Below are 121,896 nucleotides of genomic sequence, written 5' to 3'. Positions count from 1 at the left end.
TCCGTAGTCCAGAGGGCCTCCAGGTGGAGAAACATGTAAATTATTACTAGGCGAATGTACTCATAGTTTACGGTGAAGCCAACTCAACTTGGGCTTTACCTAGCAGAAATATATTTAGAAGAATTTGGGAAGTTTGTATTTTGTGCACTTCCTCACTTCCTTCATAGTTTTCCTCAAGGGTCATTTTCCCCTCCTCAACCTAGTGTTTTTCCTTTGAGAGAGAGCCATGTAAGACTGGGGCTACAGCACCAGTGGTTCTTGGAGGGGTAGGGAATGACAGATCTCCAGCAGGGTTCACCTTAAGAGGATTGTAAAACCAAACTTTCTGCTAGAAGGAGCAGTAGATGGGGTGAGACAGGATATGTGAGTTTCATCCTAATGTCAGCCTTGGGTGAAAGGGAAGAATAGTAAAACAAATAATACACGGAGTAAAATCTCTGACTGTTCAAGGAATCAGTGCACAGAAAGACACTCTGGAAGAAATATAAGAGTGTTTGAGCCACTGCAGTTCCATCTGTGTGCTAAAATCTACACACCAAAACCCCTCAAACCCTTCTGAGTCCACCAATTAAGACTTTACAATGAGAGCAAACTTGGGTCTGGGATGCAGCCAATTAAAAGCTTACAAATTAAATGAAGGATGGACTGATGGGACACACATCACTCATCACACACAGGCTCAGGAAATCCATTTTGAAAATTTCGTTGGCTTTTCAAAATTTACTGTTGTCCTGTTTGGGTGTATCATGAGGAGACAAAGACCAAAAGGGCCCATGCCTGCCTTCAGCGATCTCAGTTTCTAGTAGGCAGGGTGATACAAGTAAGGATGAAGCAATTAGAGAAACAGAGAAAATCATTTGTTTTTTCTTCTTTCATCAATATTTTGCTGTTTTCCAAAAAAGTACATGCAATTTGGCAAAATATTTTGATAAAATAGCACTTTAAAAAAATTGGAGCAAAATGAAAAAGGGGTTGAGCCCAGGCAGTACATCTTCCAAGAAAAATAAATAGCCTCATTGCTAATTTTCCTTAGCTATCTTACCATTAAGCAAAAAACAATTTGAAAAAATTTAAATATTGATCATTTCTGTTAGTTAGGGACAGGTAGGGGGTCATACTAGTGGTTTCTTACAAAGCAAGCCAATTCCACAAAATATATAAATATTTATGAGCAGACAGGCACAAAAAGTCAGTTAAGCAGATTTTGTAACTCAGGGCACTTCTAGTCTCTGCCCTAGTCCCTTCTGACCAGTGGTCGATGAAAGGTATGTTCTGAGTTAGATGGAATTGTGTTCAGATGACACCAGCATTGTTGGTTGATCAGATAGCAGCATTCTCCAGGAGGTGGAAGGACTCAGGATGAGACTCTAGACCACAAGTACTTCACAGAAGCTAGTAGCCACATTCTCGTGCCTCATTCATGGAAGTGCAAGGGGAGCTGTACCCAATGCCTCAACAATAGCCAGTTGCAAAACCACTAATTTCACCAAGGAAAAATCACTTCTATCCCTTCTGTTAATTAGCGAACCCTCTGATGGTTGATTTTTTAAGATTTTATTTATTTATTCATGAGAGACAGAGAGAGAGAGAGAGGCAGAGAAACAGGCAGAGGGAGAAGCAGGCTCCATGCAGGGAGCCCAACATGGGACTTGATCCTGGGTCTCCAAGGATCACGCCCTGGGCTAAAGGCAGCGCTAAACCGCTAAGCCACCGGGCTGCCCTGATGGTTGATTTTAGCAATATTTGAAGGACTAAGTAACCACCCCTGGAATTTCAATTTCCGATCAGGATTCTTCAAATCCCACTAGTGTTAAGTGAGAATAAATTAGAATTAATTGGTATAAATGTTTATCACATACCTGATCCTGAAGTATTTTGAAATGAATTACTTCATGGACATGGTAACAGAAGTCATAATGAAGAAGCAGATCAATATATTTTATTTTAAGGTCTTTGTATCAAAATTTTTTAAAAAATTTTTTTAACGATTTATTTTTGTTTATTTATGATAGACATATATTTATAGAGAGAGGCAGAGACAAGGCAGAGGGAGAAGCAGGCTCCATGCAAGGAGCCCGACACGGGACTCGATCCGGGGACCTCAGGATCACGCCCTGGGCCAAAGGCAGGCGCAAAACCGCTGAGCCACCCAGGGATCCCCAACATTTTTTTTTTTTTTAACTAGGAGGAAAGACAGAGAAAGAATAATTTGTACTGACTTAAATTTAGAATATAAAAGAAAACCAGGGAAGGCCACTGTGCTATGTATAGAAGCCTCAGAAGCAAGTAAGAAAAAAAATCCTTAGAATGAGTTCCAAGGGAGAGGATCACTATGCTTCCTCTAGCTTACTGAAGAGTCATTGGTGGTACTTATACTACAAATATCTGAGGAAACTGAAAAGCAATGCAAAACACGTGGCCATTGCCACCAAGCTGGGAATGTTAGCTGCTGTCAACAATATTTAGGTCCATGGCTTAAAACAACCGGATTTGCTTTTGCTTTGATTACCTTTGAAGTATCTCTGAAGGCTCAGTAGAGACTCTGCAATCTCCTCATTCAGCCTGCTTTCAACCCAGGTGTAAAACTTTATTACTGTGACAAGCAACTTTTATTAATAATTAACCAAATCGTGGGATGAAGAAATTTGTGCCTTTCATGGGAAAAAATAGTACAGCTTTTCAAGTTAAGCCTGTTTACCAGATCTTACCATCTGAGTTGCATTCCCTCAAAATACATATGTAACACAATACATCCTAAGCACCAATACCTCAGGATGTGACTATTTTTGTAGATAAGGTCTTTACTGAGGTAATTAAGTTAAAAAGAAGTCATCAGGATGGGCCCTAGATCAAGAAGAAGTTAGGACATAGATGTGCTCAGAGGGAAGACCATGTGAAAACACAGGAAGAAGACTGCCATCTACAGGCCAAGGAGTGAGGCCTTGGAAGAAACAGACCCTGCTGACATTTTGATCCGGGACTCCTGGCCTCTAGCATTGTGAGAAAATAAATGTGGTTTAAATCCCTCGGTCTTTGGGGACTTCGTTATGGTAGCCCAAGCAGACTGATACAACAGGATTTTTACTATGTCATTGTGTGTCCCAGGGGGAAGCAGATGGAAGTGAGGAGAGTTTAATGGATTCTATGCAGGTGAGGAAAGCCTCAAGGGATAGTCCAGGGTCCTGAGTCTGACATAGTTGAGGAGGGAGCCATCACCACTAACAGGCCTTGAGGAACAAGGAGAAGGAGTGGGTCCTAGAATCCAGGAAAGGAGTTTCTGTACAGAGAGAGATGCCTGGCAGGTGTTGGCAGAGGAAAAGAAGGGAAGACATGCTCTGACCTTGTATTTTTCTTACTGGCATTTCCAGACATTGCTTCCCACTGACCACGATCAACTTGTAGCCAGAGGGCAAGGATACCCCTTGAAGCATCTAGAAAGGAGAGCTCCTGGGTCTCAGAACAAGGTGAAAATGAAGGATAGAGAGTGGGCATAAAGATGCAAATGGAAAATGTTCAGCCAGGGGCTAAATTTTGGATTTTATCTGAGGCACAACTTCCTCATCTCATTTTCTCTACTTGGTGCATGGGTTGGTGGAAGTTCTGTAATCTGTGTAATCTGTAATAAGAAGTCTATTTCCCATCACTCATGGACTTGATTTCAGAATATTCGTGCCAATAATGCACTATAGCCAATGGGGCAGGTGTATGGGGGAAAGTGTGGGAGACAGGAGACAATGAATGAAGGCCTCTTCATTAGCGTTGAATGTGAAGGTCAGAGATCTAGTGACAAAAAGATCCACAAAGTGAAATTTCAAGGTTTATGTACATTGTGAAGTAGTAGAAGAGTTGAAGGTAGCCTATGATAAATTAAAGATACACACTAAGGGTGCCTGGGTGACTCAGCAGTTGAGCATCTGCCTTCAGCTCAGGGCGTGATCCCAGTGTACTAGGATCGAGTCCCACATCGGGCTCCCCTCTAGGAGCCTGTTTCTCCCTCTTGCCTATGTCTCTTCCTCTCTCTCTGTGTCTCTCATTAGCAAATAAATAAAATCTTTTAAAAAAAGATACATACTCTAAGTTCTAGAGCTGTGCTGCCCCCCCAAAAAAACCTTTCCACAGCTATAGAAATGGTCTAAATTTGTGCTATCCAATTGGTAACCAACCACTTGCCACAAGGAACAGAGCCCTAAGGTGTGGGTAAGGACAAATCTAAGTGAGAAAAATTAAATTTTTCTGGGTACAAAAGGGGACAGACTGTCCCTCCTCTCTCCTCTTTCTCAGAGCATTTACTTTAGAAAACTTATAATTACAAATTCTTTCTCTGCCCTTTTCACGCACTATAGAAATTTTTAAACTAAATGAGCTTTTTGTCAGCTTCACAAGCAGCAATGTCTTTCTCTCGGACTTTAGAGTCATCTCTTTGAACATCAAAGATGAGAACATCAAGGAAGATAACACCTCTACCTCCCCTTCTCCTTGGGTGTCTGCCTCCAGATTGTAACTAGCTCCCTATCATAGATACTACAAGTCTTATTATTTCTTTGGATAAAGGCAATCATCAACACAATGGCTACCTAATTGCCAGGTGAATTTAAGATGATTTGTGTATGACCAATGGTACTGGCAAGTCTTGCTTCAGGATGTTCTCATTATGTTGTGAGCATGCATGTAATGGGTTGTGTTTGCCTGGCTTTATAATAGTGAGATTTCTGTCTTTACAATTCTTTATGAGTTGCTTATAATGCACATGGCATCCTGGTATAGTGCTTATTCAGTAATAAAACTGCTTTCTTTCTCTTCTGCTCTCTTGGAAAGTTTTTTTGGGTTAGCAGATTTTTAAAATTGGATTTCCAAAAGAGCAACCAGTTAAAAGGTCAGTAAAGGAGCTACAGTGGAATCCTAGAACATTTAACACACAAAGGAAGGCAGGAAAGGAACAAAGATGAAAAAACAGATGGGACCAAGAGAAAACAAATACCAAGATGGCAGGTTTACACTCATCAATATAAATTGTGGCATGTAGACTAAAACCATTCATTCAAAGTCAGAAAGTGTTGAAATGGATAAGAGAGCAAGACCTATCTCAATATGTATAAGAAACACATTAGAACTATAAAGTTGAGAGTAAAAAGCACTAAGCATAATAAGCCAGTGTGGAAATATTTATGTCAGGCAGAGCAGATTTCAAGACAAAGAATATAATCACAGACAGAGATTCCATAATGATAAAAGGGTCAATTCTTTGAGGAGGCACAATAATGCTATATGTATTTGTACTCATTAACACAAGTATAACAAGTGTAAAGATAAGGTAGCAAAACTAGAAAACACTAAACAAGTAGGCAGAGCCATAATCAGATGGAGATTTGATTTGAAGATTTTATTTATTCATGAGAGACATAGAGAGGCAGAGACCTAGGCAGAGGGAGAAGCAGGGTCCTTGTGGGGAGCCAGATGTGGGACTTGATTCCAGGACCCCGGGATCATGCCCTGAGCTGAAGGCAGACTCTCAACCACTGAGCCACCCAGGTGGCTCAGCCGGAGATTTTCATATCCCTCTCTCAGCAATTCATAGAAACAGTAGACCAAAAAAAAAAAAAAAAAAATCCATAATGATATAGAGGACTTGAACTCCACTATGATTGGGAAGCCAAGAAATTTGGGGAGGTTAAGGAAGTAATTATCTTAACACTGTCTTTTGAAATGCCTCATTTCTAGGTGTTAATTGATAAGCAACATCTTTACTGTATACATTTTGATGTGGTGGTGATTGGAACATGGTCTGTAGAGACCAACCAAAAATTGCTCCCATCTGCCACTTGGGGTGGGAACCCTGAAGTCACACAATACTACATGGTCTTTATGCTTTGGGACGTCTTGATGTGCCAGTGTTGTGAAATATTTACTAACGTGACATTATACTGTAGGCAGAAACTCTGATCTTTTCTCTCGTAAATTTAACAAGTAACTAAAACAGCTTTTTGACACTGATTGAGTGATTTCATCTCTCTGGGCTAGATGTGCAAGCTTTCTTTAGCTGAACCCAACAGCTTCCTCTAATGTGGGCAGAGAGCAAATTCCAGTCCTTTAGGAACAGGGTTGCTAGCTTGGCAAAGTATGGAGTGCCCAGCTAAATTTGAATTTCAGATAAACAACAGATAATTTTTTACTATGGAACATATTTACCCTAAAATATATCTGAAATTAAAATTTAACCAGGACTTTGGGAAAATGAGGCTCTTCCAAGGAGTCTGGCTGAGCCCGATATAAGCAGTTCTAATTTAAATGCCAAAGTCAAGCAAAAACGCCTGCTTTCAGAGAGCTCTCTCCTCTGATGCAAAACGATAGTCCTTGTAAAATATGACAGAGCAATAAAAAGATTATGGAAAGGGGTTGCTCTAAAGGTCATCTTTTTATTTAAATATTTTATGATGATGCATATACAAATATCATTTCCCAAGGAACAAATGTAAAACCTAATACAAATCATCATTTCAGGTACAAAAAAACATTTAAAAAACATGACTCTGCTACATACAAGAGACAGGTTAGGTTTTCTCCAACTGTCCAAGGAGGACAGTTAAAACCAAGTTTGGATTTTTGGAGTATACAGGTCCTATTCACATTTCACACAGTAGTGAAATTCCTGTTTCATACATAGCAAAATATAACTACTACGTATAAAAGAGAAAAGAAAAAGCAACAATTACTAAGTAGAGAGTAAAAAATTTAGATCACGGAAAGGAAGATTGACCTTCATCTTGGCTACACACTTACAATATTTAAAGATACTTGCCTTTTACTCATAGATAGTAAACGCAAAACATACCAATCTCTTGTATAACGTAACTCAAGTCAAAAACGTCTAAAAAAAGAACTTTTCAAGATTCATTTCCCTAGCAAAATACCTTGAAAAAAAATCACAAAATTACAGTCTTTAAAATTTATGAAAATTATTTTGTTGTGGGAAATATTCACATAAGCTATATCCACATACTGATATGCACATATATTTCAAAACCTTATATGCACTATTTTTTTCAAGGAGTCATAAAAGTACAATATACTTAGAAGCCGAAATATCCAAGTAAGTTTTCAAAATGAAAGGCAAGGATGTTGTACAAATTCAGGTCAATTGTTCAACTGAATATTTAATATTCACAAAGTAAGTCATGACTGGACAGTCAGGGACTTTGGGACATAGAATAAAAATCATAATTTCAAAATCACAATTACTGATATTATACGATTTTCTAGTATTCTCTGCAATTGTAAATAAAAGAGGATGATTTCTAAAATTTGGTTTAATTCCACAAATATTTATTTGGCACTCATGTTATGTGCTGAGGATATATAGTGTTGAAACAGGCAAGTTCTTCTCACAGTGGAGAATCCAGTCTAGTGGTTAATTAGCTGTACAAAATTAGAGGATGATGTATCCTGAGTTTTAAAAAATACTATATTATTATAAAAAGTAAAGTGATTTTATATTTGTGAATTTTTCCCTGGATTATTCAACTGAATTTGAAGTGTTCCATATCTTCACAACTTTGCAGAGACACAGGGAAGCAATAATGCTATTTTTAAAGTTATACAACACACAAGCTCAGAGAAATACAATGTGTATTCTTTACCATGTCAATGTTCCAAAACTCAATCAACCTAAGACAGATTCAAAAGGCCAGGCTTCTCATCTTAAAGAAAATGAACAAAACAGTTGTCTAGACTGCACGCTTATTTTTGGATAAATGAGGTGTCAGTAATCTGCCAGGCCCAGTATGGTCTAGAATATAGAACGGCAATGGGAAACACCACTGCAGGATGCAAAGGGCCCACTCAGCTTTATGGGTGACTCTACTGGAGAGCTAAGGCGCTGGATACTCTGTGTCCATTTGGTATAAACTCTTACAAGTTGGACTGATTCTCTACTTAACTTGCTTTGTGAATATTGTTTGGTCATAACTCACTAAAAGGCACTTAAGGCACAGCATCGTGACGCAGCCATCAGGGAGCACTGAGCATCTCTGCAGTGCAATCTAGGGCTGGCACAGGGCAACCTGTTGGGCATTAGTGATTGAGAGGAGTTTCAAGCCCAGGGTGTACATCTCTCATGTCTACAGGCTCATCAAAAGACAGGCTCGTTGAAAACACGAAAACCAGGCACTGCCAGCTAAACTCTGGGTCGGGCTGTGGTATGCTGTGGTTTAGGAGTAAGAATGCTGCACGATGCTGTGCTTGGAGACCCTGGTGGAGGATGCGGTTAGCGTAGAATTAGAATGACCGGTTAGCATAGAATTAGAATGACCAGACTCCTCTAAACTGCAATTTGGCAGGGGGCCACGGACTCCAGCTCCAGAAACCTCTGTCTTTCTGGCCATCACAGAGGTTTGGGCAGGAATCCAGTAACTGGAGGCAGGGGTTTGCACCCTTTCTGTCACTGTCATGTTCTGTCCTACAGCTACACCGGGCATGGCCAGGGTGGGCTGTGCACCTGATCTGGGGGCAAGAAAGCTCTCTCTCTCCCTCACCACAACATAACGTCCATCTGGCAGATGCTGCGTACCTTCCAGAGGACCAGGGAAGCCTCCGTTAGGCTGTATTATTGTCTCGGTAACCATGACATTGGTGTCGTTAGCATAGCGCTGCTCTACCAAGGGAGGGGCTGGAGCATACACACGCTCTGTCACAATTAGGGCCTGGGACTGGCCAGGGCCTAGGACCACAGTGCTCGGTGGCATAGTGGAGCCTGTACCATAGGAAGTTTCTGTCACTACAACGTTACCAGAAGCCAGTGGATCAGGGAGCAGCGTAGCTACCTTGTGACCCTGTCTAGAAGATACAGAGCTTTCAGTGACTATTTCCTGAGTTACTTTCTCTGCATTTGCTTCATCCAGAGGTTTTGGAACTTGAAAGCTACTACCAGAGAAGTAAGCATTCTCCGAATTAATATTAGTTTGCTCGCTGAATGAATGTGAAGCCGCTTTCATACTTGACTCTCCCGCATGTTTTTGTCTCTGCTCCATTTCCACATCCATATCTATTTTTTGACCCAAGCAAATTTCAGCTAGTGTCCTGAATTTAAACCCTAAATCATCTAGAAAGCCATCGTCAAGTTCTCCTTCAATAAAACTGCAGCAGCCAATGGAACCATGGAGAGATGCAGTGTCTTCCTGAGAATAAACCAGAAGGCAATCTTTGCCTGTGTGAATGTCATCTTCATCAGTGTAAGAGGCAGCTTTCTAAGATAGAAAACAGAGGCACAGAATTAGTGACACAACTTCACTTAAGAGTAAGACTATATTTCTGGCCCAAATGTATAACCCGAGTCTCCTTATAAGAAAACATCAGAGATCTACAAATGGAAGGACATCCTACAACACGGCTGGCCTGGATTCTTAAAAAAATATTAGTATTGTAAGAGATAAGAAAGACAGGACTCAGGATTGGTTCTGGGATGGGAAAAACAATGGCTACAGAAGATATTACTGCAATAATTGGCAAAATTGAAATATGGAATATGGCACTGTTAAATCTGTTCACTGTATTATGTAAGAAAATATGCGTATGTATACGCATGTGCACACGCATGTATGTGTGTGTGTGAAAGAAAGAGGGCCAGGGGGAGGGAGAGATTAGGAAACCAAATAGCAAATGTGGCAAAGGGTTAATAATTGGGTAATCTGGGTAAAGAATATACAGGCGTTCAAAATTTCTATTGTTCTTGGAAATTCTCTGGTAAGTTTGAAATGATTTCCGAATACAAAATTTCTCACATACACACAACCAAGTCTGACTCAAGCAGGATTAGAGTGGAGAGGGAGAACTATCAAGATGAAACTAATAGGGCACCCCAGGGTAGAGCCTGGCTGTAAGGCAGAAAGGGGATGAGGAGAAATGCTTTTCCTGATACTGATGGCATCATCATCTTCCCCTCACGCAAACTTGGTTGGGCAGATGGTCTCAAAGAAGCGAGGGGGTAGGAGACAGGAAGTGGAAAAGCACTCCAGTAATTTGCTACCATGTAGACAGGAGACAGAAATAAACTGACTTCCTTCTAGGAGCTCATCCCTTCACTGGTCTCAAGGGTCCTTCAGATGCCCAACACTCTGCCCATCCCAGGTGGGCCATGTGGGCCTTGTTCTCAAGAAAGTTAACCAGCCCTGTTTCTTTTTCTTTTCTTTTTTTTTTTTTAAAGGTTTTATTTATTTATTCATGAGAGACACAGAGAGAGAGGCAGAGACATAGGCAGAGAGAGAAGCAGACTCCTTATGGAGCCTGACGTGGGACTTGATCCCAGGACCCCAGGATCATGACCTGAGCCAAAGGCAGACGCTCAACCATTGAGCCACCCAGGCGTCCCTCCAGTCGTCTTCTAATTCCTCATTCCAGGCATGAGCTTTCTGAATGCATCCCATCATCCTTCCTACAACCTTCCTCCTGATTTTTTATGAATCGCCTCAATAGTGAAGCCAAGGAGACAAAATTTAAACAGACATCACAGATTGTGATTTTTAGGTCACATATTCTCTCCACTCCTAGCAGGCTCATCCCTAGCAAGTCTGCTCCCACAGATGGACTGGACTTTCTGACCCACTGACATATGGCTTTGACATGTTACTTGTTCTGACCAATGAAATATGAGCACAGAAAAGGCAGCTGCTTTAGGAGTGTGTCATTGGCTGGTTCTGTGTGGCTCTGTTCCCCATTCTCCAGGGATGGCACCTGCCCAGTACCGTCTGCTTTCTCGGCATGTATCTTCGCATGAAGACAACATGGGGAAAAGCAGAGTTGTGTCAACTGACAGAAACAAGAATGTGAGAAGTCAGCTTCTGCAAGAAGTAGGATGGTGGGGTCATTCATTATCACCATGTAATTGGGCTGACCCATCAAATGGGCCACATCTGTCTTTCCTCACTGCCTATATACATTCTCTTAAAAAATGACAAAGTTCTATTTAGGTCCAAGGCAACGATTACCTTAATAATACTACATTCACATATAAATGTCCACCATCACCCCAGCATATATAAATGAATATAAATGAATCCTCACCTCAGTGAAATAACTTTTTAAGAATTCTTCGTTCACTGCCGCAGCAGCCGCTTGAGCTCCAGCCAAGTCTCTGGAAGACCCTGTGGCTTTTGTGATCCTTAGAGCTTCAGCACCTATGTTGGCTCCTGTTGTTCCTGTCACTTGGGTAACTCCACCAGAAATAAGGCTTCTGTGTTCTTCCCATCTTCCATCAATCTCAGACATCTCATGATGGTCTTTGATGAGGGCAGAGCTACTTTCTTTTGTGGTTTCCTTGGTAGTTACCACTCCCAGTCTGATGTCTGCTGCTACACTCTCTCCATGATCTGCTGTTAGGTGCAATGGTACCACCTGAGGGAAAATACAGTTAGGACTGAGAAGGATGGAGGGTCAGTACAGTTGGCAAAGCGATCTGAGCTAAGTGGACATGCGAAAGCAATGAGCTATTTCTGCAGAGGCAAATTAGGAGAAATATTTTGGGTTGAATAACTTGTATTTGAGTCTTCTGAAATCTCCATTCCACTTCTTGTTTTGTGAGCTGATCAGAACCGAAGGAGAAAACAAAAATTATTTAAATATGGTCTCAGCTCATTGTCATTACTGTATTGTCATCAACTTTCCTCTAGGGTTTAATGCCTCCTTCTATATTAAACCATTTTTCTTTTTTTCCTAGCTGGACACATGCTGCTCTAAATAAAGACTATCTATCCAAGCTTCCACTGTTCCTTGGAATAGCTACCTAAGTTCTGGTTAATGTGATTTCAAGCAGAAATGAGGTATGCAGCTTTTGGGAAGTGTTCTTTAAGAGCAGTTCTCCTATCTGCTTGTTGGAATGTGGGCACAGCAACTAGTGTCTGGAGCATTTAGACAGTATGGGAATGGAACTCATCCATGGAGGAACAACGAGAAAGGAGGGGAATCATCATGCTGGTCTTCAATGGCCCACATTCATATTTAGGCCTCTGTTATTCTGAGTTCTCTGACACTTGATGCTAAATAGTATCCTGTTGAACATAGTGCTTATTGTAGATAGTGATGAGAGACCAGGGGTGAAGTTGCAATAGAGAGATAATGGGATCTCCCCCTGTCTATTAAATAGGGAGGAGAGGAGGTTTTGCAGCATTTTACAACTCTCATGGAGGTGGTGGGTTTACCTCTCCTAACCCTATGTATTGAGGTTCGAAACAGAAATGGCGAAACACATCTTTCATTCCCTGTATCATTCTTAACATTTTTAACATTCTCTGTAACATAGAAATTATCATAGGACCTATCACAGCAGAACAAGACCACTTCAACTTGCCCTGGCAGCAAACACAAAATATATTGTCATTTGAACCCTCTGTTTAACAAAGATACGTAAGTGAAATCTATAATGATGACTTTACTCTCTCATGACTTAAAATGCTAAAAACTCTTTCTAAAGGCCCTTTAATGTCAGGAAAGAATTATAAATACCACTGACATCTGATTATCTGACCTTGTCTTCAGGTGGCGCCCCTTCGTTATTCCAAGGATGCAGCATCTCTATAGTGCCAGGAATGGGGGTGAAGCCCTTGGCGCCTTCTCCACAGTGGCACATCAGCAGTAAGAGTGGTACAACTGGACAGAAACAAAATTGAGTCCAGAGAAGGTAAGCCTCAACATATTTCTAAACTTATACTGCATAATTTTAGAATTTGCATTTTGCTTTTTAGAGTTTAATCTTCACTTATTTACAGCCCTATTTTTGCATTTTCTTTTCTTTCACTCTGGTTCAACCTCACCAAACTTGTTTTGGTGAATTACACCAAAGCCTAAAGGCAGCATGAGGCAGTCTGCATTCATCACAAAAAGGCTGTATGTGGCTGCCAGATGGAACACGAAGGCTGGATTCGATAGCATACAAATCATCAAAACCAGTTTAAAGACTTAAATCTTTTGTGGTTCTTTTAAGTCACTTTTTTAATATGACAAAATTCACTATCCAAGAAAATACATATATATTTATATATATGCTAAAAAGATCAAAAGCTCCTAGGGGTAGATAAATTTTAATATGTTAAAATATTCTAGACCATTGGAACTTCTAAAATACTTCACCACTTCATCCTGGAGTAGAATTTGGCAAAGGCATGGCAAACTGAAGTTCAAATTAACATCTGAATTACCTGAGTATTATTTTCTAAAATGACTCTACATTAAAAGCCTTTATAATGGGGGATCCCTGGGTGGCTCAGCGGTTAAGCCTCTGCCTTTGGCTCAGGGCGTGATCCTGGAGTCCCAGGATGGAGTCCCACATTGGGCTCCCTGCAGGGAGCCTGCCGCCTCTCTCTCTGCCTGTGTCTCTGCCTCTCTCTCTCTCTCTCTCTGTCTTTCATGAATAAATAAATTAAATCTTAAAAAAAAAGCCTTTAAAATATATGTAATATTTCATCACAAATTTAATAAAATTTCAGAGCTCCCTCCTTAAATTTTATTCTACCTCAGGGAGGAGGCGAAAGCCAATGTTCATCTTCTTGATCAATGCAGTAAAGAATTCACCTGCAAGCTGCCCTTCTCAAATTAGTTTTTATTGCCATTTCTGTTTCACAGCTTCCAATGATCAGTTGACTACTTCCTACAGTCTCTTTTGTGTTAAATAGTTGACAGTTCAGTAATTATAGCCACTGTGGGTAGCTACACTGTGGGTAAAAAGCTGAAATTAGCCAGTGGCAACTCAACAATTTCAACAAATTTAACAAATGCTTATCTAGTGTCTACCATGCGCCAAGCACCATGCTGGGCCCCAGATAGTCTGAGATGAGAAGGTAAGGCGAGTAGTCTCTGGGTAAAAGATAGAGTCCCCGTTCCAGTCCATACCTACAGACTTGGTGAGCTGAAACTAGTCATTTCTCCATGTATGTCTGTATTTTTACCCATAAAACAGAGACAGTGGTATAAAAGTACACCATAAACTGTTGAGTGCTGTGCATTCAATTGTACATTTACTAGCACCTCCTTCATCACTGAAATCACTGAAGGTGCCTCAGAGGTGGTCCTCCACCCTTGTTCAGTGGCCAAGTGGAGTGGTATTCCATAGCTGCAGTACTTTGTTCTTTCATGAAAGGAAACCTGAGGTGTTTGGAGGTCATGCAGGGAAGGCAAGACTGGTTGTCACTCAGAGGGTCGAGCTGTTGTTGCCCAGGTAAAGGGCCAAGCAAAGCAGAGGGCAGGAGGAGGTTAAGCCCTGACAAGCTGAATGTGCAAAAGCAAGAATTGATGGGAACAAGATGAGTCTGTAAAAACAACTTTGTATCCAGAATCCAAATTCATGCAACAAATCTTTTCTGAGAGCCTACTCTGTGCAAGACATATTCTAAGCACTGGCATGAAATAGGCAACATCCCTTCCTCACAGAGCTTATCACCAACAAGGTTGTCTAGTAACCTTGGTTACTTAATTCGGGAAATTATGTATTTCACCAAGACAAAAATTCATTTTTCTAAAACAAAATTCTCAAGAGGGCTAGAATCATCTTTGGTGAATTTATCAATGATCACTTATTGTTTCCCTAATCACCCTCAAAGTGTTCTAGTGCGGTTAAAGAATCACTGTACAGAAATCAGTGACTACTAACTACCATAACCAAACACTGGTAGTGCATGGAAATTACTAGATGAGCTAAAGAGTGGCTTTTAAAATACTTACGTAGCAACAGCAGAAGGGCAAAAATTATTAGTGCAATTGCGGCGGGTCCCAGGCCAACATATGTGCCACGCAGAGGTTCTACACAACCACTGCCATCCAGACACTTACAAACTGTGAGCTGAAGCACCTGCTTTTCAGAGCAACTGAAGCCCTGACTATCTGAAATCAGAAACTGAATTTCACTTCGCCCAAGCTTTTGCTCTTTTTGTTGCAGTAGCACACTGGTACCTGCAAGGGTAGGGGGCAAAAGGAAATAAAAATAGGTGATTACCAAGGAAGAGGTGAAGAGAAACATTCTTTAATTGCTGATAGTAGTTAGCTCCAGTTAGAAGCTTTATTATTGCTTAACTTCTCTATTGAATTCACACCGTGTGCTTGCTAAACTTAGTCCAGACTACCCCCAAAAGGCAGGTTAACAGCAAAGGATCAGATTTGGACACATTTTCCTTTTATGATGATTAATTTTAACAAGTATGTGTGATGTCCACCAAATGCTAGGAAATGTTCTATGTATGGGGAATATAGTAACAAATACGTGGTAACTTAAGTGACATTTCCATTAAAAGACCTTTATTTTACCATTTCTTAAAAAACTCTGTTAAAGCCATCTTCAAACAGACAATAATAGAAGGCTGTAGTTAACCCTCATGGTACCTGTCCCCAGTTTTGACAACTTTCAGTATTAGGCCAATCTCATTTCATTTTGTCCCTCCCATTTTGTTCCTGACATTATATCACAATACATTCAAAATTTTGAAAAATTTCAAATCTACAGAAAAACTGTAAGAATATTACAATAAGGGACGCCTGGGTGGCTCAGTGGTTGAGTGTCTGCCTTCAGCTCAGGGTGTGATTCTGGAGTTCTGGGATCAAGTCCTACACTGGGCTCCCTGAGAGAAGCCTGCTTCGCCCTCTGCCTGTCTCTGTCTCTCTCTCTCTGTGTCTCTCATGAATAAATAAATAAAATATTTTTTAAAAAAGAATATTACAATAAATATCAATATACCCTTTATGACTTGTTTACATTTTATTACAATACTTTCTATCCACACACTTTTTTCTGAGATATTTGAAAGTTGTGGATATTATGATACCCATCAGCATATATCTAAGACCAAGGGACATTAGCCCTCTCAAAAAAAATTTAGTATTGATATAACCCATAGTCAAACTTTTCAATTGTTGCAAAAATGCCCTTGATAGTTCTTTGTTTTTTTCTCTTGATCCTGAAGTCTATCAAGAATTATGCATTGCCTTTAGTTGTCACCCTAATCTCTATGGATGATCTAGATCAGTCCCACCTTTTTTTTTTTTTTTCAGCCTTCATGCCCTTGCCATTTTTGAAGGCCGCTTATTTTAAAGGATGCTCCGCAGTTTGAATTTGTCTGATGACTTCCTCATGATTGGATTCAGGTTATACATTTTGGCAAGAACATGACACAAAGCGTTGTATGAATGACCTTTTATCTTATTTTTTTTTAAACGTGACTGACGATTATTTTCAAATTTTTCCTTTACTTTAATAAAAATAATGACCAGTTATACATGAGTAAAAATAACGATCAGTTATTTATCTAAGAGCTTAAAAATTATTCTTACATATTCATAGCATTTATATAAAAATAATAAACTTGCAAGATATGTAAACCTGGATGGATACAAAAATTAAAAGTGAGTGTTTGGGTTTTGTTTTGTTGTTTTATTTATTTTTGGAAGTAGGAAACAGCTTCTTTTCATCTTAAGGTCCAAATTTTATGAGTTTGATCTGCATGGGTAGAATCTACTTATTAAATCATCCTTAAAGCTTTGGAGAAGTGAGAAAAAAGCATCTAATCATTTAAAGGAGTATGAATTCACGAAAAAAAAAATCCATGAAAACATAACCGGGAAGAAGAACATAATTAAATTCATGATTGGCTCGGAGAGGGCAAGTGGAGGAGAGAAAAGGCAAAAAGAGGACTTTTATATTATTATAAAAAAAAAAAAAAAGAGGTCTCATTCAAATATGAGAACCAGTTAATATTCCTTTAATTCTAAGTGGCAGGTACAAAGATGTCTGCCATATTAGACACTGGGATTTTCTGTGCTTTAAAATTTTCCCAAATAAAAATAGATAGGAGCTATTTATTATCATGACAGTTGACTGATCACCTAATTATGTAACCAAGGAGAAGAGAGCACAGTTTATGGAATCCTCTCTCTTTAAAATGTCTAGATTAAAAAAAAAAAAAGTGTCTAGATATATAGAGTATAAATCTCAGTGACTTTCTCTAATAACACTCAACATGCATGTCCTTAAGAGTTTCACGTTCCTAAGACTACAAAAAATTCAGAGACCCATCAAATCCAAACATCTTGATCTTAAGCTAGAAAACTTATCTACATATCTGGAAAGATGCCTGAGCCAGACTAATTGGGGTCAAATCCTAGTCCCAACTTTTAGCTAGATGTGACCTTGAGAATGTTAAGAGACTCTCTGTACCTTTCTTTCTTCATCTGTAAAATGCTGGTGACAGTAGGGCTAAACTTCTAAGGGGGTAACCATGAGCAAAGTGCTTAGGACAGTGCCTGGCATCTCCCAAACATCATATATTTCTTAGATAGAAAGAAGAGTTGGAAATTCAGTAAGTTCAATGCAAAACACGTTTACACATCTTAGTCAAAGAAAGGCCAGCTCCAATCAAGTATTCAGCCTAGATGGGAATTCCTAGAGTTCTGTGAATACGGAATTAGACACTGAACAAGGAGACCAACCACTTTTCAAGTTTTGAGGCCTGTGACTTAATTATCCTAAGAGGAATTACCTGGATGTCTACCAGCCAGGGCTCATGCTAGCTAAAACTTGATTGAAAGTAGCCTCCATGAATCAGGTTGGTGACTGTCGTCCTCAGAGCGAGGCAACTTTAGTTAATTGAGAGAATAACTGTCTTCTGCCAGTGAGTACATAAACCCTTAAGAAGATTTAAAATTAGTTTCTTTAAAGCAAATTAAAGACATGGTTTTAATATTTTTGTATCATACAGAAATTGTGTTGTTACTGTGTTTTTATACATGCATCACTTTTAGGAAAATTAGCCCTATTAACATGACAGCTTTGTAACTCCGATTTAAAATGTGTGATTATGTTACTGATTTGGCCTTATAGCTGTAGACTGGAATATCAATGATTTGTTCGGTAGTGGACCACTGAGGAGGATTTCAGGTTCAGTATATTTATGAGTCACATTTATTGGAATTTTAGAGTATAGGGATCATAAGAAGTGAGGTAATGCATTTGACCTGTTAATTCAGATCACTGAAATACATTGGCAAAAACCAAAATATACTAAATTTATAAATGTATTTTGAGATGTTGACAGTATTTGTTTGCTCTGTAGACTGGACCAAATGTGTTATTTAATGCTTCTTAAAATGGCTATAAAAATTTCTTAGATTTAAAAATAACAATAAACTTGTTAACCAAAAAAAGCTGGGTATTATATTTGAAACTTTTCTAAAATGAACACTAATTGTTTAAAACAAAAGAGTCTCCTGGATAGTCTGTGGTATTCAGAACCACCCTGAAGAACACCCAAAACCTACATTGACAAAGAGAGTACATCTAAAACATGGATATATGCACATGGCCACCTGGGATGGGTGGGGGCTAGAGAGACCTTTCTTCATACTGTGTCCATCACTTACCCACTTTATGACTTTGAACAGCTACTTAATTCTGGTTAAGCTAAGATTCCGCAGCTATAATCAGGACATAATGTTATAGATGAAAGGATTAAATGAGATAATGCCTACAAAGGGCCAGCAGTATGCCTCGTACAGACTAAGTGATCCACAGACATTATTTCAATGGAATTGTTATCATAGCTTAAAATTTTAGAAGCCATCTATTCTGATTGCTGTGCTTAGACAGGAAAGGTACACCTCAGCTAACAAGACAAAACAACTATTTCAAGAGCGATTTAGGGAATACTCAGCTATCTTTACAACATTGGGTTATTTTTCTTCTCTCTTTGGTTACTCCAAATGGGGTATTTACTATAGGCTGATGAAAGACACCATACCTGAGCTTCAGAACCCTATTTTAGAAACTTCCATACAAAATTGTATCAGAAATATAACTTATGGAAAAAAAAAAGCACAGCCATTGATTTTAGATTTCTCTCATGTTTAGTATTGAAAAATGTAGTCCAATGATTTTGCTTACTTTCTTGGTGCACTATTTGCCATTTTTCTGCCATTCCAGCTGGTTTGTCAATGATGGAGAAACTGAAAGGCCCACTGTTTTGGGGTCCATCCAGATCCTCTGCGGTCACATTCACATACTGCTCGTCATCGCAGATATTTTGCACAGGGTCGACCAGTGTGGGACAATTGTCATTGATGTCTTCCACTGTGATAACAACAGTGCCAGTGATGGTTTTTCTTGGATAACCTTAAAAATAAGAAAGAAAAAATATGTATGTATTGCCTCTATTGCTGACAACAGACATCATTTGAATTCTTTTTCCAGTTTGGAAAGGAGAAGGTCCTAACAAACTGTGGCACTTCCTATCCTAGATACGTTTTAATATTCAGATCAAGTCATGTTTTTTAATCTGCTAAATGAGTAGAAATGTGAAGGTTTGCCCATTGGAGAGACTTGGTTTTCCTACAAGAACAAAATGAAGGTCTTGGATGTTACAAAGTAATATTTAGATACATATATCAGCCAAGAAAAAAGTATATTTAATAACTTACTTTCGGATATTGCCAAAATCTTTGCAGTGTATGTACCATTTTGGACATATCTGGATTCAAAATCAGGAATTTTTACAAGTCTAATTTCAGATGTAACAGAATCCACAGAGATCCAGTTGTCTATATCTTCCAATTTGGCATATCTGTTATAAAATAAACATAAAATTAATTTTCATTTATGGATAAGGTGATAATCTCTCATCATCTACAACTCTTTCAAGCTTAATTAATGGTTCATTATCTGTGTTCTTGTTTTAGGCATTAGTTTGAAATGTCTTTAATTTCTTGAAGCTGTCCTAAAAGTTCCCTCTCTTTACTCTTTCTTGCATATCACACTTTTTGGGAACCTTCTGTGTTTCTATAACATACCCAAGATATATGCCAGGGTGACCGTTTCTTGCCTACAAACCCAGAAAGTTTGCAAGTTGCTCTGTTGTCTAGTCTCCCATTTTAAATCTGGGGTAAACCATTGAAGAGGAATTTAATTACCTAACAACTGGTATATGGAAAATTTATTTGCCACTTTCTTACTTCTAATACTCTTTCAGGAAGTAAGACAGGTGTAGACAGAATAAGACAGTAAGTTTCTTTCTGAACTTTATCTTTCTTGTTTTTTTGCTTTCCCTAGCCAGAATTACTTTGAGGTGAAGCACCCCGCCTCTGCCTCACACTCAACTGGTGGAGAGAAGATGGTCTGGGAGGAAATTTCTCCCTGCCTCTCAGTTGCAGGTACAACTCTAGAAAATTTAATCTCCAGACCTTTGGGGGATTACAATGCTGGGAGGAAAGGAATGAAGTATGGAAATTTCATTATGATTTTTTGAAGACAGGCATTTCAAGTAATTTAAAGTAAGGAAATATTTTCACAACTATCTCTTACTTTACACGGGCTTGTTGTCCAGTGTCTTCGTCAAAAACTTGAAATTTTCCAATTATTTGGCTTTGGCTTGATTTATCCATGCTCTCACTAACATGAACGGAGACAGTGCTACTTTTAAAATGAATACCTTCTTTCACATTTTTCACCTTTATTTTGAAGGGGATGGATGTAGGCTTATATTTATTCTTGACTGATTTGTGAAAAGCTGCTTTGTTAGTGACAACAATGCTGAAATCAAGATTTTTCACTTCTTCATAATCTACTTCCTAGGAAGACAAAAATCAACGGGAATTCTTTCAAAAGAGAAAACAACTAGAACATACATAGAACATACATACACACTCACATTTAGTTTTAATGTTAGATATAACAGTTTAACATATGGGGAAGAGAGTAGCACTCAGTATTCTAACTCCTATCGATACCAAGAAATTAAAAAGTCTGTCAATTTGGATATTCATAAATGTTAAGGATGATTTAGGGAGTATCCCCAATTTTATTTTTTTAAGTCCAAATTATTTAAAATATATTTTATATATACACACACACAAACATATATATTTAATAATCTGAAGTGATTTTTTTTAACTTTACTGGAAAAAGTTAATGGACATACAATATAATATTCCTTAAAATGTGTTCTATGGGTTTGTTCCAGTGAAAAGGGTCACATGCCTAGTGGTAGCACTGCCAGCTGTTTCCCTAGTATTGACTTATACTGCACATTAGCATACCAAAAAGCTGGCTTCCTGGCTTAACTTTCCTAAACCCAGGGTTTGCAAATGTATTTAAACAAAGAACCTACTTCCCACCCTTTTTTAGCATAATGTCTATTAATATCTGGTTTGCTATTAATTCCATAAAATAATAACCTTCCTCCAAATAATCTGTTCTTTGTGAAACTTATAAAGTACATTTGATATAGTCAGTTTATCACTGAATACATACTTTATCTTCCAAGTTGTCCTTTCTTTTTTAAATATTTTATTTATTTATTCATGAGAGACAGACAGAGAGAGAGAGAGAGAGAGATAGGCAGAGGGAGAAGCAAGCTCCCTTTGGGGAGCCTGATGCAGGACTCAATCCCAACCCTGGGATCATAACCTGAGATGAAGGCAGATGCTTAACCACTAAGCCACCCAGGCATCCCAGAAAAAATTCTTTATACAAATCAGTCAATTTATAACATTCTCAATCTGCTGTTGTCACTTTAATGCTAATTTTACTATTTTTTGCTATGCTCCCTTTGGTAGAAATAACTATATCCCTTTTTGTGCTACCATGGTACAGTGAGAATACTTTCAGTACTTCTATGCTATGGTTCATCACTAAGTAACTTTCTCCTGGTGTGTTACTGGCTTTTTGTTGTAAGCATCTATCAAGGTTGTAACTTCTATGAGTAAGAGGATCCCTTACTTCTATATAAGCAGGCAAATCTATTTGTCTCTGATGCCATTATCCACTTCTTGCATAATAATAAATTGTGTCTTCCCTTTAAACTTGAGGTGATCTTATTCTATATTCCTCTGCTTTACAAAGTGGTAGTCTAAGCGCATATAATAGTCTATTAATGCATGGTGCACATAATTATTATCATGAAAGTTCAGGTTAATATTTCTCTATTCTGTTATATATTTATATTATCATTATTCCTCTTCCTATGTTTAGACTTTACCTACTTTGTCATATTTAAGTTTTTGTAAAAGTTTAGAAACTTCTGGAATCCATTTTTGACTGTATATGACTTAATGGGATAGTATTTTGAAAGCTGTAGCTTTAAAAAAAAAGAAAGCTGTAGCTTTGCATTTTATTTCAAAATCTGATAAGGCAATTCTATCATAAGCCATTTATCTATCTATCTATCTATCTATCTATTTATTTATTTATTTATTTATTTATGATTTTATTTATTTATTCATGAGAGACACAGAGAGAGACAGAAAGAGAGAGGCAGAGACACAGGCAGAGGGAGAAGCAGGCTCCATGCAGGGAGCCCGACATAGGACTAGATCCTGGGTCTCCAGGATCAGGCCCTAGGCTGAAGGCAGCGCTAAATCGCTGAGCCACCAGGCTGCCCTATCATACACCATTTAAAAACACATTGATATTTTTCCTTCTTATAATGTTAGATAAAAATTCATCCTATATTTTTGTTTAAAAAATTCTGTGAGGGTAATACATTTCAAATGTATAAGACCCAGATACTTAATAAGATTATTTTCCTTCCATTGGTTCAATTAAGCACAAGAAGTTAGAACACTATGTTTTATTTATTTTTATTTTTTTTTAATTTTTATTATTATTTTTTTATTTATGATAGTCACACAGAGAGAGAGAGAGAGAGAGGCAGAGACACAGGCAGAGGGAGAAGCAGGCTCCATGCACCGGGAGCCCGACGTGGGACTCAATCCCGGGTCTCCAGGATTGTGTCCTGGGCCAAAGGCAGGCGCTAAACCACTGCGCCACCCAGGGATCCCAGAACACTATGTTTTAAATGTGATCCTCATACTACTTATATTACAGTCACAAGTGGATTTCTGTTATAAAGGCAAGTTCCTGAGCTCTACCCCATTGGATTTGAGGACAGGGCCCAGGAATCTGCATTTGGGACATGTAACTTTACAAAGCGACTCTTATTTAAGTATGAGGACAACTGGATTCAAGCTTTGTCGAGTTATTACAGCTTTTGTTTTTAGATGCTATTAGTGAGGTCTGGCTTTATGTTAAGTTGATCAAATAAGAGATAGTAAATTGGGGATACTTAGTAGATGCAAGAGGTCATGATGTAAGGATGTTTGTCAGGCACAGGATGCAAGAAAGACAGAAAGTATGCTGAACAATAATGTTGCTGGTATCATGTTATCAGATCAGGATTCGAGTCCCCTGATCTGAAGTTGGACTGTAGTGTGACCATTTACTAACTACAGAACTTGGGCAAATAGGGAAGTCTGCAATCTCAAATAGTTGTGTAGGTTGAGTATGTAAAGCACTTTTAAGCATTTGACGCTCCAAATACAATCACTTCTTCTTCACCAACTTTTCCCATGCCAATTTTGAACATTAAGTACTTACTTTAATAAGGGTGACGATTCCTTCATTAGTTTGAGTATCAGTTTCTATGTGGAAATAACCCATTTCATTTCCTGATACGAATGTAAAATTTGCTAACCAATTATCAGAGCCAATTTCATCTGCATCAAACACCTTTATGCGCATAACTTCTACATTGGCTTGGTTTTCTTCAACCACCCCTTCATTCTGTAAAACATGAAAACCAGATTTTTATTTTAATGTAGCACAAACAAGTGATATTATTTTTAGTTAGTACTAAAATGTGAGTAAATAGATATGTTTGTTATAAAAATAATAGTTACCATTTCATTTTTGACTACAGGTATATTGTCATTGACATCCAAAATACGAATCTGAACTTGAGCTTGTTTTACTGGTTTATCTGTTATTTGTCCATTGCCGTCCCTTGCTTCCACTGTCAAAGTATAGCTGCTGTGTTCCTGCAAGGCAATGAAAAATATCCGTCTGGGGTGAAAATGAGCCACTCCCAAATCTTCTTTTTAGTTCTCTCGATCATCAAGAGAATGAACCACAGGGTATCTTATTCATAAGTAAGTTTTATGATCTGTTATTCATGTGAAGATGCTGTTTATTTGCTGTCTGAGCATTTCTAGAAGGCCAGGAAGGCCTAGAGAAGTTGTTGGTAGTCAAATTCTTAAATATGTCATTGGTAACATTATCAGGAAATGAGTCTCTCATTAAAATAGTCTGTGCACAAAGAAGTGCCCTTCAAAATGTAGTTTGCTCTATATGGAAGTGATGGGGAAGGAGGAGACTATAGGAATTGGTTCTTTCTTCATTTTCAGCCAGAAATTAAGCAAGAAAAACCTAGTCCCCAAGAAAACTTGGCCAGTGAAGACAAAATGTGGTTGATTTTGTCTAGACATTCTGAGAGAGACAATTCTTAAAGAACCTGTCCTAGAGAATGAGGTCTTACATGCTACTCCAAAGTGAGTCCTTATCTTCCACGTGGTCCCCTTATTATGGCTCCATTCGATATAGTTGGAGTTTAAGAAAAAATGGGGGTCAGCCAGTGCCAATGCATGGGGGTCCTATGTGGGACAGAACTGCTCAGTAATAGGTAACTGAGGCTCTGGAGCCAGTTGCTTGGCTTCCAATTCTGTCTTTGTAACTTATTAGCTGTGTTAGATATACACTTAATCCTTTTGACCCTTGTTTTACTTCTGTGTAAAATGGGGATAATAACTAGATCTGCCTCATATAGTTTTTAGTTGGATTAAATGGATTAATCTATGTAAAAGGCTTCCAGTAGCACTTGGCACATGGTAAATGCCAATAAGTGCCAGACATTGTTTATTATTGGCTAAACTTGCCATACTTCATTAGATAGCAGCTTATAAAAAATCAGGATAATTAAAAATAATACTTTTCCATTCTAATTTTATGTGAAAAGGTGGAGTAGAATATTAGGAATAATAATATTCTTTAATTTTACAGAGATCTTGTTAGCAATGTTGGGCACAATCTTCTCCCTTTCTGGGGAAAATGAAATCATTTTCCTAAGTAATACAAAATATAGTCACTGTACCTAGACCATGACTTATGTTTGATGACAATACAGTGTTAAGATCATCAACATTCTACTGGCATTCTACTGTTAAGACCTTCACATATGTAGCATTTAAAAAGTCTTCTATTTCCTGTTTTCATCCAAAATTTTCCCTTTGAGTTAGAAATTAAAAAGTGAATAGCCTTTTGAGAATAGCCTGCCCAGGAAACCTACTGAGATTTTCCTCCAGTTTGGGATTTACAACAATCTTTTATGAACATTTCTATTATCCTAAGTAGGACTCCTACCTCAGTCTTTGTTCTTCCCTATATATCTGTATTAGCAGTCGAGGAGACTCCTGAAGTTTCATTACAGGAGCACAAATCACAGGACATTGCTTTAGGACACTCTAGGAAACAGAATCCTGATTGGAGAGGCCCTAGAACAGTGCTGTCCTTATGTAATTTTAATTTTTCTAACAGTCAACTTTTGAAGTTAAAAAAAAAAGAGAGGTGATGCTACTAATTTTAAATGAATTTTATTTAACCCATGGTATCTAAAATATTACTGTGTCAACATGCAATCAACAGAATATTACTAAGGTGGTATGTTACATTTTTTATTCATGCTAAATCTCTTCAATCTGGGTGACTTTTTTAGATTTATAGCATGTCTCAATTTGGATGAATCACATTTCAAGTGTTCAATGGCTACATATGGCTAATGGCTGCCATATTGGACTGCACATCATTAGAAGAGGGCATTTTTAGGAGTTATCCTATACATGAGGAATATAAAAGAAAGCAAGAAAATTAGAAAAGAAATAAAGAGAAAGGAAAAGCTAAAAAGATAGAGTTTAAAAAATAAACAACATAAAACACTAATTTACCTCTCTGTCCAATGTGAAACTGGTTGTATAAATCTCGCCTGTGTCTTTATTTAGGTAGAACACTGGTGGATAAGTAGGCTCCTGAGACACAATTCTGTAGGAAATTTTAGAATTCAGGGTATTGGGCTCATCTGCATCTGTGGCACTGATTTTCATCACAAGGGTATCTGGCATTAGAAACAAATATGTCCAAGATGAAACTCAACTTTAAGCACGGTTATGTAAGTTATTATTCTCTCTATAATTTCAGCCTGTTCCCAAAAGGATTTATTTCAAAGGCTTATCAAAATCAGAGTTTATCAAGACCAAAAACTTTAATTGGATTAGAATGTAAGTGTGAATGGAGTGCAGAAATGGGAAAGATAAGAAGAGGGCAAGGCTGACATTAGTACAGATAAGTCTTAGGGTGAAGTCCTGAACGCTTCCTACAGGAAGGCTACAAATTTCATTTAGAATAGGTCTAATAATCAACACAAAGAAAGAAGAAGGAACAAATACATGCTTATTAAAATACAAACAATTCAGGAGAAGCAATAGCTGTATAATATAAAGCAATAGCTCTATAATATAAAGGTATATTATTATCAAAGAAAAATCTTTCCTGTAAGTCTTCACATAGACCACTGCATTGGACCATGTCATCAATAAGCCTGACTACAGAAATAACGTAAATCAAAGGTCAGCAAAGTACTGCCAGTAGGCCAAAGCCAGCCAGCCACCTATTTCTGATAATATTTTATGGGCACACAGCTACACAATCATTTGTTTATATGTTGTCTATGGTTGCTTTCTAGCAACAAGGCAGGATAGTTGCTATGGAGACCTAACCCATCACATTGATCTGCCATATTTGTTCTGTAGATAAAAAAAGATATCAGGTAAAGTCTTTTGAACTTATCACAGAAAAAGCAGTTCCAAACCTAGAGTGATAAGTTTATTACCATTTGTCCTGCAGGTAGTACTTAACGTCCATCAAGATACAGGATTTAGCGTTCAGTTACACAATGGGGTTTACATGACTAGGGGTACTCATTCATAAAATTAAACAACTCTGACCTGCTGCACTCAGTTCTTCAATAGACCCAGCAAAGACATCCTGTGTGAACACTGGCTCATTGTCATTGATATCAAGAACCTTAATGCGGAGTTCTAATGGTTTCTCGAGGTTGTTTCCTTTTTCATCCAAAGCATAACCAATTAGCTGAAATCATGACATAAATAATAGATTAAATGTAAGCTAAGGTAATTAAATTATCACAATATAAAAGCAAAACAATCATAACTATTACCAAAGAAGAACTGCAAACTAATTAACGTAAAACTGTTCTTACCAGAAAACTTGGTGTTTCTTCTCGATCAAGAATCTTGGTAACATTCAATTCTCCTGTGTCTTTATTAAAGACAAACACACCAAAAGGTGGCTCTGTGATCCCTTTTCCAGTGTATTTGTATGTAATCTTTAGTCCTCTTTCTTCTGCCACATCAGAATGTATCTAACATAAAAATAACAGAAGAATGCCCCACATTAAACTCTCTGTAACACATATTTTTAATGGGAGGGTAGGGAGGACACTCAAGAGAAGATGTGCTGATGTTAGCCAACCTGGATTCAAATCTTATCTCAGCCACTTACTGGCTTTACTAAGAGGTACTTAACCACTCTGTGCCTCAGTGTTCCTATCTGTAAAGTAGAGAACTACTACTGCCTACCTCTTAGGGTTGCTATGAAACAAAGATATCATTAGGGGTATATTTTAGGAGGACAGATTTTAAATTTAGCAACCTGAGGAGGGGCACCTGGCTGGCTTAGTCAGTTAAGCATCAGACTCTTGATTCCGGCTCAAGACATGATCTCAGAGTCATGAGATAAAGCCCAATGTCAGGCTCTGTGATGGGCGTGGAGTCTGCTTGAGATTCTTTTCTTCATCTTCCTTGATCTCTGTCCCTCCCCACCAAACCTCTCTCTAAAAAAATTTTTTTAAAGTTTATAGTTAGCATATGAGGTAAAAATTGGAGAGTCAAAACCACCTTTATAAATCCATTTGATCATTTGGAAAGTAAGACTAAGGCATACTTCTACAGAAGGATTAAAAAAGTCAAGCACCTTCCTTGGTTGGAATGCCTCAGGAAATTCATGCATCTAACCCATTTCTACTGTCTTTTGTAGTTGTCATCTTTTTCTATAAACAATTTCATTTTGTGTCTGTAATTCTTCATTAGTAAATGTGTTTTTGTGGCCCCCTATTGGTTCCTTAATTTTCTTCAACAGACCTCATAGAAGCCCTCAGGGAGCTGACACTCTACTAAGGGAGCCATACAAGTAAGCAATGTATGGCATGTCACACAGTGGAATGCACTATAACCATGCTGAAACAGGAGTAAAGGGATGGGGTGAGGCAGAAAAGGGAATTCTTTTGGGGGATGACACTTGGACAGAGGCTTGATGCCATGAGATATTGCAAGTATCTATGGAGAGGGGATTCTAGGCACAGGGAGCAGCAAGGGCAAAGGGTGAGGAGCTGGAAAGAGTTTGTGTTGACTTAGGGATGTACGAAATGGGAGATGGGGGGTGATAGGAGCTGATGTTAGGGAGGAGGTCTTGTATAAGAGCTCTTATAGGTCAGAGTAAAGAATATTCCTTCCACTGTAGCAGGACACCATTGAAATAATTTCACTAAAGGGATGAATATGCTTTGATTTGTCTTTTTAAAAGATCACTCTGGCTGCTCTCTGGAGAATGGACTGTGGCAGGGTGAGGGATGGCAAGAGCGAAGCAGGCAGACAAGGCAGGCCAGAGATCACGTTGACCTGGATGATACGGGAGAGAAGTGAGCAGATCTGGAATATATTCCGGAGGTAGAACTGATAGTGTCTGCTACATTTTTGAAAAACTGGATAGAATTATAGTGCCATTGACTGAAATGGGTAGAACTGATGGAGGACAGCTTTAGGGGAACAATCAAGGGCTCAGGTTGGCACATGCTAAGTCTGAGGTATATACTAGTAGGATTACCATTGAATTTATCAAAAAATATGACACTTTGAGGGTGAAAGGGAGTTATTAATTATTAGGCCAGGACAATGGGTATAAACCAAGGATATATGGTCATCTTCCCTATTAGATACCAGTTCTTTTCACTTTGAAAATTACTTTTTATATATAGGGTGGTAGGATATGCCATCCTCAAATATGTGACGTTGGGGTAGGATTATTTTGAGCTGAAGGCAATTGAAAAGCAGATTTAAGAAAAGTTCTCTGTGCTTCCCCTATGTGTCTAAAAGCAGGACATAAATTTGACTTCCTTCTCTATCAGGCAGGATAGAATTTAATTTAATTTAATAAAGACTTCCTTCTCTATAAGGCAGGATAGAATTTAATCATCAGAGATAACTTTAGACCCTTAGAGATTGCACCAGGCATCCACAAAACAAACTGTATTAACTAGCCTTTTTCTACCACTGGTTTCCCATATATTTGCCTTCCCACAACCTACCATCTCTCGAGATTCAAGGACCTTTTCCTCCATCTTGGCACTTCTCTAAAAGTTTATTATTGCTTTGCTAAGATGCTTTATAAGCCCCAATTCTACTCAAATCTTTGAGTTATTCATCTCTGTGTATTCCCATATGTTATAGGGGCAATACACACATTAATAAACTTGTTTGGTGTTCTCCTGTGGATCTTTTGTCAGTCCAATTTATAGGGCACCAGTCAGTGAACCTAGGGGAGGTATCAAGAAAAATAGTCTTTGGTCCCCTACGTATGATACCTCTTTTGAGTGTTAAAACCCTCTCTTAAACAAAGACTCAACTGATGCTAGATCCCTAACTCTTAGTTGAATTAAAGCCCCAAATTATATAATACACACAGAATACTGGGAAAGACTCACTAAGTACGTTATATTATTTTCCTTAAATTTAAAAATGAACATAAAAGTCTTCTCCTACTATATCTCAATAATATACATGTATTTCCTATTTCTCTGTAGAAGGTACCTTGGCAATTGGATTCCTTTTGGACAGATCCTCTCCTTCCCGAAGAGCCACAGGGGCGGTGATCCAGGCACGCTTTTGCCGCACTAAGTGTCTGTGTTTAGGAAGCAGAGTATTTCCATTTCTTGCGTTTAAGACCTACAACAATAAAATATTGTCAAAAAATTATTAAGTATCCTAAAACATTAGTATGGTAATCTGTAATTTATTAAAACTTTAAAAATAGTTATGCAAATCTTAAGGTATAAAGTTCATTTTTTTTAAAAGATTTTATTTATGTATTCATTCATGAGAGACACACAGAGAGAGGCAGAGAGATAGACAGAGGGAGGCAGGCTCTCATGGGGAGCCTGGTATGGGACTTGACCCCTGGACTGGGATCACACCCTGAGCCAAGGCAGACACTCAACCGGGGAGCCACTCAGGCATCCCAGATTTCATATTTTTAAACAGATGTCATTTTCAAAGAGGAAATACATACACTCTAACAAACTCCATAGGCATTCAAGAAATTGTCTCTAAACCAGCAGAACAGTATAGTTTTGTTTATCAGTAAGAAAAGACTTCCAAGAGTGAAGAGTTACAAAGGCTTATTAAAGTTTCCAGATGAAGACTCAGGATGGAGTCTACTATGCTAAGCCCTGCATCAATAAATTGGAACATAACTAAATTTCTGTTCTTGGCTCTCCCAGAAAAGGAAGGCCTAGGTCAAGCAGTCAGGCATTGCCTGCTCAGGACCTTATCTTATCTGCCCCGGTTCCAAAGTGACTCTGCTTTAACCAATCAGCAAATACTCAGGGTAATTTCCTATTCTTGCTTTGGTCTATTAAACCCTCTTGCTTTGATCAATTGTTAAAGATTCTATTTGAAAAAAAAAAAAGATTTTATTTGCTAGACTGGATGCTTCCCTATTCATTAATCATTGAATAAAGCCAACCAGATCTTTTCAAGACTTGTGATCAGTGGATTTGATTGTTCCTTTAGCAGGCTAGGGTAATAGAGTGACCATACAAATTGGCAAATTAAAAAATAATACAGCATGTAAAAAATTATTTTCTTACTGAAAATGAAGTTTCATTTTTCTGTAGTGATATGTAGGTTAAAAATGAATTATTAAATGTTTTAAAACTAAATCTTAGTAACTAACTTGTGGTATCAATTTAACTAAAACCTAGTGAAACTGTCAGTTAATGGATTTATTGTTTTTTTTTTAAGATTTTTATCTATTTATTTATCCATGATAGACACACAGAGAGAGAAGCAGAGACACAGGAGGAGGGAGAAGCAGGCTCCACGCCAGGAGCCCGACGTGGGACTCGATCCCAGGACCCCAGGATTGCGCCCCGGGCCAAAGGCAGGCGCCAAACCGCTGAGCCACCCAGGGATCCTGGATTTATTGTTTAAAGGATGAGGTAAAGGATTAAATTGTCCATCTTTTGTTTTTAGAACCTCAAGTAGAAAGATTTATTCTATATATTTTCAGTTGGGCTTTAATAAACATTTTATGCAAGGAAAACTTCAATACAGTTGACCTAGTATACCAAGATCAGAAATGATTATTGTGCTAGGTTTATCATCTTACTTATTTTGTTGCTCTATATAGCATGTATTTTTTTCATAATACTGGTTATCACTAGGTCACTGATTTTTTTTTTCTAATTGAAAAATATTTCTAGAACTTAAAAAATTAAATTACACAACAAAACAGCAAAATAACATTATAGTTTATAACGTAAAATATAAAACTTTATTCTACTTTTTGTCTTGTACTTCAGAGTCTTCACTGTTAACTGCTTAATAATCTTGTCTTATGTTCATACACATGTTTAAAGCTCTTTTTCCTATAAAAATAGAATTATCCTATACATCTTATTCTGCCCCTTGATTTTTCACTCACTACCTCATCAGGGACATTTTCATGTACCATAAATTGTTTTATCACTCTATCAATGAACATTTAGATTGTCACAAAATGCTGCATTGAACATCTCTGGATTTATGTTCTATGCACTTGGCTGAGTGGGAATGGCTAGGTCTAAGGGAATGTGCATTTTTAATCTGGGAAGGCATAGTCAAAATGCTGTCCATGAAATTAAGCCTCTGAGTCCAAAAGACAGAAATAATCCCCTTGATTCCTTACCTCCAAATGGAGTCCATTTCCAAAGTAAAAGCAGATCTGGAAAATAAAATTATTTATTTGTTGTTTAATATAATTTATCACTCAATTCAGTTTAAATACTTGTTAATAACTTGCCACCTAAAATAGTATAGACATTAAGAAAAAGTTAACCACCACCATTACTTGAATAAATAAATAAAATCTTTAAAAAAAAAAAAAAAGGGCAGCCCGGTGGCTCAGTGGTTTAGCGCTGCCTTCAGCCCAGGGCGTGATCCTGGAGACCTGGGATCGAGTCCCATGTCAGGCTCCCTGCGTGGAGCCTGCTTCTCCCTCTGCCTGAGTCTCTCTCTCTCTCTCTCTCTCTGTGTCTCTCATGAATAAATTTAAAAAATCTTAAAAAAAACAAAAACAAAAACACCACCATTACTATTATCCTCTTTTCTCAAAAATAAGCAAATTTAAATTTTCCCCTTTATCCCCCTGTCATGACCAGGGCCAGAGACAGGAATCTACATTCTCCTGGATTCACACTGTCTCCTCCAGGTAACTCAGAACACAACTAATATCTGAAAAACAAAAACTCTCCATCTCATGTTCTCAGGGACCCACATAACTTTCCTCAAGGCTTTGATGTGAAATGCACCCTTCATCCCTGACTCTGCTAACTCCCATCATTCCCAGGGCCACCCACACAACTACTGATATTTAGACATTACACATAAGTCCCACCAACTCTTTTCTTTGGTTCTTATCAAGGACTGTCACACTTTGGGCTTCATCATCACACAGAACTAAATACAGTTATGTTTACTCTAAAATCTGCATAATAGGGGTGCCTGGGTGGCTCAGTGGGTTAAGTGGCTGACTCTTGATTTTGGCTCAGGTCATGATTCCACAATTGTAAGATCCAGCCCCACCCCGGCTGAGCGTGGAGCCTGCTTAAGATTCTCTTTCTCCCTCTCTCTCTGCCCCTCCTCCACCTTGTGTGCTCTCTAAAATAAATAAATAAATAATCAAACAAACAAACAAACTGCACAATATAATCTTATCCTGGTCTTTGACTTTTGCTGCCCTTTCTTTACAGTGCATTAATTGCTTCGTTTCACTTTCCCTTGGCTTAATCTAGACCAGTTTTCTTCTTCTTTCTTTCTTTTCTTTCTTTCTTTCTTTCTTTCTTTCTTTCTTTCTTTCTTTCTCTTTCTTTCTTCTTTCTTTCTTTCTTTCTTTCTTTCTTTCTTTCTTTCCTTCTTCTTTTCTTTTTTTTTTTTTTAAAGATTTTATTTATTTATTTGAGAGAAAGACAGAGAGCAAGAGCAGAGGGAGGGGCAGAGGGAGAGGCAGAAACAGATGCTCTGCCTGCTGAGTGGGGACCCTATTGTGGGGCCTGACCCAGGACTCCGAGATCATGACTTCAGCCCAAGTCAGATGCTTAGCCAACTCAGCCACCCAAGCGCCCCTAAACCTCTTCTTTCTAACATGGTAGCCACATGTGGCTATTTACACTTAAATTTTTTTAAATTAATAATTCATTTGCTCACTATCCACATGAGGCATGTGGCTTGAGAACACTTCCAACATTGTAGACGACTCCCTATTAGACAAAGCTAGTAGATTATTGCCAGCCATTCTAAAGACAGTGGCTCCAGGACCCCTCATTCTCTTGACTTTCTAATATTCCTGCCTCACTTTTTCCCTGTCTGTAAGCCTATTACTCTCTTTGATTCTGACCCTGTACTGGCAACACTGCTACCCAGGGCCATAGAGGCTGAATGAACCTACCATATCTATTCATTCCCTAATAGCTGCTCCCTCCACAAGGGAGTGGCTCCTTTCCTAGGGTGACCACGTTGTTTATTTTTGCCCAGGAGAATCTGGATGACGCCTGCTGTACAGACACAGCATCCTGTTATAATCTGTTCATTTGCAAAAAAGTGTGCTCATTCAGACCATAAATTATAGAGTTGTCTTATCTTTGTATAGTAGCCCTATCACACCATTCCACACTTAGGAGACTATCCCAATCACACGGACCACACCTCTGAACCCACTACTCTTAGATTACCCCACTTTTTATCTGAGATTGTATCTTCGATCCTCCTCTCCTTCCCTGCCTTCTCCAAGACAGAGGTGTCCTGATTCCCTTCCAAAGTTAACCATCATCTGTACGCTTTATCTTCATCTTTCTATTTATTGTCCTACGTTTACTTTCTCAAGAACTTTGTTCCTTCCACTAGCCTTTTATCTTCACTCACCACTGGCTAATTAAACATGTTTATTTCCTTCCCATTGGCTAACTAAATACATTTAAGATCATCCTTACCTTAAAAACAAGCAAACCTTTCTCCTGTTTCTGCTAACATTTAATCTGTTACATATTTTTTATTTTACTATGATTCTAAACTGAAATTGTCTATATTTATTGCCTTCATTTTCCCACCTTCCATTTGTATATTAATTCATTATAATTCACCTTAAATTTAGATTTTCTCAGTTTGCCTTTTATCAACATCCCAAGTTCTAAGAAGCCCTTGTTGATAAATCATGGAAAATAAGGCTTTCTCTGAAATTTCTAAGTCTCTTTCACTTATTCATATCTCTTTGAAGACTTCTTGCAGGGTGTGTTCTACATGTGGATTCTTCACCTTACTCTTTCCTCTATCTTGTACATGTTCTTCTCTCTACACCTGCAAGGAGAAACTCAAGGATAGTGGGTGTGATGTTCAGTCTTTAGTCTGAGCCTCTCTGGGGCAGACAAACGACCATGGCTAATTATCTATTGTATGGACAGATACATTATTTCTTTCGCACTTCATCCTATTATTGGCTAAAAAAGCCAGAGATATCTTCAATCAAAGTTGTGCTCCCCAGATTCATGTATTTTCAAAGATGGCATGGTATAAAAAAAAAAAGTGAAAGCAACGATGAATGGATTATTTCTCTCTGAATGTCTCTCTAGTGGGAATTTTTGAAAGGAAAGAGTATTAACTAGATCCAACATTCCTCAGTGTCACACCATCAGGATAAATACTCATAATATATTAAGTATAATTAAGTAATATATTTCTTGCCTATTTCTTTACCTTGTACTGGCCATATTGAGGAATTGGCTAGATTGAATATTTACCACTTTTATTCTTCCCTAAAATTTTACTTGGCCTAGGAAAAAAGGTATAATAATTATACAATCTTAAAAATTTTATTTTATTTATTCATGAGAGACACAGAGACACAGGCAGAGGGAGAAGCAGGGTGCATGCAGGGAGCCCGATGTGGGACTCGATCCCAGGACCGTGGGATCATGCCCTGAGCCAAAGGCAGATGCTCAACCTCTGAGCCACCCAGGCATCCCTACATGATATTTTATTAAATGTTATCATCCTGACTAAACACCATGTTTCATTAGTACATAAATAAAAGGAGGCAATTTATAGCTCCCTGTTCAAATGCAAATTCCTCATAGGAGTATCTCCATTGATTTTTTTTCCTGGAATGTCCTTTCTAGATGTTATTTGTTAGAAACGCAGACAATCATATGGTTACAAACAGTGCTTCTTAAACTTAAATGTGCATTTTGCTCATTTGGATTTTGTTAAAATGAAGATTTCAATTCAGTAGCTGTGCAGTTTAGCCTTATACTCTGCTTTCCTAAACAGCTCTTGGGTGATGCTGACATGGCCGGTTCTTAAATAGCAAGGTTGTAGAATGTGATAGGAATATCAGTTGTTCATTTAGGGTTAAAGACAATGAAGTTCACCTTATTCATTACTGTTTCAGTACTTAACGTGGAAACTTTGTCATTCTTGATTACTAATATCTTGAAAGCAGAGAATCTTGTATTTCATGAATTTAACATTAAAAAATTTTAACTACAAATTTATTCAAAAGTAGAGTAGTACAATGAACACCTACAAAAGAAGACCTAGTTTCAATGATCTAGCACACATTTTCTTTAAAAATAGATTTTTTTAGGAGTACCTGGCTGGCTCAGTAGGTTAAGTGCCCAACTCCTGATCTTAGCTCAGGTCTTATCTCAGGGTTGTGAGCTCGAGCCCCACATTGGGCTCCACACTGGGTATGGTGCTTACTTAAAAAATAAACAAACAAACCCAAATCCCCTGACAACTGTAAAAAAATTTAAAAAAAGATTTTTTGAAATTTAGGAATAACTTTAGATTTATATAAATGTTGCAAAGATAGTGCAGAGTTCCATTACCTATTTCCCCCAGTGACATCTTAAATAACTATTGTACACTTGGCAAAATTAAGATAATGATATATTTATATAATACAGAGTTAGCTAAATTCAGACTTTATTCAGATTTTATCATTTTTTCCATTAATGTCCTTTTTCTGTTCCAGCATCTATCTAGGATATTCTCTGGTCTGATTGTTTTTCAGTCTGTCCTTGTTTATGATCCTGACAGTTTTAATATTGGTCAAGTATCCTGTAAAATGTTCTTCAGTTTGGTTTTATCTGTTGGTTTATTTCATGATTACACCAGGGTTATATGTTTTTGGAAAGAACGCCATGGAGCTCTGAAGTGCCCTTTTCATGATATGGAAAGGGCACTTTTCATATTATATCAGAGGTAAATGCCTTTTCATATATTAGAGGAAAATGATATTCATATGACATTATTGATTAAGGTATCCTTTGCAGGTTTCTCCACTGTAAAGTTACTACTTTTCCCTTTCCCTACTCTATTCTCCACAAGAGAGTCACTAAGTCTAGCTCTCCCTTGAGTTAGGGACTGGGGGAGGAGACAGATTAAACTTCATTTCCTATGACAGAAGCATGTATGCATATTACTTGGAATTCTTTGGCAAGAAAGCTTCATCTCTTCATCCCTCATGTCTTTATTTATTTAATCATTTACATCAGTATGGACTCATGCATATTTATTTTATTCTGTGGGTTATAAACCAATACTATTTTATTAATTTTGTTCCAATAGTTTCAGCTTTGAGCACTGGAAGATCTTTCAGGTTAGATTCTGTTCCTATGTTCCCATTTTTGTTTTTTGAGCTCCTCCTTACTGTCTAGCATAACGAGATGCTCCAGGGTCATCTTATACTTCTCCCATCCCAGCTTTATAATGAGCCATTTCTCCAAGAAGTCCTGATTTCTAATATTGGAGGATGGTATTAAGAAGCCAAGATCTGGATATAGATGTAGCACATACACTACAACATTGTTCCCAGTCTCCTCTGCCACTTTTTCAGGGTAAGCACAAAGATACAGCTTTTCTTAAATTTGTTATTACAAAAGAGACTCTGTTTTGATTATCTTTGAGAAGCAGTATCACCTGGTGGAAAGTGCATGACTTTGGAAATAGTCTTACCTAGATTAAAATCCTGATTCTGCTCAATAAACTGCTTTAATTTTTTCCTTATCTGTAACATAATATATCTGTGGCACACATATTCAATTGTATAGCTAATTGCCATTTCTCTCATTTTAGAGAACAGAACCCCATTTTGTTCAGATAGCGAGTAGACCCTGCCTAGCTGATGGAGCTGAGTAATGATTGGTATATGCCAGCATCACAGTCTCATTCACTTTGATGGTTACTAGTTTAGGCATAAATGTGTGTATTAGTCAGCTAAGGTTGCCATATATAGATTGGGTGGCTTAAACAACAGAAATTTGTATCTTATAGTAATGCAGGCTGGGAACTCCAAGAGGGTTCCCTTTTGGCTTGCAGACAGCAGCCTCCCTTCTATGTCCTCACACAAGGAGAACAGCTTGTACTTGAGCCCTCTGGTGTCTTCTTATAAGGGCACTAGTCCCATCACCTTGGGAGTTAGGGCATCAACATGAGAATCTGGGTGGGGTGGAGAGGGGAGGCAAGCATTCAACCTATAACAATGTATAATAAAATTTTGGCCAATGAGATATCTATAAAGAGTCTGGAAGAAGACTTTATTCATCAATAGGAAGAAGTATATGAACATTCTCTCTTTTTGCCTGCTTCTGGAGATTGTTGAGCAATCTCATGACATTTGGAGTGGAGCCATCTGTGACCACATGGAGAGAGCTAATAAAATGACAGAGAAACCAAACTAAAACCATAACATCTTTGAGGTACAAAATTGTTCAAAACTGAAACTGCCCCATCTCTGGACCATTTTCTTTGAGATATTAAATATTCTTTTTGTTTAATCTACTTTCAGTTGGGTTTTGTTACTTGAATCGGAAAGCAACATGATATACCCAGGTTGCAGGGTTACAGTGCATATTAAAAGAAATAATACATAACTGTAATTATTGCAGTGACTGGCACATAGCAGGCACTCAACAGAACTATAATGGTATTTCCTTAATTCTTTTTTTTAAGATTTTATTTATTTATTCATGAGAGAGGCAGAGTATTTCTGTAATTTTATAACTTGCATTTTCCTCATCTAAAGATTTCTGAAATTTGGATTCATTTATGCCTTCAACTTCCTGAGCTCCTGCAATAGGCTAATAGAATTCTTATCCTCTTGGATTCTTTGTTGGAGAGAGAGACAAAAATAGGTTGTGATAGCTGAAAAGAAAATTAAAGCAGGGACAGGGTGGTGGAGAGTGGTTTAGGACTGTGAGGAAGCTCTCAGAAGAGGTTTTATCTTCATAGAGACTGGAATGGAATGGGAGAGCAAATCAGGCAGACTTTCCTGCAAAGGAAAGAAACAGCCAGGCATGAGGTGGAAATGGTATCAGAGATCAAGGTTGGTGCTGTAAGAGGAGAGTGAGTCAGTGGATATGATGTCAAGGCTTTTGGGGGTGCTGGTAATCTTGTTTCTTGATCTGGTTGCTAGTCACATGCTGTGTTCAGTTTATGAAAATTCAGCAATTAGTACACTTGTGATATGCACACTTTTCCACGTGTTACACTAAAAAGTTATAAAAATTGATGTACTTCTTAAAGCCAAGGGTATCATGGTCTAGCTCTACAAATATCTGTGCTATCTGCATTTTTATAACACCTACAGCAGCAGTGGCCCGTTCTTAGACACTTAAAGTATGATGGACCAAATATGTGCTCCACACTTGTACAAAAAACCCCAAGAGAACTGTACAAACATTTTAACAAGTGTGGAACTATTTGTTTATTTGATTATAGAAATAGTTAAGATCTTAACTATTCCTTTCTACTTACTCCAAGAAAATAATCTGGATGTTTCCTTGGGACTCTGTATCTCACAGAGCACTTTCTTAATTTATATTTAATTTATATGGGGGAGATTTCATGTACAACTTCCTTCTCCACCCTTGGGCCCGTTGGGATATTTGGTAACGTTTAGAGACATTTTTGGTTTTGAAACCTGTGTGGAGGGCAGGGAGGTTGTCAAACTGGGGTGAGGTGCTACTGGCATTTAGTGGGTAGAGACCAGAGATGTAGCTAAACATTCTATATGCACAGGACAGCCTCCCACAACAAAGCATTATCTAGCTTCAAAGGACAAAGTGCTGAGGTTGAGAAATCCTGACTTAGATGTGTATCTTTGGTTGGAAGCTACCATAATAACTAGAGTCAAGAAAGTCATACGAATTTCAGAGGACCATGGATTTACGTAAACTTCCAAATTAGAGCATGTTGCAGACAATGTAAGTGGAATAACGGACTCTGAATTCTGTCTTCCATTCCCACTCCTTCCCACTTCCCTTCAAGCATATCCAGCTCTGTAAGTATGAGTGACGTCCTGTGGGGATGTTGTAAAAGGGTTTCAAATACTGGAAGAATGTCTGGACAAGATGAGCTATTAGTTTCTCCCGACTGAAATCTATGGCTTTTTTTTCCTCATAGGAACTTGGTGAGAGAAAAGTGTCATGTGCAATATGCCTTTAAGACTGACAAGGAAAAATAAACTTCTAGTCTCTCTACCCCAAAAGTAGTGTTTTTAGACGAAACAGAAAAATCCTTTAAAAGCTTTCCAATTTACTGAAGTTAAAAAGCAAGTTTTCATTTTTACCATTGAATCCTATGCATCTTGTCAAAACTGGCCTTCCTGGTAACTGGCAAGAAAATAATTTTTCTTTTGGCAGAGGCATTAGGGAAAGTCAAACATCACCGCAAAAATACTACCAATCAATGTACTGTTTGTTCTCAAGGTCAGCACTTTTAGCAAAGATTTCCTGTTCTGAAGTCACCTTGATGATTTAATAAGCAGAATCCAGGAGAACTTATGAGTCACTGGATGACAGCTCCTCCTGACTGATATGTTTTTGATCTGGAGTAGATAATCTTGAAGCTTTCTCCCACGTTTCTAAGTCCATGGTGAGGTGATCACTTAAACTTTAATAACTCAGACTTATAAATATCTTATTACAAATGAAATGTGGAGGGATATAAAGTAGTCTAAAAACTGTTTCAACTTTGAGGCATACTAATGGCTTATTATTTCCACTCAGCCAGAATTAACTTTACAGAGGTCAGTAGCGTGGTCAACAGACAATCTTTAGGACTCAAATATAGATGATCTAGCACGCACCCGCTGTTGTTCTTTAAACTCATGTCCACCCTGGGATAATCCCAGAAATACCTCTGTTATTTCCTTTTCTTACCCACCCTTCCAAAGAAGCAGAATGTTTTAAAATTCTTTGTTTCTCCATTTTACTGTGTGGAAGGCAAAATCAGAAACTGCCCTAAGGATCCTTGGTTTATTCCCAATCCATTCCTAAAGTGTTTTTAGTTTTGACTAAAATAATCCAGAGATAAAAATGAGGTAAGGGCCATGGATGCCACTTGTTTATTTCCATGGATCATATATCCTGACTTTTCTATTTGTATAAACTAGAGCTAGAGGTCTAGTTCATAGTAGCCAATGTAGCCGCAAGAAAGTCGTGGAAGAACCTCTGTAATGGCAGAAACGTATACATTCAGAAGAGTTCAAGTGATGCAGTGCAGTAAGAGTGGGCCAGTGATTTTGGTGAGCTTCTCTGAACAACCTGATGCTGGTTAGATTTAGGTTAGAATTTCACCTATCATATTCTTTCTCTTAATATTCTTTTTCTAAAATTTTTTTTTCTTAAGGGAGGAGAGGTAGTCTTTATAAAATTTCTTTTTTTATGGCTAAACATTATAACTTATTTTGAAAATCCCAGCTTGAAAATTTATGTAATATATATTTGATGATATTTTATCCATATTATGACCCGTACATAAGTACAATTCCTAAAGTGCTTTTCCTCAAAAACTAACTTAAATATACAATTATATCTGTTTTCACATTTGGTACTTAAAAAAACCTCAATAGCCAAGAATAGCAGTATTTTGAACTTAACTTTTCAATGCTGAATTTGAATTTTAGATAGTAAAGCTACATACTTTTTTTTTTTTTTTTTAAAGCTACATACTTTAAGTCTGGAAGTAATAAATTCTATCATTTGTCATAACCTTTCACCTGGTTTTCCAATGTTTGGGCTAATCTTAATGTAATTAATAGGGTTTAGAGTGAGTCATATTGAAGCTACCTTTAAAGAGGAAGATATTTTCTTTGGCAACATTTAATGCCTCAAAAAATTTTAAGACATGGATTTGGCAATGCTATACTACCCTTGAGTTGTTAGATCACATTGTGAGTTCTTATTTCAAGCTGAGTTTTGTGTAATCATAGATAGCTATTTCTTCCTTAATTCAGACAAATAAAATCAAGGTCCAGAAAAATCAATGTTATTTTATTTAGTATAAATTTCTTTGGCCTTTAAATATATATATAAATAAAAGATCAAGACTCTAGCTGAGATTAGAGTTGGACGCTTCACTGACTGAGGCACCCATGTACCCTGGCCCTTAAAATATTTTTTAAAAAGTCAGAGTTGCTAACAAGTGATCAAATATAACCTTTTAAAATATTTAATCTTTTCTCTTCTTGATTATTTTCTAATAGGGATGTTAGCAGTGCTTCTCAAGCTCGAGTGGCATCAGAATCACCTTATTAAAACACAGACTGCTGGGCTCCACCAGTTTCCAGTCTGGGAGTCAGGGGGCATAAGAATTTGTATTCTAACAAGTTTCCTGGTTATGCTGATGCTGCAGGTCTGGGATCATACTTTTGAAAACTACTGTATAAAAGCAGAGCAGTAAAAGAAAAGGAAGAAGAGAGCTTGGATAATTCATAAACTAGATAATAAATCCTCAATTACAAAGATGTGTGAAACAACAAGTTCTAATTTAAGAAATTCAGTAACTGAATGATTTCTATCATAAGATTTGTCACTTTAGAAGTAATAACCAATATAATAGGATTACTTGAAACAGGGTTTTCCCCTACTTTACACCTTTTGTAATTTAAGTTTTACTGATGCTGAACATTTATTATTTTTGAAATATTTTACCATTTTATTGATATGTGTTTTCTACAACTGCTATGAGTGCTGCTTTTGGAATCAAGCAAAATATTAGTAAATAATAATGCATCTCACATAATTTGATATACAAAAATTACAGGTTGCTTCCACCTTTTCCTGCAATATAGTCCTGCAAATTATACTAAAAAAATGAAGAAAATCAGATTCCCACCCACTCTCCTCAGAAGTTTAAGAAAACCAAGAGCTTCAGGTTGTCCCTTTTCACCATTGGATGGCACTGGTCTGTCAGTAAGGCAACAGTTGACTCCAAGGTTCAAAGTGGAAAGTAGGCATTTTCAATTTGCCTCAAATAAGTGGAGGCAAAATTTTAGAAAGTGAAAATCAAGTGCTTTGGAAAGTTGTATGAATCTTTTTGGAGGATTATTATCTGTGAAATTAGGGAAATCTTAACTTGCATTTCCACTCTCTCTTTTCTTCCCTTTTTAAAAATAATTCTAAACTTGTAATGAAACTAAATCAATTATCTAGACATTCAGGCCAGACTAATGACTAACTGGACAGTAAATATTTATTTTAAACAAATGAAATTCAGGTTATTATTCCAGCTTTCCCAAACATAGGAAGAACTTTGACTCTTGGGTTTTTAAAGAATACTTCTGTGTCCCAGACAATTAGCTAGTATATAGACAAGGGTCATGTAGATCCTACTCTGAAGCTTAGGTTAGTAGAAGAGATAAAGAGTATATAAATTACTATAACGTAAGGTAGAAAAATTTAATTGTGGGAATGACAGCTGCAAAAAAGGCTCTGGGGACCTGGGCAGCTCAGAAAAGACAGAAATCACTTTCTGCTAGGGAAATCAGGAGAGATTTAGGGCAGGAAGTGGCACTGGGCCTTCTCTGGCCTTGAGAGGGAGAAGAATCTCTGTGCAGATTGGAAACAGAAGGAAATGACCCATATCAAAGGCATCATGTGCCAGAACATGGACATTGAAGGCAATGAACAAGAAGTTTGGCAGTTTAGTACCTAGACTATATTATGGTGGCAAGGAGGAAAAAAGGACAAAAAGTTGTGCTAAAATTCTGACAGCTTCTGATCAGGGATGCTCTAACACTAGAGCTCCAGGAAAGTTTTCTGCAATATTGTGTAAGATGAAAGGCAGGTGATGGTTTGAACATTAAAGTAATAAGCCAGAGGAGATGGAATGAGGACCAGCACAGGGTAACGGCATGAGGATACATGGGTGAAGGAGGTCTATGAGGACACAACTAATCACTGGCAATGTCCTGTGTGGGGAGGACAGGAGAAGGGGTCAGAAGATACTGAAGTTCTAAGTCCGAATGGCTAGAGGTATGCAATTTTCAAAGCACAGCTTGTAGACATGTTAGGCTTGGATCCTGGGGAGAGATATTAGACAATAAAGAGTAGGGTGCTGTGGCTCAAAGGGAGGCAGGGGTTACACACACTCTGTCCTAAAGGCAGTACTCTCCCAGCCACAGCTGTCACCAACCACTTGTACTGCCTCTGCCTCCCACTCATATCCAGTATGTCTCCCGGTGATGTGTGTACAGCATAGGCCCCTACTGTGCTAGATCAGAAAAAGGAGATGAGAACTCTTGTAGATTCCTAGAGGTGAAAGAACTCCTAGTAGAGTACTATGGAAGCACAGGAAAGAGATATTTGAAAGGAGAGATGATTAACAGTATTAAAATATGATGATTGACCTGGATGTCTTGCCCATTTTCTCAGCTAGCACTTTTGGGGTGTAAGGAGAGTAGATCTCTGAGACAGTGGGTAAGAGCAATTTAATTTAATGTGATATTTTTAAGTTTTTAACTAATTTATTTTTCATTGAAGAATAATGGATATATAATATTGCATTAGTTTCAGGTGTACAACACAGTTATTTGATATTTATATATATTATGAAATGGTCATCACAAATCTAGACAGTAAGGAGCTCTCATACAAGTTGTTACAGTATTATTGACTATATTCTCTATGTACAACATAGTCTTATATATTTTATAACTGGGAGATTGTATCTCTTAATCCCCTTTGCCTATTTCATCTAACCTCCCAGCCCCCTCTGGCAACCATCAGTCTTTGTCTATATCTAAGAGGTGCTTCTGTTTTGTGTTTTAGATTCCACATATAAAGGAGACTGTATGGTATTTGTCTTTATCTGTCTAACTTATTCGACTTAGCATTATATCCTCTAGGTCCACCCATGTTGTTGCAAATGGCAAGATTTCATTCTTTTTTGTGGCTGAGTAATATTTCATTACACACACACATACACACACACCACATCCATTTATTGATGGATATTTAGGTTGCCTCCATACCTTGGCTTGCAATAAACACAGGGGTGCCTATGTATTCTTGGATAAATACCTAGAAGAGGAATTGAAGGATTATATGGTAATTCTATTTTTAATTTTTTGAGGAAACTCCATACTGTTTTCCATAGTGGCTGCACCAATTTATGTTGTCTTGGAAGACTGTACGTTTCCAGGAATTTATCCATTTCCCCTAGGTTGTCAATTTGTTAGCATATGAATTGTTCATAGTAGTCTCATGATGATTTGTATTTCTGTGGTATTTTTTTTTGTGGTATTGGTTTTTTTTTTAAAAAGATTTATTTATTTATTTATGATAGACAGAGAGAGAGAGAGAGAGAGAGAGAGAGAGAAGCAGAGACACAGGAGGAGGGAGAAGCAGGCTCCATGCTGGGAGCCCGACGCGGGACTCGATCCCAGGACTCCAGGATCACGCCCTGGGCCAAAGGCAGGCGCTAAACCACTGAGCCACCCAGGGATCCCCTGTGGTATTGGTTTTAACTTCTCTTTCATTTCTGATTCTATTTGAGCCCTTTTTCTATTTTTCTTGATGAGTCTGGCTGAAACTTATAAGAATTTTATCTTTTTAAAGAATCAGCTCTTAGTTTCTTTTCTATTTTTTTTTTTAATCTCTATTTCATTTGTTTCTGCTCTGATCTTTATTTCCTTCCTTCTATTAACTTTGGGCCCTGTTCTTTATCTAGCTCCTTTTTCTTATTTTTTTTTTTAGATTTATTTATTTATTTGAGGAGGGGGCAGACGAAGAGAGAGAATCTCAAGCTGACTCCATGCCCAGCTCGGAGCCTGACGTGAGGCTCAATCTCTCGACCCTGAGATCATGAGCTGAGTGGAAATCAAGAGTCACATGGCTTATCCAACTGAGCCACCCAGGTGCCCCTCTTTTTCTGCTTCCTTTAGGTATATGGTTAAATTGTCTATTTGAAATTTCTCTTGTTTCTTGAGATGGGTTTCTATTGTTATAAAACTCGCTCTTAGAACTGCTTTTGTTGCATCTCATCTCACAGATTTTGGAACATTGTGTTTTCATTTTCTTTTGCTTTCCTCTTTGATTTCTTCATTGGCCCAATGGTTGTTTAGTAACATGTTTTAGTCTCTGTATTTGCATTTTTTCCCAGTTTTCTTGCAGTTGATTTCTAGTTCCATCCCACTGTGGTAAGAAAAAAATGCCTGATATGATTTCAACCTTAAATTTACTGAGAATTGTTTTGTGGCCTAACATGTGAGCTACCCTGGAGAATATACCATGTGCACTTGAGAAGAATGTGTATTCTACTGTTTCTGGATGGAATGATCTGTAAAAATCTATTAAGCCCATCTGATCTAATGTGTCATTCAAGGTCAATGTTTCCTTACTAATTTTGGGTCTAGATATCTATCCATTGATGTAACTGGGGTGTTAAAGTCCCCTACAATTATTGAATTACTGTCAGTTTCTCCCTTTGTGTCTGCTAATATTTGCGTTATATATTTAGGTTGGGTGCATAAATATTTACAAGTGGTATATCTTCTTGTTGAATCAACCTGTTTATCATTATGTAATGCTCTTGTCTCTTGTTATACCATTTGTTTTAAAGTATTTTTGTTGGTATAAGTACCCCAGCCTTCTTTCTTCTTCCATTTACATGGAATATGTTTTTCTATCTCTTCACTTTCAGTCTGTGTGTCTTTAGATCTGAAGTGAGTCACTTGTAGGCAGCATATAGGCAGATCTTGGTATTTTTTATCCATTTAGCCATTCCATGTCTTTGGATTGGAGCAGTTAGTCTATTTACATTTAAAGTAATTATTGATAGTATGTATTTATTTTATTGCCATTTTATTCATTGTTTTCTCATTGTTTTTGTAGTTCTTTGTTCCTTTCTACTTTTCTTGCTCTCTTGTGATTTGTGACTTTCTTTAGTGTTATTTGGAATCCTTTCACTTTTTTATTTTTTAAGCATTTTTTAATAAATTTATTTTTTATTGGTGTTCAATTTGCCAACATATAGAATAACACCCAGTGCTCATCCCATCAAATGCCCCCTCAGTGCCCGCCACCCAGTAACCCCCACCCCCCGCCAACCTCCCCTAGTTCATTTCCCAGAGTTAGGAGTCTTCCATGTTCTGTCTCCCTTTCTGATATTTCCCACTCATTTTTTCTCCTTTCCCCTTTATTCCCTTTCACTATTTTTTATATTCCCCAAATGAATGAGGCCGTATAATGTTTGTCCTTCTCCGATTGACTTTTTTCACTCAACATAATTCCCTCCAGGTCCATCAACGTCAAGGCAAATGGTGGGTATTTGTCGTTTCCAATGGCTGAGTAATATTCCATTGTATACATAAACCACATCCTCTTTATCCATTCATCTTTTGATGGACACCGAGGCTCCTTCCAGTTTGGCTATTGTGGACATTGCTGCTATAAACATCGGGGTGCAGGTGTCCCGGCATTTCATTGCTTCTGTATCTTTGGGGTAAATCCCCAGCAGTGCAATTGCTGGGTCATAGGGCAGATCTATTTTTAACTCTTTGAGGAACCTCCATACAGTTTTCCAGAGTGGCTGCACCAGTTCACATTCCCACCAACAGTGCAAGAGGGTTCCCCTTTCTACACATCCTCTCCAACATTTGTGGTTTCCTGCCTTGTTAATTTTCCCCATTCTCACTGGTGTGAGGTGGTATCTCATTGTGGTTTTGATTTGTATTTCCCTGATGGCAAGTGATGAGGAGCATTTCCTCATGTGCTTGTTGGCCATGTCTATGTCTTCCTCTGTGAGATTTCTGTTCATGTCTTTTGCCCATTTCATGATTGGATTGTTTGTTTCTTTGCTGCTGATAAGTTTAATAAGTTCTTTATAGATCTTGGAAACTAGCCCTTTATCTGATACGTCATTTGCAAATATCTTCTCCCATTCTGTAGGTTGTCTTTTAGTTTTGTTGACTGTATCTTTTGCTGTGCAAAAGCTTCACTTTATTTTTTGTGCATCTATTACATTTTTGGTTTGTGGTTACTATGAAGTTCATATATAACAACCTATGCATATAGCCATTTATTTTAACTAGGTAGTCACTTAAGTTTGAATGCTTTCTAAAAGCATTACATTTTTGACCCTGCCCCTTATGTTTAATGTTTTTGATGTGATATTTATATGTCTTATTTTGTGCCTTCTTTAACTAATTATTATAGAAATGGTTGATTTTACTACTGTTGTTCTCTTCTACCTATCTTTTGCTGTCCCTTTTTGTGGAAGCTCAGTTGACCTAATTTCTAGGTCCCCTTCACAGGGAATTATTTCATATATAGTTATAGATTTGTTGTGCCTGTGGGAGGAGGTGAGATCAGCATCTTCCTACACTGCCATTTGAACCCTCCTCCTAATTCTATTTTATTTATTTTGGTTTGCATTGTAGGGAACTTGAAAGGATAATGGGATGGAGGTAGTCTAGAAGAGAGGGAATTTGAACTCTCTTCTCATCTCATCTCTACCCAAATCTACCCTCTCATTCTCTAACCAGCCAGGCAGCATCCACTTGACTGATGAAAATAATTCCCATGAAGGGGTGAGACCTAGAAGTGTTTGGCATAGAGTAGGTGTTCAATAATATTTGTCGAATGAATGAATGAATGCATCAAGGCTCAATCAACTAGAGAGATATTTGCATTTTCAAAAGAGAATAGAGATAAGTAAGATGAATCCCTAATTAGAACTTCTCACTATTTGTCTATTACCATTTCTCAATGTGGGTGCTATTGGCATTTCCAATAAGAAAAATATTCATGAGTGGCCAATTCTTCTTGAAGGTCCTGAAGAATGCTGGAGGTTTAGCAACCCTGGATTTGAGGTATTATATATCAGTATAATCCTAGGCCTTGTGACGACCAAAATACACCTTCCAAACCCCTCAACATTTTCTTGAGACCCATTGCTCCCAGACCAACGCTCCTGCCAGGCAGCACTCTCCCTCCACTTTACTCTCTGTACTTTTCTCCCTGTCTTTGATCACAACATCCCAAATTTTGGAAGATCTCCGTTTTTTAAAAAAAATGAGGAAAAACTATTCCTAATCGGTCACCTACTATCACTTCTTTCTTGACCCTTTCTTGACCAAATCCACCAAGATTCATCTTTTTATTTTCTTAATGATTTGAACACCTCCCTAAAGAATGTTTACTTGTTAATTATTAGCCTTTTGTGGCTTCCCTTGGTATCAAGAAGCCTGCACTCATCTTTCTGAATGGGTTTTGTCTCACATTGTATGTTCCAGCTACAATGAACTCCTTTACTTTTTTTTCCCAAAGAACCACATACCTTTGTCTTCAGGCCTTTGCATATACTCATCTCTACTTAGAACATTCTTCTCCCTCCTTCTCTTCATATCTTCTTTTCACTAATTTATAATTATCCTCAGATCTTGGCTGGGATGTTTAGTGCTGGAGCTCCTTCTGTAGGCTCTATAGTATTATCTGTTCTTTTGTCATTACTCTTCTTACTATAACCCGGTTGGAATTTAGCCATTTACTTGTTTACTAGACTATAAGCACCATGAGGGAAGAAAATATCTGTTTTTTTCATGGTTTCCCAATGTCCAGTATGTTGTTTAAAACTGATCAAAGCATTTCTAAACAGTGGTCGTATATGGTTAGTGTCTACAGTTTCTTTTCTTGTGAGCATTATCATATTACCATTAGACTATGATACAAATTCTGATGTTCTAGTTTCTTTTACTCTAATCCCTAACCTTCACATATAATAAAAATTTCAATAATTTTTAATAATTTGAAATAAACAAAAATAGTACATTATCTATGGTATACATTTGATACTTTAAGATAACCTTAACTAAGAAAGCAATCTCTTATCATATATGGACTATATGTTTGAAAAGTATTATTTAGCTCTTAAAATTTGTGGCACTTTGAAAAACGGGAAAAAAAAAGCTGTGATTAAAATATACTCAAATTGATCTAAAGCTCATTTATTATTTCAATAAAGGTTTTTTGACTTTTCCTACATTTGGCAGTTTAAAAAATACCAATCCCTATTCAATGTGTAATTTTTTCCCTATAAATATTTGTATGCTTCCTTCATGAATAAACTGTTTTGTAAAATATAGACCAGTAATTCTCACTCTTATACCTGTCTGATAATTAGATTAACTGCAAAGTTTCTATCATACATATATCTGGGCCTCAACAGTGGGGATTTTAATTTAGCTCATCAGGAATGTCTAGTGACTGGGGAGAATTTAGCCCAAATGAATGTGCATACCTTTTTGTATGATACTTCCTTCTAAGTGTATTATTAAAGAAACTTCTGTTAACAGTTGATATTTCCCCATAACCTATTAATTTTTAGAAATAAAAACGAATGTGAAAGCATATATTTCTAAAATCCCTGGATATAACTGATTTTTCTTATAGGCTTCAATATTTATCACCTAATTTATACTTGAATTTACTCTAAATTCTATTATCCAGTTATATATTACAACTCAAGCATAACTCCAATGTTACTGATAATTTATAGACAGTTTAACCTATTTATTATGGGTTGAACTGTGTCTCTCAAAAAAAGGCATGATGAAGTCCTAACCCTCAATGTCTCAGAATGTTACCTTATTTGGAAACAGGGTCTTTGTGGATTTAACCAAGCTGAGGTCATCAGTGTGAGCCCTAATACATTACAACCCATATCTTTATAAAAAGGGGCAATTGGGACATAGACTCAGACATGTGCAGAAGTAAGATGATAAGAAGAGATATAGGAAGAATGTCATGTGAAGTTGGAGGATAGCAGCGAGGCATCTAAAAGGCAAGGAATGCCAGAGATAGTTAGCAAACCACCAAACACTAGGAAGAGGCAAGAAAGAAAATCTACAGATTTCAGAGGGAACAGGGCCTTGCTGACATCTTGATTTCAGACTACTAACATGTAGAACTGTGAGACAATAAATTTCTGCTGTTTTAAGCTACCCAATTTTCAGTACTTTGTTTCAGCAGCCCCAACAAATACAAATACACCAGTAGATATTAACTGTTCATAATATGATTTGTTATCACTGAATCCTTAAAATGTAGTTTGATTTTTTAAAGCAAGCTTAATTAGTCAAAGGCCAAATGGAGGCAACCATCAGAAAATCTGTAACTGGAGTGCCCTCTTTAGCAGTCTGGTGAAGTCTATGGATCCCTTCTCAGAATAATATTCTGAAATCTGTAAAATTAAAAAAAACTCTGGATTTTGAATGGAATTCCATTCCAACATTGAAATGGTTGTCAGAATTTAAGAAACACCAATTTGTGACGCAGTGATATAATGCACTTCATTATCGACCCATTAATAATAAAATCTAGAAGTCTATTAGTGATGGGAACAAATGATATTTTCAGATAACTGTAGTATGATGTGACAGTATTTGTGAAAAAGTCACAAGTATTGCTAAAGCTGACGCAGTATCTTTCTTACACTCATAATTTAAAGAAATGCTAAGTTTCAGATAGAGATGAATAAACACAGATATGTAATTTATTCCCAGCTATGTCTAAGGACCCTTTGAATTCTATCTGTGGAGTACTTGGTAGCTGGTGAATCCCAGGTAAAAACAAAAAACAAAAAACCTAAAACAACAACAACAACAACAACAAACTCTTGAAGAGCAAAGACTGTCAGGAAATTGTTTCTATTTCCATTTTGATAGAATTGGCCTAGAGGACTCTGTGATAGTTGTGTGGGTGCCACTCAGTATCTCCTTTCTTGTGTGTCTCCCTGAACTGCAGAGGAAAGCTAAAGATCACAGGTCATAGACTCCCTTGCAGCTAATGTTCTAAGCATGATTTAAGTTCAATCAATCAGCATTTATATGAGATCTGAAAGAAGGAAGTGAAGTAGAAGCTGTATGTATGCTGTTTTTGCTGGCAAGCCTAGTATGTAGGATGCAGTTGGGGTTTATTACTATTCTAGTGTCTATCACTCGATAGTGGAGGCCAAGAGGCAGGGTCCTGGCACATTTAGTTGGCCATGCATCCTAGTAAATGTGGCATGGTTCTGAACCTGGCAGCAAAAGTAGCATCCAGATCATGGCACTTTCTGCACTGTGGGATTGGCTGTATGGCTTGGAAGTCCTTACTGACAACAAAATGAAGTCTGTTTCCTCAATCTTTCTTATACTTATGCCCTTTCTTTTCTTATCAAATTAATTCCCTGAAATACATCCCTTTTGCTTTAATTCTGTTATCTGAACTCCGACCCATACAGAATACAATTTACATTCCCTTCTATAAAAGACCCATTTCCTCAAGAACTCTGACAGAGGAGGTGTTTTCCATTCTTTACCAAAAAGTATACTTTCAACTTCAAACATCCTGAGGGCAAAATGCTGAATTGCCCACTTTTCTTTGACCAAAAACAATTTTTTCAAATTTATATCACAAAAGCATAATAGAAAATACAAAGAATAGTCCAGAATTTGTTCCAATTCAGCTAGTTACAATCACGTCATAAAGAACTATTGCCTAATAGAGTAAAAATACAGGATTGCTAAAACAGAAAATATACATAAATTATTAGCTATTTCTCCATAAACATACATGACTTGGCCTAATTGTCATACCATTTGAGAATTAAAGCAATTCTTTTCCTATGTGAAAGGAATTTAGGGCAGCCTGGGTGGCTCAGTGGTTTAGCACCGCCTTCAGCCCAGGGCATGATCCTTGAGTCCCCAGATAGAGTCCCATGTCAGGCTCCCTGCATGGAGCCTGCTTCTCCCTCTGCCTGTGTCTCTGCCTCTCTCTCTCTCTCTCATGAATAAATTTAAAAAATCTTAAAAAAAAAAAAAAAGAAAGGAATTTAATATTTAACCCTCAAAGTAAGCTAGGTGCTATGTTAGCTTGGTATTCTACTTAGCCAGGAGGTATCACAATGAGGTAAAATTACTCTAATTCTGGAGGCCAAAATGAAAATCCTAAATTATCATAGAGAAGTTTTATTAACAAAATGAACTTGACTAGGCAGCCAGGGTGGCTCAGCAGTTTAGCGCCGCCTTGGGCCCAGGACCTGATCCTGGAGACCCGGGATCAAGTACAGAGTCGGGCTCCCTGCGTGGAGCCTGCTTCTCCCTCTGCCTGTGTCTCTGCCTCTCTCTGTGTCTCTCATGAATATATAAATGAAAACTTTAAAAAAAATGAACTTGACTGAAAATTACCTCAATGACTTCGGCAAAATGAAATGGATGAACACAGCAGGAAAATGAATTGGTGTGCCAAAGGTCTGGAGGTCTTACATAGTATGCTATTCCAAGTGAGATTTCACTGAAATCCCTAGATTGGGTTAGTCATGTTTTTTTTTTTTTTTTTTGCTTTGTTTTTCTGTGATATACACACAGACACAAAACAGGGAAAATGCATATTAGTATAATTAACTAATATTAATAATATGTAGACATATTACTATAAAAATAAATATATTGTATTTGTCCCTCCATTACAATTCTGGGAGAAAGAGAAGGTAATCTTTTGGAAGTTAGAACTTTATTTTTTTTTTAAGATTTTATTTATTTATTTGAGAGAGAGAATAAGAAAGAGCGAGGGAGCAGGGGAAGGGGCTGGGGGGCGAGGCAGACTCCCTGCTGAGCAGGAAGCCAGATGCGGGTGGGACTGCATCCCAGGAAGCTGGGATCAGGACCTGAGCCAAAGACAGACCCTCAACGCACTGGGGCCACTCAGGCACCTGGGAAGTTAGAACTTTATTTAATATAAAGCATGAACTTGTGTGTTTCTTTTTTTAAAAAAATCTTAACCATTACGTAAGAAAACGGGAGTATGACATTTTATCTAATCTCTCATGACACAAATATTTAAGTCTCTGTAAGGTGAACCCGCACTTACACTAGGACTGTCACTTTATCAAAACCCAGTTAACAAAACCCCATAAATCAGATACATTTCTTAATCGTGTATAATTCCTTTACTAAACAGAAGGCAAATATATCTAAAATCCAATTTGAGGGCAGCCCGGGTGGCTCAGCGGTTCAGCGCCTGCCTTCGGCCCAGGGCGTGACCCTGGAGTCCCAGGATCCAGTCCACGTCGGGCTCCCTGCATGGAGCCTGCTTCTCCCTCTGCCTGTGTCTCCGCCTCTCTCTCTCTCTCTCTCTCTCTCTGTGTCTCTCATGAATAAATAAATAAAATCTTAAAAAAAAAAAACTAATTTGAGCACAGAAACCAAGCATAAGAAGCGTAGCTCTAGTGGGCCAACATTATCTTCCAGAGGTTCAAGCCCTTTTCGTTAAGAACTTTTGAAAAGCCAGTTTGAGGCTCGGCACTTCGATTTTGTCACCTTTTAAAAAAAAAAAAAAAAAAAGAACCTTCACGCTATTACGTAGGCCTATCATCTTTAACACCCGGAAACAGCTTCAGAACACCAAACTTTGTGAGCCTGAAGTTAAAACGGTCTTCGGGTGCGTGATTTTCACAGTAACGTGGATTCAACAGAAATCAAACCCGCTTAAGTGCATTTTTTGCGAAGCCGTATTTGGAGCCCCTGCGTTCGTTGCCCTCCAGGAATAAAGAAAGGCGTTTCTCCGGCTTCCCCGGCTCGCGGCTCCCGGCTCCCGGCGGGCGCACTACCTGCCCGAGCCCGCCTCCATGTTGCCCGTGGGAGGGAGAGGACCGCGGACAAAGCCGCGGCTCGGGCAGCGCCGCTCGGAGCTCGCCGGCCCCCGCCCCCGCCCCCGCCCGTCACAGCCCCGAGAGCGCCAGGGCCGCAGCGAGGCAGAGCGTCCGGCAGGTTCCCACACGCCCGCGGAGACCCAGCGGCTTCCCGAGGCCTCGGGCCCGAGCTCGCCGCAGCCTGCCCGCCTCCCTGCACGCCCGGGCGCAGACAAGGAGCGCGGGGCGCCGGCTCCGCTCGGGCGGAGGGAGGCGGGCAGGTCCGGGCGCGACTCCGGCGCCCGCCCGCCCGCGCCCTCCCGCGCCCTCCCGCGCACCCCGCCCGCGCCCCGGCGCCCCCGCGGGCCGCACTCACCAGGACGAGCAGCGCGGCGCCCTCCGCGCTCCGCGCCATCGCGCCCGCGCCCTCACCCTCGCCCTCGCCTCGGGCCGCTCGCGCTGCTGGCGCCGCCCGCTCCCCCGCTGCCCGCCAGCGCGCCCGCAGCACCCGCCCCGAGGGCCGCTCGCCGCCGCCCCGCCCCGCCCCGCCCCGCCCGGGGCGCGGTGCCAGGTGCGGCCGCCGCGGGAGAAGCGGAACCGGGAGGCCGCCCGAGCCGCCGGCGCTGAGGTGGGGATTCCTCGGAGGAGGGGGAGGCGCAAGGTGCACGCCCGCCCCTCGTCGCACACGCACCTGGGACCGTGACGTGCCCGGGCCGGGGACTGTGGGTGGCGGGCCCCGCCCCCTCCTCTCAGGAGAGCGGCGGGCACCGGGAGGCTCGGCCCCGGCCTGAGGGCGGCCAGACCTGGCTCGCCGCCGCCGCCGCCGCCCCGGGTCCAGCGCTTGGTGAGCGCGCGCCGGCCCGGGCGTCCGTGACCCGCTGCGCCGGGGAGGGCGGTCGGGAGCTGAGGGTCTCCAGCGGCGTTGAGGTGACTGGCTCGCTCTGGGACGGCTTCTTGCCCCTCCCCGGCGCCCCTTCAGTGCTTCCAACAGGTTTGCAGTTTATCCGGTTAAGGGAGAAACAGAAAAGTCACCGATGATCCAAACGGACACTCCTTTGACTTCTTGTTGACTGGACACAGCCGGGAAAACATGCTATAGGGGCGCTGAGGGAAAGACACACTCTTCGATATGATTCACAAAATCTCTTACACGAAGCGCAACCGGAGTCCCCGCACCGGTAGTTACTGGTGGTGAGACCTGGACTTACCTCTCTTTGTCTTGTGTACAGAGATCCCACAGCTGTGAAATGGGTTAATAGCGCCCGACACGTAGGGCCGTTGTGAAGCTTAAACCAGAAAATCCACGTGAAGCCTTCTGTGGTGTTTAGCACCTCAGGTTCCATAAATGTAGTTGTTAGTAGTATAATTATTTGCTGCAAGTGTAAATGTGAATGAAGTTGAATTTGAAAAAACAGAGACGCGGGAATCTGCACCAGGTTAGGACACCTCTAAGCAAGATTAACAGTCGTTGGAGTAGTGGAAGAGCCTGGGAGACTATGAAGGGTTGGTTGGCATGCCGCCAGGAAGGGAAGTTTGGCCTTCAAGGTGAACAAAATAGCAGAGCTCCTTCTGTGGTCAAAAGTGCCCTTTTGTTCTTCTCCGGTTTATCCTGCCCTTTTCTCCCCAGCTCTGATCTTGCCAGTTTTCCGGATCCAGTACAGTTGGCCTCTCCTCTTTAGTCACTTTCTTCCCTGGCCTCCAAGGACCACTTCCTCTTTGAATGGAGAGAACCACATTCTCCTCTGTTTGATTTAGGGCTTAACTGCTGAGTGACTTTTCTCAAAGTACTATTTACGTGTTAGCAATTAAGTTAGCAGAGGACTTAGTATCTAGGAAGGGCATCTCTTTAGTTTTCCACTGTTTCCATTGCCTAGAACAGTGTTGAGTACCAGGGAGACTCTTTTAAGCATTGGATGCATGATTAAATCAGGAGGGAAGTATGTCTTCTAGTTTCCATTCCTTTTTCTTGAGCTTAGACGTGGGTGGTAGCACCTTGGTGATAATTCTCATTCCCCATCACTATGGGAAAACTCCTAAATAAGCAAGACAGGCTTTACCAAAAGCCTTTACTTTCACAAATCAGCCCTGGAGACTATATATAAATCCTATCTAAAATTAGTGCTCTTGCACCTGAGTCCTATAGGCAAGTATTTATGTCTCATTATTAAAAGTTTGGTTTCTGTTTAGTGATGAAGATAATTGTAGTTTCCAGAGTGAGAAATAGGCAATGCAACGTTTATTTCTGTTGGATTGTTCGTCTCTCCCGGAGGCTGACAAAGTCAGTTTCAGTACTGAAGTATTCTATAAAACATGTATTCCAAGGCTTTGAGAGAAGGTGTCAGTGCATGCGCTATCCAGTGCCATTGTATGTCATCCTTGAAGTAGTTCTCCTTTAAAATTTCTGAAGCTTATGACTCAGTGAGTTGAGGGCAGTTGTTGAAAGTCAGATGAAACACAGCTCTAGCTCCTGACTTCTTTCTCCTGGCATGAGAGTAAATCTATTTTATAAATCTCTGTACATAGGAACAAATACCATTACCAACAAAGCACTTGATTGCTTTAAAAAAAAAAGATTTTATGTATTTATTCATGAGAGACAGAGAGAGAGAGAGGCAGAGAGGTAGAGGGAGAAGCAGGCTCCTTGTGGGAAGCCCGATATGGATCCCAGGACCCTGGGATCATGACTTGAGCCAAAGGCAGATGCTCAACCAGTGAACTACCCAGGTGCCCCGATTTCTGATTTCTAAATCATAATGTATGGCCTTTATAACAACAAAAAGTGGCCATTGTGGTCAAGAGGCTTACTTATAGAATGTCTATTGATAAAGCATATGTAGATAAAAAATATGAAATACCTTTCACATGTGAAAAGGGCAATAAAAGGAGGAATCGCTTTTCTGGTTTAGCTCCACTCATTTACTCCTTCATGTACTCCTTCACAAACATTTAGTTTGTCCCTACTCACCAAACATTTCATTTGCATTTTATTGGAAATACAAAGATAAATATTTCTTCATCCCAAGAAACAAAAATAGATACTTATGAAATAACTACAGAACTTACAATCTATTATAAACACAGTGGTAAAAACATATGCAGGGTATAATGCAAACCTAGGGAAGAGGGTCTTAATTCACAGTGAGGACATGATATTAGAGAAGGCTTTCAGTGGGGACTATGGGGTGGTGTGGTGAGCTGATTCTTAAAGGATGAATAATTGTGAAGGAGACACTGAATCTGGCAGGACAGAGTAACTCAAAACATAGACACTGTTAGTGGAGAGTCAGGAGCTTCAGATTTCTGTGAAGAAAGCATTCTTTTAATCACATTAACACAAACAAGGGAGTCAGAAGTAAAAGCTTTTTTTTTCCCCAGTGAGATGTTAGAGCAATATCCAATTAGAAAAGTCTAGCAAGTAGTTTGAAATGAGAAGGAAAACATAATTTCAGGTGGATTTAGGAGGTAGAAACAGTCACCTAATTTTCTTTCTTTCTCCATCCATTTCTTATTGTCCACCACCCTGTTAAATATTTATGCCTTTTGAGTTCTCTCCTTTCCTTCTTTTCTTCTTCCTTGGTACTGAGTATGATCTATAGGCATTCTCTTTGTGCAAACCTGTTACAGCTTTCTCTCCTAAGCTTCAAACATGGGAATACTACCGTTTGGATATTTCATGGGGATCTCAAAGTACCATAATCATTTTGGATAACAAACTAACATACTGACAGAAAAGATTTCTGCAGTCCCTCTACACCTCTCCAATTCAAGCTTGCAACTTCCTCATATGCCTCTCACACACCTTGTCAATTTGGCCACCCAAGCCAAGAACATGAGAGTCATTCTCAATTCTCCTTGTTCCATGCTCTCCACCTCCAGTTAGTTACCTTTCCCTTCATTCTCTGTGGTTCTTTTTGAAATGATTCATACAACCTTTGTAGCAGCAATCACATTGTGGCTAATGGTGATTTCATCCATGTCTGCTACTCCACCCATTTCTCTCTCTTGAGACTGTTAGTACTTAGAAAGCAGAGGCCATATCATATTCATAGTGGCCCAGCCCCTCGTAGCCAGCAAATATTTGGTGATTGATAAAGAATTGTTTAACATAGCCCACATACTAGAAGGAACTAATTAGAAGTAAAAAAAAAAAAAAACCCACAGTATTAAAAGGGAACATGTTTGAAATGTACACTGTGAATGAATTAATGGTGGATCTAGTCAGAAAATGTTGGTCTGTTGGTTTGTGTATGTGTGTTTTCCCCAACCATACTGCAGCTCAAGAACAGAAGGACAGCAGTTGGTGATGCGGGTTGCAGGGTGGCCTGGCTGATAGTTAAGAGATATGTCAGTGTATATGAAACTGAATGTGGCACGAGGGGATGAGCAGGAACCAAGCTGGTGGAGTCTAGGGGCCAGTTGAGAAGATAGTGTATTAGATTTACATTGAGTATGGAAGAATAAGAGAGGATCACTTTTCCTTTTAATCCTGGGGAAAGAACTATGGTCCTTTTCCACAGATGCCCAGGCATGAGTGACATCACAGATACTAGAGTCAGAATGTTGAGATTCTCATGGACTTTCCAGTTAGATGGATCAAGAGCCACCTTCAACTTGGGCATTGAAAAAGGAGAACTGGCTGACTTGGGGTAGAGGATGACTTTATTGTCTTTCTGAGCTAGAATTTACAGACCAATAATCAAAGCCTACCAGACTGCAAGCCTTGTGGTCTAGCACAGAGAAGCCAGGACATCCCTAATGAACAGTCACCACGTTCTGGGGCAGGAGCAATCAGCCCTGAGACCACAGGTGAGACACCAACACCCTGAAAGAGTGAGAGAGCCCCATGCAGTGAGTCACAGTGTCTAACTGAGCTATTGCCCACAGGCTCCTCCTTGTGAGTCAATATATGAGGACTGGCTATTTGGATGCAAACTCCCTGAACCAAATGGCTGAAGGAAATCCTTATCCTTGTTCACAGGGTGGAGGAGAATTAGTGGAGGGTGCTACAATTTCAAAATAGTATTTGGCTCAGCCAAAAAACCAAAATTGTTGACTCTTGGGTCTAAGTAGTAACTGATGACATCTTAAGAGATTTTTTTTTTTTTTAAATAAATCACACTAGTTTTAAAATGTGATAGGACTATAATAATGCTGGATCCCAGTATGCACAAAGCAGCAGTTCAGGTGTCTAGGAAACCTCAGTAAGGCTCTGGGGTCCCGTCAGATGCTCCGTCTCCCCAGTTACGGACATCTGGAATCCTTTAGCTGAATGTTCTCTTGGCTGTTCCACGCATTGTACAGGGAAGGCGGCATGTTAATCTCTTTCAGTCATTTACACCATAGCAGATACCACAGATAGACCAGGCACTCTCCACCTTGGAGCCTTTGTGCTCTCCATCCCTTTTCCCTAGAAGGTTCTGTCCTGACATGTACAATGTTTTACCCCCTCACTTTTCACTTTTTGCACATCTCAAATATTACCTAATCGGTGAGGCCTTCTCCGAACACTCATTAACAAATCAAATTACTCCCACCCCTAGAGATCCCCATGCCCCTTCCCTGCTTCATTTTTCTTCCTGGCACATCACAATCTAAAAGACTGTGCATGTATGAATTATCTGTTGCCATTTACTAGAATGTAAGCTCCATGAGGATGGGGTGTTTTCTCTGTGAACTGCTGCATATTCAGCACCTAGAATGTTGCCTGAGCCTTTGTAGATCTTCAGTAAATATTAGTTGAATGTGTAAATGAATAAATAAGTGAATACATCTTTGAGGTTATTTTGGAGGCTAGAAGGTATGTACGAACATCCGCGTGTGAGTGTGCCTTTAAAGTGAGAGTAAAGGGAAAGAACAAGAGACAACTATATTCCTGGAAGGATGTGAGTAAATGTCCTCAAACTAAGGTGGGAAGGCTGGTTCACTGTGGACGAAATCCCTCTCCCTCACCATTTTATCAAGAATGGGTCTTGCCTAAGGCTGCCTGAAGAGTGTAAAGTGAAGAAGTTCAGAGGCCAATGGAGAACATTTCTGCATTCTTTAAGACTCCCTTCCTTGCCCAAGGGACAAAGTGCAAAACCATAAACAATATGGAAAATCTCTTTCCTTCTGGAGGTGAAAAAAGCAAGCGTTCATTAACAGAAGCCTGACACTTGAGAACGTTGATTTTATCTACCCAACTATGTTTTCTTTTCTTTATTTTTTTTATCTAAGTTTTTTGTTTTAAGATTTTATTTATTTATTCATGAGAGACAGAGAGAGAGAGAGAGAGAGGCAGAGACACAGGCAGAGGGAGAAGCAGGCTCCATGCAGGGAGCCCGACATGGGACTCGATCCTGGGTCTCCAGAATCACACCCTGGGCCGAAGGTGGCGCTAAATCGCTGAGCCACCGGGGCTGCCCCTTTTCTTTATTTTTTAAATAGGCTCCACACCCAATGTGGGGCTTGAACTCAGAACCTTGAAATCAAGAGTTGCATACTCTGTTGACTGAGCTAGCCAGACACCCCCAAACTACAGTTTCTAGAAAAAAAAATTTTTTTTTTCCAGAATAAGTTTCTGGCTTTAGTTTTACCCCAGGATTTGTTTATGGGAATTCTTGGAAAGATAAGGGAAATAGCACTGGCTGGGGGAGATAGGGGGAAAACATTTGGTTGTTAGCAGCAGCTCTGGACTGGAATCCATCCCCAGCACGACAGGACTTGCAGGGCTTACCAGGCAGGCATGGGAGTGTTTACTGAGGGTGTCAGGCGAGAGCCATCACACTGACTCAATGTGACTAATGAGCCTATGGAGATACACAGAAAAAAAAACCCTCAGAAGACAGAAAAGAATATTGATTTCATTCATTTGCACGTAGACAAGGGATATTCATATGTGTAAAGAAAAAGTGAAAGAAGCAATTCAGTGGTTTTGGAGAGTGAACTTGGAAGTGCAACACTGATTGTTAAAGATCTTTGAAAATAATCTGGAATGATAATTATAAATACTTGAGTAGAGAGGAGCAGAATCTTAAAAATAGTTAACAATGTTCATTTTAAAGAAAAACCAGGATTTGAGGAAATGAAATCACTCATTCTAGTTACTTTTCAGAATTCATCTTGATGAGTGGTGGGTTTTTTTTTTTTTTCAGTACCATGCCAGTGGATGTAGTAATTTGTTAATAATCAAGCTCTGTAATTTGTGAATGATTTACTTGTTAAAATGATTAGAGCACATTTAAAGTTATTCAATAATGATGTTACTTACTTGCATTTTGACTTCCATCTCTGGTGAGAGTTGATTCCAGCTGGGAAGGCCAGCACAGCCTCAAGGTGATCTTGTGCACAGGATGATGTGAGCTTGCAAATGTCATCTGTCACACATGTCATGGAGAAAAAAAAATATGGGGAACCACTGCTTTGGAGGACATGTTTACATGAGCTGTGCTGACTAAAAGTTATGATGGTGTTCCTGAAACCCCCGGTTAGATATTGTGAGTGGCAGATATGTCTGTGCAGTAACTTCATTTTTGTAACAAAAGTAATTGAAAATCTCTTGATATGATGAATAATAATTTAATTAACTCAGTTACATCCATATACATCAGGGAGTTGGAGATTTGAAGCAGTCTTTCAGATATAAGAAGAGAGATTCAAAATGTTTCTAGTGCCTGAGCACTTTAGGAAGATGTTTGTTTTTAAACCTGTTTTGTTTGAGTTGGACAAATTTTTTTTCTTTTTTTTTTTTTGCTTAACGTTTTTGTTTTGGCAGTGGACCTAATTTGAATTTCATCTCCCTCTCTAGTTCCCACTTAGAAACTTTATTAGACAGAAATATGTTCAAATGCTAAACAAACCAGCTTAGCAAAACGTTGATACAAAAAAGGCAATGGGAAAAATTGCTCTTGATAATTTAGCTTTAAATATTGCAGTGATATTTAGCTTCTCTAAGGACATTTGTGGTTAACGATTTTTTTTTAATTCATAATGGTCGTTATGAACATTACTATATGCCTTGAAAGTAGACCTCCTGTTTGGGCAATTGTCTGCTAATTTAGTATGACATTTTTTTTTCCAGGTGGACCGTTCTTAACTTTTACTGAAAACAATATCTGAATGATGTCATACCTTTGGGGAGAGTCACACCCATTTCATGTAGAATCAGCTACATGATTACCTTACAGAGGTAAGTCAGTTAACAAAGACTTCTTGTGACTAATTCTTCTATGGGTATGAAAGAGGAAGAGAGTGTATCATCATATTTCTTAATTTTAGGATTAGAGCATTCATCTGAAGTAATCAGGGCATTTGATGACAAGTCAACAAATTAAGCAGAGCAATATTACAGGGAAGACTTAGAGGTGAACAAAGTAAAACCCATGTGAAAGCTCATGTAAAGAATTGCTTTATGGTTCATAAAAGTGCCATTGTGAGTTTCCATTGTTTGGCACTGTGGGAGAATCAGTCTATACCTTGAAATTTTCAATTGTTGGAATCTTAAGTCTACAGAGTATGGTTTATTGTTCTTTATACCTTGGATTTCACTTCAAAAGTATGGATAATCCATCTGCAAAAAAACAGCAGAGGAAGATTGTGGCTTCTAGGTTTTCAGGAATAATAAGTTGGTGGGACTTCTATGGAATATTTTATTTACTTTTATTTCTTAGAGACTAGATACATTAGGTCAGTTGATCAGAATGTGAAACCTGAGTCCCAGGTGTGCTCTGTGGTCATATGGACAGACGTCAAATAGGTGATTTGAGGGACACTAGAAAGTGTCTGTGCTTAAAACACCTCACCTCCTGACCTATGACTTAATGATAATAGAATATCACTTTGTTTTCTAAGTGAACAGATATTCTAAGTATTAAAGATATATGCTTGAAGGAGAAATAATGAAGTGCTTCTGTGATTTATACTTTATTGTGAATTAACTTATAAAACAATTTAAAAACCTATCAACTAGTTATGGTCAGCTTTTTAAAGGAAGCAGGAGGTAGTGATTATCGAAACATTGGGCATATCATGTTCTAGAAATAAGGTAAAAAAAAAAAAACATGCCAAAGAAAAGACAAATTTCATTTCCTTCCATGTTATGTTGGGTCAACTAGCTTCTGCACATAAAACTCTTTTCCACTTGGCCAGTAACTTGGCAGCATATATTAGGTAGAGACTGAACATAAAGTGTGGTCTCCTTTGTGTGTGGAGTTATTGCTATTCTATTAGTGATACCTAACATATAAATATTACTGGAGGCTGGGTTAAGAGCACCATTCCTTTCATGCTAATTTTCAAGTAACATTTTTTCCCTCAAAGCCACCTGGCTGCCCTATTCTACTTGGTGGAAATGATGTAATTAGAACTCTTGGGGCAGCCCGGGTGGCTCAGCGGTTTAGTGCCGCCTTCCACCCCAGAGTGTGATCCTGGAGACCTGGGATTGAGTCCCATGTCAGGCTCCCTTCATGGAGCCTGCTTCTCCCTCTGCCTGTGTCTCTGCCTGTCTCTCTTTCTGTGTCTCTCATGAATAAATAAAATCTTAAAAAAAAAAAAAAAAAAAAAAAAAAGAACTCTTAGGGGGCGCCTGAGTGGCTCAGTTGGTTAAGTGTCCAACTCTTAATCTCATCTCGGGTTTTGAACTCAGGGTCCTGAGTTCAAGCTCCACATTGGGCTCCATGCTGGGTGTGGTGACTACTTAAAAAAAAAAAAAAAGAACTCAAAGGGAAATAAGAGCTCTCCACTCTGCCCTTTTCCAAGGAAGCTCAACTGAAAAGTTATAATAATCTGGTGATCCTCATCATTTTGGCTATATAAGATAATAGTTTTTTTCAAATATTTATTTATTCATGAGAGACACACAGAGAGAGGCAGAGACATAGGCAGAGGGAGAAGCAGGCTCCTTGCTGGGAGGAACCTGATGCGGGACTCAATCCCAGGACCCAGGGATCATACCTTGAGCCAAAGGCAGACGCTCAACCACTGAGCCACCCAGGTGTCCCAAGATAATAATTTGATATGAATTGAATTCTTGTCTCTCTTTGCTTGTGTTCAGAGGAGTTTCCAGTGCAGAGTGGCCTAAACAGGCCAACCTTGTGAATGAGGCAAAAGATTAGTGAACAAGAAATATTACAGTGGCAGTTTGGAGTTGCAGAAAGAGAATTAACCTGATCAATTCCTAACTCTACCTTTGATCAACAAGTTCCTTTTCAGCCAGTTTGACCATCTGTAAAACAAGGCTTTGGATCAGATAATACAAATGTTTGGAGTTTGCATGGTTTCAGAGTTTGTATGTCAGTACTCTTTGAGTGAGTTCATTTTGAAGATTTAAATTATAATAATAAAAACAATAAAAAATAACAATCTTCATGAGCACTTACTGTGTCCTAGGTGCATTCTCATAACTTCTTTACAGAAACCTTATTATGTAGGGACTGTTATTTCCAAAATAGCCCAGAGAGGTACAAAGAGGTTAAGTAACTTGCCCAAAGACACACAGCTAGTAAATGGTAAAGCTGGGTTTGAACTCAACTAGTTGTCTCCAAAGATTAAACTTTTAACTGTTAATTTAAACCACACAATTAAAAAAACAAACATTAAAAAATTCAAATTTATCTTTTCTTAATCATTAAAACATAATACAGTTATTTTGACTAATAGATGGAATGACATTTTATAATTTTCTCGTAGGCCTTTGAGTGTTAGCTTTAATTTTGTGCAAAGTTGAGCAGATTTTCTTTCCCCGACAGCTCAGTGTTTCCTATCAAAATATTCAGTAACATCTCCTGACTTGTTTTTTCAGTAGAGACATCCTTTCCTAGCAAGAATTGGCAGAAGCAGCCATAAGCATGCGTTGGCTTGTTCTGGAGGCTCTGGTGTGAAATAGGGTTGCACAGAGTAGAAGAGCTTCTATCATCTTGGCGACAAATGCCTTTGTTGTTGATTTGCCTCTTTGAAAGAATTTCCAAAGACCAGCACAAAAGAGGATGTTTCAGGATCCGAGAAAGTGTAAAGAGGAAGAGTGGCAAGTTAGAAAATCAACTTATCTTTCAACTGTAGCAGTCATAACTTGTGGAGAAAAATTCAGAGCAATTTATAACAGCTGAGAGGAAGAGGGAAGATTCAGAAAGAAATATTGTCAGAACTTATGAGACTATGTGTTTATTACATGTTAAATTTTTTGTTAAACAAGAAATCGTACATAATTAATGTGTATAACTTGATGTGTTTGGAGGTAAGTATACACCCATGAAACCATCACCACAGTCTATGCCACGAACCTATTCATCCCCTCCAAAAGTTTTCTCCCTCTTATTTATTATTATTATTATCATCATCATCATCATCATCAGTGCCAAGAACACTTAACATAAGATTTACCCTCTTAGCAAAATTTAAGTATATAATACAGTGTTGCTAACTATAGGTTCTGTGCTGTATAGTAGATCTCTAGGACTTATTCATCTTGTCTAAATGAAACTTTATGCCCTTTGACTAATACTTGCATTTCCTGTGACACAGTTTTCCACTAAAGTTGTGGATATTGGCCCTGAATGAGAATAATTAAGAGTTTGGTAAAACAAGGTCTTTTCATTATGCCTTACCTAAAGAAAATTAGGTGGAAAATCAAAGTGGTTCTTTTCTTTTTACTAGTAAATCTAGAGAGCAGACTCTGCATGTAGAAACTTTGTATCTGCAACACAAACCAGCCATGCCTGGTCCGTGGATCTGGTGATGGAAAGACACCGGTGCATGGAGCCTGCTTCTCCCTCTGCCTGTGTCTCTGCGCCTCTCTCTCTCTCTCTCTGTGACTATCATAAATAAATAAAAATTTAAAAAAAAAATTAAAAAAAAAAAAAAAGGAAAGACACTGCTTCAATCAGCTACATCAAGCTACTTGCTTATCTGAGGCGTGTGTGTATGGGTGTGTGTGTGTTTTACCTCCAGGTTAGGGCCACATAAATCTTACTGTCAACATAGTTCATTGGACATGGAAAGACATGACTCACATTTTGTGTTTAAATACTCATTTTTGGCTTAGTGACAATGCCTTTTTGCAGGAGTGGAAACCATGTCATTATCCCATTTATATAAATACAAGATTACCTGATTCTGTGCTACTTTATAATTAACAGAATTCTTTGCAATCCTCTCTTGATTATGAAAGAATATAAATACTTCCCTTGCCTTCTGAGGCAATGAGGACATACATATTCTTTCAATATCAGTGTTTCTCTTATATTAGAATTTGACGCTCTGTGTTTTCACACATCATTTACTGTTTGCTAATTTAATAACAAATTCAGGATGCAGAAAACATCAGACATTGCAAGGCATAAATTTTAAAATATAATACTACTTCATGGAATAAAGGTGGAGAGGGAGATAGTGTTGAAGAGTAAAATAGTTGTAGCTGTTCAAATGTGTTTTTCACAAATCACAGAAACACTGAGGTTGAAGGACCCATTTAAAGTTATCATTTAAAAAAAGTGAAATAGAATAAAACACAAATCACGGTCTTAGATATGGAGAACAGATTGGTGATTGCCAAAGGTAGGGCACGGGATGTGTAGAAAATGGGTGAAAGGGGTCAAAAGGTAGAAACTTAGAGTTATAAATAAGTCATGGGGATATAATATACAGCAGGGTCACTATAGTTAATTTCTGAATTGCATATTTGCAAGTTGTGAAGAGGGTAGATCTTACAAGTTCTTATAACAAGAAAAAAATTTTTTGTAACTATGTATGGTGATGGATGTTACTTAGATGTACTGTGGTGGTCATTTCATAATATATATTAATACTGAATCAAAATCGGTACATGTAAAATTATTTTTATACCTAGCTATGTGTCACACATAACCTCTTCTAAATTGGGTGCTATCAAAGTAATTCTTGGGCAACCTGGGTGGCTCAGTGGTTTAGTGCTGCCTTCAGCCCAGGTGTGATCCTGGAGACCCGGGATTGAGTCCCACGTCAGGCTCCCTGCATGAAGCCTACTTCTCCTTCTGCCTGTGTCTCTGCCTCTCTCTCTCTCTGTCTCTCATGAATAAAGTCTTAAAAAAAAAAAAAAAGTAATTCTTAAGGAGTTTACCAAAAAAGAGTTTCTATGACTTTTGGATAGTTTGTTTTATTTTTTGTTTGTTTGTTTTTTTTTTTGTTTTTTGGGGTAGCTTGTTTTCCTTATTAAATGTGGAAGAGATGTCATTGTGTCCTGAAATATAACCCCACGTATACTTCAGTATAGCAGCAAACCATATATTTGCATTCTATCTATTCCCCTGTTTCTTCCTTTTTATCTCTCTCTGTCTCTCAGTCTTAGATATATATAGAAATATACAGATTGCTCTGTCCTGTATTCCCAAATAGATATATTTGCCCCCAGTGTACTGCTTCTTTAATCTTTAGAACTGTACCTAGATTTCTAGTCCGTTAAAAAATCATTTTGATTGTTTTCTTTGTATTCTTAACAATTTTTAATGCTCTACTCGTCTCAGAGCAGAAAGCAAGCAGCTTATTTTGACAGAGTAATAATTATGTATTATTATTACTGAATAACTATAGATAAACCTTTGCATTTATGTCACTTTATTGAGTGACCTTGAGGAAGTAATTTGCTTCTCTGGGTCTCTCTTTTCCTGACTATAATCAGGGTTACTGTAAGAATTAAATTAGAATATGTACCTCTTTGTCTTGGCCACCTGGTAGGGCTTATCAATGTCCTCTTTCTTCCTGCTCTGGTAACGGTATCCATTTGCACTTGTTCTTTTAGACCATCATTCTCTTGAGTTTTAACTATATCTGCATTGTGTTTAGATTTTTTCTGTTATGCATTTGTTAAAAAGAAAGTCTATGCATAAAAGAAAAAGAAATTAAGACACCAACCTAGAATGTCCCATGTTTTGTCAGAGCGCAGCAGAAGGGATCTCAGTATTTGCTATGGAAAATGTGTTGTTTCTGGCACCTGGAATTCAAACAATTATCGTCCTTTCTTAACAATTAGCCCCCTTACTTAAAAATGATTTCAGACTGTGTTGTTGAACAAATATTAAGCCATATAATCTCTGATTCAGAGTCACTCCTTGTAGACCCAGTAAAGGAGTGAGAAGATGCTGAATTGCCAATTACAAGAAGGAAGGGACCTTAACATTTACTTGTTTCTTAATTGTTAGTGGCATTGAAGCTTGTCAGTTGTGTTTTTTTCACAGTCTTACTTGATTTTTGAAAGTTAAGGTGAACTGATCTTGCTGTTTTTATTCTTCAAATTTTCTATAAATAGGAAGATCAGGGGATATTTTTGGAACTTACGTACATGGCCTTCATTTTCCTGGGGTTGATTTGGAACATCTGAGTCAAGCCATCCACTTTTCTTCACTCAATATCCATTCCCATCCAGCGTCTGCTCCTCATACACCAGATCCAAGTTGAACTGTGTGAATTAAAGAATGAGGAAGGTCAGCCAAGGCAAGATCTAAAGTTCCAAAGGGACTTACTTGTGACATCCCTTTAAAGGGAGACATAAAAATAACAAGCACTTACTGGGAAACAAACGTGGGCTGCTGAGTCTCTGATAGCTGTCACCAGAGCCATGGTACATTTTTCATCATGGTAGGTAGGTTTTCACCTGGCCTTCTCTTTAGCGTGTCAGAATTTCTGCCTGAAAGACCATTCCAAATTGCCAAACAAATACTAAATGAGTTAAAGCATCCAGTTAATAAAAGTCTGCCCTGACCTCACCCAGCACCTCATCTAGGACTATTTCCACCTGAAGAAGAGATCTTAAGTCCCCAGGTATTTCCTTCCTGCCTAGGAGGACGGAAAAAAGGTATGGGCTAGAAAAAAATGTGAAATACTGATAAAAATACATATGTAAGTCAGTTTCTTAACTTCTATTTCTTAGTAACTATTAATTACAAAGAGTAGTTCACCTTTTACGAAATGGCAAAGGAAGTACTCATAAGTGTGTTCCCAAACTATTTTATTATAACAGTGTTACACTGTTAAAGTTTTAGTATATACTGTTTAAAATTTATAATACATCAAGTAAAAAGACAGTTTTACACATTTTTTTCTTTTGCTTAAAACGATTTTTATTTCTGGTGGAAAAATACAGATATATTTTTGCTTTGAATTTACTTTTACATGGCAAATCAATCTGAGGTCCTCCTAGACAAGATTAATCTATTTTTATTTAAAAACACATTTAATTTCAATTTTGCTTTACAGAGCCTTTACTACTATGACATAGTTTCCTCTGCATTTGGCAATGTAGCAAAATTCCCATTTCATGATAAGTTGGGTTTTCAGAGGCAATGCTAAAATACTTGGAGGATCCTGAAAACACTTTTGAACTTGAAGTAAGGCCTATTATGATTATTAATTCTCATGCATAAAAGAGGCACAAATCAACCATGTGTGATCTAGACCCGAGAGCAAGTTTCCATTAACAGGTCCCAGTGGTAATAGCGAGGCAACTTCTTTGGGACCTGGCAGCTGCTTCGTAGGGTCTGGTTCCCCTCAACTCAAGATGGACACACTGCAGGTGTTGTTGAAACAGCAGGCTTGTCTTGAAAGAACAGATTGCCTGTACTTCTTGGTTATCCTGGCACATACCTTCCTTGTAGTCATGGCACCAGGGAGAGGGAAGAATGTTAGGTGTAGCGACATTTAGGAGATGTCTTTCCCCCAGGTATCCTTAGGACTGGATCCTTCTGTGTTAAAACACACTTTAGTACTCTGCATTCCATCTCAAAAAACAAATATTTTGAATATGGCAACAAAACAAAATAGAGTATTTTATATACAATTAGAGATAATGGAGTTGGACGATGATTGTGTAAAGACTCAGCTAAGACAAGAATGTTGATAAGAAGGTAGGGTATTCTCTTTATGGGCTAAAGGCTGAAGATCTTGAATGACCAGAAATGATTTGAAGAACTGCATTGCTAACATGGCAACATGTATGAAGTAATAAATTCCAAATCTTCATTGTTATGCCAGAGAATTAAGTTGCTGTAGCTGTTTGAAGGGAGTAAGGCTTAATAAAATAGAGGGTACTGATGATCCCTTTCCATATCCCTTTTTGACTTGAAATGATGTTTATAATACACATTCAAAAATTCCACTATATGTTAACCTAGTCAGAGGCCTCTTTTTTCTTATGAGCAAAACCATAAAGTCTGTAGACATTGTTAATGTCATAAACTTCATTATATATCATATGCAAGTTCCATCTACCCACTGACATTTAAAACAATAGAGTCATTTTCAAGAACTATTAACACAGGATTTGTGCTGAGAAGTGTGTAGGAAGGAGATCAGTGTAAAATATTTTCTTTGGATAGATCCTTTCAAAGTAATGTAGAAAAACACAAAATATTTATTTATACCATACTAAACTTTCCTAAATTTTCTGTGATAGTTCTGTTTCAAAATAGTCTTATTTTGAGCATTGAGGAATATAGATACAGCAAGTTTGATGCATAAGCCAATAGCCCTTAGCTTGAGCAAAAGATGCATTTAGGGTCTCCCAACACCAAGAAGATGGCAAAAACTCAACTGCAGCTACTTCCTTTTTCCAAGCAGTTCAAAATGCTTTAGCAAAGACTTTATGACTCTTACATAATTGTTAGTGACATAACAAAAGGTGACAGACAAGAACTGAGGCTCTTGACTCCCAAGTGCTTAATCCACTAAAACACGCTGCATTTTATTTAAAGTGGCAAATACCTTCTTTGGCACTACAAAAATAGAAGTTTAAAAATTGTTAATTATCAGTTGAAAATTTCCCACTGAACATGATCTTAAAGTTTTTTTTTTTAAAACATCAAGATTTACTACTACTTGAATGGTATTTGAGAAGTAAGAGTGACAACATGTCCAGTTTGAGGATATTTACTAGAAAATTTAATCAAGCTTAGTTTAGGAGAGTACCAAATAAGTGTCCAATTAGACCAATACTGTGAGCTTTGCTATGCTACTTTGAGCAATTTGGTCCAAATATTTATATTCGGTCAATATATTATTCTATTTCATTTTGGTCATATCAGACGGGAACAAGGATCTTCTGTACAGATCATATTACGTGACCCCCGTAGCTCCATCGGAGTTTGTAGGTTGCCAGAAACATTGGAAATGGGACAAATCACTCTTTCTGTCACTGTCACATTTTGCGTGAGTAGTGGCTCAAGGACTGTAGTGGTAGGTTGCACGAGAGAACCAGAGGCTGAGTAAGTCTCTGTTACCATATAGCTACCATGTTGCACAGGGTTGGGAATGGAAGTGGCTGATTGGAGAACAGAGCTGGAAGCAGACAAAGCGGAAGCTCCTTGACTGCCTAACAAAGTCTGGCCCCTAACAGATTCTGGCTGTTGGACTTCTAGGGAATAGCCACAGGATTCCATCCCAGAAAGGCTGGCTTTGGAAAGTGGCTGAGATTGTTTGGCTTCGTCATCGATCCCGAGGCTTATCTCTGCAAGTTTTTTGAATTTGGGGCCGAGTGAGTCCAAGAAACTGTCATCCAGCTCATCAGCAATAAAACTGCAACAACCCAAGGATCCCACGGGAGAACTGGGGGCACCCATTCCTTCATTATCATAGATCAGCAAGCAGTCATTTGCTTCCTGGACATCATCTTCCTCTGCACAGGCAAATGCTTTCTAAAGATAGAGAAAAATGGAAAAAAAATGAATTTTAAAAGAATCTTAATTGAAGAATATAATACTATTCATAGAATCCGAGGTTTGATCATGAATGCATAATTTTAGATAATCCATTGAAGTAACGACATACTCTGAATATCAACAGTCTTGTTACAGAAATTTCTGGTGTTTGAGGAACAATGTAGTTGACATTCCTTCAAAATTGAGTCTGGGGATCCCTGGGTGGCACAGCGGTTTGGCGCCTGCCTTTAGCCCAGGGCGCGATCCTGGAGACCCGGGATCAAATCCCACGTTGGGCTCCCAGTGCATGGAGCCTGCTTCTCCCTCTGCCTATGTCTCTGCCTCTCTCTCTCTGTGACTATCATAAATAAATAAAAATTGAAAAAAAATTAAAAAATAATTGAGTCTGTCCTAGGATTATGTTTTGATTCTAGGTTTAGAAGGCACTGACATGGATTTAGGTGTACAAAACTAATGTGTTCAAAACCTGGAGGTAATTCACTGGGCTTCTGTTAATGCATATCTTTGTGTTTGGGGATGGGGGATAGGCATCTTACTTGCACCATCTAAACCAGCTCTCAGCCAGACTGGGCCTTTGCTTAGACTCCCCAACCTATGTAGGAGCCTGACCCAAAAGTAAGGCTCACATCACACCTCAGAATGTCCCAAGAGTCCTTGTCCCAAACAAGATCTCCCTGTCAGCCAGTGTCAGGCTCCATCTTCTCAGCAATAGGCTAGATCCTAGAACTTCCAGCTCTGTTACCAAAACTCTGTGTGAAATCTGTTCTAATGATGCACAAACCTGCCTCTTAAACTCTTACCTGTTCTTAAACCCTTGTTCTTTCAGTTCTATACTTCCTGACACTTCATCTGATCTTTGATCACATCCCTTTTTCTCACTTTTATTTTTGGGTCAATAATTCTTTGGTTCCTCAACTTTTTTGGGCATGGACTCCTTTGAAAATGTGGAGAATACTATAACCCTACCTCAGAAAAATACACACATGTATTCTGATGTGCTTTATGGTACAGGAAACACAAAATAAGTTGCTTTGTATTCCTCAAGAGGATGCTGCTGATCCTGACATGCAAAAGATTTTACTCTCCATTGTTATTTCAGTCAGAGGGAGGAGGTTCTACTTGCTATATTATCTCTTTTTGTGTCTATTTACTGTTTTTTCCTTTTGACTAGTAGCCTAATTTTGGCAGCCACCTTAGGTTATCTATATTATTTTGACAAAGAACCCTGTTTTCTTCTCACATTTTAACAAGCTATAAGTAAAACAACAACAAATTGCAAAACTGAAATACAGTCAAGTATGAAGATCTCTGATATAAGATAGAGTTTTCCACCAAATTACCTGAGAAAAATAGGAATCCAGGAAATTCATGCTTATTGCTCCTTCACCATAGTCTTTATTGGTTCCTCCTGTGGAATGCCTTGTTCTCATAGTTCCAGACTGTCCTGCAGAACCAATACCCAGTCCAGTGGCTGCTCCAAATCCTGCAGTTGCTCCAAATCCTGCAGCCGCTCCAGATCCTGTAGCTGCTCCAAGCTTGGTGGTCAGTTCCATTCCCGAGGCTCCTTCCACCACTGTCCCTCCAGCATATGTATTTGTACAAACTTCTAAAAAGGGGGAGAAAATTCTGTAGCATCTTATGCTGTATTTTTCTTTTCTTTTTCTTTTTCTTTCTTTTTTTTTTTTTTTTTTTTTTTTTTACTGCTTTTTGATACCCAAGGGTGGACACCAAGTAAAGCAAATAAGTGGGAGAAATTACAACTATATGACTAGAGGTGATAATATCCAATGGTCTATTTAATGTGATAGTAATAGAGTAGGTAAGGCTGTAACGAGGAAGTGAAGCTGTACAGAGGACCTTCACAGATGGAATAGCTCTGGAAGCATACTAATTAAAAAATATACACAGGAAATAGATTTTCAGTGACAACAGCCAGAAATAGAGAAGTAAAAACAGAGTATTCAGCACATGGAAAGCTTATAATGCAATGCTTATTTGTTTTCAGGAAAAAAGAAAATTAAGCTGTCGTATTGCTTCAATATGGAAACCAAAGAGGAAATGTATATAATATAATCATGCAAATTAGCAGATGCTAATTTAGTGTCTTGGTGTGTAAAGAAAATTTAAAGAGCTATGACTATTCTCCCTATTACCTTTACATTACACTTTTATGGAAAGTTATTTGTTTCCTAGAGAATTCTGATTATGGTTTTTGATATGTGATTATAATGGGAGAAGCAGATGAGGATTGGGGTAGCTGATAAAGCCAGACATTTTGAGGTGATCTTATGCAGATTTTATAGGCTAGACATTTAAAAACAATCTATTGCTAAGTATGGAGTTAAGAAAAATTTTAATATTCAGCATTAGGTCTCATTGTTCCTATAGTTTATGCCTTAATTGTGGCATTGAGATAGTATGAATAAAATAGTCATTTGGTAGACCAAAGAAATAAATAATTTCACCTAAATGAGAACAAACGATCTTGTCCCATTATGACTGAATATAAAATTGGTAATTTAACTCAAAACAGGGTATTGTTAGTTCTGGGAAAAAGAAGGGCAATAAGATCGAAGTTTAACTGCAAGTATTACCAATGTTAAGAATAGTCAATGTTGAATGGTAGATATATAGGGTTTGCTGTATCTTCCTTTACATTTTTCTACATGTGTGAAATCTTTTCTAATTAAAAAAATTAGTAATTGGCCGTTCAGTTTATTAAAGTTTGGAAAATGTATAACAAATCTTTGGACATTAAAAATGGTGACACTGGGGCTCTTGGGTGACTCAGTAGGTTAGGCATCTGCCTTTGGCTCAGGTCATGACCTTAGGGTCCTGGGATCAAGCCCCACATTGGGCTCCCTGCTCAGCCAGGAGCCTGCTTCTCTCTCTCCCTCTGCCCCTCCCCTGCTTGTATTCTCTTTCCCTCACTCTCTCAAATAAATAAATACAATCTTTAAAAAAAAAATGATGATATCAGTAGACAATGAATTTCAATGAACTTATTCAAACCCAAGCTTGATCCTGAATGACTAATATACTAATAGTAAATCATTTCATTGAAACCCTGTTTCAGTGGTAACATCTCCCAGCATATGTTCATATTTGAAAATTATTAAGAAAATGATTTAGAGGGGATCCCTGGGTGGCTCGGCAGTTTAGTGCCTGCCTTTGGCCCAGGGCATGATCCTGGAGTCCCAGGATCAAGTCCCACATCAGGCTTCCTGCATGGAGCCTCTGCTACCTGTGTCTCTACCTCTCTCTCTGTCTCTCATGAATAAATAAATAAAATTAAAAAAAAGGAAATGATTTAGAACACATTATTTTTTCAATGTTTCTTATTTAACCCAGTATTGCCTTCAAAAATCAATTTGATGTTCACTTACCAGAATTTTCCATGAAATCGGCTCCACTGGTAGTTATAGGTGGCACACAAATATTTGTGATTTCCTGCAAACCATGTTCAAAAAAAATCAGTACATTTAAAAATGAACCAGATTTCATGACACAATGGGTGAAATGTGGCTCTTTGCAAAAGGTGACTTTAGAAGAAGTCCAAATTCTTGCAGGAGTAACCATTTTTGGGATTAGATATCTGAAGAGCTACAATTCTAAATGGCTCCATTCATTTCAGCACTGATTCCCAAAAGTCTTTAAAGGTCAAGGAGTGTCTTATTTTTTGTGCCCCACTATCCCTTTTCTTATCTGAATATAAATCTAATTTTGTTCTATGTGATTAAAATAAACGTTTTAGAAACTGGGTCCTTACCTTGTCTTCAGGTTGGGCTCCTTCGATTCCCCACTGATGAATTGTTCCTTCTGAACCATCAGGAACTGGGATAAATCCTCCTGTCACTCCCCCAATAGGACCCACCCCATAGTCACAGGTCAGCAGCAGAAGGGGGGCCACTAATAAAGTAAACAAAATATCAGAACATTTATATCATTTGGAAACAATGCGACATGACAATTGTCTGAAACATTAGAAAGAATATATGATATCAGTACTTGTGGAAAATTTAATAGAAAGCAAAACTAGTTTCTACAAAATAAAATGTAAACTAAGCATCCTAAAATTTCATATGATTATTAAACTGGAGGAGACAGATCTGATTGTTCTTGTAATAGGTATATTTTCCTTAAAATAGGCACTGTTTGGTGAATGGTAAAGGATTTTAGGTGCACAGGGTAATGTTTGTAATTTGGACTCTACTGATCTCTTAGTAAACTGCATTTAACCAGCAAACTCCCTCAGCAACTGGAGTGATGAGCTAATACCATTGGACTCTTAATTGTGATTTAAGAATCCCTAGCTTGGAGAGGCTTTTCTGTCAGGATAGCTTTCATTCTTTATTTGCATATCTGTCACATCTCAGCAGTAAAGATTAACATCATTCTCATGCTAATAGAGGAAAATACTAAACTCTGTCTTGAAAGCTAGGTAGTCAGTGACCCCACCTCCACCTCTGGTGGTTAAGGTCTATTGAATCCTTAAGTTTGAATTCTATCCACTTAAAGGTAGTTTAGTGAGGGGTGGTAGGGTTTGAATTCTGGCTCTCTTACCAGCTGGGTATGTTATATCATCTTTTCTTGCCTCTAGTAATTCATCCAGAGAATAGAAGAAAAAGTATCTACATCACAGATTGTTGTGAGGATTAAATGAGTTAGCAGTATAAGTAAAGGACAATAGTGAATGCTATGAGGATTTGCTAGTGTTGTCCAGATGGGCTACATCAGTTATTCAAATGAGGTCAGTCCTATATAATATTTTATATAAAATGGAAAATGTTAGGCCAAGTATATAAATAAGTTAGACATATTTGATGTATTTTCTTAAAATCTAATATAATGTTCACATAAATGATACTTCTACAGGCTTTTTTAATTTATTGCCATTTTCAATTCTATAACTTTGTTAAGTGTGTGGGAAGGATTGGATATTGTGAGCTGACAAATTAGTTTTTAAGGTGATGAATGTACACCTGTATGGTGAGTATTTTTAGGTGGGCATAAATAATCTTTTAGAGATCTTGCTTATCATTGTATCTGCATATATATTTGGTTTTTATATATGTATCCAGGAAAAGTTTTTCAAAGTGTTGAGTGCATTTCTACAGACTAAAAAATGTATGTTTTGTCCTACATAAAAATCAAAACATGGCATTTTTTTCAAATGGTAAGAACACAGGAAGTAAATATAATTGGGAATAGCACAATGTACTTTCTCTGATTGCCATCCTGAGCCACAATCCCAAATGTACAATGGCTTGCCTGAAGGATATATTTACACCCTAAAAGTCAGCATTTCAAAATTAAACTCACTAACACCATATGTATCTTTGCTTCATCTGATATTTTCTATTTCATTTAATGGTTTAAGCAACAACTGACTTCAGTGGTTCATCTGGATTTTTTTGTCCACTCTTCATATTCATTATCTCCAAATCTTCTCCAAGTAATGCCTCACACACACAACCTTTCCTTTCCAGTCTCATATCTAAATCTGGCTTCTGGCTCCATAGCTCAGTGGTTAGAGCACTGGTCTTGTAAATTGGCTTCTATCATCTCTTCTAAACTGGTAGAGTAACCTCCTGTTATTTCCTTCCTACACAGCGCTGCCAATGTTATTTTTTTAAAACACAAATATGAAATGCTAGGCTTTTATTCAGATACTTTCATCAACTCTTTTTTTGTCATAGCTTTAAGTACCATAACCTATGCACATAAGCCCTTTCACATTGGTACCAGTGGATTCTCCAGTTTCATCTGCTTTACTGTCCACAATTTCCCCATGCATTGGCCTACCAAGGTGTAATTCTTAAAACATGCAAAGCATTTTTTGGCTTTGATCCATGCTGTTACCCTTTGGGAACAATTTTCCCTCTTTTTTTTCTTTTTTAAAGATTTATTTATTTATTCATGAGAGACACAGAGAGAAACAGAGAGGCAGAGACACAGGCAGAGGGAGAGGCAGGCTCCACACAGGGAGCCTGATGTGGACTTGATCCCGGGTCTTATTATGCCCTGGGCTGAAGGCAGACGCTAAACCGCTGAGCCACCCAGGGATCCCAATTTTCCCTCTTTTTGTACTTGTTATATCCTACTCATTTTCCAACGCTCAAATAGACAATTCTCCTATTCCACAAAGCCTCTATAATACCCCTTTGTATTCATTTCTATTATAGCTACATCATAGTATAGTTTTTTTTTTTCCATAGAATTAGACATGCATAAATCCGTGAACTATATGAAAACCAGAATCAGGTACCCTTTTCAGCTGGCTGCTTGCATCAAGGCTCACATATATGTACTTGAAAAAACTTTGGTTTTGAAATTGGCTAATATGATATTGAAAAACTGAAAAAAAGTTGAAACAGTTTCAACTGTTAAATGGAACGATGCATGTTAACTGCAGAATAGTAAACACTTTTGGGGAACACAGAGGAAGAATATATGGCATGTATGGGAGGCCACTAGATGTATGGATAACAACTTCTTTCTTTTTTTATAAAAAGAGATCTGATGGGATCCCTGGGTGGCTCAGCGGTTTGACACCTGCCTTCAGCCTAGGGAGTGATTCTGGAGTCCTGGGATCGAGTCCCACATCGGGCTCCCTGCGTGGAGCCTGCTTCTCCCTCTGCCTGTGTCTCTGCCTCTCTGTCTCTCATGAATAAATAAATAAAATCTTAAAAAAAAAAAAGAGAGAGATCTGAACAGATATGGCATATATTAAGATCTGTTAAATCTGAGTGATGGCTATTTGTGTGCTTTTCATGTAATTTTTCTGCACTTCTTTGTGGTTTAAACATTTCATAAATTTAAAAAATTTTAGTTGAAGGGGTTGGAGTGGACTTGATTACTTGATTATCATGAATAATTATTTTAATTCTAAAAACCTACAATTCTGTAATAAATTTGAGACATGAATGTGAATTTATCAAGGATTTTTCTTATTTATATAAGAATTTGCCATGAAGTCTTTTCAATAGAGATCTATTACATTAAAAATACTGTTTGATTCATGAAATTTTGATTTGAATGAAATTTTTTAGAAACCTATCCATTGACTGAATAAATTTTATCTTTATTTGTGGGACCCAGGAAATTTAACAAAAATCCCCTACCCCTGGACAAGCAGAGCAGGACTCACTCCATTTTGTGCTACACCTTCCACCTCCTGTATGACCCCCACATAACCTGCTTATTGCTTAAGGCGCTGCCCCACCCTAGTCAAGCCGCTGGGCACACCCTAATCGGAAATCGGCTCATAACAACGTAACCCTGCTTTGTGCCTGCCAAAACTGCGCGCCAATTCTGACCAAAGTAATAGGCCAGCTCAAATGGATACTATAGGGTAAGATGTAATTCAATTGGCCACCTGCGTGTGGACCGACATGACTGTGCAACTTTCTGTGTATCTCACTGACCACTGGTCCCTATAAAGCTGCTACGCCTCTTAGTCTCGGGGTCCAAGTCCCTGCTCCGCTGTGTCGGGTACACTTGGACCCAAGCTCAAGCTTGTATATAAACCCTCGTGTTTTTGCATCGGTGTCAGCTCCTCGGTGGTTTCTCGGATTCGCGATCTTGGGCACAACATTATTGAAAAATAAAACGTGTATAGTTTCCCTAAATGTGTTCAATAAATGTAAGCTTATTAAGTGAAAGCCTTTAAGAGGGTGTATATATATATAGGTGGTAAGCTGTTTTCAGGAAGTGCTGGATTAAGAAATAACTTTTCAGAGTCTGTGATGTATTAATGCTCATTATCAAGCTCAAATATAATATCCTTTGTATTTTTCCCTAGATTTATATGGCAAGAATTCTTTTTCTATTTTGTGTCTGTGGAGAAGACATTTTAGAAAGTGCATTGTGCATAAAGGCATTATTTTGATTATGAACATTACTGGCAGTATGTAGAAAGTGTTCATGCTTTGATTTTTTCTTCTTGATTCTCTTATGCTGTTTTCTAAATGTCTGACATATATGACTTGCTTTGTTGTATTATGAATATAGATTGTTGGCAAGTGACATGTTAACTTTAAATATTTCTGGTTCTTTCTGAAAATGTTACCCCCATCTCTGCTATAATGCAGCTGAGGAATGGTTCTGCATTTCAAAGATGGCATTGCCCATGTATCCTGAAGACCTCTGCAAAGGCTGATTCCCTATCAAAAACAGAATTTAGGTTTGGCATACTCACATAGCAACAGCAAAAGACCAAGGAGTAGCAGGCCAATGGCTGCAGACCCCAGCCTCCCTGATGGCCTCTTTCCATCTAGACGTTCATAGTCTTTGTTCCCATTAGAAGATCTACAGATGTCCCTGTTGTCACACTGGCAGACTTCCAGGGTCAGGCTCTCCGGTGTCTCACACTGTCTATCCTGACTGTCAGTAACTGTGAGGGAGATGGTGTACTCTCCAGGAGATAGCTGCTGCTGGGCATTTAGGAGTGCAGAAGTAGCTAAAGACAGACAATCACACAAATCAACAGCAGGACAAGGTGTCTTGCTCTTAAAACTAATTATTCTTGTTAACAGAACTGGGGTTGCCTTAAACATCATTATCACAAATAGGCTGAGAGTAAGGTGAGGTTTGAGCAGTTCTGAGAGTGATAAGGAGTTCAGTTGGGTAAATTAGCCTGTACTTCCTCCTTGTCCTTTTTTCTGCCCCAGATGGGCCTGTTATTTCCCATGAAGACTCAGTCCTACCTTAATTTTCCCCCTGAAAGATGATGGGAGGTAGGCAACATTTCAATATCAACCCCCCCTCTCCTGGGCTTAACCAATCTCCTGAATGTCTGTACCAACCCCCTGGACTTGCATGTGACCCTCTGGACGTATGCCTTCCCTCAGAGTCCATGTTTTTGTGCCTGACTTATCAAGACTGAGTTTCTGCTTTGGATTCCACTACCTCAGCTGTTCCTGATAGTTTTCATCCCACGTGCCCAAATGCCAGTTGTATGAGATTCTCTGAGGTGAGGGCCTGTTGCCCATCTGACTCATGAACATTGATCATTCTCCAATCTCCAGTCCTATGTTGTCCCTTTCTAAGTAGGCTCCAATAGCAGCTCTTGTAAGTTGCAGTGTTGTGTCAACTGAATCACTTGACCCTACCGTGCCCTTTGATATTATGCCTATCCAACCACTGTCACCTTGTCGATCCTCATCCAAGCAGGTATGTCTAGTGCTGGGTCTTGTCTCTCTCTGATGTTTCTTTTGGAGCCTTTTCACCGACCATGTGCTGGTAAACCCATTTGAAGCCCAAAGCTATATGAATACTTTGGAACTAGGGAATTACTCTAAGATCAGTAAGGTCCTAGGAAAGAAGGCCATTGAGAACAAGATCCCTTTGGTGACTGTAGCAATGGCTGATACCTATGACTAAGAACCCGTGGAGCAATTCATAGAGGGAAGCAAGGTTGGTTCAGCAAAAGCTAGAGAAAAGTGAGAAGATTCTTATTATGTCCAATGGCTATTTCTATGAGACTCTTAGAAAACATAGAAAATGCAAAATTAGCATGATAAAAAGTTAGAAGAAAAGGAAGGATGGATGAACTCTTTCCCACTCACTGGCTAATGGACTAATGGGAGTTTCAGTCTGCCATGCTGTCAAGATTCCTGACTAGTGACAGACTAAGTAGCACTTCCTATGAGCTTTGAACAGGCGATGCCTCCAGTGCTTCATGTCTGTTCACAGTCTGCTCATTTAGGAAAAGTTTTATATTTAGAAATTTAAACAGCTCTGCAATAAAACAGATACCCGGCTCTATTCTCTTTATGGTGTCCTATGGAAGTAGAAATAAGACATTAAAAATATAAAACAAAAAAAAAATAAAAAAAATAAAAATATAAAACAATTAGATTGTACATGAAAAACAAAACATTATAAAGCATTAACATATATCATTCCTCTTCTGAAGAGAGAAGAAATTTGCGAGACTAGGACTATATCTTCCCTGCAGAAAATTTTTTCAATTATTCTTGGAAAAGACTTGCTCCTAATTTAGCTCTTTTATCCCTCTTGAAATATAAAGAAGTGGCAACTTTCATTTATGGGAGCAAGTTTACTACTACTTACCATTGAGTGTTGTGATACTCCACACAACTGGCAGTTTTAGAGATTGTTCCTCCAGGGAAAATGTGTAGGGGCCAGTATATTTATTGTCTGGTACTCTAGCTGAGACAACCACAGAACGTAGTGAACTACAAATTGCTTTCTTTTCAAGGACAACTGTTGGACAATTTTCATTAAAACCAGGTACTTCAACATATATGGTGCCTGTAGCAGTTTTACCTGTGTTTTCTGTAAGAACAACATTTTAGAGTTAAAGAAATATTCAGAATAAGTTGTACCCCCAAAACCTTTTAAATGTCTCCTGCATGTAGCCAACTTAGTATGTCTTCTCATGAAGAATTATATTGGTTATTCTTACAAGTAAAAAGCCACATCTTATAAAAAGCAAATTTATCAACTTGGCTGGTGTCTCTAATTTATTAACATTGTCTCTTAATTTAATATGCTTGGAACCAAGACCTGTAAGGTGATGAATTCACTGATTACAAATGAAATCAACATAAAAACAATAGTTTTCTTAAGTGTATCCTACTGTGTGAACCCAGCACTGTGTGAAAGATTTTTACTTCTAAAGCTTGTGTTAAAGTATTTGGAATAAGCAAAGACTTATTTTTACTATACAAGATATAAAAGTTTATTGAAGAAAATTTTTTCAGTATTGGCAATCAAAAACAATAAAGTAAAAATTTCTCAGTGGTAAGACTATGAATAATTTCTGTTGTTTCCCTTAGGGTTTTCTGCTCTTTTCCTAGGTGATTTGATCTTTGGTGTTATTCTTCTGTTATATTTTCTTATGTTTGCATACTGCCTGAGCACAAATTATACTTGATGAAACACAGAACGCCCAATGAAACAATAAAACATTCCAGGGATCCCTGGGTGGCGCAGCGGTTTGGTGCCTGCCTTTGGCCCAGGGCGCGATCCTGGAGATCTGGGATCGAATCCCACGTCGGGCTCCCAGTGCATGGAGCCTGCTTCTCCCTCTGCCTATGTCCCTGCCCCTCTCTCTCTCTCTCTCTCTCTGTGACTATCATAAATAAATAAATTAATTAATTAAAAAAAAAACATTCCAGAAGTTTTCATTGTTCAATGATCTGGTCACATGAGGTCTCTGTAAGATAACTCACTTTATAAGTAACTCACAAAGGCACCTCACATTTGAGTTGAGCTTTCCTGACATGCCCTCTGTATCAATTTTTATCCCTCCATGTCTCAAACCCAGAAATTTCTTTGGATCTAAAAATTTCTGCCTCAACACAGCAGACCACAGGGACTGAACATAGAATTTGATGGTACTACAAACTCCACTGAGTAGTTGGAATACTCAGCCTTCTAGATTCAGGTGCCTCAGATTTGAGACCCAAGGCCCCTAAGATAAGTAACATTATTTAGTGGTAAAAGTAATATGTTAAATAATTGGAATCATCTATTCATAAAGAAATGCCAATTAGAGTGCGATTTCTTTAAAAAAAAGATTGCAGTATATATTTTTAAGATTTTTATTTATTTTTAAAGATTTTATTTATTCATGAGAGATAGAGAGAGAAAGAGAGAGAGGCAGAGACACAGGCAGAGGGAGAAGCAGGCTCTATGCAGGGAGCCCAATGTGGGACTCAATCCCAATCTCCAGGATCTGACCCTGGGCTGACAGGGGCGCTAAACTGCTGAGCCACCCGAGCTGCCCAAGATTTTTATTTTTTAAGTAAAGTCTACACCCAATGTGGGGTTCAAACTCATGGCCCCAAGATCAAAGAGTTGCATGTTCTACTGACCAAGCCAGCCAGGCGCCCCATTTTGAAATATTTTTCTTACCATCAATGGCCAGAACCTCAGCTGTGATTGTCTTGTTAACTATGAAAGTAGAATCCCGATCAATGTTTCTGACAAATTTGATTTGAGCAGTTTTTGGATCAATGAATAGTAAACCACCATCATTACGTCCCATGACATACCTGTTTTATGACAGAAAAATATAGTTTTCTTTCAAATATGAAATGTTGCCTATTTAATGAAAAGAACTCATTTTATATTTAATGTATTTATATGTAATTTAAGATACTGAAATACATTCTTCCAAACAGTGGCAGAAAATTAGTATATTAACACAAACAAGCAGTATTTCATAATCCTTAAGTATTAGCCTGGTTTTTCAATTTTCTACTCTGTGCAATAAAGTAATTGTGTTCTTGCTCTTACAGCAACTACTTTGCATGATGTTCTTATATTTGGGGCATATATGTTTTGTACATGCTGTTTCATTTGATTGCACCATGATCTTCTGGTGAACTACTCTTTTTAAAGACTCAATTGAAAGTTTCTGTGAAATATTTTCCTGATTTCTCTCCAAAGGCTAAGGTATTCTTTTCTTCATTTCCACTTTAACTTAGGCTTGTTATCTTTGCTCATAGCATGGTATGTTCCAATGATTTGGCTATATGTCTCTTCTTGAATTAGCCAGTTTCTTGAGTTGACCACTTTGTATCTCATTTTATTTTTGGCATATAATAGTTTAGGTATTTTTTTGTAGTAGCTTATAAATTAAAACTACATCAAGAAATATGTCAAAACAGTCTTACTTGACATATGAGGCAGCTTTGTTAGTGTCTTCATCAATGGCTTGATATGTTCCCAGGACATAATTGACCAGTTTTTTACTACTTATGCCTTTCTGCACAGTGAATGTCTTGGAAGCAGGATGGAATGCAATTCCTTCTTTCACATTGACTACTTGAATCGTGACTGGTGTTGACTTCACTTGATACTGAGAAATTACTGATTGGTGAAATTCAGCTTTGTTTTTGACAGCAATACTAAATTGTACACTTTGTAGTTGTTCATAATCTAGAGCCTAGAACAAAAAATAAAAATTAGAAGGAAAGAAGTATCACAGAGATACAATCCAGCAAACCCAGAAAAGGACAAGAGAACTCTATGTTCTATGTTATGAATTACTCTTTTTATTTCTATATAGCAAGATCGCTTCAGAAATCATTGTAATGTTGAAATGGAGAAATCATTAATATTCTTAACTGACAAAAAATATTCTTAACTCATAAGATCTCATAACCAATATTTGCAAAATAGGATACCTCTTTTTAGACTACTAAAACATCATTAAATTTCTTTCAGCTATGTGGTGCAATGGAAAGAATCCCAAATTTGCTGTGGTAGCATGGTTTGAGTCCTGGTTCTGCTGCCTAATAGCTGTGTGATTCATGGCACAATATTTAATTTCTCTGATTCTCAAATTTTCACTTCTGAAAAAAAACCCCAAAACTTTATCTCATCAGATCGTGGTGAGGACTGCACAAATTTAGTCCCATAATACATTCCTACAAATGACACTTATAGCCATTCCCAGATTAGCTACTGAATTCATGTGTAATAGTATCTTTCCCAACTGGAAATTCCTAGGTGGCAAAGGCAAATTGTTGTAATAAATTTGGTTGACAAATATGTCTCTGCAAAGCAGTGGGGAGTGATCCACCAACTCTTTGTAGAACCATTTTCAGATGTTCTTACATGATAACTATTTGTTTGACCCTCTAATTGAGGAGGCCCAAATCAAGGCCTGAGAAATTCCAGGAGAACTCTTTTCTTTAACTAATATATTTTTTGAAAGTGATAAGGAAATGTTCATTTGGGTTATATTTATATCTTACTGAAAATAATTAAAGTAAGAGATCTGGATTTGAGTTTTAGGTTTGCAATGACTAGTTTTGTGGGCCCAAGCGTTCCTCAGTGGAGTGGAAGAGAAAGAGTAAGTGAATGAAGAAGTATAAACAAGTAATTATAATAGAAGCGGTAAGTGACAGAAGAAATTAGAGTCTACGTGCAAAAATGAGTCAATACTTGTACTGGGGACAGTTAGGACACCTGAGAGGTTTCAGGTGAGCTGAGTGTTGAAGGATGAAAAGTATGCAGGCAAAGGTGAAATATTTGCAAATGCCCAGAGTTGTAGAAGGTGACAGAGAGCTGGTTGCAGATGGTGAGTGAGGGCTTGTATATAATTCTGAGGAGTCTGGAGGTCATTTTCAAGCCCAGCAGCTGGTCATCAATCCTGGCTGCAGTTAGAGTTCTCTGCAGAACCTTTAAGACCTGCCACTGCCTGGGCTACCCCACAGTTCCTACATTTCCACTGGCAAGGAAAATTTGCCGGTGATACAAGTGAATAGTAAGAGTTGAGGGCTACTTCCACAGCTGATGGAGAACAAGGAAAAGTTTTAAAGAACAGAGTAATCCACATAGGTTTTAAGAAAAACATGGCAATAGATTGGTGGTAGTAGAAGAATGAAGCAGAGTAGAAGCAGAAGGTAAGGACATCTATCAGGAGAGATTACAGTCATCTGAGAATAAGGAGACAAGACTAGATAGATTGTAGGTCATAGGAAGGAAGACCAGGGCCAGACTTTAAGGACAATTTCTAGGGCAGAATTGGATGACTGGCTGTTGTGCCAGTGTTATGACTGAAGGGTAAGGCCCAAGTTGCTGGTTTGAACAACTAGATGACTCCAAGACAGGAGAGAGAGAAGACACCATCTTCAGGGATTGCTGAAAGTTTATAACAAACCCTTGCAAGTGATGGTTATAGCCCTCTTTCTGAAAAGCAGAGTAATAGGAACTGTTTGCATAGCTTCCAGTACTCAGGGACTCCAGCAATTTCTTTGTTAAGGGGATATTATGGGCTTGTCACTCTATTCGACTCAAGGAAATAAAGAAAGAAGGTCCCCTATAGTCCAGTGCCTTGTGCCAAGGAATGTCTTTAAATAGTGGTTATTTTTTCTAGTCTATACAGTGTCCAGGCAGAAATATCCTTACGTTATTCCAGATTGGGTTCTGTGTGTGTGTGGGGGGGGGGGGGGTGTCTGTTAATAGGCAGGCATGTTAAGTGGAAAGTTTACTCAATTTTTATTTTTTATCTTGCAGATTTAATTATACATTCCCATTTCCCCAAAAGTTGCCCTTTCCCCCACCTTATGACTGTAATAATCTACTTAAAGCAATTTGACAAATTCACAAACCACAATATCATGTATTCTTATGTTTTCCTAACTTCAGTTGTAGAGATTAATGAGATTAAGTCAAGAAATGTGTTTTGTGTTCTTGTGCTTAAAGCAACCACATCTATAAATATATGCATATTAGTGTATTTGTGTTTATTATAGAAAGTATGGTGGCTTGGAAGGAAATAAATCAACATGTTTTTAAAAAGCTGTCCTTAAGTAGTAGGGCTATGTGTGTGTCTTTAAAAAATTCTATCTACTTTTATGTGTTTTCTAAGTTTTCTATAAAGTAGTGGTATTACTATTAATATGTGAATAAAGTTTGTTTGTAGAAATGATAGTTTGGACTAATATGGAATATTTTTTACCACTGAAGGGAAACAGATGTTATTACCTTAACCACCTTCAGAATGCCTTCATTAGTTCTGGGATCAGTTTGTATTTCAAACCAATTCCCTTCATTTCCAGAAGTAAAGAAATACACTGCAAGCCAATTATCTGTGAATTCTTCATCCCAATCTATAACTTGAAATCGAAGCAACTCAGAAGTTAAAGTATTTTCCTTAATATGTGCTGAATACTAAAAATGAGAGAAGCAGAATTTAAGAGTTAGTGTCAGGTTTTACCTAAAAATGTTATATTTATTCTGAATAGCATTAATCATTAATTCTCAAATTATGTGTTGTCTCTTGCTGGTTACTAAATTCTTGTATTTTACATAAGCTTATTTTTTAAGAAAAGTGCAGAGAACTTAAATAGAAGCCAGTAAGCAAATACCGAATTAGAATGGCAAAACATGAAATAAAAAGATGCATTTAAATTATTCTTTAAGGAGGGCAAGGTATACCTGAGATTCTTTGAACATTGGGAAATTATCATTAACATCTTTCACTTTGATACTACATTCACATTGAGTTGATAGTCCTTCTCCATCTTTGTCTGCACCACTCACAACCAGACGATAGCTGCTAACTTGCTAAATTTGGAGAAAAATAAAGAAAAATAATTAATCTCCAGTGCCAAGAATACAAATAACTATCTGCTTGTTGTGTGTAAAGAGGTGGAAGTATTCGAGCTCATGGTTTTATTCTCTAGAATAATCACATGAGTTGTTCATTGTCCATCATAGAGGAGGCATATGGGGCTCTGGATAGTTGTTTTTTATGGGGCCAGAACAGGTTTCTCTTTTGTGAGCTTCTTAGGGCAAGAAAGTACACTTGAAGCAAAATGGGCAGCTTATTTGAGAGAAGTTCACTTATGGAACTTTCCTATTGGTCTATTTGGAGAATCATTTGCATAGAAGTAATATAAAGTCTGACGGTATTGTGTGGTGATAAAGATGATGGTGGTGGTGATGGTAATTATGGTGGTAGGGCGATGGGAAAGAGAGAAAGAGGATTCTTTAGTGTTCTGGGAGCAGGGTCAAATTAAATCTAGTCAGAAGAAAAAGTGTAATATCAGAGAAGGCTTTATTCCAGAAAGAAATTTCTTCTGTCATCTGAAAAATTTATTTTTCCTCCACCATATAAGGAATCTGTCAATGTATGCCAACACGTGATGCCTCCTTTTACTCTCCAGTTTACCTCCCACTGATATGCTAATACTTGTTTGTTTAGTGTACAATTGATTATACGGTTCTGAGGTTCACATCTCACCCCATCAGAATCCTATTGAAATGCAAACAGTTTCCCTAGACTGGCCCGGGTGAATTTAGAGAAACTCTTTTCCTTTATCCTTTCATTTGCAGGTAAAATGGGGTCAACTTTCTGGGCTTTCTTACAATCACTTTTTTTTTTTTTTTTTTTTTAACTATTGAATGTTCCCAAATGCCTTGCTTTACCTCTCTATCAAGAGAATTGGTCAAAGTACGGACTTCCCCAGTGTGTCTGCTTAGGAGGAACATGGGTGTGCCTGCAGGTTCCTGAGAGACAATTTTGAAGGCAATTTTAGAATTCAGGTGGTTTGGTTCATCTGCGTCTGTGGCATTTAATATCATCACCAGTGAGTCTAGAAATTCAGAAAAAGCTCATTAAAACATATGTAAGAATTGACATTCTTTTCACATTAAATATTCAACACAATTTCAAATTGACCTTTGTTTTTTAAAATCTTAAATATATCTGTGTGCTCAAAAATGAATTACATGTATTTGCAATATCTCTTATTGTCTCTCTTGATCAGATGGAACTGTTCTGCCTTCCATAGAATCTTCCTGCTGCCCTTAAGCCATGGTTGTGTTGGAGTGGAGACTATTTTCTCTTTATTTCTTCCTTGGATGGATGGCATTGTCATTCTCCCCTTTCCACAAATAATCTAAGTAATTGTATCTCTGTCCTTTATAATCTAAAAAAATCTAGCTGATGCATCCAGGCTGCTTAAGGCCACCCCCTTTAGCTTTATGACAACCAGGTACACATGTGATACACACACACACACACACAATAAGATACTATTGACTCGATAACAGGGCCGCAACCTAGAAATATGGTGGCAGTGGATAATGGATAATTATCTCAGGAAGGAAGGAAGACCCAGGTTATTTTGATGAATTTTAGAAAAGAAGACCCAAGTTATATTGATGAATTTTTTCTGCAAAGCTACTGAGGAAACTAAGAGAATAAATTAGCTTATAAAAATGATATACTAGAGTGAGTCCCATATTTTAAAATAAAAAAATAGAAGTCGTAGATACTGTAAAAAGACTTACTTGAAGCACTATTTTCTTCAATTTCACCCATGAATATACTTTGTGAAAATACTGGAGCATTGTCATTGACATCTAAAATTTTAACTGTTAATATAAGTGGTTTCTCTACATCTTGTCCTAGGACATTTAGAGCATGACACGTAATCTAGAAAAAAGAGGAAAATGTTACTTATTTACTCTATAAACTCAGTTTGCATACTACTAAAATTTGTAGAAATGAGGCCTCTATTGGCATGTATAGACCTTTTGTGCACAGAAGAAAATGGTTCCCCAAAAAGTAGACAAAAGGAAGAAAAGATGGCCACACTGGGCAGGCCAGTTAGGCAAGCTGTCCTTTTTTCCAGACTGGTACTGTCTTATGGCAAGGTGAAGATCTTTTGCAGGATGCATGTTGGATTTTAGTACCTACCCATGCACCCTCCTGATATAGTCATTCGGGGCACAACCATAAGTGAAGTCTCTTTATAAAAGGGATGAACATTGTTATTTGTTGGTGGATTGATTCATGCACTGATCTCTCTTCTAAATTAACCAGTAGAAGAGTATCACATTCTAAAGTCACCAGCCATGAAGGTAAGGGTGCTGAATATTGAGGACACAAACTTACCTGGAAGCTTGGAGTTTCCTCACGATCAACTATGGCTGTTATGTTTATTTCTCCAGTGTTTTTGTCAACAACAAAGATTCCAAAAGGGGGTTGATCAATTCCCATTCCAGAAATTCGATAGGTAATTTTCTGAGTTGCTTGGAAATCTGAAGTAATCTGCAGCCCCAAATACCCAAAATGTGAATGTGATCATTAATCAGACCTTTTCCTTCCCCTTTTCTCCACCTTCATAGTCTTTTTTTTTTCTTTAAAGATCTTATTTATTTATTCATGAGAGGCACAGAGAGAGAGAGAGAGGAAAAGACCCAGGCAGGGGGAGAAGCAGGCTCCCTGTGGGGAGCCTGATACAGGACTAGATCTCAGAACCCCGGGATTAGACTTGAGCCAAAGGCAGACGCTCAACCACTGAGCCACCAAGGTGCCCCTCCACCTTCACAGTCTTAAGTTTTCTGTTTATTTTATGTACTGTTTCTGACACTATGGTGCTTACTCTTTGCTTTGAGGAATACTAGGAATGTGAAATATTTCACACTGTATTGACCAACCAGTATGGACCAATATGCATTAATCATTTTGGCTTTGGAATGTTTGCTCAGATTGTGGCCACCATGGTGATGTGAAAAGGTGGAGAGAAAGTCATGGATACTTAATATTGACAAGACTACTTCTAAATGCTCCTTTCTTTAACAAAGAATATTTTTTTTAAAAAAGACATTTATTTTAGTTTAAATAGGGGGAGCTGGAGAGAAACAGAAAGAGGGATTATACAGTAAGTGTTAAAATATGTATTAAAATAAATTGCTTATTATTAATTATTTTATTATTATAATTTTAAGCTTTTTAATATGGACAATTTCAAATATATGTAAAGTTAGAATAGTATAATGAACCTGATATATCTCATCACCCAGTTTTAATAATTATGAATACATGGACCCCTGCAACCGTTTATCTTATTGTCTTATCCATATATTTTTTTCTATTTGTTTGCTAGAATCCAAATCTAAATAAGGATTGAAATTGGTCCACATATCTCTTAATTATTTTTTATTACTCTGGAAGCCATAGTGCCTTCATTTCACTCTATATTATTATTATTGTATTTTTTTGGTTGAACATATCAGGTCATTTGTTCTATGGACTCCCCAGGATACATTTTGATAAATGGAGTTACCATATCATTTTAATTTACATTTATTATGTTTATTCCAAAACCTCACATTGCCCTTGTGATTTGACTTACTTTGGCAATTGGATTTCTTCTGGAATTGTCTTCCCTTTCTCTGCAGGGTTTCGCAAATTTCACCCATTCACGTTTGTATCTCCTTCTGCCTTGTATTGCAGTCTCATCTTCTCCATGTTGACCCTTTGTCTTATGTAAAAGGGCATCTCATTTTATTATGCACATTGTTGGAAATTTTTGCTTCAAGTATTGCTTATCAACACCTAGATTGAGGAGCCCCCTGTGTTTCATGGTATCTAGGACTATTGAATGTCTATTTTGATTGGCCTCATACTTCATCAAGCAAAGAAGAAAAACATTAAATATCTAAAACAATTACAGAATCATATGATATTTAATATTGGCATTTAATTGTATTTTATATTTCCTTTATATATTCTACAATATCTCACTGCCCTGGGCACCTAGGACCTGCTTACTTAAAACTTGTTGATTTGTTTAAAATAAGAAGAAAGAATGCATGAGATAAAGTACAATAATGATATTTATACATTCTTGGTATTTAAAATTGGGTTAATTTTAATTTTATTTTCACAATTACTTAATAGTTTTAAACATTAAATATTTATTTTTCCCCAATACAATTTTAATTTTTTGAACTTAACTATTATTTTAGTTACAGAAAACTTTTTCATACTTTACCTCTATTCTCAATTCTCCATGAACCAGTATGAGCACCTGTAGACATTTAAATAAGTCAAGTTAAGTGTGAATTCTTCAAATAAGTAACTGTATAAGATAATTCTGTTCATACTGTAGTTTGTTTCTATTTAAAAAGAAGTGGATTTGGAGAAGTATTCAAAGGGTAAAATCTTCCCAGGAAAAAGAAAATACTCTCAATATAAGCAAGTTCTTCCAATTTTTTAAATCTGACTCAGAATTTTAATGATATACAAAAGAATCTATTGAATTCTGCAAAACTGTACCTAACAGCCAATTGCAGCTGCTAGATATTTCTTACCTGGCTATTCTATAAAGACTTCCCAGAAACTACGGGAGATAACTACTTTCAGAAACAGTGGTGAGCTTCATTGTGATAAGCTATTAGTTAGCTGCACTTTCTTAGTTGTTTGACACTGGAGAGGATGAAACAAAACTAGTGAGATTTAGAGAGTGGAACACAAATGATGGGGAGATGCTATTCCAATCACAAGTACTGTTTACTGTGGGATGCGGACCTGCTAATCTCTGCCCTATTTTTTTTTTAAGATTTTATTTATTTATTCATGACAGAGGGGGAGAGAGAGAGAGAGAGAGAGAGAGAGAGAGAGAGAGAGAGAGGCAGAGACACAGGCAGAGGGAGGGAGAAGCAGGCTCCATGCAGGGAGCCCGAAATGAGACTTGATCCCGGGTCTCCAGGATCACACCCTGGGCTGAAGGCGGCGCTAAACCGGGGAACCACCCAGGCTGCCCTATTATTTCAACTTACATGTTGAGCTTAATTTTTACACTGATCTGAAAAAATTAAATCAGGATAAAATGAAGTTAGGCCATCTACGGTCTTTACTTTCTCAAGAACATATGGGACCTTCATTTGTGTTGCTTTCCACCTTGTTTTCTACCTGGAGTACATTTTTTTTTTTTTTTTTTTTTTTTACTATAGTTGACATACAGTGTTATATTAGCTTCAACTGAGTGATTTGACAAGTGTATACATTATGCTATGTTCGCCACAAGCACAGCTGCCATCTGTCTTGTTATATTGCTTTTACGATATTATTGACTATTGACTATTATTGACTATTCTTTATGCTGTGCCTTTTATGTCTGTAACTGATTCATTCCATACCTGGAAGCCTATATTATCTCCCACCCACTTTCACTCATTTTGCTTAACCCCTTACTATTCTCCCCTCTGGCAACCATCAGTCTGTATTGATAGGTCTGATTCCACTTTTTGTTCTTTTCTTTTTTTTCTTTTTTTCTTTTCTTTTCTTTTCTTTTCTTTTCTTTTCTTTTCTTTTTTCTTTTCTTTTCTTTCTTTTCTTTTCTTTTCTTTCTTTTCTTTTCTTTTTCTTTTGGATTCCACTTATGAGTGGAATTGTAAGGTATTGGGCTTTCTCAGTCTGACTTATTTCACTTAGCATAATACCCTCTAGGTCCATCTGTGTTGTCTCAGATAGCATGAGCCCATCCTTTTTCATGGATGTGTAATATTCCATTACATTGTCCTTATCCATTCATCTATTGATGGACACTTAAGTTGACTCGATATGTTGGTTATTATAAATGATGCTGAAATAAGCATGGGGATGCATATATCTTTATGACTAAGTGTTTTTGAGTAGATATCCAATAGTGGAATTATCGGATCATATGGTAATTCTATTTTTAATTTTTTGAGGAACCTCCATGCTGTTTTCCACAGAGGCTGTACCGATTTCAACTCACACCACCAGTATACAAGGGTTTTTTCCCCACACATCCTTGTAAACACTTTTTATTTCTTGTCATTTTGAGTTTAGCCATTCAAACTGGTAAGTTGATACCTCCCTTTTACCCACTTAAATATTTCTCATTTTTTAAGATCAGTTCAAGTTCCAACAATTGCCATGAAGCTGTCCTTACTCGTCTTTTTTTTTCCATTTTTTTTTATTTTTTAAAGATTTTATTTTTTAAAATTTATTCATGAGAGACACAGAGGGAGAGAGAGAGAGGCAGAGACACAGGCAGAGGGAGAAGCAGGCCCCATGCAGGGAGCCCGATGTGGGACTCGATCCCAGGTCTCCAGGATCATGCCCTGGGCTGCAGGCAGTGCTAAACCACTGTGCCACCGGGGCTGCCCCTTACTCGTCTTCTTTTCTGAGTTTTTTCAACACATATTTTGTACCATGCAGTTTAACCCATAAAGGTTTGCCACAGTTTACTATTTCTTATTGTTTTATATGCATTATGATGTTAAGCCAAGAGAATTGTAAGCTTTCCAAATCAGTATGTCTATGTTATTTGTTTCTTGTAATTGATATAACCTTTTCCTCAGCAGATATTTAACCAATATTTGCTGACCTACTGATTATCTGATGTGAGGAGAATCTGGTAGGGAAAAGATTGTGAAAAATAAATCAGAAGAAAAAGAATTAGAGTAATATTAGTAGCTAAAGTTTATTATGATTTTTGTATCAGTTGCTGTTTATAGACCTTTAAATTTATTATCTCTTTTAATACTTATAGTACCTATCTGTTGGAGATACTACTATTATAGACTATTCTATGGATGAAGAAATGGAAGCCAGGGATAGACTCTAAGATTATGCATGAGATCCACGGAAGTAGTGCTAGCTAGTCTAGGGTAGCTCTTTTTCATCTCTAGAATGGGATAGGAGTAGATCACATCCACTCCCTTCTGGGAAATTTGTAAAGTGAATTAGGTGATTCAAAGATATCATTATAAGTTTTAAAGATGATTTTTATTAACTATTTTTGGAAAACAATATATATAAAAATGAGTGATTTGTCTGTTATGGTATCTCATAGCATATATGTATGTATATGTAGTTTCTCTCTCTATATATATACATACACATATATATAACAGGCTTTTTAAAATTAAAATGTAAAATCCCCAAAACATTCTAATAAGCTTTATATTTCAGGACAAATTCCTTTATTGAACCAAAATGATATATATTTAATTACTTAGAAATTACTATTTAATTTTGGACAATCCAATTTTCAATAACTGATTTAAGAGTAAACTCAATTAATTCAGAAAGTTAAGCCTCATATCATGATAGAAATGCTAAGGAAAACAAATACTAGATATTCTCAACAAATTGGGTATTCTGAAATGTAAATGCCTATTTTAAATTTAAATGCTGTGTAGGATATAGTCAAATGTAGTAATTCAGAATTGGATACCAGATCTTAAATCCCAGTCCCACCACTTACTGGTTGTATAATTTAGGAACATTACTTAATCTTTCAATTTCCCAATCTGTAAAACAGGGATAATAATTCTACTTACCTTATAGGTTTGTTGTGAAGACTAAATGAATTAATAGGTCTAAAGCACATAGATGAACACTAGTTCACAGTAAGTGCTTAATAAGTGTTAATCACTTCTGTCACGAAACTTTCGTGTATGTGCTTCCAAAGTGAGCCCTGTCACCAAACTTTAAAAAAAGATATGAGAGTCACTTTAATATGAAGTGACCTTTTATTATTATTATTCACATCAAGGCACATCAGAAAGAGTCAAGAACCAGCATTCTACTGTACAGTTGTGTGGGTTCCTCCGTGCACAACTTTAGGGGGGTACTGTTGACATTGTAGTTTATGTGAATGTATCTTCTGGAGTTTTGCAGTATTTAACAGCCTCATCAGCTGTGCAGTGGCCGTGTAAGAAAAATGTGCATATTAGGTGGGTTCAATTATTCATAGTATAATTATGGACAATAACCAGTTATCCATATAATTTTCTTGTGATGAACTTCCCAAAACAAGTCCTTACCTTAGGCTATCAGCCTGACTCTTAACTGGAAATGAAGAGCCAAAGGCTAGGAGGTTTATGAGAAACCACATGGGACACTAAATGTTCTGGCTCCAAATGAAAACCGGTTTCAGGTATTAAGCAATTGGGAGTGGTAATTGGAAGATGTAATTATATCTTTCCTGACATTTGCCCAATCAGGCAAGACTGGCCAGAATTGCTTGTCAAGTTTATTCTGAATTTAGAATCTTAACATTTGGAGAAATTCAGGAGCACGTTTATTTTCACATATTTATTAGCCCTGGAAACTGAATTGTTTCATCAATCAAGAGAAGGAAAGATACTGCAAAGATTTTCCTTCTATTAATAATTTGGGCCATTTACATTTTTCACAGAACTAGAACAAAGAATCTTGAAATTTTTGTGAAACCTCACAAGACCCCAAATAGCCAAAGCAATCTTGAAAAAGAACAAACCTGGAGGTATCACATTCCCTGACTTCAAACTGTACTACCAAACTATAGTAAACAGTATAGTAATGGCATAAAAATAGACACATAAATCAATCGAATAGAGCCCAGAAACAAACCCACACATATATGGTCAGTGAATCCATAATGAAGGAGGCAAGAAAGACAGTCTCTTTCACAAATGGTATGGGAAAAATTGGACAGCTACATGAAAAATAATGAAACTGGACCACCAACTTACACCATATGCAAAAATAAATTCGAATGGATTAAAGACTTGAATGTGAGAACTGAAAACGCAAAACTCCCAGAAGAAAACATAGGCAGTGAGCTCTTGACATTTATCTCAGCAATATTTTTTTGGAGCAGTCTCCTCAGGCCAAGGGAACAAAAACTAAAAAAAACAGATGGGACTACATCAAACTAAAAAGCTTATGCACAGTGAAGGAAACCACCAATGAAATAAAAAGTCAGCCTATTGAATGGAGGAAGATATTTGCAAGTCATGTGTCTGATAAGGGATTAATACCCAATACATTATAAAGAACCTACACAACTTTGTATAAACAAAACCCCAATTAAAAAACAGGCAGAAGATTTGAATAGGCATTTCCAGAGAAGACATCCAGATAGCCAACAGGCATGAAAAGATGCTCAGTATCACTAATCATCAGGGAAATGCAGGCGATATCATCTCACACCTCACACATATCACATTGGCTATAACCAAAAAGATAAAAAATGACACGAGTTGGCAGGGATGTGGGGAAAAGGAAACCCCCAGTTTGGCGGGAATATAAATTGATATGGCCACTATGGAAAACAGTATAGACGTTTCTCAAAAAATTAAAAATAGAAGTACTATATAATTCAGCAATTCCATTTCTGTGTATTTATCTAAGGAAAATGAAAACATCAATTCAAAGAGATAAATGTACCCCTATATTCACTGCAGCATTATTTGCAATAGCCAAGATATAGAATCAACCTAAGTGTCCATCAATAGATGAATGGATATAGAAGGTGTAATATATACATATATATTACATATACATTACACACACATACATGCATGCTCATGCAATGAAATATTACTCAGCCATAAAAAGGAATGAAATCTTGCTATTTGTGACAACATAGATGGACCTAGAAGGTATTATGCTAAGTGAAATAAGTCAAACAGAGAAAAACAAGTACCATGTGATTTACTTATATATGGAATCTAAAAAGCAAAACAAATAAACAGACAAAATAAAACAGACAGAGACTTATAGATACAGAAAATAACCTTTTGGTTACCAGCGAGAGGAGGGATTAGGGGACAGGTAATATAGGCAAAGGATATTTAGAGGTATAGGCTTCTGGTTATAAAATGAGTAAGTTATGGGAATGTAATGTACAGCATAAGGAATATAGTCAATGATATTGTAGCAACTGTATGGTATTTGACTAATCATGAGGATAATTTTGTAATGCATAAAAATATCGAATCACTATGAGGTACACCTGAAACTAATAGGATATCATACATCAATTACACTTCAGTTAAAAAAATTGGACCATTTACTTACAATTCTTTATCAAAAATTTTCCTTTTTGTATGTTCTATAGAAGAAGGTGGTTGGAAATAGTTCTACTATGTTTAGAAAACATTCTAACACAGAACTTGATATTTAAACTACTCTTTTTTTCCCCAGCACTAAACCAACACTACTAATTTCCTTAAAACTTTGTGCTTTAAAAATCTTTGGATTTCAAGTATCACTATTAGTTTTGTAGTAAGTAAACTTTTACATAATATAGTAACATGAAATGAAATAGCTCATTGTCCATATGCTAATAGAAGTGTTATATGACAAACTTGCGGATTTTGTGGACTGTAAAACATTGAACAATGATCTCCTTTGAGGATAGACATTTTTAAAAGGTTAAACCTCCGAAGATAAATATTTTTCCTTTTTTAAGATTTTATTTATTTGAGAGAGAGAGAGAGCGCACAAGCAGAAGGAACAGAACAGGGGAGAAGGAGAAGCAGGCCCCCTGCTGAGCAGGGAGCACCACATGAGTCTCGATCCTAAGACCTTGGGATCATGACCTGAGCTGGAGACAAACTCTGCCCAGATGCCCTGATAAGTATTTTTCAATCACAAATTTTTCCCCAAAATGTTTATTTTTTAATGTGTGAAATGGATCAAATATGCACAGGACACTGGTCACTATTACATTTTTTTAAATTTTTTTTTACTATATGTAGGTGTTCCCCATGACTTCATCTTTCAAGTAATTGGACAAAACAGTTGAAATTTTGAGTAATGCTCCAAGTTTGAAAGTGTTATTTTCTCACACCCACTATTATGCAAATGTAAGATATAGTTTGATATGCTCTTTCACTCAAGAAAAAATATAGATCCTCTCTTGACTTATTGAAACTGGTGGTGGTGGTTACTTAAAATAGTAAGGTAGAATTTTAAGAAGTTACCAAGAATAACCTGTATTACTAATGTAAATACTGCAAATGATAGGAGTCTTAGAAAACACTTTATATTTTCCAGAGCACTTGTTTGCACATGTTGCTGCTTTTTTTTTTTTTTTAAAGATGTATTTATTTCTTTATTTGAGAGAGAGAGAGAAAGAGAATGTAAGCAGGAGGAGAGGGAGAAGGAGAGAAGCAGACTCCTCACTGAGTGGAGATCCCAATGTAAGGCTTGATTTCAGGTACCTGAGCTGAAACCAAGAGTCAGCTCAAGTTGGCTTAACCAACTGAGCCACCCAGGCGTCTCAACACACATGTTGCTTCTTTATTCTTACTGTGGCAGAAGGCTGTGATTATTGTCATTTGATAGTTCAGAAAATAAGGCCTGGAGTCAGTCATACAGGCATAGATTGAAGCCTGTGACTTTGCTGTCATAACTAGCTTCTCTAGGCAACCCTTCTATGGTCATAGGATGATGGAATTCCAATTCAGCACCTCTAAATATGTCTTCCAACTTTCAGACCTCACCCTTCGACAACAAAAGATGTACATTCCCACTCCACAATGCTTTTAAAAACATTGATTTTTTTCCCCTTACCACACTATTTCAAAACTTGGGGTGAATCCCCACTTCTAAAGGAATTTCATTAGCCTTCACAGAATGTACTTTTCAATCTGTCATCTACCTTTCCAACTCATGTCCAATGCAAACTGTCATTCTAGCCAAACCAGTATGTCCGTTGCCCCTAGGCAAATGCTGTAATTGTGCTTTCCTTTGCTCATGCTGGTCTGACAACTGAGGATATCCCCCTTTGGCCCATTCATGCTAATCAAAAAACAGCTAAAATCTCACCTAGTCCATGGAGCCTTGTTTGTCAACCTCACTCTTAACTGATACTACATTACACAAACAGCATTAATGATAGACAAGCACTGTCCCATAGAAATAACAATAAGAACTATACATGTGAGCCAAATACGTAATTTTAAATGTTCTAGTATTCATCTATTTAAAAAGCTTAAAGAGGTGAAATTAATTTTAACAACATATCTTTTATCCAATATATTCAAAATACTATCATTTTGTAGTCAACATAACTACATTGTAGTCAACATAACTACACTGACATTTTACATTCTTTTTTTCATACAAAGTCTTCAAAATATGATGTATATTTTACATTTAACAACACATTTCATCTCAGACCAACCACATTTTAAGTGGCTATTAGCCACATGTGGCCTGTGGCTGCCATACTGGACAGAACGGGTCTAGACCATTCAGTTTAATTAATTATGTATGAAGTTATATTGTTGTTTAAATAGCTTGTGTGTGTGTAAAATTTTTCCAAGGGGAGGAAAATGTCTTCCTTTTCATACTTTCCTTCATGAGTAGCATTATAGAGACACTATGGGAGGTTATAGTATAGAGAGGCTTCATCTATCTATTTTTTAAACAATTGTGTGTCCACTGTAAGAGAGAGAGATCATAGGAAGCATTAGGGATATGAAGATGGATGAAACAGCCCTTAGTAAAATGATGTAATGGTCACTCTAGAACCAGAGAGGTTCTTGAGAATGATCTGTGTCGAAGCAGAGAAGAGAGCTCCCCTAAGCTTGTGGTGGTCCAATTCTGTGTTCTTTTTTTTTTTTTTTAATTTTTATTTATTTATTTATGATAGTCACACAGAGAGAGAGAAAGAGAGAGGTAGAGACACAGACAGAGGGAGAAGCAGGCTCCATGCACCGGGAGCCCGACGTGGGACTCAATCTCGGGTCTCCAGGATCGCGCCCTGGGCCAAAGGCAGGCGCCAAACCTCTGCGCCACCCAGGGATCCCCAATTCTGTGTTCTTATGACACCTTCTGATACCCCCGCCACCCTTGCCATAGCTTTCCAAGTTGGTCATTGGTTTGGACATGTGGATTATCAGGTTCTCTGAGATTTAGTCCTAGAAATTACCATCTGGAAAGGTGGGAATGTCATACAACTGTCTCATTTCTCTTTGGAATGTTTTTAGCTCAAATAAAGTCATTAGACAACCAAAACAATTAGTTACATTGTTATGATGAAAATAGACTCTAACAGAAGGGAAGATAACAATTTTCTGCTTAAATGTTGTCCTGAGAGGGCAACCTGGGAAACTCTGGCTCATGAGGCAGCCTATTCTAATTTTAGACACCTTTAATTTTTAGAAAGTTCTCTCTGAAGATCTATCTCCCTGCAACTTCTTGAAGTCCAATTATCATTTCAACTTTTTAGATGAGGAGATGAGGGAAACTGGTGCCTAGGTCAACTCAGTTTATTATGAAGTGGGAATTAGTATTAGGATTTTAAAAAAATTCACTTATGGTATATATCACTATTTTATATCCTAATGTAACTGATAAAGTTGTGGCTTTTTTTTTTCTTCACAAAACAACATAGTTAAGGAACAAACCAGTCAGCTCCTCAGATTTCACTTCTCTTTTAGATAACAGTATGTAATTTTCTCCTTTTTAGAAAAGATTTTATTTATTTATTTGTGAGAGAGAGAGAGAACACAAGTAGGGATAGTGGCAGGCACGGGGAAAGGATAAAGCAGGCTCTCCGCTGAGCAGGGAGTCAGATGTGGGACTTGATCCCAGGACTCTGGGATCATGACCTGAGCTGAAGGCAGACGCTTAACCCACTGAACCACGCAGGTGCCCCTCAATGAACAGAAGTGTTATTCTCCTGAAAATAAAATGGCCTCTAAAATGTTGTATGTCTTTTTTCCCCCAAAGTTGGGATATTTTTTAACGTAATGGCTGACCATAGTTTTCCTAATAATCCTGTCAACTTCCCTACAGTCAAACATTGCTTTGATTTTAATTCAATGGTCTATTTTAAAAACATGTCCGGTATCAAGACCAGGCATGTACACTTCTTAGCCACATGCTTAAGAGATATGTAACCTTGGAAAATAGACCTGGTTCTCTTTCATGTGTTTTAGTTCGTGTTTTGGAAAGATGAATAAAAGCATTATGTTGAAGAAAGTGAAGGCCTTGTGGAAAATAGATCTAAGACCAGGATTATTTAGTTCATTAACTAAAGAAATGCTAAATACTGACTTTCAAATTCTACTTCTCTCTGGTTTATTTTTCTGTGTAAAATACAACATTAAAAAAACAGCAAAAGGAGGAGGTTGATAATCTTTATGATTTTATTCTAATATTTATTTCCACTGCAGTCCTTTTAGAACATATAATACGGATTCAGCAATCAAATATAGTATGATCAAACAAGGAAGGAAACAGAGAAAGTTGTGATGATTTGAAAAAAAAAAAAATTGGACTTACCATTAAAATGGCCAGAGCCCCTGATGTTCTGAACAGGAGCCAAGTCATTTTCTCTGATTTCCCTGCTGGACGAATCCAAGGAAGCTGCTGCTTGGATCCTTCCAACTGTCTGCATATGTCTAAGAAAAGCCCTTTGCTAGAGACTCTGCCTCTTGGAGTCTATAGATGGTCTGTTATGCGACTCCTCCCCACCCTAAACCAAGGATTGGTCTCACCAGAAACGCTTGCATCACTTTTGCTCCCAGGTAAAAACTTAGACACACCTCAATTCCAAAAGCAATGAAATCCTTTGTTGGAGGCTGAAAGAAAAGTTCACAGGCTGAAGACAAAGTTTAATAGGAAGGTCCCAGATGAATAATAAATTAATCATGGTATGGAAGTACAAAAGCCAGTCCTGACCACACTGAAAAAGAATCCAGTTGGCTTTTCTTCAGGGTTGCAATTAAAACTGAAAAGCAAAATGAAACACAAAAATCCCCTGAAAACTAACTTCTAGAAGAGCATTTATTTTTAGCCTGCATATATGTGGGTAGATTGAACTAAGTGAAATGTTGGTGTTAAGTAATAATATATTTTATTGAAAGTAATACACATCTAAAGAAGAAAACCATCAAGATAAGCAACTATTAAGAATAGTTAAGAATACAGTTAAAAATAATTGAAATACAATCAAAAAAATAATTAGAAATAATTGAAAATAATTAGGAATAAAATTAACGTAAACAGTTATAGGGTGCCTTGGATATTTGAAATATATAAATAATGCATTGCAAGACCACATCCCTGATAATAATCAGACGACATCGTTCCTCTTGTATTCCTTTTCATTTATAAGTTTTTGAAAAGGTAGGTTGCTTAGTGAAGAAGATAAACTTTGTGCGCTTTTAATTACTCAAAACATTTCCTCTGGAGTAGTCAACTTTCTTGCTGCTGTGTATTTATGCACTTCTAAATATGTGCACACCACCCAAGTTAGGGGATAGGGGAAAAAATCTACTAAACCACTTTAGTTTGCTTATAACATTCAAGTTAAAAGCACTTTAAACATTTCAAAACGTTTAAAGAAAGTTTCAGTAGAACAATTTTATCTTTGTAAATATCTATGCACCAGATTGTAGAAGCTTTTTAGTTTCAGGAAAACCATTTCATCAGAGTATTGTAGGCAAAAAGGATTTTCTTTGTCGAAAAGTCAGGGAAGGGGGCAGCCCTGGTGGCGCAGCGGTTTGGCGCCGCCTGCAGCCCGGGGTGTGATCCTGGGGACTCGGGATCGAGTCCCACATCGGGCTCCCTGCATGGAGCCTGCTTTTCCCTCTGCCTGTGTCTCTGCCTCTCTCTCTCTCTGAATAAATAAATAAATAAAAATATTTAAAAAAAATAAATAAAAGTTAGGGAAGGGGCACCTGGGTGGCACAGTGGTTGAGCATCTGCCTGCCTTTGGCTCAGGTTGTGATCCCAGGGTCCTGGAATTGAGTCCCGCATTGGGCTCCCCACAGGGAACCTACTTCTCCCTCCGCCTACGTCTCTGCCTCTCTTTCTCTGTGTCTCTCATGAATAAAGAAACAAAATCTTTAAAAAATGTTAGGAAAAAAAAGCACCTTGTGGACAACATCTTGTGGGTTTTTTTAAAAAATTGTGGCAAAATACGCATAACAAAATTTATTATTTAAAAATTTTTAAGTGTAAAGCTGAGTGGCATTAAGTATACTCACATTGCTGTGCAATCATCACCACCATCCATATCCAGAAAAATGTTGTTTTTGTAATAAAACTTTTGTAAATAAAGTTTCATTGGAACATAGACATGGCCATTTGTTTATATATTATGAATGACTGCCTTTGTAGTATAGTTGAGCAGAGCCTTTTTTAATAACATTCTAAGCTTTGGGGCAAGAAAGAAGAGAAAAATATAGTTAACTTTCAATTCTTTCCTGTCCCATGATTTAATATCTTGTAATTCTTCAAAGTCTGTACTAAAGACAAAAGAGATGATAGCAGTGAATTATGATATTTCTAGGCATATCTGCAGGTTGCACTGAATCTAAATTCTAGATATGGCTTACTTGTTCTCATTTACCTTTTCTAAAATTCCATTTCCTTGACAACTTTAGGGCTTAAATATGTAAATTATCATTCCACACTTTCCTTACCTGAATATAGGTAAAGAAGTATTTTATTTTTGTATTTAAAAATACTAGTTACAGATTCTTAACCAAGTGGTATATAAAAGCTGTGGGCACCCATGTAGGAAAATAACACACCAGACTTGGCCTACTGCAGCCTGGCTCCATCTACGTGTCCCTCAAGGAGGATTGTAGAAATCCATTACAAATCCCGTTGTGCATTCTACAGGCAGGCAGTGCTCTCTGATCTTCTATGTGCTATTGACAGTGCTTTAAGCCAACACTTCCTCTTATTTGAAGGATTTGGGACCTCAGTAAGGTTGCGGCCTGATTTGCATGGTGACAGGAAGGTAGGTAGTGGAGGTTACTTCAGCTGAGGAGTGCATTTGCAAAACATCTTTGGACTAAGCAATGTTTTCACTTGCCATTTCATTTGTTAGTGATAAGGAAAGAAGGGAGCATTTTCCAGTGGTTTCTATTGAATACTTAGGTTATTACTCTCTGAATAATGGCTTTGGAAACCTAAGCCCAACTTGAAACTGGCTCTGACTCAGGAGGCTGAAATAAAAATGAGGATCATAACAATAATAATTATAATCATTAGAAGGGAGCTTCATTGCATGTGTATATTGTGGTTCAACTGATGCACAATATTGACTATATAACAGTTGGACAGTAGGACACATCTTAGGTTTGAAAAGCTAAAGAAACCATTCATCAATTTGCTAAAAATTGAACCATGGCATAAGGAGTGAAGTAATAAGGATGAATATTTATTCAAGTGGGCAGCAGTTCTGAAGTGTCCATGATGTTTCTAACACTTGTTATCTATACTAGTTCTATTATTCACAAAGTAGAGACTGTTAATGAGACTTTGCCTTCACTGGCAAGTCTTCGCCAGTTTTTGGTTTTTTTGACTGGAAACATGTATGTTATATATTTTATATGCCAGATGTTACTAGTTTTTGATATTTAATTGTTCTTGAATATCCACAAAATAATGAATTAAGGTATTAATTTCACGAATCATATGTTAACAGAATTATACATACATCTTGAAGTGGCCTGCAAAAGTTGTGATCCGTCATCCTTGGTCTTTGAAGGTGATAGAAATCAGATGACTTCCATTATAATCATACCTGAAGGCATGCAGAAATGTCAGAGAATACAATAACTGTGCATCAGCAGAAAATAGTCTACACTTTAATCATTAGTGAAAATAGAGCTGTTAATCTAATTTTCTATTAGATGGTGTATAACATGGTTCACCGTGTTTCTGTGATTCCTGGAATTACGTCTTTAAAAAGATTTGTATAATTTTTATGATATATTGACTGTAGTCCAAACTTCAGAAGGGTAATTATGGGTGACTCCATATCTAAAAAATTTTTACATAAGGTATGGACCGGGGTCAACATCTTTTTGCTTTGATTTAAACTGATTAATCAAGTGCTTATTTGTGAGAGTATTTTTGTCAGGTAATTAGCATGAAGGAGGAATATTTAAAATGCACGTCATGCTCACTCAAACAAAGAGTTTCCTTAGGAATAGCTTTTATTTGGTTCTGTGGTTTACTGGAGATCAAATTGTATAGGTGGGATCTCTTTGCAAAATGTATTCAGAATTCATATAGTTCCATCTTCTATGGGCTTCTGCACTAGCCAGATTCTTAACATCTCTCATGTAGCCCAGGCAGTGGGAGGATGACAAGCTCTTGTTCCTATCTTCTCTCTCGCCCACTCCACCACTCACTCTGCTCCCTGACTGCTGCTTGTAAAAGGATCATGACTTCCAGCGTACTTGGAACAGAAGCAACACTGCCTGGCAAGGCCTACAAGGAGCTGCCCCATGGACTCTGACTTCCTTTCCAACCACATCCCACACTTCATCCCCTCACATGTGTCTTTTGTTCTCCAAAAACCCTCAGCTCTTTTCCTGCCTTAGGCCGTTACTTAGTTTCTTTCTCTCCTGACTAGCTTCTTCTCACTCATCAGGTAGTAGCTAATATGACCTTCTCGGAGAGGTCTTTACTTCCTACTCCCTACACTTGGACACTCTTTTTGTCATTATCTTTATATCAGTCATCACGGTCAGGCTTAGTACCATGTGTAAACTGCTTTTTCTTAGTCAAATTGCTTATATTGTCTTTCTCCACCACTTGACTATGAGCTCTATCAGGGACCAATCATGTCTGTTTCATTTAAGAGCATATTCCCAGGACTTTGCAGGGTGAACAAATGAACATATCTTTAAAAATTTTGTGCAAGTGTATCTGCTAGATCAAAGGACACAGAAAGTTTCAATTCTTAATAGATGGTCATCCAAAAGGTTGTACCAATTTGCACTCCCAGGTATAGTGTAAGAAAATGCCAGTTTTTCCTCCCTGCCAGGCATAAAGTTTGTCACAGGTAATTCCTTTCTGGTTCTTTTATGAGAAAATAGTACTCCTGTGGGGGAAAAAAATTTTTTTAGCTCTGTTAAGAGATTTAAATATTGTTTGTTTAGATGTTAATACTTTATTAGATTATAATAAATTAAAGTTAAGATTTTGAGCATAGCAATATAATGTATTGGACCTAGACCTAAGTAAGTTCTGGATTTTGATTAGATCCTAAGGGCCTAGCATCCTTCCTGGATCTAACATCATCCTGGCCTTTTCACCGTTTCAGGTGATATAATGATAGGATAGAAAAAATATGAGAAAACAAATACACAATCAAATAGTAATTTCCTATATTCTGTTGCTATTGTTATGATCCCTTTATTTATACATTTTAATCTTCATTTTGATGATATGTAGTACATTTCACATATGTCCTCAAGTATTTTTAGGTTTAATGGGAGCTATATGTTCTGTTTTTCTAGTAATCAAATTGTACTGGTATTGTTGGTAATGCCTAAGGAGGAAAAAAAAATTGTGATTGTTTTAATTTAAATTTCAACCCACTACTCCACCCATGGGAAGAAATATGTGGAATGATCCACCAGCTTCTTAAACCACATGCCACACACAGGGTGTGACTGCCAGTGGTAACAGATACACTGCATCTATGCTCCCAGTCATGCCAAAGACACCAATCTGCAGAAAGATGGAATCTTAAAACACCAGGGACACTTAAAAAAAATAATCTCCAAGGATTTCAGAGAAGATTGCTAGCTGTCCTATGGTAAGGAAGGCGGATGCTTCTAAAAATAAGCAGCTTGTCGTTTTTTACTCTTCAGGGGCTGTGCATTTCTCTACCAGGCTCACGTGTTTTACCCTAGTGAGGCATCATGTATCTATCCTTTTATGATTAATAAGTTCCAAGTAAGTTTGGTAAGCCTTAAAACTTGTACAACTCTGTGCATTTTATAATTTGTGTGCTGATGAGGGGCCACAAAACCTCTGAAAAGATTAATTAAAGAGAATAGAAATTTCAAGATTATTTTCTTGCTGCCACTTTTCTGGGGCAGAGTAGCTTTCATATCATGTGGATCAGATTTGTATTCAGTACTTTGGGAAGCACTGAACTTTCAGTTCAAACACATGAACATGTTTTTCCTTCAGTTTTGGGCATGTCTAATTGGCCTTCCTTTGGATAAACACCATTATTCTATTCACTGACATTAAGAAGAGGATCAGAATCCATTACCTACCTGAATTAGTCATAAATACATGCCTTCCAGAAAAACGTTTAGCCTATAGAATTTTTTCTATTTTTTTAAAATTGTATATCACATTAACTTTTTTGAACATCATTTCAATTTACTTTCCTTTAGTGAAACTTCTGAATATTCCTATGGGTTCATTTAGGCTGAATGTTTCTCAAAGCACAATCTTTGCAGTGTGAATTTATGTTCTTTGATCCAGTGCTGGCACAGCCGCAACATATTTGGCTTATTTCTAGAAGGCTACACCTAAAGAGAGATTAAAGGCAGAGAAGCTATTCTCCTTGTTAGCACAGCACATTCATGAGTCACTTTGGGCTTCATTTTTGATGTGTGAAACACAAGGCCAATTTCATGGATATTTGTGCATGCCGATTAACTTGTGCAACATGGTGATTTAACGTTAATCTCCAATTCTCCATGTGAAGGCAGGATTGACAGATTCTTGAAACACCTTTTTCATTCCTTTAGACTTTGAAGTGGTGCAATTTCTAATAAGTTGTGTTGTTTAGCCTACACTTGAAGGAAATTATTTGAGTTTATGAAATTTGTCTTCAGTTACTCCACATTTTATTCTACTAAAGCGCCTCAATATTGAGTTGGTCTGTTGAGGTTTTCCATTTTGGGGGAGGTATGTTTTATTAATTTACGTTTTGAGAGGAAATTATATCATCCGGTGTTTTCAAATTTATTACCACACATTTTCACATGGTTCTTTCTTTCTTTCTTTCTTTCTTTCTTTCTTTCTTTCTTTCTTTCTTTCTTTCTTTTCTTTTTTTTTAGAAACTTTAAGGTGGATTTTTTTAGAATAAATCAGTAACTATTCTTTACCTTAATGATAAGGATCTACAAAGTGAAATGAGATAAGAATCCATTCAGTCTCAGTTAAAAACTCCAAAATATGTGGAAATCACTTTCTTAAGAATGCACAGAATATTAATGAAGGACATAAAATAACATCTAAGAAAATAAAAAGATATTATTATGTTCCTGGATGAAAAGACTTACTAGTATAAAATGTAGCTTTCTCGAAGAAAAAAATCTGAATGTAGTTCTCAAACTTGACCCTTGGTTTCTGCAAGGGATAGAAACAGAGGAGGTTACAAAAAATATTAAAGTCTATATATGGAAGAAAATATGCCCTCAACAGCCAATAAAAGAATGATTAAGAAGGATATTGTAGGGTCTTTCTTGTCTTACTAGATATCAAAAATCACTCTAATGCTGCTTTTATTACAAGAGCAACTCAGCTACAGCTGTTGCTTCTGGATTCATGTTTTTATGTGAGGGAGATTCAGCTACAAGAAACCTGACTTTATTCCCTATCTCTTCTGTGCTCCTTTTTGTGGATGGAGGACAAACAGTCTGATTAATGAACTTGGGAAAAGGAATTAAAGACAGTGGGTTCAGCGTACTGCTCCCTCCTACCACTAACTTTCCAGGCAGGATTTTTCTCTTTCGGAGCCAGCCTGCTGACAAGACACATTTTCCATTTCTTCTAGCTGTAAGCTCACAGGAGCAGGCTCCATCCTTTGGTCCTGGTGGAGGGGAGTTGTTTGTGACTGAGTGAATAAGTTTAATTCTGGAATGAATCTTAGGATGCTCATCATGACTGCCCATCTCAACCACATCATCCACATACATTTTGTCACTAATAGTAAAACTGATATTTATTTATTTCTCCTATGCCTTATTTCTCAATTATTTCGGATATGAGGAAGTGACAATATAAGGTACTGATCTAGGAATAGATAAAGTACAAAAAGTAGAATATTCTGCTGATGATAAAAATAATTAATTAAAGATATACCAATTGACTTAGAGATATTTGTATGAGGTACTATTGAGTAAAAGAGAAAGATATAGAATAGTATGTATAACATTCACGTATGTGTGTGTGTCTGTGTGGATGTGTATGTATATATGTATTACTGTAAATGAATACTTGAACATAGAGAAAAGCCTGAAGGACAATGCTACACTGTGAGAATCGGTTTTCAGGAAAGAGAATACTATTACTATGTGTTCAGGAGTAGGAGGGGTAGGAGTAGGAGGGGTAATTAAGCTGAGGAGGAAATGTGAAAACCAATTAATTGCACTGAAAATGTATCCTGATAGCACATTTGTTAATTTATGTCAAATTAAACATATATATAACTTACAAGTTAAAAATATTTTAATTATATGTTTAATATTTTTCCTTTCAAAGCCTTAGCTATTAAGAAAATAGAGATTTTACAATTCTATGTTTAAAAACATTTAGAAAAAGATAAACCTGGCCAGAAACATGAGGAATTATGTATAATTATTATTTTAGGGCTTTGTCTAGTAACAAAATAAGCATAAAATACTGAGGTATCGAATTCCCTTGAGTCATGTGTTTTGCTCTAAATGAGAATAATGTGATCTGAAAACACATGGATCAGGTGTGTACATGCTGCTGAAGGTTTTGACATAGTGATCAATTGTATGCATTATTTTCTGGTATGACTGGTAAAAAATGTACACTGAATTAAGAGGACAAAAATCAGGAAAAACATTATTTTTCATAACAATTTGAAATGAAAATCCCGAAGAGAATATTTTACTATTTTATATATAACATTCTTAATGCTGAAGATAGAGGCAGACAATTGCTGTTCTGGCAATGAGGATTAATCAAAAAGTGATGTTACTAGGTACACTTGGATTTATTGGCAATTTCTAGAAGCATGAAAGATTTAAAAAAGTGATCCCTGTTGTCCTGGTGGGAGGGCCTTGCCTGTAGTAGGTAGATGACTTCAGCATGTGAGAGTGGGATGAGTTGCCCTCATCACCAAGTCCAAGGGGAACTCTCTTGGAGAGTCTAGTCAGCTGTGAGGTAGCATCTCCATTCAGTGGTTCATGAGGGCAGATGGTGGGGCCCCTAGGCAGTTACTTCAGGTTAGTGACTCCATTATAAATCAAGGCAGTCCTGAATTAATACAAGCAATGCAGGAAACAACACATAGCTCACCTGCTTCATAAGATCTAGACCACAAGCTTTGAGAGAGCAGGGGCCATTTCTCATCTGGTGTACCATTTGGCTCCCAACAGCCACTTGTTGAGTAAATAAGTGAATGGATGAATGATTGGACGGGGAGTTAGAGATGAAGAGAACTGGACTATGGTTTTTAGTTGGGTTCCAGACTGAGCTGGAAAGCCAAATAATAGTTTGGAGCAAGATGTAGAACAGAGGACCTGGTAGGTGAATGAATGGCACAGAGCTTCCCTAAGGAAGCTGGAGCCCCAAGCTCATTAAACTCTTGAACACACTTTCATTTCAGGCAGCAGCAAACTGATATTTATTGAGTACTCCCTATGTACTTAATTGTGGCACAAAGTCTTTTCTTTACATCATTTATTTAATTATTTATTTTCCTCCAAACACTCTGCAAGGAAGATGTTATTAACCCCATTTTACAGATGAGACAACCAAGGTTCAGTAGTTTTTTTCAAGATCATCATACTGGTAAGTGCTATAGGTGGGATTTGAACCAGATCTGTGTGACTCAAAGTTTATGCTCTTCACTCAACCCCAGTGACTCTAAAAAGAGGGACATAGAAGATATGGCTTTGCAGAAATTGAAAAATACTGTACTTGCCTATTTTGTCTTCATTTTCTTCTTAATTAAGGGAAAAACACCCTAGGTTTTGATTATTACATAAGTAGTAAACATATATTGTAGAAAGTTAGAGAATACAAGCAAGCAAAAGGAAAATAAAGCCATCAAATTTCAACCACCCAGAGATTAATTCCATTAACACCTTTCAAATACATGTCTCTGGAAAATGAGGCTAATATCATTTTCTTTGCAGGGTATTTGGGAGAATTAAATACATGATGTAAAGAAAATTCCCAGCATAACATATAAGTACCTAGAAGGTAAATATAATTTTCTTTTCCTGCTTGAAATTCTTCAACTCATTTTTTAAATTATTTTATTTATTTATTCATGAGAGACAGAGAGAGAGGCAGAGACATAGGCAGAGAGAGAAATAGGCTCCATTCAGGGAGCCCGATCCTGGGACTCTAGGATCACACCCTGGGCCTAAGGCAGACATTCAACCGCTGAGCCACCCATGTGTCCCTTCAACTCATTTTTCTATTTAGATATATGTGATTTTTTGTTTTAGCTAAATGGAGATTCTGCTGTATGTGCTCTCTTGTCACTTACTTTTCTCCTATGTGTTCTCTCCTTGTCCATGAAAGTAAACATTTATCTCTTCTAATATTCAATCCACATTCAAATTTCCTCAGGTGATCCAAAAAATGGCTTTTGCAGGTGAGATTTCCAAATTAGGATCTAACTCAGGACTGTACCTCCACCTTAAATTTATTTTGCTCACACAGCCCCTGCTCCTTTTCAAAATGACACTGACTTGTTGAAGAGCCTGAGCCAGTTATTTTATAAAACATCCCACTTTTGGATTGGTCTTGTGTTAAACTTGTCCCCTATCCTTGTATTTCTAATCCCTTGTATTCTGTATTTAAAGGTTTGTCAGATTCAAGTCAAACATTTTTGTCCAGAATCCATTCTATGTACTTCAAGTACCATCTCTGATCTCCCAGACTAGGTGGGGCATGTCTGCAAGCCTGTACGTAGCATCTTGGGTTGAGCTTTCTGAAAGATTATACTGAAGTATTTGCTTCAAGAGTTGATCCCTCTTACTATTCTGTAATGTCCCCAAGGGTGGAACTGTGTCTTATTCCTCTTTGTTCACGTCAGATACTCAACACATATTTGTTGAAATAAAATGAAATTAGTGGATTGAAGTCAGCAAAATGTGGATTGGGAATCATGCCTCTGTTACATTGAAAGAATGGATCAGAGAGTCCTGGGGGGAATCCAGGATTGGGTTCAGAGTTTCCAGACCAGGCTGTAGGTTGCAGGCAAGCTTAAGTGTCTGGAAAAGTTCTTGTTATGTTAGCAGTCAGAAATCCAAGTTAGGTATGAGGGAGAAGCAGTCTGATAAAAGTTGAGTTTGGCATTTAGGATTAGCATGAGGACAACAACAACAACGAGAATGGGATACAAATTAGGAATAAGAATCAGAATAGGCAACTAGTCCGTTCACCCAGGTCCAAACCAGGAAATGACTGTCTATCCTAGAACAAGAACTGTCTCTGCTCTGCCTTATGCCGGCTTCCTGGTGAGGTCAGAGATCAGGTTGGGCAGGTGTGGCTGGTTCCAGAGTGCAGCAGGCATTTTAGGACTAGTGAGTCCAGTACAGGCTCTGAACTCCTTTTCTGCTATGGCCCTCCTCCAGCCTGTCTCTATGGGTGCAACTCACTCTCTCCATTCCTGTTCCTCTCCTTACCTCTCATCGTTCTCCTTCTTGCTTCTTCAGGCCCCTTTCCCATCCATTCTTTCTTTTCTTTCTATTGTTTTTTCCTTTTTTCTTTTCCCTCTTTCTCATGACCTCTGGATAGAGTATAGATCTGAAATTTGTATTAGTCTGTTTATCAGATAAAATTTTATTTTGTTTTTTTTTTCCACTGGAAAACATAAGTCCCCCCATTGTTTTTTTACTCTTAAAGGAAAATCCAACTAAACAAAAAGATCCAACTAATAAAGCTGCTCACTGTTCATTTAAGTTTAATTAAAACCCACTCTGCTGGAGCATGTATGTCTGGTGAGGGTGAGAGCAGTGAATGCACTGAGCGTAGCCCCCAGGAACCCCCTGCCCATAAAGAAGGACAACATGGGGAGAGGGAAATAAAATCTCAAGAAATCCTGGAGGTTCTTTAGGAAGATTTATTGCTCAGGGAACAGTAGTTCACTGTCCTCTAAGGGCTTTATCTTGACTCTGTCACTTGACCATAAAACATCCTGGGGATTACATACCTGGAGTTTTACTCACAGAAGATCCTCCAAAACTGGTTTCTTTTTGAACAAAATGCCTGGAATCCTCAGGTCACTCTTATTTTAGGAAAGATTTAATGTCTAATAGGGATCACTTTGTTAAGCAGGAGCAGTTCATATAATTCGATACTCAAGGACATATGTTGTTCCAGAAACTTCTATTTGGAAGGTGGTAACTGGGAAGTCCAGATGGGTAAAGGACTTGCCTACCATTGCATGGCTCATCAGTGATAAAGCATAGGTGAGAATCCCATCCTCTGTCCAGGTTAGGATGACAAATTGCCATGGAGGAATCATGGGCACATTTCTCAGCATCTACAATATGCCATCGATTTCATACTCTAAAAGTTGAAGATCAAAGCAAAGATGGGTCAAAAATGGGTTTACTAGGTTCAATTTAAATGAATATCTGATGCACCTACGTGAACTCAATGTACGTGAACTACCTTTCTTTATGAACAATTACAATTGGTCTATGGTAGGTGAGGATCACTAAGTGCTTATTTTCATGTGATCTGAATAATGTTAAGCACACTCTGATACTCTTACCTCCACTGCTTTTGCTGTGCTTCAAGATGCAGTGCCCATTGTCTGTTGTTCTAGCTTCCCCATTTCTAGCACTAAAACCCTGCTTACTTCTTTTCTGACTTACTAAAAAAATTCAGGCATTTGAGAACCTGAGGAAACTTAAGATGATCTTAGTGGTTTTCAAACTTCTTTTAACCATAGTCAAAAATACAGTTTATATCACCAACCAATGCACATGTACAGAAACATACTCTTGCTGAGTGTGATGTACTCCTCTATTTCCTTTTCTTTTATACTCTATTTAATTCCATTAAAAATGTTCATCTAGATAGGTATACTAAATTGACTTAAAGACCCATTATTAAGGAGTATGACTCACAGTGTGAAAAACACTGGTATAATCCAATTCTCTAGTTTTACAAATAAACAAAGTAAGGTGAACAGATTTAAGTGACTCATGCAAGACTCATGTATTGATCCCAAATATGAATACAATTCTCAGTCCAGTTATGTAGAGCTGCAAGCCTTGAGAGGCAGAAGATGAATATCTAATTGTTTTTCCCTCCTGGTAAGTTTTTGATAACTCTTAATGATTTCTCTTTTAGAAAGATAGATTCTCCCATTATCTACAGCTATAGCTAGTAGAAGAGGTAATTTTTAAAACAATATTAAGAATTGATCAAAGATGGGTAGTTCAATCAACAAGTACTTATTCCACTGACATTTACTGTCTACTATGTATCAGACACAGTTTGGGCCTAGAGACACAAAAATGAGTAAGATAGTGATAAAATCTTGAATCAAGGTGTGCCCATTTGCATAGAAAGAAAGTGACTAATTCGATTCATACTGTGAAGGATTTTACATGACTAACTCATCATGTGAAATTGACAAATATTAAATGAATGCTTACAGTGGTGACTGTATTTTCTAAAACTCAACTTGTCTAACAAGAATGAGTATGTAATGGATAACAGATAGATGATTTAAAGTTAAGACTGAAAGGGATGGTGATCATTGTGAACCTGTCCTGGAAATCCAGGAAGTATGATGCTATTAATTATGCACTCAACCCTAAGAATCACCAACTGCTCCAAATTTCAAAACCCATTATAAAGCATCTTTTTATTTTGGCCAGATTTTCCAGTTGACAAAGTGATGGTTGTTTTCTCTTTTATGTATTCACTGCTAATCAGTCTGAATGTCATGGAGCTTAGTGGTTCCAACTTCAGATTTCACTTCTCAGCCTTTTTCCTGTTGAGCTACATGCTATTCTGTCTTAGCTGAGGGCACGTAACAAGTACTCCGCCAAAACATGCAATGAACTGAACACACCCTTATTTCAGAGAAAAGACACCCTCTTTGATTCCACAGAAACTGTAATTCCCAAACCAGTGGGATTTTCTGTAGTCTTTTCTCCCCTCCCTTTCTTTTGCTCTCTAGAGAAGAGAGGAATCCAAGAGGAGTGTGCAGCCTTCTTGACCTGCTGAGTTTTCCTTACTGAGTCAGCCTGTGGTGTAGGGCAGAAAGGCACAGTTGGCTTGTTGAGAGACTGGGACAGGCTTGAATTACAGGAGGGGAGGTGCCCCTGTTCCCTCCTGTTCCAATAAAGAACTGTTCCCTCTTTCAGAGTCTCCTGCTTGCTTCCTCCCAGTAGAAAGAAAGGCTACCCAGGGTCTCTCATCAGAAAATCTGAAGATTGAGAGAGGAAGGCACTAAATACTTAGTCAGTTACCAGAATACGGTAATGGATTTTCCTTTTCATTTCTTTAGGTAATCAATTATTTTTCACTGACATATTTTATGAAATTGGGGTGGGTGACAAAGTGTTAAGGCTCCCTTTGACTTTGAAGTGTTAAGGCTTGCTGTGTGATACAGTCCTAAAGTACTACTCAATTTTGGTAGCTGGTGGAAGCTCTAGGCTCTAGCCACACTGTGAAGAGTATGGTGCTATTGAATAGATGATACTCATCAGCAAGAGCTAATGCATCTTATTTGCTTGTGATATTTGTTTTGGGGGAAATTTGCTTGTAATTGTTATGAAAGTGGTTACTGTATAAGCCAGATGTTCCATCAGGTGTCCAGGTCTTCCATTCTCGCTGTTCAAGGGTAAAACAAAACATTTATGGTAGTTTTTAAACATCGTTTGTCACAGTCACTTCTCTCCTGCCAATATCTCAGTGCAGGTGAAACAGAGCATGTAAATTCCCTAAGTTAAGGAAGGCAGATGAGAAACATTGATTTGAAATTGTGGAAATGTAAAACATGAGGAACAGGTTAGTACTTGAAATCCACACATTGTGGAAGATTAGTCATAGTTAAATATATTCTGGACAGTGTAAGAAAATCTCATTTTTTTGAAATTAAGAACAAATATAAGTAGTAAGTGTCATTTCAGGATGGGATCTACAATCATCATGTCAGATCATGTTCTATCTTTACTGGGTGTAATTTTTTTCCTCTAAAGCATGTATTTAAATTTAAAGATCTTTCTTGGTGGATGGTGAACTTAGTTCTAGCAACCAGCCTATAGGCTATACTTGGGAGATGCCAGCCAGTGTGGCATTGTGGTTTAGGTTTTCTCATACTTTTTGGGGGAAGAGATTTTTTTCAGGGTTCAAATTGTTAGACAATATTGGGTTCTTTTTAGAAAAAATTATAGCCCTTAACTTTGGTTCTAGGATCATACTATACATCGATCAGGGCTGAACACATAGATATGTTGTCTTCACTTGAGAAAAAAGAGTAGGTTTTAGGACCACCAAAAATAACTTGGGATAATTTTTTAAAAATATTTTATTTGTTATTCATGAGACACACAGAGAGAGGCACAGACACAGGCAGAGAGAGAAGCAGGCTCCGTTCCATGCAGGAAGCCTGACGTGGGATTCGATCCTGGGTCCCCAGGACCACATCCTGGACTGAAGGCGGTGCTCAACCACTGAGCCACCTGGGCTGCCCTGAGATAATTTTTTTTTTCAGGATAATTTTTTTTTTAAGTAGGCTCCGTGCCCAGTGTGGAGCCCAACACAGGGCGTGAACTCATGACACTGAGATCAAGAGCTGAGCTGAAATCAAGAGTCGGATGCTTAACCGATTGAGCCACCCAGGTGCCCCTCACCTAGGATAATTTAAGCCTTGAGAACAGGGGATATCTATCCAAATATTTCTGTATAATGCTGGCATCCTTACAGATTAAAATATAAGCTTCATAACTCTATGATAAATCTATTAGGCACATGGTCTCCATCAGAGTACTGGAAGGGAAACTGGAACCCTAGAAGTAAACAAATATACACTACTGCTTTGGTTATTGCACTTTGGGGTATAGGGTGTTTTCAGGAATATCTAGGGCTATCTTGTTAATAATGTGTTGTATGTAATATACAAATTCTTAAATACATGCATAGTTTTGGCCCAGAAATTTCAATTTCAATGGAAATAATGTAAAGTGCATGTAAAGTCCCACATCATTATTTATAATATAAAAAGAATGAAGGAAACCTCAGTGTTCATTCATGGCATGAATATCCCTTAAAATACTTTTATAAAGAATTTCAAATAGGGGCACCTGAGTGTTGCAGTGGGTTGAGCACCTAACTGTTGGTTTCAGCTCAGCTCATGATCTTAGGATTGTGAGATCAAGCCCTGCATTAGGCTCTGCACTCAGTGGGGAGTTTGCTTGAGATTCTCTCCTTCTGCCCTTCCCTCCATGTGCTATCTATCTCAAATAGATACATAAAATCTTTAAAAAAAAAAAAAAAGGCTCTTCCTCTCCCCTTGTCCCTCCCTCTCTTTAAAAATAAATAAATAAATAAACTTTAAATATAAAAAATAGGCACAAACCTTTATATATAATAATCTCAAGTTTAAAATGATATGCAACAAATAAGCGTGTTAGAAAAGGATATAGAAACAATGTTTAACAGTCATGAACTTGGGTTTCTTGGGCGGTAATCTATCAGCTAAAGGGTAACTGGGAAAGCGTTAATTGAAAGGAAAATTATAAAAAAAAATAAAAAGAAAAAAAAAGAAAGGAAAATTATCATGGTGTTAACAGTAGTTGTTTCTGGGTAATGGTATATGATTCCCATTACCTTTCTATATTTTCACAATAACTACATACCAGTTTTACACTAGAAAAATAATGAAAGCTGCATGAATAGCAAAGGTAAAAAGCAAAAACCCTTAAAATCTTAACACTGACTTGTTTCAAAATTTTTCGTTCCTCACCTTTGTAAATGTAGAAAGCATATTATTCTTGAGGTGAAAGATTGGGTCTTAGCATCCATATTCTGCTCCTTTAGCAGATAGTCCTTCAGGGAGAGTACTACTATTTCAAGGGCATTTACTGGGCTTGGTGGCTTTAGGTTACAGTGCCATCTCTGGGACATGGCTGGTATAACTGGTTGCCACCATTTATTGATGATGTAAAATACACTTTTTTTTTTTTTTTAAAGATTTTATTCATTTCTTAGAAAGTGAGTGAGTGAGAGCGAGAGAGGGAGAGAAAGCAAGCACCAGTCAGGGGAGAGGCAGAGGGAGAGGGAGAAGCAGACTCCCTGATGAGCAGGGAGCCCGATGTGGACCCTGGGATCATGACCTGAAGCTGAAGGCAGTTGCTTAACTGACTGAGCCACCCAGGTTCCCCACAATTTTTTTTAAAGATTTATTTATTTTAGGAAGAGAGAAGTAGGGGGACGGATAGAGGGAGAGGGAGAGAGAGAGAAAGAGAGAGAGAGATCTTCAGCAGACTCTCCACTGAGCATGGAGCCTGATGGGAGCTCAATCCCAAGACCTTAAGATCATGACCTGAGCCAAAATCAAGAGATGGATAATTGACGGACTGGGCCACTCAGGTGTCACATGAAATACACAATTATAATATTTTGTGACATGGGCAGTTAATCTGTCCAATATCCCAAAGATTATGATGAATTGATGAAACTCAAATCATTCCCTCACTGCCTTGGTTCATTGGAACAGCTTCCTGGCTGGCTGATCTCCTTATCAATAGCTTCATGCCCCATCTGTACCAGAGCAAACGTTACAAGTGATTTAAAATTCACTATTCTTTAAATATTTCAGTGGTTCTCTTTAAATTTTAGATTAAAATGAGAATTCCTTAGCATGTCATTATATTTAGGCTTCTGACTTCTTATCTATACTACCATCTTCCTTCATTCCCCAGCCTTACCAAACTACTTCTAGTTTTCAGAGGAGCTAATCTCTTTTTCCATGTCCCCTGTTTCTCTGCTTCTTTCCTATTCTTTCCAGTTTTGAGGGCCCTTCCCATTTCTTCATCTGGCATTTTCTCCTGGGTTCTTCCAGGCTCAGCTGAAAGGTCATTTTGCCTCAGAAGCACTTCCCACTTGCCTGGATGCCCCCAGTCTTCCCCCATAGTACTCACTTATTCTCTTGGGTAATGGTTGTCAAATCATTTTAACTCTACTTCTTCCTGCATTGGACTGTGAGACAAGGACCTTAGTTTACCTCTCTACTCCTAGCAATGAGCTCACAGGTAAATAGTGAAATGATCAAAAACCATTTAATTCATGAATGAATGAATGAGCTTTGGAACTAGGTCACAGTAGTTCCCATAATTTTTCTTTTTCTCAGTTTTATCCATCTAGGAAGACAGATCATAAGTGGATTAAAGGAGAACATGTTTGAAAAGCAATTAGTGTAATCCTTTGCATAATAATAAATAAATATTTGTTTTTTTATTCTTCTCTCTTTAAATACCTATCTAGTTTCATATTCCCCACACCTGGTGGCTCATGTCTCCCTGATACCAAAGTCCCCACCCAGTCAGTGCCTCCTGTGTATTTAAATACATAATGAAGAATTCCCAGGCAACCGGTGTTTATGCTGATTGCATGTGTGTTCTGTGACTTTTGTACCAACACCTCACCATCACTCACTACACATATTCACTATCTCCTTATTAAGCACACAGTCAGCATCTCTCTTACATTTAGCTTAGTCATCTTACTAATCACAGAGAAACTCAACTCTATGGATTTCTAACTCATAACCAGGATTTCTAACCCAGGTCCTCTTTTTTTTTTTTAATTTTTATTTATTTATGATAGTCACACACAGAGAGAGAGAGAGGCAGAGACACAGGCAGAGGGAGAAGCAGGCTCCATGCACCGGGAGCCCGACGTGGGACTCGATCCCGGGTCTCCAGGATCGCGCCCTGGGCCAAAGACAGGCGCCAAACCGCTGCGCCACCCAGGGATCCCCTCTTTTTAACAAAGTATTTTCAATACTATGAGTTGATCTTTTATGCCAACAACAATAAATACAGGTAGTCTTCAACTTTCACTTGTTTCACTTTTATTCAACTAACTTTATCTACATTACGTATTGGCACCCTTACCTTGCACAATTCTGCTTGCATGTGAGCTAATGAACAAGCACTTTGCACTAGCACATGATGCCTGCCTGCCGGCAGTTCTGTTCCAGACAATTGCTATCTTAATCTATAAAAGAGAATTTATTTTTGTAATTATTAGAAGGGTTTTATTGCCTTTTCCTTTATTATTTTTTAAAATGATAAGATACCTCACAGTCTTGTTTATTCAGTTTCTTAGCAGTTCACAAAAGTGCTGGCAAACCCCACCAGGGATTCCTTCCCAGTGTGAACTCTGTCTTCAGTTTTACAGTTATTTCAAGTCAGCTGAAATAGAATTTATTTATTTATTTAAGATTTATTTTACTTTTTAGAGAGAGAGAGACAGAGCATGCATGTGTGTACGTGCAAGGTTAAGGCGGAAGCAGAGAGAGAAGCAGTGAAAAACCCAAGCAGACTCTGCAGTGAGTGCTGAGCCCCACAAGGGACTTGATCTTGTGACTCTGAGATCATGACCTAGGGTGAAACTGAGAGTTGGAGGCTTAACTGACTGAGCAACCCAGGGACCCCTTAAATAAGCTGAAATAGAATTTAAAGAAGCTGTCTTAGCAACTTAATTTTCATTATTTGCATTTAATAATTAGTCCTTGCTTAAAAAATTCTAACAACCATTTAGATATTGTAACATTCAAGAAATTATACCATTTGACAATAAGTGACAATAAGTGTTGGCTTTCTGGGAATTTTTCCCATGAAAATGTAAGCGTAATTTTTAGGTTTCATTTATTTGGTTTTCATGGTTGTTTTGATAAAAAGTAAAGAATCTTTACCTTAATACTGAGACCTCTATTTTTCCTGCTGTCAGGCTTTATCTCTCACACACACACACACACACACACACATTTTGTTACCAACCTTATATAGAAGAAATGGTATTTTTTTTTTTAGAAGAAATGGTATTAAAAGAGAAAAAGCCCACAATCAATGGCTCTAATGAAAGGTAATCTTATTATCAACTGTCTCTCAAATTCACAGAAATTTTAACTGTCTTCTGAAGTGTTTATCTTGCATAAAAATCACTTTCTCTGTGACATTTTAAAATTTATTTTATTCAGCTATAACATAATTTCTTTCAAAGACACATGAGATTTTCTTCTTTCTTTCTTTTCTTTCTTTCTTTTCTTTCTTTCTTTCTTTC

The 121,896-nt window shown here is 37.8% G+C and overlaps 2 protein-coding genes and 1 long non-coding RNA gene across 4 annotated transcripts; 1 reads left to right on the top strand and 2 right to left on the bottom strand.

Annotated features, from left to right (window-relative positions):
- Positions 1-6,393: 6,393 nt before the first annotated feature.
- Positions 6,394-54,677, bottom strand: DSG2 (desmoglein 2). The gene is made up of 15 exons (XM_072829130.1): positions 54,557-54,677; positions 31,922-31,957; positions 29,785-29,919; positions 27,120-27,281; positions 26,845-26,989; positions 25,789-25,955; positions 23,692-23,829; positions 23,390-23,575; positions 20,318-20,583; positions 19,438-19,580; positions 18,905-19,132; positions 14,701-14,928; positions 12,512-12,633; positions 11,053-11,382; positions 6,394-9,239 (listed from the first exon to the last, which is right to left on the bottom strand). Exons 1-15 carry the CDS (start codon positions 54,593-54,595, stop codon positions 8,205-8,207), a joined length of 3,360 nt encoding a protein of 1,119 aa, XP_072685231.1. The 5' UTR covers positions 54,596-54,677; the 3' UTR covers positions 6,394-8,204.
- A 353-nt stretch (positions 54,678-55,030) lies between these two features.
- On the top strand, positions 55,031-68,036 carry LOC140635108 (uncharacterized). Its single transcript, XR_012032454.1, has 4 exons — positions 55,031-55,371; positions 58,698-58,986; positions 62,237-62,344; positions 64,955-68,036. It is a non-coding gene; the product is annotated as an uncharacterized lncRNA (long non-coding RNA).
- Positions 68,037-69,216: 1,180 nt separating this feature from the next.
- DSG3 (desmoglein 3) lies at positions 69,217-102,349 on the bottom strand. 2 transcript variants are annotated; one of them, XM_072829131.1, is made up of 16 exons: positions 102,160-102,348; positions 92,111-92,146; positions 91,469-91,597; positions 90,226-90,381; positions 89,619-89,763; positions 88,752-88,918; positions 87,759-87,887; positions 87,306-87,491; positions 84,485-84,756; positions 83,721-83,860; positions 81,912-82,136; positions 80,035-80,295; positions 75,604-75,743; positions 75,221-75,284; positions 73,175-73,440; positions 69,217-71,810 (listed from the first exon to the last, which is right to left on the bottom strand). In XM_072829131.1, the coding sequence occupies exons 1-16, from the start codon at positions 102,205-102,207 to the stop codon at positions 71,193-71,195; spliced, it is 2,982 nt and encodes a 993-aa protein (XP_072685232.1). In that variant the 5' UTR covers positions 102,208-102,348; the 3' UTR covers positions 69,217-71,192. The 2 variants fall into 2 exon arrangements, with proteins under 2 accessions (XP_072685232.1, XP_072685233.1); XM_072829132.1 differs by lacking the exon at positions 80,035-80,295 and having other exon boundaries at positions 102,160-102,349.
- Between the last annotated feature and the right edge of the window lie 19,547 nt (positions 102,350-121,896).

This window comes from Canis lupus, chromosome 6, assembly GCF_048164855.1.
Source record: "Canis lupus baileyi chromosome 6, mCanLup2.hap1, whole genome shotgun sequence".
NCBI classification, from domain to species: Eukaryota; Metazoa; Chordata; class Mammalia; order Carnivora; family Canidae; genus Canis; species Canis lupus.
The sequence above is the reverse complement of the archived record's forward strand: the minus strand, read 5'-3'. Positions and strand labels throughout refer to the sequence as shown.

Excerpts from the sequence above, each read along its gene's own strand:
- DSG3 (XM_072829131.1), bottom strand. The coding sequence starts at position 102,207 with ATGACTTGGCTCCTGTTCAGAACATCAGGGGCTCTGGCCATTTTAATG. Across the intron at positions 91,598-92,110 it reads ATGGAGAATTGAGAATAGAG|ACAAAGGGTCAACATGGAGA; the intron begins GTAAAGTATGAA and ends CTTTTACATAAG. Across the intron at positions 87,888-88,751 it reads CCAATTCTCTTGATAGAGAG|CAAGTTAGCAGCTATCGTCT; the intron begins GTAAAGCAAGGC and ends CTCCAAATTTAG.
- DSG2 (XM_072829130.1), bottom strand. The coding sequence starts at position 54,595 with ATGGCGCGGAGCGCGGAGGGCGCCGCGCTGCTCGTCCTG. Across the intron at positions 23,830-25,788 it reads GTTTCACATTGGACAGAGAG|GAACACAGCAGCTATACTTT; the intron begins GTAAATTAGTGT and ends ATTGCCTTGCAG. Across the intron at positions 20,584-23,389 it reads GAATCGTCACCCTTATTAAA|GAAGTAGATTATGAAGAAGT; the intron begins GTAAGTACTTAA and ends TTGTCTTCCTAG.